This window comes from Anser cygnoides, chromosome 2 (assembly GCF_040182565.1).
Source record: "Anser cygnoides isolate HZ-2024a breed goose chromosome 2, Taihu_goose_T2T_genome, whole genome shotgun sequence".
In the NCBI taxonomy this organism is placed as follows: domain Eukaryota; kingdom Metazoa; phylum Chordata; class Aves; order Anseriformes; family Anatidae; genus Anser; species Anser cygnoides.
This window is the reverse complement of record NC_089874.1, coordinates 156,664,753-156,808,931: the sequence shown is the minus strand read 5'-3', so window position 1 is coordinate 156,808,931 and position 144,179 is coordinate 156,664,753. Positions and strand designations below refer to the sequence as shown.

Here is a 144,179-nt window from a genome sequence, read left to right as displayed (position 1 = left end):
CAGAGCCCCTTAGGACTAGATGCTAAAAAGGTAAATCACAACAAGGGAGTCCCTGTCCAGATATCTCGGAAGTTGGATGCCAGAAGGGCTGCAATAGATGAGCCATTCAGACAGGTGAGGGGTGGGAAAAGGAGAGCAGGCACTGGCTGAGTGGATCTGATATGAAAAAAAGAACAAAGTTTATGAATTCTGATTTGGAGGTTTTTCCCACATTTGGGGAAATCCCGCATTATCCCACATTAGGGAAAACATCCATAAGCTTGACAAAGAGCAAGGCAAGTAAGAAACAGGCATGAGGAGCTATCTTCTTTCTTAGTCATCTGAAACAGACCTTTGGGTGACTCTGGGTTTGTGTAGTCTATCCAGTTCTAAGTTAAGCATTCTGAAATTAAAACTATGCAACAAAACACCTCGAAATAGTGCAAAATCATGCTAAATTAGACTGAGGACACTTGAGGAAAACCTCACACTCTGAGAAGTCAGACTGCTTTCCAACCACATAGCCAATGTAGGTGTTTTGGTGCATATTTGAAACCAAATTCTCCTAAATATTCCCAGATGTAAATATTGACTTAATTTGTCTTTATATTAAGGGAAGGGAAGGGAAGGGAAGGGAAGGGAAGGGAAGGGAAGGGAAGGGGGAAGGGAAGGGAAGGGAAGGGAAGGGAAGGGAAGGGAAGGGAAGGGAAGGAAGGGAAGGGAAGGGAAGGGAAGGGAAGGGAAGGGAAGGGAAGGGAAGGGAAGGGAAGGGAAGGGAAGGGAAGGGAAGGGGGAAGGGAAGGGAAGGGAAGGGAAGGGAAGGGAAGGGAAGGGAAGGGAAGGGAAGGGAAGGGAAGGGAAGGGAAGGGAAGGGAAGGGAAGGGAAGGGAAGGGAAGGGAAGGGAAGGGAAGGGAAGGGAAGGGAAGGGAAGGGAAGGGAAGGGAAGGGAAGGGAAGGGAAGGGAAGGGAAGGGAAGGGAAGGGAAGGGAAGGGAAGGGAAGGGAAGGGAAGGGAAGGGAAGGGAAGGGAAGGGAAGGGAAGGGAAGGGAAGGGAAGGGAAGGGAAGGGAAGGGGTGAGACTAAATTAAGCTTTCTAAACCTGAGCCCATTAACACAAATTTAACGAAGACAGAGGCACTGAACTGGGATTAATTGGATGCCACAGCTTTTACTTATACTCTATATGTAAATAGACTCAAGACATGAATCAAAATGTGTTAATGGCTACAGGGTTCTCCAATGTATCTGGTGCTCCAATAAGTCTCAGAACCCTCCAGGAACAATTTCCCTAACCCTAATGGTTGTAGACCTAACTGCTGTCATGTTGCTAGTTTCTGGATCATTTAGTTGCTCGAACTGATGTTCCTATTTCTGGCTCCAGGAAACAAATGGAAGACTCATGGATGATTTCTCACAACGCGAATACAGTTTTAAACTGATCACCAGAAAACCAGTCATTCATCATCTGTCATCTACCCCATCTACCTTGGTAGAAGGAGACAGTGTAGAATTGCCCCAGGCAGGCTAAGGCAGCTACTTTCCTGTCTCTGGGATGAACCAAGGCCCACATCTTCCAGAGTTTTAAACCTGCTCTTTAGTCAAAATTTACAATTCAAACGTTGCAAATGATAGAAGAATTGGGAACAGAAACTCAAGAGCTGAATGCCAGGAGGCGGAATACGCACCAGAGATGGTCTTTCTCATCTGGCAGAAAATGGCACAGCGGAAAACGAAAGCTGAAAAAAGAAGCCAAATTTTAATGTGAGAGGTGGTGAAACATCAGCATATTTCACAAAGTGAAAATTTTCAAAGTAGGATTATTTTAAGGAAGTTATACTGTACATCTGAAGTTTTGCACCTCAAGGTACAAGTGGATCATGAAAGTGGTTCTTTTTGACCTTGAAGTATAATAATAAATCATTGATCCCAGGTAAAAATATGAATAAAGTTTGAAACATTCTTCTAGTTGTCTTTCTGCAGTACCTACTTTCCTCAGATATCATTTCTTCATTATTATAATTATTAGCCCTTCGAAGCCCTCAACGTGATAAATCTGCATCCTGATGTGCCATATAATGCAAAGAGAATAAAAAGGTGTCCTCTACCCCAAAACTGCTCACAGCACAACTAAGACTGAACATCTGGGTAGAGGTGGAGAACACAAGAAAACAAAGGCAGAATTTCTGGCCGCAGATGGTGTGGCTGCACAATGTGGTTAAGCCCTGTGTAGCCTTCATGGACCAAATTTAAGGGTATTTGGGTAAGATAAGGTTATGTAGCTTCTATTTGTTATGGAAACACATGGAAGTAAGGGTGAGGGAAATAAGTGGACGCTGGTATCATGGGTGGAGCAGAGGCAAGATTTGATACTGTGATGCTGAATGAAAGAGGCTAGGTGGGTAGTTCATCTAAGTTCAGTTAGCTCAGTTAAGACAAATAGGTGGGTTCGTTTGTTTGTTTCAATGTTTGTTTGCTTTTGTTGTAAAAGAAAAGGAAAACCCTGAGGAAAAGTGCAAAAAGCTTGCTTGAGAGGGGTGACATGGTCAAAGTGGCAGCCTGGGAGAGCAATCCTGACAGCAGAGACTTACATAGATATGAAGAAGACAAGCTTGTGTATGATGGGGTCACAGAGAAGTGATGAATCAGAACAAGAGCTGACCGAAACATGGGCAGAAAAGTAGGAATGGCTGTGAAAGCACTTCGCTTAGGAATGTCCATCAGAGAGCATAGGCAAGATGACAATCTAAATTTGAAGATAGCTAAGGACCTGCAGGCCCAGCAGAACAGTGGGGTTATCTGTAGCAAACCATTTCAGAAAGTGATTGTAGACAGTGCCTTTAACAGGATCAGGAGAGGGAAGTGGGGCAGAAGTTGAACAGTCAGTGAGGTTTTTATCAGGTTTCTTTGCTTGGTATTCCTTTTTTTCTTTTTTTTATTCTTTTCTTTTTTTTTTTCCCCATGGAAAATATGTGAGATAAAGGAGCAGACAAGTCAAGGGTGAAAAGTCTGAGAGATGGGAGAGTCAGTGAGGCAAGAAGAGAGTGAGTAGAAGGGAATTGGATGAGAAAAAATATGGGAAAGATGGAGGTAGCAGGAGCTGCAGGAATGTACACACACTTGACCACTTGACAGCTGCCCAGTCTCCAGCGATTGCTTTAGATAGGTGTAGAGCTCTAGCCAATGCTGTCACGGATGTTGCATGGATGTGTGAGATACCACAGGGCATCAAAACAAGCACTAGCTGTCTTTGTGAAGTCAACTCAACAGATCCTCTGATCCTTGGTCATTTCAGCAACGCGCTATATCTCTCCGCCTTAACTTTGGTCTAGATTTGGTTGCCTACACAGAAGTACCTACTATGGTCTTATTCCCCAAGGTATCCTACCTGGCCTCTAGTGGCTAACTGAGGAGACCAATCTGCAGTAAGGCTTTAATCATCTCTGCCAGCCTCATTCATGTCAAGACAAACCTAGCACATCTGAAATGACCTATGCATTTGAGATGTTAAGCAATGGAACAGAGCCCTTGTTTCCAGTGATGAGAACGAGAAATCTAGCACAACTATAAGTAGACACCTACATTTAAACTACTAAATTTTGTCATTCTTTGTGAAACATGTAAAGGAAGGACCAAAAGAGTGTCCTCCTTAAGGAAAGGGAAACCCCGACCTCAACTATAATTTAAGCATTGGAGTCTCTGCATGGGAAGGGATTGTAACGAATTTTCCACCCACAGAAATAGTGTTTAATGAGAACAATTATCTTGACATGAGACTCCACAGCAGTGGACACCCCACCATGCATGTTTTGCTGCTCACATCACTACGTAATAAAACAATAGAATCATATTACTTAAAATATTCATTGGTACTTTTTTGATGCCTATTTGCCTAAAGCAAAAGAGAGAGATAACAGAAGAAAAAAAAATGATCAAAACCCCCCTGCAATCTATGTTTTTGATTATAATTCTTTGTGAGTAATGACTAGTGATTGTGAGTTGTTGTGAGTTTTTTTTACACTTCATGGCTGCATGACAGTGTCACTAGTATGCTACTAACTTAATTATGTGCTCTCTTCCTCTTCATGCTGGCTGAGAAGCCAAACATCTCTAGTGAGAATACACAAAATGTCTCACAACTTCCTCCCAGCATCAGTAAGAATAAAAACAAAACAAAACAAACAAAAAAAAACCTGAATTGTTTTTTGGGTTGACTGAATTTCTTTCTGTTCTTATTTGAACCATGGCAGAAATTTTACTATGCTAAGTAAATACCTTATTAAAGTCTTTTTGTTAACTTTGTGCATTTTAACAATGATGTAAAAACTATATTTAACTATGATGTAAAAAAAAAAAAAAAAAAAAACAACCTTTAGATAAATTCCCTTTAGCAAACTAACACATAAGGGCTTAATAGGTGTTTTTTTTTTTAATAATTTTATTTATTATTGCATTTTAACAAGTAAGTTTTAACAAGAAATTTGCCATCCATTTAGGCCCAGCTAAAATTTCAAGGTAAGATGGGAAATACTATGCCACTGTGTAAAAAATATCAAAACTAAGTGGTAGTTCAGCATGACAAGACAACATATCACTGCCCAGCTGGGATGCCAAGAGGAAAATCAAAGCAAACACTGGTGTTTGTAGGCTCCTGCACAACATGACAAATGTGTGTTGTGATCTCCAGAGAAAGGAAGATGAGCTCAGGAAGAGTGTAATGAATGGCACTCTGTCTTTGAGAGTCAGCAGCACCGGGAGCAACTGCAGTTTCGGAAAAGCTCTGCTTCCTTCCTACAATGCTTTTATATTGAGCTGTTGTTAATCATTACCAAGAACTCCCATTCCTATGTCTTCCATGGGAAAGACTAAATGCAGACCTACAGCATGTTCGTGGCTGATGGGGGCCTTGGAGCCCCTTCTGTGAGCCAGCAAGGAACAGCAGAGCTTGCAGGTGGGGATCCATCTTTCCTCACCCGCTGAGGAGATGCTGTGTCTTCTGCACATCATGCTGATAAATGGTCCCCCATTTCCAGTGGAAGGAGGCAAGAGACATTTGGCAGCTGGCTAGTCTCATCCTAAAACGACTCCTAAGGGAACTGCTGAGACTCTTGGGCACACCAGTGGGAGAAGGAAGAAGGAAAGGGATGTGTGGAGCAGACACAGGTAGGTACACAGATATGTGAGAGATATGAAAACCAAGAAGCAGCTCAGGAGAGGGCTGAGGCCAAGAATTGAAGCAGCTGCCATGTTTCAGTTGTTCCCTTCCTCGCAAGCCATGATGATGCCTTGAGGTCCCCTTCTGTCACAGCCTCCCAGTGCGAACAAAACACACAGGAATTGCCATCCAGTCACTGCACAGCCCCGTAAACAGTGTCTCTTATTCAGTCAGAGGAACATGCCTGTAGTGTTACTCAGATGATCGTGAAAAGGGAGGGGTACCTGAAGAGACCAGCACTGAGCCCGACCCTGTAAAGAGGCAGGGGAAGGGGGTTGCACTCAGCAGATAGCTGAGCTGGTCAGCCCCATTCTGTGCAGTAGCAGGGCATTAGCTCCTGTGATTGAGTGGAGGCCTAAGCACAGATATAAATAAATAAATAAAAAAAATCCTTTGCACAAACATGAGAGTTTAGAGTGTTTAATTCAGGCCTGACTGTTACTTTCTTCTCTGCACAAGAACTGTGCAGAGTGAGGACCACTGTGAGATATAAAGAAGCATTGACTCTATTAGGTTTTAGCTATTCACCATATTAATCATAATCCAGCTCACCTTTCAAAAAGTAAATAACATCTTTAAGATTATCAGACTCAGTTTCAAGCAACATTTTTCTTATTAAACAAGCACACAGGACTGGGAAAAATCAATAGGAGACTTAGACTAGCCTCTGCGTAGAGGGTGTTTGTTATCACCCGTAAGTCACTGTAAAAGATGACAAAGCTGCCACATCATGGAGAAAAGTAATTTTACAGGGCTCAGGTGGGTTCAAGTTCCTGTCTTCTCCACTCCTGTAATTCAGTGCATCGCATGTCTCCACCAGCTAAACGAATCTGCGAGCTTGCCAGAGACAGATGGTCACCACAGTGATGGAGCTCAGTGTGCTAATTTCCACTTTACAGTCCATGTTTCCTTCCCTTTTCTCTTTAGCAATAAAGATAGGACTTCTAACTCTTTGTGAGCACTGCAAGTCGGTGTATTTGGGCTCGTGTGACAGCCCACAGTTGCAGGTGGCTGGCTGACCACATCCATGTGAGGAAAGAAGCGGATTCTCTTTTCAGCTGCTAGGAGGAGACCTGAGTGATGACCACATTCATCACCTGGTTGATACAGTCCACCTCCCTTGCTGTCCTGGTCTCCTCAAATAACTGCAAATAGCAATGTAAATTCAGTGAAATTGATATTGTTGAGACTAAGGTTATCATGTACAAAAATGTTTTTGTCTCCAGATGGTCTGATTTTTCTCTGTAGTTTAACAAATATGAAACTTTCAAAATTAATTACTTATGCTAAGCTTGGCGGTGATTTTGAGCTAGTGTTTTTGGTGCTTTTATTTGTTTGATTATTAAAGGAGGTTGTTTTTTTGTCAAAAAGTAAGGTCATCTTGAATTTTCTCACTAGACCTAAAAGTTATTCAGCTGTCTTATAACAGGGCTTTAGAGCTTGCAGATGCAATGGGAAGACCAGTTGTTTGGAACAAGAAAAGATAAGTAGCCATCCTAGCAAACTGTTTGCAACGCAAAGGAAAGGTGATAAAAGGAAGAACAGAAGCAGAGAAAGATTAAACCGTTGGCCTATGGTTTTACAACCTATCTGCGTCAGAGAAAATCCCTCAATTTGCCTTCCATTTAGTAAACTGCTTGTAGTGGGAGTTACAGTACCTCAGTGAAAACAAATATATATATATGTTAGATGTTATGGACACTGAGAAAAATTTTGGAAGCATTAACAAGAAACTATATGTGCTTGTAGTAGTACCAGTTATGGTACCAGTCTCAGACATACAAGAAAGCCAATGCTTTTCCTTCTCACCTCTGTAGCTACTACATGGACAGAATAAAACTCTGTTCTACTAGTGACTTTCAAACGGATGCCAAGCTTCACAGTTCACTTCTGTTACCTAGATTAATGACCTATTATTTTCTGTGTTTGTCTTACTACCTGTGTTAATTCTGACCTGAAATGTAGCTACTAAAGATCAGTAGGGCCCCTAATATGCACATCTTTACATTAAAAGTAACGTCACGCACAGAACACAGCAAAGCTGACTTTACTTTATTAGCTGTGTTCACCAGACAATTCCATAACCTTCACCTGTCCTCTGCATATATTTTGATAACTAGCATTGAGTGACTCTCTAAAGTGAATACTGGAACCTTTATCATGAAATTAATCAATATTACTTGCTACCCTTGATATTACATTCCGAGGATACTTAATTGTATATCTCTGGAGCACAGGGGTATTTTAAAAATGTGTCAATACTATTAGCTGGCTGAAATGAAAAAACAAAATTTTATTCCATTTGTAATGATATGAGTTGGTCCTCGTTTCATGTAATAGAACTTCAGATCCACGCATTCCATGAAAATTGAATTATTTTCAGAATCTTTTAAAATTTGAATTGAAATTATATGAATTATTGCAAATTTCCTGCCAGTGCACTGAAACAAGGATAGCGTGCTGTCAGAATAAGATTATTTTAAGCCAATTTCTGCATTCACTGTTATCTGTATAAAAGTATGGTTGATGCAGTATTATCTGCATACTACCAGCAGGCCTTCACTACGAGTAATCGCTATCCAAGGGTGAATATGCAGTCAACTAGAAAAGCCATGTGGAACTGTAAACATGGGAAAGGGACTGCCTCACTAGGTCTTCCAATAAAAGGAAAAGTCTCTGCATGAAACCACTTGCCCTCTGGTTAGACAGAAAATTCCACAGGATACATTTTACTTGAATACTCATAGAATCATGCTAGATATACTTGAATACTCATAGAATGACTCATGGCCACCTCTTTGTAGTCCAGACTGAATTTGCCTACAACCTGCAGACACAGACAATGGGCACTTCTCTGAGATGTCATAATAACTTAATAAAAGTTACCACCAAAGTCAGGCTAATCTAGTTACTCTAAGTCTTTGGTGGACCATCTCTTGGAACTCCACAGTGGGTGCAAAGGTAGTGTCCAGTTCTGCAGCTTGGTACTCAGCCATGATAGGCAATTAATCCTCTCTTCCCTTCCCCTCTTCTGTTCTTTTATTCATCATAAAATTTCTAATTGCTTCAAGAAGTGATTTCTCTAGGCATAGGAGCACCTACCTTCACTACACAGTCCTGATTCTCTGTGAAATTAATAGATATATATATATATATGAACAAAATATGTGCATATATTTGCATAACCAATAGCTGGAAGGTAATATATATTTATGAACTGCACCAATTCACTAATTCAGGTGGCACATAATTTTTTTGTTCCAGTGATTTGCATGCTATGTGTTATGTACGTTTAAAAAACACATGTAAGTTTTATAAAAAACTAGCAGTAAACAGGGTTCTTTCTAGTGAAAGAGGGAAAGGGAGACTTTGCTTTTGGGTTACAATATGGTTAGGCAGTTATGCTAGAAATGTATACATGCCTGGGATCATTCTTTGGCACAGCGTGGCCTGTATTTGTACTATTAAAGTCTCCTAGCCTGAAAAACAGGGTGGGTACATCCAAACTGCTAACTGGGAATGGTCCCCGGTCTGTGCTGATTCCCGAACTGTGTCCAGGATGTGTCTGGGAGAGCGCCAGCTGGCTGCAGCCGAAACTATAACAGGAACCATTTAACAGGACTGGCGATCAAGTTCCCATCCCTGGGAACATTCCCTGGCACCGTTCAATTAGCTAGGATAGATGTAGTCCAAAAGTCTAAACTAATTACCATGAAAAGAGACAGTAATTCAATGATGGTGTTTCATTGCCATATGTTGGCATCTTTGGGGTCTGGAGAGAAAATAAAACCATCCTAAGGAAAACTTCACTAAAGGAAAGCTCTGAAAGGCAATTGCAATAGGGAAACAATTTCAGGCATCACTTATGACACTGTCAGAGGCATGAAGATGAGCAAGGGAAGGAAAATGAGCCCATAAGAATAGGGTATGACAAAACTGTGCTACCCTTCCTTCCCTCCTTGCTATTTCAATAGAAGGGGAATATGTTAAAGAATGGAAGAAGAAAGAACATTCAGTTACAAAGATGTGCTGTTTTCTTTAAGAACACCCTTTGAATGATGTATTGGATTTCAGGGATTGCTGGACTATAGAGTTAACCACATCCTATTCCATAGGAAGAGCTCAGATCAGCTCCCAGTTAAAGCAGATTTCAAGATCTGGTATCCTGAGACTGAGTCCAGGACACAGTTGTTAGGAACGTTTAGAAAACAATAACACGTTATTAAGAAACCTCACCAGGAAAGGCAAGTGTGTCACAGACATGCTGGGGCCCTGTAAAAGCCACATATTTCCAGTGAAATGGCAACTGTAAATGATAAATCCCACTTCAGGTTGAACTACTTTCCTTATACACACACATAAATACAACTATCTGTGTTTTAGAGCTAAATATCAACTAGTCCTACCCCAGCATGGATTTTCCAAATAGATAAAGTAATCTATCTTCTTGTCACTATTATTTGGCATAGCACGTGCACTGGATCATGGAAGAAGGAAAAAACTGTTCCATGACACTATTGACATTGCATCCCTATCTGCTAGACCAAGGCCAGCAAATGACTGAATCATGAGAAGCCACTGCATCAGCAAGGAGGTAAACAACTTGTGCAAAGGCCATTTCTTGCACTATGGCTCTCCCCATTATCAAGTACCGGACGTCCTTTGAAAACGGACTGAACTCCAAAGGTAGAGGCAGACTGCAAATTCTTTCCATGTTTACAGGGACACTAGCTGGGATATGACAAACGTCTGATCCTTCTCCTATTACATGGAAAATATTTACCTACTGACCTCCTCAAACATAGCTCAACAGTGAAAAGAGGACTATCACAGAATCACAGAATCGTCTAGGTTGGAAGAGACCTCCAAGATCATCTAGTCCAACCTCTGCCCTAACACTAACAAGTCCTACACTAAACCATATCACTAAGGGCTACATCTAAACATCTTTTAAAGACCTCCAGGGATGGCGACTCAACCACCTCCCTGGGCAGCCCATTCCAATGCCTAACAACCCTTTCAGTAAAGAAGTTCTTCCTAACATCCAACCTAAACCTCCCCTGACACAACTTTAGCCCATTCCCCCTCGTCCTGTCACCAGGCACGTGGGAGAATAGACCAACCCCCACCTCGCTACAGCCTCCTTTAGTTATAACCACTTTCTCACTGGATGGAAAATGTACATGTAGGACACAATGGACACAAAAGTAACTTGATTGCACCTCAACCAGTTCTCCTTTACCTGGACAAATACAAAATGTGCTTAAAATGATTGCATCTCAGATGTGCCTCACTGCCCACTTGTATCTTGTTATAAGGAGAAGTTGTCAGAACATGATCTATATACCCTGTTAGCTTTAACCAACTTCCATTCACTAAATTGCGGGAGATAGATAAAGGTCAATTGGTGGCTGAGAAAATTGAGTTTAATCACAAGCCACCTAAGTGAGGAAAGACATTACCATCTGGCATTATATAGTACATTAAACTGACTCTTCTCTGGCCTGTAAAGGTCGTTATGCATTGTATGGCAAAGGCTGTACTGTGGAAATGCTAATTGATTTTTAATATTGGCTGCTGGTTTTCCTGTAGAGGGTGTCAAGTGCCTCTTGGGAGTAGTTAGAGCGGTGCATTAGGAAGAGTGCTGTCAGCAAGTCGAGGGAGGTGATCCTCCCCCTCTGTTCAGCCCTGGTGAGGCCACGCATGGAGAGCTGTGTCCAGTTCTGGGCTCCCCAGTACAAGAGGGACGTAGAACTACTGGATTGAGTCCAGAGGAGGGTTACGAAGATGATTAGGTGACTGGAGCATTTCTTTTATCAGGAAAGGATGAGAGAGCTGGGGTTGTTTAGCCTGGAGAAGACTAAAAAGGGATCTTATCAATGTATACAAATATCTTAAGGGAAGGTGTCAAGAGGATGGGGCCAGACTCTTTTCAGTGGTGCCCAGTGACCTGATAAGAGGCAACAGACACAAACTGAAGCACAAACTATTTTTTTCTGGGGAAAGAAACCTCTGCCTAGATGGCGATGCCTTCTCTTCTGTAAAGAAGCCAGTTGATAAACTCATTTAGCATTTACATACATATAACCTGCTTCTGATTGTCATCTTCAACGGCACAAAATGCTTTGGGATCACACATGGTTACTGAATGCATGCAAAGCCCAAATCTTCCCAGTGCCATTTAGTAAGAGTCAGCTGCATTTCAAGGAAATCCTGAAAGAAAAAGTACATGACTGGAAGAATGTGTTTGCCAAGGCCCTGGTATGGAAGACTGCCTGACTTATAAAGATGGACTGCAATAACAGAAGAAATTCCTGGCATGACATTGGCAAATTTCTGTGTTCGTAATGCCCTCAGCCCTAAAATGAATTCTGAAAGGCTAATCATCATCTCTGTTAGATCACTAGCATGTAGGAATAGAACTTCTCTATATCAGAAGTGTGTATTTCTAGAAAGAAAAAAAAAAAAAGGAAAAAAAAAAGTGTTTCAACTTTCAAACTAGGACTTCTTTAAATGACACTTCCAGCAGTTTAGACAACATTACCATTTATGTTGAACTTGTCACAGCTTTGCAGAAATGCTCAAAATGAGGAAAAAAAATGAAAAGGAAATGAAAAATCACTACCAGAGCTTAAAATGAAGAGAGGAAAACAAAAGACAGCTTATTCCCAGCACAATCCAAGCTCCTTTTTGTCAGATTTAAAGAATTTTATCCAATTTCCCCATTAATCAGCCGATAAAGGGGACCCATATTCTGACATGAAGCATAAGATAATGTCAACATTATTTGCAAACTGCTACATTACAGTGACAGCCTAATGTTTATTACTGTCAAATTACTGTCATTTTAGTAAAAAGACCAAAAGAACTGGCTTTGCTAAGCACAGCTCTCAGTCCCACTAGAATAGTGAAGCTGCTCCCTCTTCCCCTGTGCTGTTCTCTGTGATGGAGCACAGTATATCCATTCCTCTGTTCAGACAGCTCTGTGAACATGTAAGCTAATGAACGATTCAGGGACTTTTAAATACCATGAAACCTTTTTATCTGAATCACCCTTTGTTTTTTGATATTTTTTTTTTTGTCCCTTGAAATATCTGTATGTATTATCACTACAGATTATTTTCCTATCAGCTATTCTCCCTGTAGCATTTGGGCTTGTTAGTGACAGATTCTGCAAGCCTTACACCATTTTAAGAAACCTTTTTTTTTTTTCTTTGTCAGTTCCGGCACTTGTAGAGTTGCACGCTATGCAATTTCAGAAAGTGTATCAGTGCATAACCTTCTAGATTTGCATCTACTACTCAAAAAATATCATATTCTCATCACCTGCAATTTTCTAGTACAAAATGAAAACACTTGGTAACAGATCTGGGCTAATTCCTTCTGTAGACTTGTATGCAAACACCTTAACTTTTTTGGCTGTGTTAAGAAGAGCACAGCAGAAGCTGTAAGCTGGAGATGGTAAAATCCAACCTTGAAATCAGTGATGGTTTCCTAGAAGTAGTATTGCTAAGAGCTGATACAATGCTTACACAAGAAAAGGAAGGGCAGTCACTGGCTTCTGTGGCCTTTTAAAAAAAGGTTTGAGGTCCCTCTATCCAGCTTTGAAAAGAATTATTGGATTTGTATTTTTTGTGGGAGAAAGAGCAGCTGAGTTTCCTCTGTTGAATGACGATGGGTGCTGCTAGGAGGAATAGAATTTCTTGTGCTGCCTTCAATGTATTTATGACACAGTAGTCTAGCTAATGGTTATTTCTTTCTTGCAGTTGAACTTCGCATGTCAGATTATCACCTACAAAGGTCAGAAGATTTTTTTTTCTCTCAACTATGTACTTAAAAAAAAAAAAAAAAAAAAAGCATCAGAAGTACATCTTGTACTGTGCTCCACTGGTTTGTGTCCACAGAACCACTCTGCTTGGTGTGACCCTTGCCTCCAGTGTTTGCTTTTACAGCTAATAATGAGCAAACTGCAATTAGCGGTGGTTCAAACAAGAGTTAGAATGATCGGTTAAAATTTTCAGAAAAAAAGAAAATAAACTCAGGACATGCCTCTGTACACATAGGTGAATACACTGTAAAAATACACATGAAATAGCAAGCCCTGTAGATAGAGACTTTAATATGGCAGGTGGGAAACAGAAAACATGGAAGTGAGCTGAGGGTTAAGAGCAATTTGCTGTGTCTGTCACTGGGAGATGCTAAGTAGTCCTAGCTATAATACTATCACCCCCCAGTCCAGCTGAGTGTCCAAACCAGGCACCATTCATCTCATAGAATTTTAGTAGCTTATTACCAGATGAAGCTCAAGTTTATGGAATTAATCACTGCAAAACAGAAACAAAAGAAACTGTTAGATACCTGCACACAAGAAACTCATGCCTTCTTCCACAATGTTCAATTGTCTGTTCAATTCTGAATCAGAGGACCTAATATAAAATGTAATGACTTTTGATTGACCCATTTTAAATTCGTCTTTGTTTCATTTGCATTCATTACCCATTGTCCACCATTTAGAGAAGTACTTCACCTCATCCAAGACAGTGAAGACCATCCCTTGCCCTGGTTGTGAGGCATAACCCTTCTCATGTCAGATATCTGTTCCACACTGTGAAGATGCTTCTGATCCCCACTTGCAGCAGATCTCCTACTAAAAAAGTAAGGCTGCCAAGATAAAGTGGGCTATGGAGATGACAGAGCAGGAAAGAGCACAGAGATTCCGTGTGCGAAGAGCTTTTCTTAGATGAATTGCATGTACACAGGGATTGTTTGCTTATTACCTAATTTTACCAAAACACTTAGGTCATATCTTCTTGTATAAACTGTGGAAGTCAGCTTAAAAATTACAGTAGGAATAAGCACAAACTCATACTAAATATAACTCATTACAAGAACAGGCAAAGGGAGCACATCCGGTAAAATATTAAGGTGTTGTTTTTTTAACAATTTTAAATACAAATGACCTCCAGAACACTGAAATTTAATTGCAAACATTCAATCTGATTAGTAAATCTAAAAGTCTGTTTCTTCCAGAAAAGATCATTAAATTATTTTTTGGAGGTGTGGGGAGATGAAAAGAACTAGTCCTCTGGCAGGGATATAATAATTTAAGGCCACATCCCTAGCAATATCTAAATCATGACTCCTAAATCTGCAGACGTCTGAAAAAGATTTTAAAGTCAAATAAGGCAGAAGAGTAGGAGCTCTTTACTCCCAGGGAATTTCACATGCCTGAAGAACAGCAGTTGCTTTGTCTTCTGCTGAAATGCGGCTCTCTCTGGGGTAGAGAGAAGCAGCTGTGCAACACCACATAGCGATGCCACACAGGAACTTGACAGGAAAGGAAAAATTGCATGTGAAAGTACAGCAGCATCAGGAAGCTTGGTAGAAAACTGTGCAGTCATTACCCATTCAGATTATTGGGACAGAGATGGGAATTAAACTTCCTGTACCACAAGGTCTTTAAACACCCCTGTGTGGCAAAGCTTGAAGTTTGATATCTTATTTAAAGGCTGCCCACCACCTATAGTGCCCTTTGCTCTGATAACTGCTGCTACTTATGCTGTACAAGTGTCATACATGCAGATAGATTTTCACTGAGAAGCAACATTTGGTTATAGACTGATTTTGCTTGTGCCTAATAACATAAGCTGTTTCCAAAAAAGGTTAAAAAAAAAAAGGCAGCAATCCAAATATGAGTAAATATGATTCAAAAGCTGTACAACCCACTGAATCAACAGGGACCTGAACTGAGATAATAAATACCTGACTCCAGATGGACATTAGAGGGCTTAGCAATATGGTTCATGTGCTTCTCAAAGGGGGAAAGTACAGGGTGAAAACTGAATGCAGTTACTGGAAATGTAAAAGAGAAATAAACAGCCCTACCAGAGGCTTGGGAGATGATCAGTTTGCTCATAAAGGAATTTTGTTAAACCTGCTTAGAGCATTAGTAAATGTAAAAGACATCCAAAGAAGGAATACCCAGGCAGTTCTGAGGCTCACAAATCATTGCTATAAACAGGAGGCAAGTGAGCTGTTATGACCTTCCATAGTTTTTGAGTCATCAAAGAGATGCCCATTTTGCACAGACACCCTTTGTATGATGTGCTTGGACAGTAAGAGTATATCAACCTCTCACTAAGTCAAGGATTTAGAACCAGTTAAGGAGATGCTTGTGATTCCCACTGGAGGTCTGGTCTATAGCAAGGACGAATCCAGCACCTGCAAAAACAAGGGAGTCAGATCTGCTCCTTTTTTCTGCTGCATACGGAGCCAAGGCCTGGCATCCATACATCCATACCAGCCATCTCTAGTCTTGTTCGGTAAGTAATACTTACATGACCTCAGATGTCAGTGCATGAGATGGAAGCATGGACTGATCCAAATAAAACTCATCCAGAGGTCAATACCCCCCTACATACATACACATCCTTTTTTCTTTTTTTTTTTTTTTAAGCTTATTTCATCCCCCTGATACTACTGCAGCATAGTGTTGTGCACTACCATAATGGCACAATACTGATCCCTGAGTACAGAATGCTGGTAAGTAAAGACAAACTCATGATCAAAAGTAATTTCAGAGCAGTAGGGCAGAGGACTGAGAAATAATAGATATCCCCTTAGGCAGGGCACGTGTAGGACCAGCAGGAGATGTTTACACAGAAGGCCATGGGACACTGTTCATGGCTCTTCTGTTTCCATGTTGAAAACATCCAGACTGTATCTACTGTAGATTACAAAGCGATGAAAATGTAATTTTAACAAAAGATTGAGTCTACTGCAAATATGCTTAAGGTGATGGATTGTGTGTCCATGCCCAGGTCCTGGCAGGGGTTGCCCCATGTCAGACCCACATGGTTCCAGATGGCTCCAATCGCCCCATGGCAGGGCCCAGCTGAGCCCAGCACCAAGCTGGCAGCACCTCGGGGAAAACAGATTTCGGAAAGGGCAGAGCGGGCACAGGCCGAGGAGGAGGCCCAGGGCGAGGGAGAAGCAGCAGAGGGCCCAGGCCCCAGGAGGAGGAGGGCAGGAGGGGCTCCAGGCCCACAGGCAGCAGGGATTCCCCGGCAGCCCTGCAGAGCCCCCGCTGGAGCAGATCTCCACCCTGCAGCCCGGGGAGGGCCCACGCCGCAGCAGGGGGACATTTCCTGAGGGAGCTGCGGCCGTGGGGAGCCCCCGCGGGAGCAGGGTGTTCCTGAAGGGCTGCAGCCCGGGGCAGGGCCCCCGCTGGAGCAGGGCCACGGGTGAGGAGGAAGGGGCGGCCGAGAGGGGCTGGGGGGGCTGAGCGCAGCCCCCATCCCATCCCATCCCATCCCATCCCATCCCATCCCATCCCATCCCATCCCATCCCATCCCATCCCATCCCATCCCATCCCATCCCATCCCATCCCATCCCATCCCATCCCATCCCATCCCATCCCCTGTGCCCCTGGGGGAGAGAGGTTGGGGACGAGTAGAACGTTAGGCCTGGGGAAGGGGCAGGAAGGTGTGATTTTAATGTTTTTCTTTGTTCTTATTTTGTAGATCTTTTTTAATTGCTGATAAATTAAATTATTTTTCCCCAAGTTTATTTTGTTGATGACGGTAATTGGTAAGAGATCTGCCTATCTTATCTCAACCCACAAGCTTTTCCATCCTATGTTCTTCCCCTGTCCTATTGAGGATGGGAACATGAGAACAGCTGGGTGTGAGTTTTGTTGTTAGTGAAGGCTAACCCACCACATGGGACCAGGAAATCACTAATTTGTCTATGGATACTCTGATAAATCCAGCTGGTAAGACCCTGAGAATTTGATTCATGCCTTTCAACAGGACAAATTAAATAAGAAAAAAAAGTACCCCACCTGGTTTCAAAAGTTACCTTGCTCAAGAGATTTGCCTTTTTTTTTTTTTTTTTTTTTCAATAGATAAGTACAGCAGCCCTGATTTGCAAATAGGACTCTTATGGCAAACTCCTGAACTCTATTTGCTTCCAGACTGGAGACTTGTACTTTTGGGCAAGTAACTGTTAAAACCCAGGCTGTAAATCTTTTCAGATTTGCTCTGTCCCAATCAACCTATATTGCGTTATGGCCAGGTACTTAAAATTCTGACCATTGTTCATTTGAAAGATACAGATGGATCATGATGTCTGTCCTAAAATATAGCTAAGGCTTTTTAAATTTTAAAGCCCATTACACAGGGCTAATAGGAACAATACATTCACGGATACATGAAATAAGGCAGTGTTGTGTTCTGCTCACTGGATATGAAATGCTGCAGGTGCTCGAAAGAAAGTAAATAATAAATTGTAGTTGGCTAGGTTTAAATATATATATATATATAATGTACTAAGAAACTCTTTGAAAAAATAAATGCCTGTGTATAATTGAGAATGTTGCCTGCTCTTGAGATATATCTGTAGTAGAACAAAAGATCTGCAGGGATGATTAATAAGTAGCACTGTTTCTCAGGCACTAGCTGATTAACAGCATTCCCACTTACACAATACTCCACTTGAATTAGCAGAACAGGGTATCGTCAGTGAATGACACTAATGGGACTGGTGGTGGAGTAGCATAAGGAAGTCAACCCTTTCCTGCTAACATAATCTGATTATCAGGAATTTATTTATAATCAGCTCACTTACAGTCTGTATTTGCACAAGAGAGAAGACAGAGGAGGGAACACAGACTTCATGTTTAGTGTGTTTATTCATTATTAAATTAATTATATTATTAAACTAACAACTTCAATTATTTCAACAGCAGTCATATGGGTCAGCTAAGCTCAGGCAACCAAATGAGACTTCTAGGATAGGAGGATTTCTCCCATATTCCTTTTGCTAGCCAAATCATACCAGGGAGGCCTGTCTCTCCCTTTCTTCCACAGCTCCCTCTCACATCTGTCTATAGAGATAACAAAACCAACCACAGTTCAAACCTGAGATCATATTATGTGGGTCCAAAACACCTGAAGCACATAAGCCTGGTTATAAAGTGGAGGGATTTACATTCCCTGACACTGTAAATACCTTTGAAAACCTCACAGATTCTTACAGCATCCTTCAAGAATCAATCTGAGCTGCACTAAACAAAACTGTAATAATGGTCCCATGCCTGTTGGCTGAGGGAGAAGAAAAGTTGTGACTGTTACAATGACTGGCCTGAGGAGAAAAAGTAACAAGAAAGCATGTAGTATATTTTTAACCTTCTTACATATTTTTACAGAAATCAAAGGAAAAAGGACCTCTCTAGTTTTAGATTCCTTCCAACTACCTGGAGTTGGGTAGACATTGAGTAATTGATTAATCTAGTGTAATAGGTAATGAAAATTAAAGGAATATCTGAGGGAAGATCCTGCCCCCCCTGCCCTCCTGCTCCCCTGCTGCATTCCCCCCCCCCCTTTTTTTTTTCCCTGCCATGTACGAAATCAAAAATATAAAGCAGAAAATTTATTTTCTTGATGCCTGGAAAAAGGCAAATTACATGTCCATCATGAAGTACGAGTATCTGGGGAACTACAGGCTGGCTGGCCTGGCCTTAGTCTTTGGGAAGGTTATGGAGTAAATCCATGCAGAAGTACATGTTCACAGAAGCATGCCAAGGACAAGAAGGTGACTGGGAAGAGCTAGTGTGAATGTACCAAGGGCAAATCACACCTGACCAACCTGGTTGCCTTCTGTGGTGAGATGACTGGCGTGGTAGACTTGGGAAGTGCAGTCAATGTCATGCACTTTGACAAGAGAAGTTGGATGGGACCTCTGGAAATCATCTTCCTCAACCCCCCTGCTCAAGCAAAGTCACCTAGAGCAAGTTGTCCAGGACTATGTTAATTGAGAGAACTACAGCTTGTGCAAACATTAGGGAGTTCTGAGTCAGTGTCATATTTTCTTGTTTCTACTTTTATTTATTTATTTATTTATTATCTTTTTGGTCAAAATGATTTTCTCATCTTTTGAGTGGCCTAGAAACACCAGACATGTCCTGAGAAAAGAGTATACTTTAAAAATATATATATTTGGAAAAAGATTTTGAAATAAGTTTATTTTGAAATGAAGTAATAACTCTATTCCAAACCCCCAAACCAATGTGGTTTTTGTTTGTTTGTTTGTTTTTCTGAGAAAAGTTGAGTTCTGAGGAATATCAAAATTACATAAATTCAATAAAAATAAAAAGTCTTATTGGCACATACAGGATTATCCACTGGAGAATTGTGTTGATGGAAAATTTCAAGTTTGTTTTGGCTCCTTATCTGTATAGCACAAAATGATCTACATGCATCACCTCTTACTTAACACAATAGAATTTGAAAGTCTGCAGATTCCTCAGATGTTAAGAACCATGCAAGTGTACAGTCTTAGATTTCTATTAGTGAAAGCGCTGCATGTTTTCTGCTTCCTAGTTAAAAGATTTCCTATACATATTCCAATGTAGAACTAATCTTATTTATACAGCTCTGGATAACTGGATAAGTACAATGAAGGTTTTTATTTTCCTTCTACGCAGCATCTAATAGTTATTACTGTGGGCTAGACACTAATATTTTAGGCACTAGGCTGAAACAGGAAATATTTTACTTTCTTAGTGCTAAGTTTTTATGCATAGAAATTCAACTACGTTTTCTAGTCTCTAGACTTTCATTTAGTCAATCCCATTTAAAACTTCCCTTTAAGCAGCAACTAACATTTATACATAACCATAAATTTCCTCTTGTATGAGTTGACTCGGCCAATATTCTAGCTAATCCTTAGATTTATCGTGCTCAGAGATGTAGCCATGTTTAACAGAAGGCTCTAGAAACAAACACTGGGTATTAAAATGTCCAGATAAATACATATGCCAAGAAGGCTACGTCACAGGAACATTCGGAGTGGAAGCCATCAAAAGACAGCCCTTTTCTGCTTACATCAAGGAGAGCATAAACCTTGGATGGAAGAACAGAAGAAAGGAAGGATGGGAGGCAACAACATGCTTATATACACATCTCTCACCTATTCCTACTTTGAAAAGCCCCTTCTATACTGTGTACCAAACCACATCTTCCACCCACGTTACTATGAGAGCTGTCTTTTGTGATTTTCTCCAAGTTTCTGTTTATTTCCAGACTGCATTGATTGCCACAGTTTTCAAGGTATCAACAAAGCTGGATGTGGAACAGAAATTTAAGTGGGAGTTACTGTGCTTCACTTCATACATCTAAAGTTTAAACATCCAAATGAGTTTAACCACCCACAAGAGTCAAGGGGAAAGAGCCAGGTGCTTTCAGAGGATGAGACACCTGATCCCAATGTACTTCTGTCTCAAATAAAATGAGTTAATATTTTGGGTTGCTTCTCTTGGTTGACTATAAGGGGAGCCTGGGCAACCAGTCTAGAGTTTGTCACCTGAGTTTTAGATACATAAATCAGAACTGAAAAACCTGCTGTATTTTTTTTCTTTAACAAAATTTACAGACTTTTGTTAAATTAATAAGTACATGTTTTTTTCTCCTTTAATTTTAAAAAGCATAATTCATAGCGTATGGTATTTCTAATTGTTTCTTGCATGAGGAACAGCAGATTTGTTGGTATGTTAGTAACAGTAAATACTGGCTTACTGTGGCTTTTACTATTTGCAAAAGCAGTAAGAGACATGCAGAAATATTATATTTTTAATATATAGAAATAGATAATTCATTTTTGTTAATAAATTGTATTTTTATAATCTCAAACCTCAGATTATTCCATCAGCTTGTAAAGCAGAAAGAAAAAAAAAAAACTTTCTAGTGAAGGTTTTAATTTTTATACAGTCATCACACATCCACAACTTCAGTTCAGACAGTTATTAGATCATTCAATCTAGGGTCCTATGTAGGAAAAAACAGTGAAGCCTCTTCTCCTTTATGTAGCTTGCTGCTGTGGTTAATCACTCTCATTTGAGCCTAATTTCTCATTTGAAACTGCAGGCCTTACACCCAGTGTTCGTTCTTACTTTTTTTCACTACTAGATTAGAGTAATTTAGTACTTGTTATTTTATCCTTGTGCAAGCAATTATAAACCATAATCAAGCTTTTTAAGTCTTTCACAGTAAGATATCTTCTATCCTTTGAATTATTCTTCTGAAGAGCACTTACCAAATACATTAAATTATGTACACATGCATATAAATATTATTCAGGAGTACACAAAGTGACCTTTCAAAGGGATACTGATTGTGGCATTTACAAAAATTGTCTGCTTATACTTTTGAAAGCTACCACCAAAAAGTACTGAAGTTATTAGTACTACATGAGTGATTCCAATGCCAGACTAGCTAAGAAAAAAAAAATGGTAAGTTATCATAGACCATGCTTGGACCCCATGTTTTACTCTTACAGGATATCCCCCTTTGACCTAGGACACACCACTTCAAATTCCACACATCAAATATGTCTAAATCAAGAGTGAACTCCAGGGAATCATTGCTGGAATACTGTGTGCCAAAAAAACCTACAATGTTTTAAAGATTAGCAACTATTGATTGCATGGCTTCCCCAACTGGCTCGGAGAAGCTGTGCTCTACAACATGGAGACTTTTTTCTTCCATTTCAGAGTTGGAAATACAAAATGGCTTTTAGTATATAGATTGATTTTTTAATAACCTATTTTCCTCATCTAGAGTTTCCTGTTGTTTAATGTACTATTACTTTCTACTTTCATTTCTTCAAATCTGTAATGAATGTAATAAAAAAGTAAGTGCAACTCACAATCGCCACTATAAAGCATATCAAGAAACTTCACCACAATTCCTTATACATTTATCCCACAACTCATTCAAGAGGAATAACTACTAGAGGATCATCTCTGCTTTCTTGACTTCTACTGAAGTGTATCAGTCTTAGAGGATCTCTATTGCTAATAGAACAATAACATAGTCTGCAAGTGTATCAAGAAAAAAAAAAGTGTACTTTTCTTATTAATATGCTGTACAACTGAGGAAATCATCACTGGAATATTTTAAATGTCCAGTGAAAGTTGCTGTTCAAAGAAACTGAAGTTTCTTTGAGAGTGAGAAGTGAGAGGCTCAAGTGCAGTAAAAAAAAATGGAAACTGTAAAACTAAACAAAATAAGGTTTATTAAATTAAACCTTATTAAATAAGGTTAATTTTCACATTTGGATATTTCTGATCATGAAAGTCAGATGACTTCCAAAATGCACATAAGCAGTATTTACCATAGTTAATACTTGGCCCTCACATTTGCTTTAAAGTCTCTGATCAGCGGTCCTGAAGGGCCTTTTAAAGCAGTTTTTAAAACAGAAAATACTCATATTGCAATATGAACATTGCAGAATCTTACAGTAGAAGCCCAAAGTCCATGAATGTACATTTAGCAGAGTAACTCTATAGCAGTCTGTTACCATCGCAGGCAAGCTAATCCACATCTATGGAGTTATGAGCTGGCAGTTGCATTATCAGGTCAACAAATTTCAAAACAAATGCATTTTCCTTCTTTTTAATACAACGGTGACCTTTGTGGAGGTGAAGTCTGCATATTTTCCCTCAGTAGGAAATACACAAGAAACAGCTACTTCTGCATTTAAAAAAAAAAAAAAAAAACTACCACCACTAAAGAAACAAAAACAAAACAGAACAACCCCCCCCCCCCCCCCCCCCCCATAAATAAATAAATAAATAAATAAAATAGAAAGACTATGTATCAAATGGAAAAAAAAATGGCAGTGTTCCATCTTTGTGAGATGCTTACGGGGTCAGGATCTTTCACAAGCAGATCAACAGTATTAGCACAAGTTGCCACTTACTCTTTTGCCTCAGAAATCAATGAACCCCTGAGTTTGTAGGCTGCTGCCTGAGTCAGCATTTGGAGCAGTTCACTAGGTTTTGAGCAGGAGGGAAAAATCATTCTAGGATCAGTAAAAACCCTTCCTTTTGACTCCACAGAAGGGTCATCATTTCACGTCAGGTGCAATTCTTCTCTCTTGATTTTAAATTTTAGTAAGCATATAAAGATAATACTGTTTAAGCTATGTCACGCCAAATGGTTCTATGCATAAAGAACTGTGGATAAGTGTTTAGCTTTGCAAAAGCAGAAAGTGAACTCCATGGACTGATTCACATTTGATTTCTCTCAGGGTGGTAAGAGCGGAACCTTGTTTAGTCAGGAATTCTAGCACAGTAGCTTTCTATCTTGAAATAGCATGAGTTATTTTGATTTGTGGATGTAAAGATTCCTGAGAAAATTTGTCCCATATCCTAATTAAATCTAAATTATTTTAATTTCATAAATCCCAAGTACATCTTTGACTGAAAGCTGGAAATTTCCGTTAAGCTTCTTCCCTAATTTGATATTTTTAGTAATATCACCATTTCAGACTTAATACTTTCCAATAAGGAGGCTAAAAAAGAACTATGCAGCACAGCATCTTTATTTCTGCCCTTGGCTAAAGTTTCTAAGGATTTTAAAAATCCAAGTTAGCAGAGATGTTCTCTCAGCTTGCAGTCGTAGAGAGAGCCTGCCTGAAGACAAGGGTCAATGCACTGCAAACACATTCAAGTATCTGAGAGTGCACAAACATTTATCATCTTAGCAATACGTGCTTTAACACTAACTACCTTCAATAATTTCCATTACCAAAGGGGTTTTTCTTCCCATTAAACAATTGCAGCTGTCTTGGAAAAAAAATGCTGAGCTAGTGAAAATAATTCTCAGCCCCTTCAACCAATTAATCTTTTTCATAAACTTGAAGCCAAAGATACTCTGATTCTTGGTTGTGAATTTGCTGGCTGTGGCAGCCCTGAGGTTGTTGGATATTGGTAACTGGGAAATTCTATCATTCAATGACAGATGTAATCCTCTTTATCAGTATATTATGTGTATTTTTAACTTTATAACTTTTTATTTTCATCTTTAAATTTTCCATTCTTTTACCCAGAAAGATGAGAAGTTCCAGCTTGAATAGTATGCTCTGAAACATTCTTTAGAAAGGATGACCATGGTTTGTTCTAATTCATACAGTTATAGTCTATTATTTCATAAATTTATGTACTTAAGTAATGGTGGGAGACACCCACTTTTAGATGTCTAAGTACACTATTGGAAAGATTGTGAAGCAGACTGAAGCTCATGTCCTTGCTCCAAACCTTTAAGAAAGGTGATGGTACGAACTGTTATCGTAGAACTGGAGGAAGGATGCAGCCTTCCCTTCCAATGCACATACGCGGTCTCTTGAAGTGAGTGATGAAAATTTTCCCCCTTTCAACAAGACCCAGATTTCACTTAGAAGAGATCACAAGAAATACACAACCCCACTTATTAATAAAACCCAGCAGAAACGAAGACCAGGATTCAGAGAACAAAGAGGTTTTTAGTGAAATCAAGCAAACTGTGTGCAAGACAAACAGGCAGATAGCCTGCGCCTAACCCACTTTAACTTGACTGTATCAGTTTCTATGTTAGTCTACTCAGTATTTAGAAAAGATATCAAAATTATTGGAAATTCTAGGTAGCTTTGATAGTGCCACATATTAAAATAAGTTATGCTAGCAAAACATTTCAATATCAATACTAGGAAGCTTTGTTGTTGACTCTAGAGTGAAAGCTCAATACCCTACTCATTATGTAGCTCATAGCAGTCCTCAAATTAGATTGTGTTGGTAATCCTACTGTCCAGTCCAAATTGTAGCAAGTGAAATTGCATTCTGCTTATCTAAATTCCAGCCCTCCCTGCCCAGGATCTACAGACAATTTTTACACTTGGCTAGCATTTAAAATGTTAGGTGCTGTTCCACACCAGAGGTTCCTGCCTGTCAATGTGAAGGGAATCCATTATTATACATCTCTTGTGCTTACTCAAATGTTTTCAGATTTTGCTCTTACTTATTAAATATGTTATTTATTTTCTATGTACTTATAGCTTGCTGTGGAAAACATTGCAGAAATGTAGTTGTAATATGGTGAGAGATGATGGCAGGGAAAATATTTCCTGATTGTGAGAGTAACTGATAAAAGCACCTTAAATGGATAGTGTTTGCTGTTGTTGTTGTTGTTGTTTTTTTCACTTTATTAAACATGGTATGTTACTCAAGACACTTGCATCAGTGCAAAGTTTAACATGAAATCTTAATTTTTCCCGTATCCCCATAAATTTCCAATCCATCCTTCAATAGTCAGTATACAGTATTAGAAAATAATATGCTGAAGAGGAGGCATTTGGTGTGAAGAAGTTATTAAGTGATATTGCTTATTTTCAAGATAAAAATAAATGTGGTAGACCCAGATTGTTTTTCTGAGGATGAATGAGTTTCAGTAAATACAAAAAGAAAAATACATCTGATGGAAACGTAACTGAGGAATGAGACACACACTCTGCAAGAAATATTTAGGAAAAAACAAAAGGAATTAAATTATCATAATTTTATTTGTTACAAATTATCACAATCACGATTAATATAAAACAGAGAAAGCATTGAGGAAACATAGCTGTAAGATACAAGATTAATCAAGGTGTAAAAGCCTCATCCAATACTACTACTAAAAAACTGTGTGTATCAGAGAAAACATTTCTATGCAAACACCAAGTGAAAGAGAATAAGCAGCATAATATAATTGACAGGAATTAAAACACCTTCATGTTATACAACAAGTTTCTGAAGGAAATGGAAGTTGGAATATCATTTCTACCCATGAGTCTTGTTTTAAGTAGACCTGTTTACGATTAGTTAATATGAAAAGCTTCAGAATAAAACACCAATCTTCATTTTAATTTATTCATGTTGTTCATATATCAGACAAGCTATTTTGAAAAGCATATTTAAACTTTATGTCATGAGAATTCACACATGCTTATACTTGCTGTGTAAGGCTAAGGGGAGTCACTAAAGGAACATGAAGTTGCATTATTGCTTTGTAACAGGAACTTAAATGGAAATTCTTTATTGACCTCCAAATAAAACATTTTTTAGTCACTAAACAATTAATGGTTTATATATACAATTATTTTAAAAAGTATATAACATTATACACTTTAAGGCTTTAATACAAGAAATACAGAACAGGATTTTCATACTCCGAAGCCTGTCTCATTGTTGCCTAGGCACACGGACAAGTACAATGCTCTAAGCAGTCCGTAATTAACATGGCAGAAGTTCCTGAAAAAGAGAAAACAGAATTTATTTGTATACATCCCAAGACTAGCTACTACTAATTCTCTGAAGACTGTCAGATTACAAGCAGTTGAATCAGGCAATAATGTATACAATAAATGTATGCAGATTTATGGAAACCATTGCAGAAACTGCTTTCATTGGAATTCAACGCAAGTGTGATAAAAGCTTCAATAAAGGCAAATTAATGATGTGATTATAATCATATTACTTGGCGAGTAACACAGCAACTGACTAGTGTAAGAATACTATTCTTACTAGAATGGATAAATGTTGCTAAATTGAAGTTTGTCATGATAAAATAAAGGCTGTCTTTTCTCTTTCTCTCTCCCTCTCCCCTGTTCCTCTCTACCTTCCTCCTTCTCTGGTTAAGGCATCTTTTTAGATTTATTTTTCCCTCAGTTCAAAACCCAACAAATTTAATTTCATAGATTAGTCCAAAGAAAGAAAAACAAAAATGAAATAGCTGAACACAATGCTAGTGCACATTATCTCAGAACTATCAAGTTTTATACTGCAAATTTGTAGTTTCTATGAATATCTAGAATCAGCTGTTTTAAGTGGTATAAACATTCTTTTCTTGGGAGAAATAAAATGTGAGGCATTGAAAGAAGGAAGACTTACTGGATTTAAAATTCATACCACTATTATGTTCAATATCTATGCACTTTTTTTCTGAAATTTACCACATTTAGATCTTGCATCTCATTAAAAGAGCAAATAAACCAGGACTCAAATGATTAACTTTTCTGGCAAGGTGGGTCACAGCAACTCAGTAGGAACACTATAAGGCCAGGGATTACGCTGTCTTCTGTCAGATGCAGATCTGGCACATGCCCAAAGCCAACACCAGGATGGGTGTGCACTTAGTCATGTGAAGAATTTTCTTTTAATTAAATCGTGACCTGCAACATCCAGTCACATGAGACCCTGTCAAACAATGGGAGTTGCAAACATCCTCTGCATGATTTGACATGGGCACCTGATTTCCAACCCCGCTCTCCCCCCCCCAAGAGAAACTGCACATATCTCTGCTGATCCATCCATCCTCCATACAGAATGCACCAAGGAAAGATGGCATCAAAACTACGAGTTGGATAAGCACTCCAGCAGGTCGAATTCACTTCTGATTCACTACTAGCTATCCCTGCTACTAGATATTTTAGTTTTAAGCCATCCAGTTTCATTGTATATGGTAAATATACAACTTAATATTTGCAAATGAAAACTTAATGATTTATGCAACTCATAATATTAAGTGATTTAGAAGTTGTCAATAGAAAGAAAGATTTAACCAGTGTCACTATTTATGTATATATGTATTTAAAAAAGATATTTATATTCTCAGATTTGCTCTAGCAGTTCTAGCAGCTAGCCTTACTCTCGGTTATTTAATCTTTGCCCTTTGAGCCCCAGAGGGCAGGAATCCTCCCCAAGCTCTCCTAACCTTTCTAAAGTCCTTTGCTTTAAACATTTACAGTAGTGTCAAAATTGTTCTAAAGCCATTTAGTATGTACAAAAAAATCCTTTGGCCTGTGACAGCAGACTCCTAAATTTACAGTTCTGTAGGGAAGCAGTACAATGTATGCAATATTTTGAAGTATAAAGCTCTAAAGTCCACTACAGGCTCTGAGATCTGAGGTTAGCAGGAAGAATTTCCATTCCAAGTAGAAAACAAAGAAAAAGTCTGTACAAAGTACAGTTAAATTACTTCATAGAATTATAAGATCATTTAGGCTGGAAAAGATCTCTAAGATCATCAAGTCCAACTGTTAACCTAGCACTGCCAAGTCCACCACTAAACTTTATGTATTGAATTCATCAGAAACAGTAAAACTAGGTCTATAGCTAATGTTTCTCAATGGACTTGTCCTCCATTTGTGCCAAAATCCACTTTGCATTTCATGCAGAAATGCTTGACTCAAAAAATCATTCTACAAAATGCTTTATTCAGGTTTGTAAAACCATTTCAGACCTGTCTGCTGACCAGATGAGAGTTTTAAGTTCCCATTTGAACACTGTTAGCATAAAATTACATCCATTTTCTTTCTTTTCTTTTTTTTCACATTCTTTTTCTTTCTTTTCTACCTCTATGTGATGAAATACTTAATTGGCTGAAATGCTGTCAGAATTAGGTATACCTTTTGATTTCCAGTCTCAGATACAGTCACACAATAAGCAAACACCCAGAGGACAGTGTCTGCATACATACCAGCACAGTTTAATGTCCTGTTTAATGACAATTTAAAATTATGGGTTTTCCCAGAGGAATTGAAAATAGGCAGTGATTTTGATTGCGCTATAGTTCAGTGCCTGTAACCATTAAGTAATTAAAGCCTTGTGTATAAAAAATTAAGGACCTGATCAAAAGCTCCATTATTTATCTAATAATTTCACAGATGAGTAAAGATACCTACCAAAGCATCAGAAGATTAAGGTTTTTGTTCTCTTGGCTGTCCAAAGAGTTAGGTTTCCTGACAAGAGAAAACAAAATACTTTTACAAAATTTGAAAGACTTTCAAATAAAAAAATAAAGAAAACAATGTAAATCAAACTATAATTAATAAAGACTTAGTGATCAACAAAAAGAACTTCAGATAACATTTGTAATGTTTAAGTTACTAGAATTTATGGAAAAATAATATATTACGAACTATTGGTTATGAGGTTTTACAGTTGTTTAATAGGGAATAGTTTGTCCAAATTTAACTAGCTATGCTAAGGATTTTAGATTACTAACAAAAATTAAACGTTTTAAAATGAGAATTTAGGTGTTCTTAAAGCCTTTCCTACATTCTGAAATGAAACTTTCTAAGTTGTAGTCTCCCTGTTTTTATTGGTTATACTACGATAAATTAGTGAGATTAAAATCTTATTTGATTTATTTACCTTTGCAAATGAAGACCGTTTTAAGGGTTACACATCCTCTGCCTCTGACGAAAGCGACCTCAATTAGTCAAGTCAGAAAGTCTTTAAAAGCTTTGTGTTTATTGCTTCCAGCACGGAGCGAGGTGGTCATTAACGTACCAAAATTCTCATAAAAATTCCAAAGTTGCACTAGTGAAAAAATGCTCAACAAGATGAAAACTAGTCACATCTTTTTCAGAAAATTCATTAGCTATTTTAAACCATTTTTTACAAAAATATTTTGATTTAATGTGGCACTCAAGCAGATCCATACCATTTGGATACTTTAAACAGCATTTATATCTACTGTGAGTATATAAACGTACATTTAGGTTTATACCATTTTTAAGAAGTTGTGCAATGTTTAATATGAGCCTTTTATGTTTAATATGAGCCTTTAACAATGATCACATTGTTAAACGGATTTCTCCCTGTTTACTACTATTTATGAAGTTTTATTATAAGATAAAGCATAAAATTAATCTCACACACACTGATTTTCTTTCAAAAGTTTATTTAGTATCAAGCAAGGGTAAAACTTTGCTTAACACTACAGAACATTTCAAGACTTGAGTTACAAAATACCACATTATTTGCATTTGTAATTTGCTTCCCTTTTTACGCATGTTTGCAAAGAGAAAAACTAGCAAATGGCTGAAAATAAAGACTAAAAACTAAATTGTTGAAAACCTTTAAAATAAAAGGTTACGCTTATGTTAAAAGAATGGACTAACATATTTAGTAAACCTAGTTTAACACTAGTTAATCAAAGGTTATTTTTTTGATCACCTATTTTTCAAATACAGTTTGGAAATAACAAAGTTCCTTGTTTTACATATCTTTCTGTCCAGGTTGTTCTTTCAACAAAATATTTTAAGTTCAGTCCATCCGTTCAGATTTTTAAGCGCTTTGATTTAATAAAAAGGGATTGTTCATAGAAAAAATTACTTTGAACAGTATACAGGACTGGTGGAGATTGGATATTTCACAACATCAGACAGTACAATCAGTATCTCGCATATGGCTGGTCTCTGTAGACTCCTTTTGTCGTCCTTGCAGAAGGTGCCTTGTGTCTTGAGTTGGTCCATTCTTCTTGCCCTACAAGAAGGGAAAATAAAATATAGTTAGACCCCTTTCAATATTCTCAGATACTGTACTTTAAAAAAAAATATTATTATTTGTGATTTAAATGGCAACACTATTTACTCAAACCAAGGTGTACATACTGAAGTTTAATTCTTGAACCACAAAATGTGGGTGCAACACATCTACATGAGCTACCCCATGATGGTCTTTCAGCCAGTAACACCATGGAGTGTGACAGATTTACAGGGAAACTATTTAGGGCTCTGTCATTCAGCTGAGTCTACTTACTCAATATATATAGAAATGCCAGCTATACTAACAGACTAAGAAATAATTATGTTAGGATGAAATGAATGAAGCATCTGAGCTATAAATAAGCAACCCTCAGAAATAAATTTCTTTGAATCAGCACCAATTTAGATTTAATTCAAATATGCAATCTAATAGTAAAAAGCCTCAAGTTTCACTACAAACACCTGTGGCTTCTAACAATCTAAAGGCAATGTTAGTCTTCACTTAAACACACATTTCCTCTAACATGCAAGAAATTGGAAGGTAGGTTATAAAAACATTAAAAAGTAGGGGACACTGCTTGTTTGAATTTTGACAGTAAAAGAAATTTGTGAAACAATGTGTGCTATGTTTAATGCTTCAAAATCCTACTGTGTTTTAATGGTAATAAATATAAACAAAAGGGAGCAGCATATTGTATGAATAAATGAGAATCAGACCTACTGTGCCGGGCATTCACAACATGAGGGAAGATTCAGGACCAAACGCATAGTATAACAAAACAGGACTTAGGTGTGCTTTAATCATGTGAACACAAATCAGAGTACCATATAAACCAAGAGTAAAAAAAAGTCCCAAAAGCAACCTGAAAAGAGTGAATGTGCTTCCAAATCTGTTTTTGGGGAATTGCTCTGCCCTAAGCAGACAAGTGTACAAGTGAACACAATGCAATCCAGAAACAAATTGTGGAATCCAAATGAATAAATATGGTAATCTAAAATGGAGGCATCACTATTTGTCGTTCTAGTCAACAGAAAAAAAATATCAGTCAACAATCAAGGAACACCCTGAATTTCTTTGAATGGTAAGGTAACTTCCTCAGATGGTAGACATCTGAAATTAGGTGGCAGGGATCCCATAAACTCAACGGTATAGTTTCATCGTTTCTTCGTAATAGTTTCATCCTAGATACTTTATTTAAAAAAAAAAGATGAGGGGAGCATAGGTTACGTATCACACTGAGGTGGCCGGAACAATTGCCTAGTAGGCAAGAGACACAAGTTCAAATTTAGCTCTAAGGCTAGAAGAATTAAACTTTATCTTAGGCATGTTCTCCAGCTATCTGGTAACAGAATAACACACATGAGAAGCAACCTTATGGGCTTCTTCACTGCAATGAGAACAAGGTTCATATTAAGGAAGAGAACCCCAGCCAGACAGTAAAGGCAGCTGGCTAAGGGACAAGAATTAAAGAATATCCTAGCTTTAAAGTACTGCTGCAAATAATAGTTTAAATATAAAAATCAATCTTAGTTTAGTAGCAAGAACAGTTTGAAGCGAGTCCTTGCTCCTTTTCAAGCACCTGGCTAAATCAGTAGGGTAAAGAGTTACTTTTCATCAGTACTCCTTTTGGTACCATTGGGGCTCAGAATTCTAAAAAATATCTTCCTATATCCTCTGGACTTGGCACCTGAGCTTCTCAGAGAACGAGAAATTCAGATAGTTCCTGCGACACCGTTTCCTCCTGGCTAGCACTAGGCAGCCATCTGCTCAGTGAGCTGTCTTATGAATTTTATTTTGAGGCAACTAATGTTCTTTATGTAACGTAAGGATGATTATTAGTACTTGATTCCACATTTAAGGGTGTACTTGAGGGTGAGCTAGTTAAGAAAGCATGTAACTTGTAGTCACTAAGGCTTTATTGGCTCTAACCCCAAATCATTCAAGGTATTTATAGTCTTCCTCTCAACATGAGTAAATATATCACTTAATATTCTGAGTGGCAGTGCTTAGAAAACCAATTCTAAATGGGAAAATAAATATTTTTTTTCAGCCCTAAGTACTGCAATCCGCATTTCCCCCCTCAGTCAACTCTATCTATATTGAGCAGTTTAGCACATTTTCCCCCTATCAATTTTGCATTCATGAAATATTCTTAGAAATATCATGCTTATATTGGCAAAGCATTTATTTTAATACTGAAATAAACATTTAACTTATATATCTATCAAGACCAAGTGAAAGTGCTGGGGGATAGAGGAATTTCAAATGACCTCTTCTTTTGATAAATTGTCTTTTCCCTTAAGCAAAATGAACTAGTTTAAGCAGATGATATTGAGCAAACTTCTGTATTAGGTTCATTTATCAAGACAAACATCTTAGTTGAGGTCATTTTTGTTTTCAGCAGGGAACACTTCAAAACATAGTCCAAGAAATATATCACGGAATATTTTCAGTTGAGTTCTGAAATCACTGTAACATTCATTACCCTGAGTCACAACTCTCAAACTATGTACTAGCAATCCTCAAATGTTTGATATTTGAGTGATCTAGATTTTATTTCTCTGATCTCTAGCCAGAGATTTAACATTGATCCCTTAAGCAAAGGTGCCTTTTAACATGCTTTATGCTTCTAATCCGTAACAGATTTCTTTAATTAAAACTGTCACTGCTGTAATTCTAGCCCAAAAAAAGTGTAGTCTTTACCACTGGCATATGGTTTTTGCTTCATTATGCATTGTTTTGTCTCTGTATGAGCAACCCACTGCCCTCGTGTCTATTAGCCACCTAAAGTACTTTTACAACCTTTACATAATGACTCCCTGCTTGATTTCACAAGACTGATGCATGATAAGCATACAAGAGGACCATACAAGTCTAAAGCACTCTCAGTTAGGCTCTGACTCAGTACAGAAGTTCAGCATATTCCTAGCTGCTATCAAATTGCACATCAGTTATGCCACACTAGAAACACTTGCTTTCAGCAGCAAACAGCTTCTAAAGTCCCAACACCCCATTTTTTTCCATAAATCTCATTGCATGTGACATGAAAGGAGTACTTGCAGTATGATTTAGATTTTTCTCTTTTAGTTTTTTATTTCTTTGATTTTAGTTTTACATGACTATGTTAGCTAACACACCACAGAAGCCTCCTGCAGTATTTTTCTCAATAACCACATGTGGAGCTCTGTGACAGTGCAAGAATCCCCGAACAGCTGTTATCTGAACTGAAGTCTGCCTTAGGGAAATTATTCTTCTGTGTTTATATTACTTTTTCAGAAGACTTTACTACTGTACTCATTCAGCTCAAAGCTACTCACCATAAGAGTCATATGTTTCTTCACTCAGTCCATGGCCATAATCATAGTAATCTGCTCCACTGCGTGGGAGAAGGGAAGCAGGAAGGGGAACAAGAAATAAATAAGTTAAATTTTAAGAAGCAGTTCTTACAATTATTATACATGCTACCTGTGAAGAGGAGAAAGCTTGAAAGATGTAGACATGTCCTAAGCTAAGGAAACTAAGCATCCATGTGACAATGACAGTTGAGGTCCTGTTTGTTCATTAATGGGAAGGGAAAATAAGCTGTAGCTATATCCATTTAGGTTTATTTTTCATCACTGAGATCCTGGTCCACAGTGGTAAATGTGGATGTGGGAATTTTGTATTTAAAATGATGCCAATAGGTCAGAAGGTTGAAGACCTTAAAAGTGCCAATGAAAGATGGGTAGCCGGTGTACATACGGAACCCAATTTCTTTGCCATCAGTGCCTACTACTGTCTAGCGTTTTGCCTTTGCATCCTTGAATTCACAGATAGAAAACACAATAAAGAATAAACAAGAGTTATACACTTCCTATGTGTTTGTAAGGTTCAGTGTCTTCAAAACAAGAAAGATGCGCACATATGCAAAGACTATCATTGTAACAAGTAGACAAGAAATGGCAATCAAAATTTCAAAGTTAAAAGCAGAAACCTGCAGCCATTAGTATTTAAAAACCTGTATGAATATTATAACCATGGACTAAAACAGTCTTCCATTTCGTAATGACATTTCTATTTCTATTAAGACCACTGAATGGAAATTGGAGGATAAGCCTTATTTCATGCTCCTTTTCCATCATGTTTTCATATTTTATAGAAATGTAGCTATGTATAGTCTTTTACATAATTGATGGAACAGGCAATATGTAACAGAAGACTATTAGACATGTCCGCAGGATGTCAAAAGCAAGTCTCTGGTTTTCTCTCCTTTTCTTTCTAATGACAGACAGACCCAGAGCTGATGATAATTGGAAAATAAATACTCCACAAACTGATGCCACCAAATCTTTACCTGCTGAGTGAGAAGGAAATCCTTATAAAATATGGTCGCTAACAAGTAATTGCAAATATTGACAAAATGCTTCCAAAATTAGATTGATTGCTAACAAAATTAAAACCAGAGAGAAAAGGCAATTTATAGCCTTAACATGAACTAGCAGATAAAGCATTTATTATAATACAAATAACACTTAAGTCACAATCACTTCTAAAATGAACAAAATTACAATATAGATTTTTTTTTTTTTAACTAACAATTTTTAAATTCCACAAAATAATCCATGCCGGACACAGTAAAGCCGTGATGTGTGCAAATACATAACCGAAAACTGTGGATGAGTATTTAATTGTTAACATAAAGCTTCCTCAACAAAAAGTTAATAGGAATGTACTATGAAAACTCCCAAAAAAGTATCTGTGCCCAACATAAATGCTATCTGTGGTTTGCCAGACCATGCAGCACAGACCAGAATAACAAGGTCGAAGTTTGAAGCCTAAGAAATAACACAATTTTGCCCTGCAGCAGCCAGTGATAGAACAGTCTTTATTCTGACAACCAACTTAAAATTGACATTCACTATCCTTCCACATGGTACATAATTATTTATTTTAAGACTGTCAAGTTTAGAAACCTATAGCAGCTGAGCCCTATCCCTGTATCTGTCAATCCTGTCAGAATGACTTTTGCAGGGTTTCATTTCACAGACCTAAATATATATTAAACAAAAAATGACTCATTTTACAGTATGCAAACTGCAAAACGAATATACATTTGAAAGGAAAAATCTTTTACTTCCACTAAAAGGATATCATGACCTATCTATATTAATGGACAGACCCTTCAAAATTAATAATCTGTGTAAAAAAGAGCCAAAATTATAATGGGAAGTAATGCTGCCCAGTGATATTTGATACCTTCTACTTTGACTCCTTTCCTTAGTGCTCTATAACAACACTGACTCTCTCAATTCAACTGACAAATGCAAAACTTCTGAGAAGGCAACCAAGAGACTATGACCCAAAGAAAAGGGTACATACATCTGTATGCTTTAAGGAGTTCTGTGTTAAAGAAAAGAAACAAAAAGCATTAAAAAGATTTGTTTCACCTGTTATAGAGTCTGAATACGTTGTGGCATTCACAGCCAAAGTTATCTTTGTATTACACAAAAATCTAGTACTATACATGAAGTTGCAATTTAGAGAGCTCTATCATTTCAAGGCAATAATCTGCTCATAGGAAAACTTTTCAAAGGAATCTGCAGTATCAGAATCAACCCAGTTCCTAAAGTGTGAATTTAATCTCATTAACTGAGATAGTTGAGGTCAATTATCTTGTGAGAATTTAAGTATTTATGTTAAATCTAATTTTTTTTTCCTCTGGACAGAAAGTATGATGTCAAGTCTCACTTTTGAAGTACACATACTTTAAAAATCTTTAGGCAACAGTAAAAAAGACAAACATTGTGTGATATTTTTGTTTTAAAAGCATCCTTGATATTTACATTATTTTATATAGGTTCTATGGCATCCTAGCAATTCTGATTGAAGACTGTTCATGTTTAATATTTCCCTTTAACTGGTTTATTCTGCAAGGGAAACCCATTTCTTCCTACTCCTTTTCATCTCGTGTACCTCCCTCCTTTCAGAACAAGGGAAAAAACACTACAGGATCCCTTCTCTTTGCACCTGGCAATACTAAACTGGGAGTCTGCTTTGAGTTATGATGTTTTCAGATCTGAAATGTCCTCTTGAGGCCATTTTCTACAAATTTCTTTCCTGATTTTTTCCTTCTCCAGGTGTCTGCAAGCAGTTTCTCCCTAGAAGGTGGGGGCAGTACCCAAAAATTCTGCACTGTCTTCTTCATACATGGACAATTGCACATAGTGCAGTTGGGTAAGCTTTTCAGGCATTTTCCTAATCTTGGAAAAAACAGTACATAGAGCCCTTGTTTATATCTGCTCATATTTAGTTTCTTTTGTATTCCCATACCAGCACAATGTCTTTTGGGTTTTGAGAGAAGGCAGGGAGAAGACAAAGAAAAAAAATAGCAAACAACAATAAACTTAAGTATATTGCCTCAAAGTGGTGAGGGCTCCGCATTAAACTTATGATGCTTAGAGAAACTGTAAAGTGAGGCTTGAGTAGTTTATATAAGGCCACGGAGAAATGCCTGTTTTCTCTGTCCAAGAAGAAGGCAGAGATCTTGAGAATCTGCACGCTCAGGTTCTAGCACCGCAACACTGACGAAGTAAAGTCTTAGAGAAGTTGTTTTACTACGTAGAACAGAGCACTGCAACGCTGCCTGCCATTTTTCTAGAACCACTGTGCTGTGATAAGTGTCTTCTACAGTGAGCATTATGTTATATCTACACTAGAAGCAAAAGTAGTATGGTAACAAGTCTCATCACTAAGGGGAGAGTAAATGGGGTAAGGGGAGTTTAATGGAAAAGCCCAGACTTTAGCACTGTTTACTGGGTTTCCAAACATCAAGTGAAGCGGAACACTTTCCTCCTTTACAGTGAGGAAAACCAGCATTTTTTCTGCAACCAGTTCAGCCTTCTGTAATGCTTGCTAGGGAAAAATGGCTAAAAAATATATTTTTTTCTGCTTTTTCTTTTACATATTAGTATCATAATTAATTTGGGGACTGACAGAAGGCAGGGCAGTTTCAGAAAACACCTGAACAGTGAAGACTTCCTTTGATTTTAATTGCAGCTTCACAAATGTCACCTCTGTCCTATAGAAATTACACATAAAAGCAGAGAAGTAGAAAGAACAAGATCTCTCTAGCAAGAGATCTTGTATGATAGACGCTGGCTGATATGATCGTATCTGAACAGAACTCTTCCACAAGGACACGGCTCTTTCTTTCTAGCCTTCCTATCAAACCTTCATGCTCAGCTGCTTCTGATATCACAAACCATCTGTCAACAGTAAACAGGAAGAAGAGTGTCCCAAATGTTATTGTCAAGACAACGATCACAGTAGTGAAGCTTCTCATCTCCACAATGGTCTTGAACATTGAGCTGAGTATCTCTTCTTGATGCATTTGTGGATCATTAAAATAGAATCTGTAATCCAGCTTCCAGTAGCATAGCATGAAATTGGGACATCAGGAGGAAATTCATGTCTTTTCTTGCATCTTATGGATAGAAGATTTTTATTTACTGCTCAGTTCTGCCTCTTTTTGGCAGAAGTTTCTTTGGTACATACTCTTATCCCTGCATCTCAGTTTATGTCTGTAATACAGAGATAATGATCGCAGAAAGCAGCTGACACCTGTAAGTGAAAGCTTTATAAAATATAGGCAAATGATGCAATCATCCTTAAACTACATCCCATTTTAATCTCATAGTACAAATATCAACTCTTATTTCCTACAATCCTAAAAGATGACCAGAGTGCCCTCTCAAGGATTCTCTCAGCTATCTCTATTTAGAAATTATTTTTTATGGTAGGAGTTGGAATAATTTTCACTTATGTAGAAGAATAGTGAAATGTCTTCAGAATTGTCTGCATTCTGAAGCTACCTACCAGGCACTCAAGTACATCTGTCTACGTATTTCTACCAGAACTCTAAGCGCTCTAAGAACTAAGTTTTGCCGTAAAGCTAAGTTTTACCATCTGAGATGTCCATTTACTGATGTCTGTGAACTCATTCAGTCTTTTCTCCTTCAACTCTACTCTCATCACGTCCCATCTCTCAAAATGGATGTAGCAGAAGTGACTGAGGGGCACAAAGCAAACGTAAGACTTCCTCTGAGGAACAGCAGCAGCAGCAGGAACTTATAGTTTTATCTTGAAACTATCAGTAGACTACCATAAAAATCCATTCATAAACATGGGAGTTGCTAAATAAAACGCCAACAGTTTGCCACATCAAACAAGAAAGCACTAACAGAGGAACTAAGAAGTTGAGCTGCCTCACATCGGCGTTTTGGTTTGGCCTGTGAAATAGAACCAAGCTCCTGCCATCACCACATGACATTTGTCTGGCTCACAAAGCAGTTCGGGGGCACATGTGAACGAGACTGCTATCAGAGGAAAGCAAATTGGAAGTCTTGAATAATTCAGGTGTGTACTGAGAGTGTTCCAACAGCTAAATGAGGACAGAGATACGAACCAACATAAACATAACGTTGAAGGATGTGTTTTCTTCCCCTCACTTCCAGACAGACAAAGACTACTCAGGACAATGGAAGCAGTGAGGATAACAAAGATCTGAATGGTATCAGTCAGACTTTTTAGACTACCTACTGCAATCCCAGAAGCAGCTGTGGGAACTATTCCATCTCTAATTCCTGGCTGTCCCTCTTGAATCCCACACATGATGTTGGAGAGCTGAGATAATACTCCTTGTCACAGACTGGAGTACAAGATAACACTGCCTATAATACATTATCGTCCACAAAAACTGCACAGGCGGTATGTCACCATTCTGTCATTAGAAATACTACTCAGTAAGATATACATCACACCTTCTTGTCTTTCTAATTTATTGAAGGAACAGTACAACTTTCATCAGTTTCCCATAAATTTGATAGCCTTACTCATCAGCTGAAATTGAAGAGTATTTGAGAAAAGAATGATCATTCCATCCCAGTTTTATGATTAGAATTCAAAATAATAAAAGTGCCATTAAGTAATATATTTAGTTAAAGACAGACTACATTTAACTGTTTTCAGGACTGTATAATCATAAGCATCTGACAGATCTTAAAAGTAATGCATTACCATGTTTGAGATCTTTCTGGTGCTTCCCTAGCACCCCTTACACCAGCAAGGTTCAAGTTGTGCTTCTCCAAGTACAATAAGGCAGACCTCTTCCTCTTGTGTTAAAAGCACAGTTCAATCCATTTAACTGCTAAGACTTGCTTGCTGGTCTCCTGTGGACTCTATGACATGTATCAACGTGCATGTTCCAACTGCATTGCATACTGCTCTCATCTGATGTGACTATATGACAATAAACTTTAAATTCTGATGGGTACTGAACTAAGCATTTTCTATTATGTAGCATCTGGTGCCAAAATTGTGCTTAAAAGTACAATTTCCAACTCCCAGTTACTTCTTCTAAAATAAAAACTGGGGGGTGGGGGGGGGGGGTGGAGAGAAAGAAAGTTTTAAGGTTTTACTGCAACCAACTCCCTTTTTTAAAATTTGCCCAATTAAAATAGATATTCCCCCACCAATGGAAAAAAGCAAAATTTTTCTTTCGTTGAAAGAAAAGAAAATATACCAGTGTGGTCTCTAAAAAATAAAACTGCAATTTTCAGTTACTATTAGTAAGCAGATATAATACGCTGACTTTCAACCAGCGAAACAGCATCAAATTGTCATCTACATACAACATCAACACAGTTCATCAACACAAATTCATCAACACAAGAAAGTGTTCTGAACTGATGAAGTCCGGTTTCTTATGCCCCTGTCATTTGACTAATAGACATTGGCTTCCAAAACAGTATGAGCTTCCAGTGAAGTTCCTTCTCCACCTCAAATGTGGGAAATAAATCCTCCCTATATATAATACTAAAACTTGAAATTAATTTCTTAAATAGTGATACTTACTAATATCTACATGATGAGGATTCTGAAAAACTTTTCCAATTTTATGAGCACACCGTGTGAAATACTTGCATTACAATTTATTTTTCCTTTAAAGACGGTTATTTTAGTCATGTTCCTGTTTACTGAGGTTTCAGAACACTGATTTCTGTAAACCTTTTTTTTTTTTTTAAAGTTGAAACGTATGCTAGAATAAGAATTAAAAGTAACTGTGCTTTTGTGAGGCACTTCTCAATATTTTATCTTATCACATCTTCACAGATGACAAAAAAAAGGAAATCAACTATCTGAAGATTTACCTGAAGAACTAGATCTGACAAACTGCAGAAAATAATGTCTTCCAAAAATAAGAGCATAAAAATCAAGCAGAAAACCACATAGCAGGGATTTTTAGTTAAAAGATACATTAGCTTGTTTATGCTAATGCTTTTGAAGCTTTATTTATTCAGAATTACCACATCCAATAAGCTCCTATATACCTGGTGCTCATGTAACAATAAAATTATAGCAAAATAGTAGCCATTTTCACTAACCCCACACTGCTACGGATTGATTTGATTTATAAGTCAGAGCATGAAACACTAGCAGCTAATAGCATTAAAATCCAGAGAATGACATCTTGAAAAGCTACAGTAACAGACACTGTTTTGCATATAATGCATATTTATACACCCTGGAAATGCATGATTGCTGACAAACTTAACAATGTAAATTTAAAACACTGCGCATCACAAACAAAATGTTAGCAATTAACTTTCAAATGCCAACAGCAACACCTCCGTAAGCTAGTTTCAAATCCATATACTCAGCTGTATGAAAATTCTCCTTTCATAAACGGAAACATTGTCATCTTCTGTGTGGCTACTGAGCACGGTTTCAGAATATACCTGAAAATTTGAGTTCCTAAGAGAAAATGGGGAGGACCACATCTATGGACCACGGTAAGAACTACATCCTCAGAGTCAGTTTGTCAAAACTAAGGTGCTTCTGGAATGGTATAAGATCAGGGATTTACAAATTTGGAAAATTTTAATACGTCAGTTTAGCTGTGTTGTTTAGGCATCAGTTGAGCAATGGCCATCGCTTGAGTTTATTTATTTATTTATGTACTTATTTATTAAAAGGTAATCTTTTTCGTGTGATATCCAGTCACTTTTTTCTTAAGTAACTACCACAAGCTACTAACCACAAATCTACTCAAACCTTTCAAACCCCTGAGTCCTCGTGCGCAGTCTTCTATAAAGAAATTGTCTTGAAACAGTCACTTGATGAACGGTGAAGAATAAGGCTTCACTGCATGGCATTTATAATGCTGGGTTTTTAATGTGGTTGGCAATTACCACATGTGGTTATGTTTTCCAGGATTTAGGTAAAAGATTTAAAGTTGCATCATGTACTTATCCTTCAACACATTAACGAATGAACACAGTGAACTAGATGCATTGAATAAAAATAAGTGGAGTATACAGAATTTGTAAACTCCCTCCAAAAGTTCAGATTAGCTTGACAGGATGGCTCTAAGGCTTACAGGCAAATTGCAGTTATTTGAATGTACCACGTTTTGGTGTGATTTGAAGTGGTAGCAATTATTGTTCAATATGCAAAGAAAGTGACTGAGAAACACTGTTTAAGTCAATAGCACAATGGTTGTTGCTGAGAGAAATGTGGAGGATTAAGAAGCAACTGTGAAAATCAGAAAACTGTGCAGGAAACAGTGTGGAAAAGCCAGCAATTATTTTAAGTGCTAATCTTTCCCCTTTTGTATCTGTGTTTAAGATTAAATTCTTCTGCAATGGAGTGAAGGCAAGATCACCCAGACTGAAGATCTAAAGCAATTTTAAAATCATAAATGTTACAAGTTAAACACCAAATGACTACATAACTACATGAGTGACTTACTATTTTTGTCCCTAAACAGACACAGACGTATAGTTATACAAACTATTTTATAGTAGAGACTGTTGATCTCCACTATAGATAAAAATAATGAAGCTAGTCAAAAGCAATTTTTTTCCCCAGGAAAATAAATAAATAAATAAAAGCAGTTTTGAATGCTACCAGAAAAGCATAAGAAGTTATTAGAAACTTCTGAGTGGCACGGGCAGACAGATGGGGTTCTCTAGATTACTTTTTTTTGTGCTACAGTAACAGCGTTAGCCCTTCTCTCTTGATAGCAAACTTAAAAGCAAACAGTAAACCTTTAATGCTGTTGGAGAGGTAACAAACCCACCCCCTTTCTCCGCAACCTTGTCACATAATCTGAATTTTAGTAACAAACCTCGTTCTCTGGCATGTTAACTCTCTGCAGCATCTGTCAATGCTATGAATGGTTGATCATAAGTACCTCTGTAGTCATCTCAATGCTATTAAGCAGATGGCAGCGCTAAATCCGAATGATGTAGTACATCTCCCTGGTGGACTTTGTTTCCATACACTACCATTATTCTACAATTCCTCAGTGATAAATCTTACGTATTCTAGAGAACATTAAACAGTGAACTGACAGCGCCAATTGATTTATTAGCATCCGTTTCCCTTTGCCCTATTATTGTCTTCGCAAACATTTGTGCAGATCATGTATGGAGCCACTAAGGGATGAAAGCATGTTTGCTCAATTTGTAACATATTTCAGAGATTTAGAATTAATAGATTTTTTTTTCATATGGAAAAAATGTTTAAACTGATCTACCAATTAAAATTAAGACCCAATTAAATTCTGCTGTTTCCTCCACAACATTATTCTCTGAATTTTCATAGCAGTAACATCGGTCCATTAAAATACCCACTACTTGCTGCAATAAATCCAAGTCAAAGATTACGGTTCTAGACAGGTTTGGGAAGTCCTTTAAGGGTCAGCTGGGTCATGTAACTAAGCATTCATGCAGGGATAAGGGGAGCTGCCAAATCTACCTGCACCTGACATATGCAAGTATCTGCACCAAGAGTCCCATGGGGAGATTATCACAGTGGTATCGCACACTTGCAATTCGCATTCTTCCCTAAGATCCCAAAAAGTTTTTGGCATACAACTGTGAATATTAAATTACTACACACTTATATAGGACAGATTTCCTGAAGGAATTACTGACGGCATAACGTGAAGCCTGCCCTGCTTGACCAAGTAACTAATTCTAGTCTTGCTGCTTTCCTTACCTCAGCATTACGTATCTCCCATAAATGATCATAGCTTCTGACAGCTTTCAGTGCTCTATTAAGGTTAAAACTGTCCTGGCTGCTTGAAGTATTTGATTTTCAGAAGCTGAGAAATGTTTTGTTAAATTAAGTTTAGATTATTATATATATATATTTATGAAGATACTGGACAGCCTCATTTATTAACCCTACTAGTTTGCACTGGCATAAATTTCGTCTAAGGATCCTCTGCAAAAAAACTAAACATACAATTTAGTTGCATCTCTTCTAAAAATCTGTTAAGATAACCAGTCAAACTCAGTGCAGCTCCAAGGGATATTTTTTAAAGGTTCTTTAACCATAAAATATAATTTTGATAAAAAAACATCCCCAAGCACTACAATCTGGGGCTTTGTTACATGAACAAACAGCAGCGGATAAGAAAATGTTTTAAATGAAAACGACTTCTATGGGATTACAGGGCATTAAGATGGATGACAACTTGGAGAGAACTCTGATGTTTCTCTCCCTATTAATGCTGTGACAGGCTTTAAGTAAGGCTTCACATTGTGCGTGACTTTTATATCCCTTCTTGTACATGACAATGTCAAATAAAATGCCATTGAAATTTAAACACATATAATTTGGTAGCAGCAAGCAGGTTACAGTCGAGAAGAACTGTTTGCAAACTCATGCGAATTCTCAGCTACCTTAATGCACACAGAAATACACAATATGCTGTTCTTCGTATCTGAACATACCATGACATCCTAGTCCATCTCAGATTTGGCCATTTCTGGAAAGTACACTAAACATGTCACAACTAAAAACAGAATACATGAGAGTACTGCTGTGCTGTATTGAATGGATGAATTTGGAGAACATATACTCATGCACACAGACATCTCAAAAATGTGCTGCCATGCAAAACAAAAATAAAAAAGAGAGGTATTTTAATTCTATTACAAATTTCCATCTTTGACAAAGGAAGCACTGAAATATGCAAAACCTTTAAAAACAAAAGGAATATTTCAACTGTCTCCACTGTACCACACAGGAAAATACACTTGTAAACATTAACCAAGTTTGATGAGGTGCATGAACAGGATTCATATGCTGAAAATCTATTGCAAATGATTTTCTGAACAAGCTCATCTTTTCAGTTTCTTAGCTATTTCTCAACTTCCTTCACTAATACAGAATGTCTTTAATATCACAATCTTCTGGAGAAATCAGTATCAGAAGATATACTAAAAATACTATTACTGTTTTAAAAGATTATTGCTTTCAACATTACAAATGAAAAGAAGAAATGTTGTTTATACATGCTTGTCACCAATGCATTTTAAACATATAAATGCCCTCTACACACCAGTCCTTTCTACCATGCTTTATAATGAGGGTAAAATATCAAGAATGATATAAGGTTAAACTACACAAACAATTCTATTTCCCGTAATTTCCTTCACAGAAAGAACATAGTAATACACCTAACTATGATAAGTATCTCTCAGTGGTTACAAAATGACATTTTGCAATATGGGCTACTATTTGATATTCAAATTAGAGCCAGGAATGCTGTTCTAGGTAGCTCAGATGGCTGTTTATAGTTATTACTTTTTGCCTGCCAATACAATCCTAAAATTATTTTTGCCAAGCCAGAAAACACGCTAGAGAATGAGTATCCATGCCCCATTTGAAATACACAAGTGAGTGAATCATTTCTTGCTTTGTTTTACCATGTAGCACTTACTAAGATTATGGTAAAAAAATAATTATTCAAGAGATAATGAAATCGAAATCTACCCATATGTAATATTGTGAAACTACAGGCAAAATAGAAAGTAAAGCAAACAATTTGTGAATCATCTCCTTCCAGACCAAGCTGAGTATAGTCATATTGTATGTATGAATATTATACATATTCTTATGTATAATTATTAGCTCTTTACGTGAGCAAATATATTTATTGGAAAACCTGCTTTTTGCTAATTTTAGTTCAAATGAAAAAATATCCTAGTGAAAGCCTGCTTAGCATGAAAAAGAAGCAAATGCTAGTAATGTTTTCAGTTTGGGCTCAGTCAAATGACTTGGTAATGAAATCTGACTGTTTGTGTGCAATAAACACTGTTACCAACACTAGAAGCAGTAAAACAGAATAGAATTACCAACATAAAAGTTGAGGACTATTTTGGTAATTTTCTTTTTGGAAAAAAAAAATCCATTACCAGCAGCTGGTCTCTAAATGCCTACAGAGCATCATATTTTAGAGGTCCTACACTGCTGGTGTCATGCCTTTTTTTTTTTTTTTTTTTTAAATCAATTTTCAGTAGCTTGCAAGACTTTACAGGAATCAAGTATCATATGTACAAAAGTATTATTTTCCTTGTGTTAGATCTCAATAATAATGACATTGGAACTTTCCACTAAGCTTTTTCACACTGAGTTGTTGGGCACAGGAAAATATTCATTTATACAATGAAATTTATGTTGGGTGTGTCAACACTACAGCAAAGCAGATGTCAACTGCAAACAGCTTTGATCTCAACTTTGCGGTGAACAGTTCTGTAGTATTTCAGATACGGCTGCACTGAACAAAGTAGTCTAAACATTCAGTGGAAGGTAAAAGGATACTGCTCTGATTCTTTCATTAACACAGTGTCAACCAACAACTCCCTTTCCTCTGTCTTGTTCCCAGTGGGCATGGTTTGGAGCCCTAAGCACCGCAAATAACCAAAGCAATAACGTATAACTAGAGCATTTCCTAGCATTTTTTCAGCATTGTCTCAACCATTTTAAGTTTATTGCCATAAATTGTTTCAAGAAATTCTCAATGACATTAGGAAATCCACTACTAATCAAACTGTCAGCATGGTCTAAGAAAAAGAGTAAGAAGAAATTCACTAAAAGGTGCACAAAAATTCCCTTTCCTTTTTCAAATGTGCCCACTAGATGTACCCCAAAATGGGGATGATCAGCCAAATTACTAAAAAGTGTGTCATGTCATATTTGTTACAACCTGATACAAGTAGTTTGTACGTCACAGCTTTATTGTTTTTTTTTCCAGCACTGGGAACTAGGACACAATAGTTTTCCTTTCAATTCATGGAACTTTAAAATAGTTTCTTTAAGAAAGCAAAATTCTAAGTAAATAAATCAGAAGTGCTTAAAAATACTGTTGGGAATGTAAAGGGAGGAAAGGGACACAAATTAACATGAGATTTAAATTGTTCATAAACACGTAATTCCACAGAAGCATATACTATTAGTTTTTGTTTGCCTTTTTTTTTTTAACATAGCAACACCAAATAAATGTAAAGTACTGCAGTATAATCAGGTTTGAAAAGTGAAAAAAAAAAAAAATCAGCTGTTTCAGATGATTTACTACCTTTTGTAGAGTTCCCCACACCTTATAAAAATTTTTTTGAACATTAATTCAAAATTAATATTCAATTTTCCTAAATTTCTTGAACAGCCAAACACTTTGATTTGTGATTTGGCATCATGGAAATTCTTTGTCTCAAGATATCACTTGCTTCTTTTCAACCACTAAGTAACTTGACTTTTTTACTTCTGTACTACTAGCGACAAAATGCTGGAGGGTATTTCTAATAAGCCTCTTATAATATTTTTACTGTCTAAAATGAATCTGAGAAAGTAATTAAGTAAAATTAACTTTCCAACTGTACAATATTTCACCTGTAGTTACTGCAGATCTTGGAACTTACCTCTGTGCTTGAGTACTATAGCTGTTGTCATAGGAATCATAGCTTTGCTCATCATAAGCAGTTCCATAACCATCATCATACTCCTGAAAGGATATAAAATAAAGGTAATATTAACCCTGAGCACACTCTAGAAACAAAGTAGTGACTTAGTTCTAAACATCAAAGACAATACCCTCCTGAAATGGATATATGACATATATAAATCCCGAGATGGCAAAATCTTGATATTAAGAGACTAATTCCACATACATCTAAGACTGTATAATAAGCTTGAAAATATCTTGAGCTACTGGCAGCAATGTGCTTCAAAACAGATATTTTAGTTTAAAATATTGGATTGTGCAGAGAAAACTACAAATACTTCATGTCTCCACATCTTTGAATTTGAGGTATGTCAGCTACTGACCTTCAAGAAAGTTCAGGGAAGCACTTCAGTTAGGAACCAAAGCATCTAAATAAAAGATTGTGAACTGACTGATGTTGCTGACTCTTAATTCTGGACACTAAATTCAGTATTCCTATGTAGACTACAGACGGGAAAGAGATTTTCCCTAGAGATAACACTAGTAAGAACCACAGCTTTACCTTGAATGCCCTCTGTACACTCTTCACCCTGTAGGAGTTTAGTAACCATTATTTAAGACACTAAATTAATGACTCCAATAGTGTTTCTCTTGAAGTATTTAAGAATTTTGGTAAAGTATACACCGTAATACTGCTCTTCCCAAAATAGCACGGCGTTTAAATACTAACTTGAACAAACCATGTTAGCTCCAGCCACAAGCCATACAGAAGTTTAACATAAAAACAGGTGACAATGATGCTGTGCTTTCATGGAAAGATGGAATGTAGAAATCCAAAGAACTGTCACTAATTTACCATTGGATCAAACAATAAACTTAACTGAGCTAAGCTGATGTTGAGTAAAAATGGCATTTCCTTTGTACTGATCCCTGACGTGGGAGATTTCGGAAATCCTATGCAAATACCCCAAAGGCCTCAATGAATTTTTACAGTTATCTTCTCCAGTTTCACCAAATGAGAATAACTCTAATTAGAAGGCACTTCGAAAACATAGGGACCCAGAGAAACCAAAATCAGGCAATGTCACATAAATATATTTTTCTGAATAAGCGTGTATCAACCCTGGCAATATAAGAATAAAGTCTTATGAAATAACAATCTCTCTCCTAGGAAAAGAATCCTTTTCAAGAAATTTTCAGTGAAGACTGATAATAATAAAAACTACTGCTTGTGTCAATTAGGTAGGGCTTGTCCTACTCTAGTAGAAAACACCTTCGATAATTTGCATCTGACAGCTTGCTCGGAAGGAAAGCTTTCTACAGCAGAAATGCCAACGACATCCTCAAAACAAACAGGAAGCTGTGAGTTTGCTGAGAGATTTTCTAGCATTTTCATGTCATTTGAAATTGCTTATATGGAAAACCAAGCAAGCAGCCCACCAGTACTGCTCTGCCACTGCTAGATCAGTGAACGTTATTGTTTCCCAGCAATGATTAGAGAAGGGTGTCCATGAATATTTGCAGGCACAAGGGAGTGACAGCCTATTCATAGGCCTGGAAAAGGACAAAAAGATTCTTCCAATTTTGTGTCGCAAAGAGATGCACGGATAAACGGTCCCACTCAAAAAAGGAAATTCATTGTTTGCTCTTTCAATAATTCACTGTCCTGAAACTAAAAGCTAAAATAGAGTCTTAGCGTTTTCTTTGCCCATCTGATACAGATATGGATTTTCCTTGATGAGCCACACACTAAACCCACAAAACCATTCCCTCCTGGCAGTTATTATGAACAAGCACTTTATTACTTCTTGATGCAATGCACAGACATCTGTTAACAATACAGACATTGATCAGCAGCAGAAGCTGTCTGAGCCAATGTATCTGCTCTGTTCCAGAGCATTTACATGACATTTGGTCTCCTCTCATAGAATCTGCTAACTGTGAATGAGCCATCCCTAACACCCCTATCTCCAACGATATATGCACATCAGTGACAACAAATCGAAGCAGAGGACTGAAATTAACCTTTTAACATTTCAGGAGAACTCTGCCCCTAAGGAATTCTTCAAGAATTCTTAAGCAACCAGTCCTATTTTTCACATTTATATCAATAACTTAAAAAAAAAAAAAAAAAGGAAAAAAAAAGGAAAAAAAAAAAAAAGAGGAAGAAAAAGGTAAAACAGACTAGCCTGAAGCTATGGTGTATCTATGGCTTCTTGCAGACAAAAGAACAAAATTTACTTGAAATAGGAAAAGCATTATCAGCCTAACAAAATGCCCAGCAGAATGAAAGTACTATTTTGTGAAGGCCAATGTTTTGTATCAGGCTTGTGTGTATGTAGCTAGCTTTCTCTTCCAGAAAACTTTTGCTTGGAACTCACTATTTCTCACCACTGTGTGTGTTAATTTCTAAAGTAGAGAATTTATTAAATTTTGCATTATTATTTTGCTGAAGGTGACTCTAAGCTTTGAATGGAAAGATAACTGGTTTCTATTTTTCATATGTAGGATGCCTGGCACTTAAGCATTAAGATCAACCTGTGGTGTTGCAATTACCATAATCTGCTTAAATAGATCCATTCTTCCTTTTTATTGCTGTATTTACATTTGTAAAATCACAGATATACATTAAAAACAAAATAAACTTCCTCTGCTACATGATGCAAAAATACACTATGTTTAAAGAGGTGCTTATGATGTCTTGTTAAGAGAGAAAAGATTCAAATTCCACATTTATTTACTGTGCACTACTCCCTTGAAACAGCAAGGAGGCAAGGGCAGCCAAATTATGTTTCAGAGCTTTCCCTGAACTAGATGTGACATCGTATTTTCTGTCAGTCACACTGCATTTGAAAACTTTCCCTTCTGGGAGGTTATTATTAAGGCTGGTCAAGGCAGAGTATTTTCAGTTTTTAATTAAATCCACACTATTTTTTGTTTCTGAAACAGACCTCTTGTGAATTCAATAAATCATAGAATCATAGAATATCCTGAGTCGGAAGCAACCCACGAGGATCATCCAAGTCCAACTACTAGCTCCACACAGGACCACCCAGAAATCAGACTGTGTCTGAAAGCATTGTACAAATGCTTCTTGAACTCTGGCAGGCTCAGTGCCATGACCACTTCCCTGGCAATGTTTTATTTAACCTTAGTTATTATCTATACAAAATATCCTCAGCCATCTGACATGTTTCAGCACTATAAAACATCATTCAAACTTAAATAAAAGTAATTTTACATATAATGAAGAGGCAGAGGAGAGAACTTTAGTATAGGATAGCTGTGATTATTTAAGTACGTCATATTCACTGGCAAACAGTAAGGATTTCTCTTCCTAAAGCTCTTCCTAAAGATAATCGGTAATCATTAAGAGTTTACTAGTGAAGCCATATTTCTTCTCCAAAAAACAAAAGCCCAACAAAATGATGTTTTTAGCCCATGAATGGAAGCACTTTGTTTCTATTATTCATATTCTACTTCTCAGGACAACTTAGAAAACTAACTCTCATCAGATTTAGTCTGAAGAAAAGGCAGCAAATGTGCTGTACAGTTCATGCTTACAATACAAAAATGTAGAAAAAATAGTGAGCTGAAAATGCTATCGTCATCTCATAACTGCAGGTACTTTCCACAGGCACTTGAAATATCAAGCAGGAAAGCATCAAGAGGCAATGGCCTGACTTATGTTCGTTATGATCTTAAGATTTTTTTTTCCAAAGGAAAAGAACGGTTAGAGTTACAAGACAGATCTTCTGAAAAAAAATATGAAACTGTTCTGCAAAATCTCTAACCTTGTTAATAACTCCACTATTAAGCTAGCATCACATTACATTTCCTCTGGAAGAGAGCTTTTGCCTGCAGTTGTCTTAATGATAGCACCTGCAGTTGATGTAAATCCAAAGGGTGAAGAGCAGCGTTTGGTAGCTGCAATTGTCTAGTGCAAAGTGCAGACATTTTTCATGGACAGAACCAAAGGCAATACGTAAATATGCATCCTCCAAGTATATTAAACAGTAAGTTACAATCACAGGTCAAATGATGATAAAACCAATGAAAGCAATCTTTGCCAAAACCTCTGCAGTGCCCGACACATTCTAAATCAAGCTAAGTCTTGCTCATCTGTATTTCTTTCTAATGATTAAGTACTTTAAACATACCCTTGTTCATGGGGAATAGGAAATGGTGGCTTTAAATTATAATCTGCTGGCAGTGACAGTGACAGACTAGTGTCTGGGCCCCCTTTAGGTGAAATTAACAATGTTTCAAAGAGAACAAGACAGAGAAGCAGGAAAAAGAGGGGGTAAAAAGTTCATTTTAGCAAAAAGGCCATTTGCAGTGCTGGAAAAAATCATCAAATCAATAAGAAATCATTTTCCCTGCTCTGCCCCACTACGGAAATATATCCAAGGGAAAAAAACATAATTAAGGCTGTTATCACTATAACTAAAAGGTTGTTGTTTCTTTTCCTCATCATTCTCTGAAATTAATACTTACACCAGTACTTCATCACCAAATACTGGTGGAACTTCGTCTTTTCAGATAAAAACTATCACAATCAAAAAATACAGTGCTCAGAAATTAACTTGAAGGAGAAAGCACATGAGACAACATCAGCACTAGGCAGTAAAGAATTTTTTCAGCAAATTAGAATTGTAAAAGGAAGGAACAGCCATTTTGTCGTGTGAAAATAACATCTCCCCATCACTGAAACAACAGGGCAATCAGAACAAATATGGGCAGCTACTTCCATCTGAAGTCTGAATGCTAACATTAAGGACATTTGCAGCAAACACGTACAGATTGTAAGCTCTTAGTTTGTACAATTTCATCTGTTTTCATCTAGAAGGAGACCAGAGCATATTCAACCAGAACAAATAAGGTATTTATGAAATGGGAGAGATGTACCAGTGGATTCTGTTTCTGCACTTAAAAAAAAAAAAAAATAGAAGAGTTGCTAATGAATATAGGCAGCAGCATTTAAACCAAGTGACTACCAGGCCAAAACAGTTCTCTTTCTGTATACAGTGGCCAGGGCCAGAGTAAGAATCACAAGGAGAACTAAGGCCTATGCAATAACACCAAGTCACAACATGGCCCCAGTTCAGATTAGCTGCTTGAACTCTGAAATAATTCAAGAATTATTTTATGTACACAATATAGGTTATGGTTCAACCTCAAAATAAGCAGGCAGAAAAACTTTTCAGCTTTGCCTCCAAAAAACATCCCACAGTTTCCATAGCTAAAATGTCGTCTGATCTCCTGAGAAAATAGAAAGATTTTCCACTGTCTCTTCACCACATCCTGAAAACCCCAACAGCAAAGGAAAACATAAAAGAAAAATAAACAATGAATTGAGGGTCTTAATACCTTTAAAACTCTTTGTTTCTTCACATTTCTTTTTTCTTGACCTACTTAGCATGAAACAGAACATTGCAACTTAAAAAAAAAAAAAAAAAAAGAATGTTCTGATGCTTTGAACTTCCTTTCCAAAAGCCTTACCAGAATTTACACTGACTTTAAGCACTTTTGAAAAACAAAAACTCAGTGAACACATTGCTTTAAAAAAAAAGGTAAGATTTAAGTGTAAACCAGAACATTATCTACAGAAGGGAACAGAGACAGAAAGGACAAAAAGATCATTTATGTAGTTCCTAGAGAATGAAGCTTCTTCAAACCCTTTTCCAGGAACTCAAACAAAGCTGCACACTCAAAACAACTACACAAACAAGAATATTTGAAATTAATTTGAATAAAACTATTGCAAGTTTTTAGGAAAGTATCGGTATTCAGAATATCAAGGTAAATTAAAACATGGTGCAACTATTGCAAAGTGAGATTAAAATTATACTGGAAATCAACGCAGGTAGAATTTAAGCTCTTTTCAAAGTCTTATGTCCTCCGGACTAACCCTTATTTTGCTCCCCAATATTTTGCTCCCCATTCCAGGAAACATTCACTTGTAAATAAAGAACTTGTATTTTTCATATGGCATACAAAGATTTTGCTCTTTTTTTTTTTTCCCCTACAGATCTTTCCTTTTCAACCAGGAACAGTAAATGAGCAAATGAATGTTAATGAGAAGAAGCAGTCTAGTTTAAAAACAGTTTACCTTGCAAAATCAACATCAACGTTGCTCCAAGAAATTGCTTCCACAGTATGTTTTTTGTAATCCTTACTCTGTTTTTCAAAATCTTCTAAACCAAATATGATCTCAGTGAGGAGATGCAGAAAGGATAATTACAAATCAGAATGCTCTGTTGAAAGGATTAACTCCTGAACATCTTATCAACTCTTATAGACTCCATACAGCCCTCAGACACCTAGGAACTGATATTAAGAGACCCGGTAGGGACTGAGGCCACCTAACTTAACGAGATGAGTGGTAACACTGAAGGTACGAAAAACACACAGATTGTTGCCTCAACCCTGTCAGTGTTCAAGAAGCATTTAGACAATGCTCTTAAATATATGGTTTAACTCTCAGGTTGCCCTGTGTGGAGCCAGAAGTTGGACTTGATGATCCTCGTGGGTCCCTTCCTACTCAGGATGTTCTATGATTCTACATCTGTGGTATACAGTTCTTTAGGAATTGAAGTATACTCCCCTCCACTTGGAGTTCATAGCCCTAAATGCATCCATTGCATTAGACATTTTCCTCACACAAAGGAAATGGGACTTTATATATTACAACCAATACTCAGCATCTGCAGAATTAAACCCAAATGCTTGACATCAAGCCTGGGAGAATTTGAACGAACTTTCTAAGTAGATGCACTAAACAATAGGCGGTAGGTTATTCAGCTGAATGTGCTCCCACCTGTAAGAAGTAAGACTTTGTATTCATTCATTCATTAAATTGATACATGTACATTTTATATTAATCACTGGATTGTGAAATGGAGTCTAGACTTCTGTTCTTAGCCATCCAGCCACACATCACTTGTGAACAAACCAACCCCATCTCTTCCTTCCCTTTAAGCTTCCCACAAAGTTCTAAGAATTCCTTCCAAAATGGAAAGGATGGAAACCACAGCTCCTGATGCTGAGAATGCCAGCACAGCCATTATGCTGGTGGTTAGCACATGCTCTCCAGAGAGAACTGAGGGAATGTGAATACCTGCAACAAGAGTCTAAACCAAGAGCCTTTCGATACTGGAGAAATACCAAGCTTGCAAATAAGTGTGTCTTACAGCATCCCATCTGATCATTTTTTGGGTAGGATCTTGTTATACAGCAGGTTACAATGATGTCTTTTGAGTCTTCCCCATTTCTCATATGGAGTAGTATGAGCATAATCTCATCCTATTGTAGCACATATATCTTATAGTATATGTAGTATAAGTATAGTCCTGTATAATAGACTTAGTATGAGAATTACAATCTTAAGTCTGAATTCAGTCTGAAAACACTGCTTTGTGTACCAGTAAAAACAATGTATTTCTGGAAATATCCACAAATGTATGCTTCAGGAACTATAAACTTAGAAACTTAAGAATCTCTAAGCTTTAGGATCTTACAGAATCAAATGATAACTAAGCACAGATTTTAAAGTTTAGATCTTGAAGTTTGTTACCAGTATCTGTTATACATCCAACTGTTTTGTTCATCCTTTGAAGAAGCCTGTATCTTCAAATCAAAAAACCTTGACATGTAATTGTAAATTGTTCATAATGTTCTTTTTCAAGTTACAATTTACCTAACATTAGAAAGGCTCCCTAGGTCTCTTAGCGGTAGACATTCCATCATAATTCAATTTCCAATTACAGAAAGCAATCTCATTGAAGCACTCTAATTGAAACACTGCTAGACATTATACACATGGTCACTACTTTAAGTAACCCTTGTCTGAACACAAGAAAACATCAATAAACATCTAGAAACAGAACTAAAGCTCTGCCACCACTTTACACTCACAGACACTAGGAGGAACATTTAGAACTGATTGCTTTCTGAAATACTGCTGAAGCAAGTCTTGACCATAACTTGCTCAATTGCAGTTATTTTTCAGTTCCACACTGCCACAAGAATTCATTTTACTTTAAACAATTTATGTTAAAAGTCCAGTCCTTAATGCCTAACATCTGATTATCAGCTCAGATAAATCTCACGTTTCATTTAAAACATATAAGCAGTCAAAATGGGACTCGGCGTGGCATCATAACAAATATGTTCCCTCAGAGTACAGAATTTAAATACTTAGAGAATATTTGAAAAACACTTCTTGTGAAACAAGAGCAGGAGTGAATAACTAACTAATCTTAAAAAGCTTCAGCCCCATTGCTGTATTACTGATTTGGAAAAAAGACCCAAAGGTTTAAAGCTGGTAGAGACGACAACAAGAAGAAGCAAAAAGCAGAAACTGTTACTAGACAGTAATTGAGATCGAACAGTTATGTTCTAACCTCTGTTTGCCTGAATATTGATTAAGGAGTCAACACTAAAAAAAAGTAGTGAATTGCTAGCATACTGTTACTTATTTCTTGCTTATTGAAAATTATGGAAAAGATTAAAATCTCCAGGTAGTAGTTAAATACAATTTCTGTTCCTTATCTGAATGGAATAAATTGTAAGTTTACAAATATATGAAAAATATTTTGACTTTTATCTATTGCATGTTTGGTTCAGTAAGTATAGAAACACTCTCATAATTAAGAGAACAGTGTCCCTGAGACTATCTGCAAGTGCTTCAATAAATCTAGCAACCATCTTGTATGTTTTCCCTTATCCAAGTATTAGAAAAATAATCCTGGCCATGCTTCCATCTCATACTAGGCTTCCTCCTGACCCACGCAGTCGAAGACACAAAAATGAGAGTCATATTAGCCCTTGGAGAAAGTTTATCACACCAGAGCAGTGAGGATGGAACAGTGATTATAAAGCTGGCTGGCTGCAGATGCCTGAAATTTTCCTATCATCCAAGCTGATGCTACAGCTGTTAAAAAAAATAATCTTAACAGGAAACAATACGCAACTGCGGTTTAGTAGCTTCAAAAACTTTATCATGGCACTAGCAATACTGTAAAGTCCTAGGAGGAATGGGTTATGGGGCTGAATGAGATATGTAAGTGAGACTTGCAAAAGTGGAGTGGGAAAACTAGGCATACTGAACTGGAAAAATGTGCAGGACGTTGAGTGACTTCAGCAGAGAAGGCCACATGAAGCATCCAGAGTCAGCATTACAGATATCTGAGAAAGCTGGCTGATGACCAGAAATACTCTACCTCTGTGCAGAGTCTTCTGTAACAGTTATGTTCTGGACAACTTACTTATGGGCTCAAAATAGGGGACAGAAATGATCACTTATTTCTGTTGATCTTGAGCCTTTGTTAAAATGCATCTACATCCAAATAAATTACTTTTTGCCTCTGGCATGATTTTCCCAGTTTAAGATTCTTCCTCCAGAATTAACCCTTCTGTTTTTTCAGACTACAGTAACCATCTTCCATTTTGGTGTTTTTTTAAAAGTAACATCTTAAGAAAAAAAAGGGGGGGGGGGAGATAACGATAGGCAGGAGGCAGAACTGAGTAAATTACTCTTAGATGTTAAAGATTCGTTGGTCTGACAGATGTTCAGGACAACGGAAAGAGGTTGCCAAAGGGAGAGACTGAAAGCGGAAGCTGTTTATGCGAGTTAATAATGGCCTCATTTTCTGTCACATCATGTACATAACAGTATGCCAGAGGAAAAGGGCAAATATTTTATGTACTGGAAGTCCTGCATCATCTTAGATTATGGAATTACAGAAGCAAGTGGTTGAAGGCTTCCATCCAGAATATAGTTTGCTTCTTTCTAAACTTACATATTTTCACACTATTTCAACAAATACAAAGTACAGGCTTGTAAGCCTATAGGAATGAAAACCTTCATGAATCCTTGCAGACATTCCAGTGTTCAATGGAAAAGTTTCAAATGCTGATCTGTAACTTCTCCAGATATCCTGTTTTCTGTAGCTCAGAAACTATATGCCACAGATGCTGCTTAAAATAACATGTTACGATACCCCCCAGTCTCATGGATGTTGTCATTCTATTGACTTCTCAGCAAATTGTGACACCTTACCCTCCTTGGATATTGAGTTTGCAAAACAGCACTTAATACATAGACACAGGCAACAAGCAATTAGTAAGCAAGGACAGAAATATTACTAATGACTCTTACCATGTTACCTAAATCAATAAAATATACAGTTTTGGCACTTTGATTGTATGCTACAATTGGGCAGGTGGAAACAGTATCAGACTTTAACACCTAACATAAAATACCCTAATGGTTCACGTCCTAGAAAGAGTTTTCTAACAAAGCCCACAAAGACACAAAATATGGTAATTTTAAAATGGACCAGTTTGCATAGCTTCATCAATTACAGCATAATATATTTATCCTGGTTCAGATATCTTGTTTGGAAGATAAGTGATCCAGTTGTAGAGAATGTTCAGTTTAGCAGTTCTATAGCATAGCACTGTTTTTCATTATAGTGGGTATTTTCTAATCATTCTCTCAGGAGAGAAGCCTACATCAGGATACATATTCAAGACACTATTGGCTACATCCATGGCATACACTTCTACATACATATTCTATAAACAGACATTTATAAATACATAATTACTCAGGTTTACTTTCACCCCGTCACCATCCATTCCACTGCATATGGTGTGGAAAAAGGCCAGATTGATTTGAAAGGACTACCAGGACTAATTGCTTTGAAAGCATTATGAAATAACCACCTACTTGCCCACCTTGAACAGTCAAGCCAGGTATAGCCAAGGGACATTTAAAAATGCTGTTCAAATACGGATTTTCATAACATTAATAAATTACATTAGATTCTCCTTTATTGTTCAGGTATGTACAAAAATGTTCATGCTAATGACATTAAACTTGTATCTCCATAAAGCAATGTTACATAGAACTTTAGGTTTCTGATCAAATGGACAACGGTTGAGATTTGATTTGGGGCTTTTGTGGGGGGGAAATGTGGTTAAGATGGGAGGGAGAAGATAGGTAGAAGAAAGGTTTTGACTGAAAAGAAGACATCTGAATAGGAAAAACTTTTTCTGGAACTCATGAGCTCCTTTTTTGATAGTCTGAATAAAAAGATACATAGTTTGGACAAGAGATCTGGCTGTAAAAAGGACACACAAAGCTTTAAGATATACAAAAACATCAAAAGCTTTGTCCTTGAAAACATTTTCTGTAAGACAATCCATTTTTATGACTATAGTTTTGATTTTATAAGCTTCTTTATTCTACTGCTCTGTAAGTTCAGTATAAATTAAATTCATACAAGTCATATAATTCATAACCGTCTGTAATTTTCAGTTGTACAAAACATTTTGATATGTTTAATTTTTATTGCAGTGAAATCAAGACAAAAATGTAAGGCTTACTGAGATGCACTGTACGATTGTTAAAATTTTTTGGATCAATTCTGAAGCTTTCATAAAAGTATTTTAATTGTCTAATCGTTGAACTGCACTATGCCTATAAATATGGCTCTAGGCTAAAGAGTAGAACATTATTCACATTTCAGAATTAAAGATCTACTGACAGTGTGATTTTTCAGATTTTTAAAGCAGAAACCTAATATGCTTAAGAGCTACATAAATATTTTGCCAAATGCACTGCAAACGTCTTTATGATAGCACATATAACCTGAAGTATTAGTGATATGAAACAGTTCAAGTCTAAAAAGGTAATGAGATTAGCACGTTCTCCATAAATTCTCAGAGCAAGACTTAATTAGGTACTAATTAAAGAAATTCTACTCAGTTCTAAAGTGATAGTTAGGCTCATCCCTCCAAAAATCAATACGCTTCATGTCAACAGCTCTGAGAAAAACTCGACTTACATATTCACCATAAGTCTCCTGTGCTGGAGGTGGTGGAAGGGGCCGGTAGCCTGCAGGTGGAGGTACTCCTCTCGCTCTGGGTGCTAGAAGTCCACGGCTACGACTGACTGGTCCTCTACTGGGAGGCACTCCTCTGGGCGCTGGTGCCCCTCTTGGTACTCCTGCTGGTGGCGGAGGCACTCCTCCACGTCCCCTGTGAATACATGGATCATTTATCATTAAATAACACCCCCCTGGCATCCCTTTCAACAGCTCCCTCCCTCACATATGACAATTTTGCTCTGCTACAGCCAGACAAAAACCCTACAAAAGAGCAATTTTAGTTTGGCATTTTTCTGTATGTTTGAATCCAATTATACACATTAAGCCATAAATACTGAAAGATAAAAATGAGACATGTATGATTCAGTGATGAACTTCTTACTAGCTTCAGCCATTCTTTTTTGCTGGTGGTATACACAGAAGACACCCAAACCAATTTGCCGGAATCAGTCATCTTCACTACAATTTGATTTATAGTATGTGAAATCACAATCATAGAATATCAGGTTAATTTGAATCTGTCAGGACACATTATACTCAAATCCTGCACAGAGGAATCAGCTGCAACTCCCTTCTGATCCTGAGCAACCTCCTAAATGCAATCCAAAGATCATGTTGCACGTAAGAGATTGAACAGGTCAGAATAAATGAATTTTCTTCTGTTTTTTTCTAAAGAAAGGGTTTCTAGCTGTTGCTGGAAACATTCAAACACGTAATAAATGTGCAGGGTGATTAATTGGACATAACCTCATGTTCTATATGTATTTAAAGACATGAAATATAAGTACATACATAGGTGTTTTTAAAATTCTAAAAGAATAATAAAAGTTAATCTGCAAACCCATTAATTTGAACACTTAATATATGGATGTAAAAAATCTGAGACTTAAACAGGGGCAGTTTTCAGAAATATTTGATCCATTTACAGGTAGAATTCCCTCCTGCCTCACTACAGTAACGGGAGAGACCTACAGGCACAACTTGTGTGAAGCTTGCATCAATTATCCACTTTTAAACAGGATGTCTAAAATATTGCTAATAGACATCTCCTTTTTAAAGGAGTCCATTTTCCCCCACTGACTATAACTGAGTTTAAATGACTGTTCTGTAGGCATATAGACTTGCTTTGAGGAAGTCATACCATTAGTCTAATGTAGCAGTTACATAGAAGAAAATGAACAAGCACAAATTCTTCACAACCTTCTCTACATATCAAGACATCATCTAAATAATTTCCAAAGTAGTAACTGAGTAAAAATATTCTGTCCTGATTTCAGTAGAAATTTCCAACTCAATCAATAGTACAGAATCCAGATCTCTTGAGATCTCATATTTCAACTGTCATATATTTTTATTAACTTATCAGAAAAAAATATAATAAATTTAGCCGAGATGACTAGTATTTGAAAAACTGCATCAGTGATGAAAGAATGAAGAAATGTAAACACTTGCTACAATCAGTATCTAATTGCTTCTAATTACTGATCAAAACACAGTCACAATTTTAAACAAGCCTAGAGAGTAAGTGATTTAAAACTGTGCTTATTACTTGGTTTTGGCTAATCTGTAGAATGCCTCCTCAGGACAGGGTACCAGCTGCTTATTTGACTTCATTGTAGTGGGGGCAGGGGTGAGCAGAGATGTTCCCAGACACAGCCTGCTGAAGTAATATAAAGAAATAGCAAATGTGACACTTTCCAAGTGAAGCCAAAGAAAGGGAAATGAGCCTATTGGCATAGACAATAGTCAATACCAAGTTTAAAAAAAAAAAAAAAATCAGTAAAAAGACTGAAGAATCACAAGCCGTAATTTTCTCCATGGCATCCTTTAGCTAGGGTACAAGTGAAAGCAGCAGGAAATTGGACGTGCTGAAAAACATGGAAAAACATTTGAGGGAGGAAAAACGATTTTTTGAGCCAGCATAGGTTTACTCTTGAAGAGGTATTATAACATCAGATACACAGGATGAAAAGGTCTTTTCTGCATTTCAAAAAAGTTAATAGGATTGGTGTGGTGATGGTTGGAAACCATACTTCTCCTGTCTTAGGAGACCATTTATATACGGTTTTCTTCAGGAGTTCTTAAAGGAAGCACGAACAATCTGAGAAGCGTAGTACTGTGTTACACCACTCCAATGATTACTGCACCATGCTGCGAGAGACTGCGAGAACGGTGCAGAGACAAGAAAGCCAAAAACAGGAGAGTTCAGTTAACACCATGCAGATTGAGCCAATGTCTTATCAGGGTGTGAAGGTAAGAATTTTTAGAAACTAAAGAAGGTATCACGGAACTAATGCTTGGATGGCAGGAGCAACAAACAGAAACTAACTCATAATATTGAGAACCACTTGAATGGGAAGCTTTGCATACCTTCAAAAAAAACAACACAGTTCTGGTATAATTTTGGAAAAGGAATTAATTTGAAAAATTAATTTATATCAGAATATAAATTATGTTTAAAAAGATACGTTTAAGAGTAAAATGTGTATATGCAGTATGGGAAGACATTCAAGAACATCCCAAGGGAAGTCACACCAAATACATGACTGTCAAAAAATAAAAAAAAAAAAAAAAAAAAATGAGAGAAGGCAAAAGGAGCTCAGTAAAACTCGGACAGCAGGGCAAGAGGTATTTAAACAGGTATAACTTAAAAAGCTGAACTCATCTTTGAACCTGAGGGACAAACACTAATAAAATAACTTTAAAACACTCACAAAAGCAGGTCAGATAATTTAAGGCATTTGTAAAAAGCCTAAAACAGCTAGAAAACTTTCAAACACCATGAAATCAGGAAGGTTGCCAAGAGTCTGAAGGCCAAAACAACAGTAAATAATGCCAAGGTGTGAATCTACAACATCCATTTTTTTGCTATACAATCAAGAAAGACTGGACAAGGTTCTCATGCTACAACCTTTTCCTATTGGGAATGCATGGGATGGTGCAGCCAGCTGTCTTAGAAACAAGTTACGGAACAAAAAGAGCAAGTAAAAGTAATTGTCTTATCTCTTTATAAAATGTAATATGAATTCAGATGCCTATCTCTTTAATCTGGAGCTGAATGCCAAACTGAATGCGGAATGGAAAGGAAGGGGAAGGGGAAGGGGAAGGGGAAGGGGAAGGGGAAGGGGAAGGGGAAGGGGAAGGGGAAGGGGAAGGGGAAGGGGAAGGGGAAGGGGAAGGGGAAGGGGAAGGGGAAGGGGAAGGGGAAGGGGAAGGGGAAGGGGAAGGGGAAGGGGAAGGGGAAGGGGAAGGGGAAGGGGAAGGGGAAGGGGAAGGGGAAGGGGAAGGGAGGAAAATAGCGAACAAAATTCAAAGCAGAAAACTGGAGGAGGGTGCAGGTAGGAGTGTGTGTGTATATATTCTGACATTAGACAAAGTAATAGGTTCTGAGCTATCCCTACCCACAGAACATTCGTAATTAAGATTGTATTCAGGACAATAAAAAAAATAGAAAATATAAAAAGAATAAATAGAGCTGTAATACTACTATGCATCTTTACGATTCTGTTTTCTCATTTTTAAAGGGCATAAAAACTGGAAGAACATCAGAAACTATGATAACCAACAGTATAGAACAACCTTTATATAAGAAACAAGTAGATTAAGGCACTTCAGGCTACAAAGGACAACTGAGGACAACATACTTTGATAAAAAATAACAGAAACATCAATGCAGTGGAAAAGATATAAAAGGAATTATTCACCTGTCATTCCCTATGTAAGAACCATAGGAATCAAGTAGGAGAGATGGAATATTAATCCAGATTGCCTTAAGGTCTCAGCCACTATGACTGATCCTAGGAAATGTGACCCAGTAATATTCCCTCACAGAATCACAGAATGGTTGATGTTGGAAGGGACCCCTCTGGAGGTCATCTTGCCCAATCCCCCCCCTCAAGCAGGGGACACCTAGAGCCAGCTGCATAGGACCACGTCCTGATGGCTTTTAAGGATCTCCAAGGAAGGAGACTCCACAATCCCTCTGGGCAACCTGTGCCAGTACTCAGTCACGCACACAGTATGAAGTGTTCCCTGATTTTCAGAGGGAGCCTCCTGTTTTTCAGTTTGTGCCCATTGAAGTTTTCCTGTCGATAAGGAGAGCCTGGCTCCATTTTCTTTGCACCTTCCCTTCAGGTATGTATATACATTGATAAGCTCCCTCCTCAAGCCTTCTTTTCTCCAGGCTGAACAGTCCCATCTCCTTCAGCCTTTTCTCACAGGAGAGAAATCACCCTCATGTCCCTTTGTTGGACTCCCTACAGCATGTCTACGTCTCTCCTACAGTGGGGAGCCCAGCACTGGACCCAATACTTCATTTGTGTCCTCTCCTGTGCTGAGCAGAGGGGAAGGATCACCTCTCTTCACCTGTGTACAATACTTTGCCTAATACAGTCTGGATACCATCTGCCTTCTTAGCAGCAAGGGTACACTACTGACTCATGATCAACTTGGTATTCATCACGATCCCCAAGTCCTTTTCCACACAGCTGCTTTCCAGATGGGTGGGCCCAAGCACATACTGGTGCCTGTGGTTGTTTCTCCCCAGGTGCAGGACTACACAACTGTTGAACTTCATTAGGTTCCTGTCAGTCCGTTTCCCCAGCCTGTCCAGACCCCTCTGGATGGCAGCATGGCCTTCTGGTGTACCCATCAGTCTTCCAACTGTTGTGTCATCCCCAAACTTGCTGAGGGTACAGTTTTACCCATCACCCAGACCATTAATGAGGACATTAAACAGGACTGGACCCAGTAATATTCCCTGAGGTACGTTGCTCACTGCTGGCCTCCAACCGGACTTTGCACCACTGATCAGCACACTCAGGGCCTGGCTATTTCAACCCCCCCCACTGTCTGTCCATTCGACCCAGACACCAACAGCTTCCCTATGAGGATGTTTTAGGTGACAATTTCAAAGGCCTTACTGAAGCCCACAAAGACAACATCCACTGCTTTATCTTCATCTATCTAGGCTGGTTGGTCATTTCATTGCACCAAGTTGGCCACGCATGACCTCCCCTGTGTGAATCAATACTGACTACTCCTGATGATCTTCTTCCCTTCACGTGTCTAGAAATGGTTTCCAGGATTAGTTGATCCATGAGCCTTTCCAGGGATTGAGATGAGGCTGACTGGCTCCTCCGCTCCTCAAGCACCTATCCTAGTTGCCATGATCATTCAAAGATTGAGAGTGGCCTCGTAATGGTACCTGCAGCTCCCTCAACACTTGTAGATGCATCTCATCAGTGCCTTTGAACTTACATCTGTTTTGTTGAACTACTTTCTAACCTGATCCTCTTCCACCAAGGGTATGTCTTCCTCTTCATTCTGGGTCCTTGGATTTCTGATGGCCACTCTTACTAGTAAAGACTGAGGCTGAAAAAGCATTAGGGACCTTAACCTTTTTCTTTTTTCGTGTGTGTCACTCTGTTCCATTCAGCAGAAGGGCCACATTTTCCTTAGTCTTCCTTTTGCTACTTAAGCATTCACAGAAGCCCTTACTGACTTTGACATCCCTCAACAATGTGATGACTCCTGTAAGTCATCTCAAACTTACAGCTATGCAGCAGACATCTGTTATGGGCAAAACAGATGGCCCAATGGCTGGTTATTCCCAATACATCCTTTTGAAGATTCCCATCTTTCATCTATGCTTTAGTGAATCCTACCACACTTGATTTCTGATCCACCTTGCCTATTTTTTTTCAAAACACTTATTTTAATTTATATATTTCTCTAGTTTTGTGTTTTTAAGTAAACACTACATGCACACATACTTAAATGTAACCCACTGTATTTCCATCTCTAAGTTTATTTTATGTGCTAATTATCTTTCTTCTTCTGTTTATACCCTAGACATTTATTGGTGTGCAAATACACATAACATATTAGAAAGCACTCCCACTGGATAACTAATGACTTTTCAGCTAGATTTCCTAAAGAGCTTCTCCATGTATTCCATGCTGTGTCTACCGTTTCTGATCCAAACAGATTTTTCTTTTTGATCTCGTGTTTTTTTTTTTTTTTTTTTTTTTTTTTAATTTTCCTGCTCTTTTCTTCTCATAATCAACATCTGAGGGGTACCGGTCATCTGCTTTGCAGTTTCCTGCAGAAACTGCATAGATGTCCTTTTCTCTACCCTTTTTAAACAACAACCATCTCACTTACAAATTCAAAACCTACCTGCATCTGGTAAAATTTAAATTCACCCTTTCACAGGTATTTCATTCAAACAAAAACAGCTTTGTTCCATTACTTTCACAGAGATATTTTACCATCAAATTAAATTCATAATGGCTTCTAGTTTGCCCAAGTCTTTTTCACTGCTTGCTGCTTTCATGACTGAGGACATCATTCTGTACACCAAATTTCAGCTGTCATCACCAAATATCCTTGTCTTTGCATGTGGCCTACAGACTGTATTTTTTTCTTTACGAACAACACTTAAAATCTTTTTTTTTTTTTAATTACATAAAACTATTTGTCATGAAGATTTTAGGTGACATCAAAATTTCAAGGCAATGAAAATCCTTCAAAAATCAGATATTCTTTCATATTAATTGAAAGTTTGGAAAAGTAGATTTTGAAACTTTCTGAAATATCAGCAATTAGGTACCAAATTCCCATTTTCATTAAAATTATAGCACGGTTGTTCAAATTACTATTAAACAGTCTTGACCCACAACTTTAGTTAAAATATATAATCCATGGTTTCATTACAAGCTGCAAAATTAGTGAAAATAAGTTTTCCTTTTGAGAAAGAAAAATGTTGTATTAATACTCATTCAGAATGCTTCTGAATCTAAATTTAATCAACACATTTTGTTGCTTTTTAGCCTTCTCTTTAATCCTTCCACCACTTCTTTGTTATAGAAGAAAAGATCTTTGTTTCCCTTCTAAAGGATACAGGGCATTATCTCCAAACCTTGAAAGATGTGCTTTACCAAAACTCATTTTGTCAGCCTGTGATGTCAGCTTTGACTACCTGCTCATTGGATTTTGAAATACAAGCGTCTTTTGCCCTTCTGTTTTCCCTCCTGTGTAGCATACTGCCTCATACACTTTCAAAAGTCTTCTGAATGTCTTCTTTGCCCCAATGCCCATATGAACATCTTTTACAATACTGAGATTGCCAGTAATATCCAGACTAACAGTGTACACAAATGGACACTTAACTCTCCATGTCTTCAAACTTTTTGTATACTTCGACAGCATATGAACTTTGAAACAGGGTTAATGAGTCTTATTTTCAGGACACCTGAAATAAAATGGTCATTGTCTGCGATCCCTCTGATTTATAATACTACGAATACGCCAAGTACTTAAGCACTATGGGAGACAAATGTGTTTGTTGTATTTTCAGGACACCTGAAATAAAATGTTTGTCGTCTGTGATTCCTCAGATTTATGATACTGCAAAAACACAAGTACTACAGGAGACAAAAAATGCTTGCCTTTTGCTACATTTATGAGAAAAACTCTACTCTTGAATCTTGCATTAGTATGCTAACCAGAATCCCATGAGTTCCTCTGATGATGACAATTCTACTCTTTAAGTACCTATTAAGTATATTTTCTACTAAACAATCTGTAATAGTTAAACGGTACTTAAATGCATCAAAAACCTAGATTGCAGCCAGGTGCTACGATCATGACCTCTAAACAAATTTTAAAGAAAAAGCAATGGTCTAGGTACTTGAGACCACTGGGACTTACTCTCAAAGAAACATTTTACTGACCCAAAACAGATTACTACAGTTATGGCAGAAAACACTTCTTTGTTCCACCTTTATTATTAGTTGGGTTTTGATTTTCCAGAATGCATTAGTTTGGCAGTGGTGAATTCAGTGAAGGAAATTCAATCTGACCATTTCATTGGGCCAAGCGAATCTAGATGCTAAATTAAGAATTACTTTTACTCCTGGAGCTTAGTAATTAACTTATACACTCTGCAGTGAAAAAAAGTCTTTCAATCTTGTTCCCTGGGACAAGACCAAATAAAGCAAAATGTCATAACTTGTTTTTTTCTACACACTGATCTGCATCAGAGTAGTGCATGAAAATAATTTCAATTAAATCATGTCACAACATCCCTTGAAAATTATGTCATGTAAACTATTTTGTTGGAAGCTGAACCTTCCTCCCATACTACTGTTTTATTATTTATACTTGCAATTTAGTATGAGAAAAAAATTACAAATCAAATGTGAAGCAATTTCTACAAAGCATTCTTCTCAATCTGCTGTCATAACTAAATTGAAGAAGGAAAGAACAGGTTTTTCACAAAAAACTTTACTGTGCTAGTGTCATAGAACAGTAATTACATAAAATCACTATACACAAATCCTGAAGTGCACCTTACTGCAGACAGTGAAAATATTAACTAAGCATTGAATTTTGTAATTTAGCAATCTCTTGATTTTTGACTAAGGAGCTTGGCATGTGGGTGCATTTGGTTTACGTAACAATTTTTTTTTTTTTTTTTGGGGGTGGGGTGGGGAAGGGGCTGCAGGAATGGCCTTTGTAACAGACCTCCACGCTGCAGCCCGTGGAGGAGCCCCCGGTGGAGCAGGTGGATGTGGCCTGGAGGAGGCTGCGGCCCATGGAGAGCCCCCGCAGGAGCAGGCCCCGGGCCGGAGCTGCAGCCCGTGGAGAGGAGCCCACGCAGGAGCAGGGGGTCTGGGGGGAGCTGCCGCCCGTGGGGGACCCGTGCTGGAGCAGTTTGCTCCTGGGGGATGGACCCCGTGGGACGGAGCCGTGTGGGAGCAGTTCCTGAAGAGCTGCTGCCTGTGGGCAGCCCCCGCAGGCTCAGTTCGGGCAGGACGGCATCCCGTGGGAGGGACCCCATGGAGCAGGGGCAGGGAGGGACCGTGAGGGAGCGGCGGAGACGAAGCGTCAGGGACTGACCGCAGCCCCCATTCCCCTGCTCAGGGAAGAAGATAGAGCATGGATGCGGGAAAGTGGTGGTGGGGATGTTTTTGGTTTGTTTTTAGCTTCACTGTTCCACTGAGTTTAGTTTCTCACTGTCTGCTAGTAACAGGCAATAGATTACATAAGTCTCCCTGTGCTGAGTCTGTTTCGCCCATGATGATAATTGGTGAGAGATGCCCATCTCCTCATCTAAACGCTGTGCTTTAGACATATTTTCTCCACCACTTCCTTTGAGGAGGGGGAGCGAGAGAGGTGTGGTGGAGTTAAGCTGCCCTCACCGTGAAGCCACCACAGGGAAAAACACTAACAAAAAACTATTACCATTCAAAATGAGGTTATATTATTTATTTTACTGGGAAATGCAAATGTTTAGAAGTAACTGACAGGTACTATTATGATCCTTGATTGCCAATGGATTAGTATTTTACTATCTCATACAACTTAAATACACCCGCAGAGAACTATCCAAACAGTTATTCCTCTTCGGTCTTTATTAGCAATAATTATCATCACTACTTTGGAGTAGTCCTATGCAATTTCTATGATTTATTCATAACAAAGTTACTACCTTTGACCCTAGCAGACCTACCTTCTCTCTAATTTCTCTGAGCAATAGCTCTGACATTTCATCTTTTCACTTATCACTATTTCTTCTCTCTAATATTATATACTGATTGTTATTTCAAGTGCGTTACTTGAAGTTTCTTCTTTCACAGGATGACTGCATGAGTTAGTAGAAGTATTCTGATTATGCTATCACAGTCAGTCCGTAGCTTTCCTCCACTTTCTGTTGTTTTACTGAACACAAATTAAGTTAGTACCTGCTCTATGAAGATCTTTTTCAGTATCACTCCTCAACAAGGGGAAGTAAATCTAAGAATGGTTTAATATAAAAGTACTTGGGAAATTTAGGACCAGTTCCATAAGACTTCAACACTTGGAATTCTTTAACATTCCTAATTCCATACGTCTGCAGTATTTTCAACTGTTCAGTAAACTAACAAATTTTAATAGATGTTGAGATATTTTCCTTCTTTAAGCATAGTCAATGTTGTTCAAACAGTAGACATTTTTGCTTAGTTTCACAGTAGACATGTTACATTATTTTAAAGTGTGAGTACCAAACTATTGACCACTTCAATATCCACGTGTCCATGACAGAGCTACACTTCCCACCTTTTCATCACTGCGTCATTTAACTGCTTGAGAGTAGGAAGGCTTTGCCAGGGGATCAGGATGGACTGGATCAACAGGCAGACCAAGTGTACAGCATTCAGCAAGGTTAAGTGCTGGGTCCTGCACTTGGGTCATAACTACCCCAGGCAGTGGTATAGGCTTGGGGAAGAGTGGCTGGAAAGCTGCCCAGCAGAAAAGGACCTGGGGGTGCTGGCCCCCACGAGCCATGCAGTGTGGCCAGGTAGCCAAGAATGCCTAAGGCATCCTGGCCTGTGTCAGAATTAACATGGCCAGCAGGACTACAGCAGAGATTGTCCCCCTTGTATGCTGCACTAGTAAGAGTGCACCTCAAATTATGTGTTCAGCTTTGGGTCCCTCACCACAAGAAAGATGAGTTGTCTGAGCATGCACGGAGAAGAGCCATGAAACTGGTAAAGAGACAAGAAAACAAGACTTATGAGGAATGGCTGAGGGAATTAGGGTTTAATATGGAGTAGAGGAGGCTGAGGGTAGAGCTCTCCACAGCTACCTGACAGGAGGCTGCAGCAAAGACAGTGTCAATCTCTTCTCAGGTGACAAGCATTAAAACACAAAGAAACAGTCTCAAATCATGCCAGGGGAGGTTTAGATTGAACATGAAGAATTTCTTCACAGATGGGGTGGTTAAGCATTGGGACAGGCCGCCCTGGGAAGTAGTGGGGTCCCCAGCCCTGGAGGTATTTAAGAGATGGGTATGTGGCACTGAGGGATGTAATTTAATGATGGACTTGACAGGACAGGTTGATGGTTGGACTTGATGATCTTGAAGGTCTTTTTTTTAAACGTCAATCACTGCTGAAGCAAACACTCCCATGCAAATTTTATTTCACAGTCTTATGTCAAGTAGTAATACATACATTCAACTTTCAGAGGGTGGTGGGTTTTTGATAAATAGGGGATTTATCATAAGATTAAATAAATAGAACACACTGAACATACCTGGCTTAATCAACATCTACAGATGCTTTTGGAGAACATTATCTATGTGTTCCCCAAAATAAGCTATTCTTCAAAAATAAACCAGGTAATTCTAGACAGTATATAAGGAATGACTTAAGTTTAATAAAGTGACTAACAAAGGACAATTGAAGTTGTGAACACATTACAGCAGTGATCCACATCACCTTGTATTACTTTTAATATAGATGACAGCGAATTCTAGCCTACAATATCTGCAATAGCTTTATTTGTCCCTAGATGGAATGACAGGATCCTAACCCTGTATACACACAAAAATTAATCAAAAGTAAATAGAACAATATAAAGAACATGCAAACTCACTCAGGAATACAGATATTTAGCTATTTCTTTTACTGGTCAAGTCATGTTGGCTTTACGAGAATTTTTTTCAATTGATAAACCTGAGGGAAGATCTGTCCTGTTTTGTCAGGCAAGTAATACTTAATAAAAAGTTGATGTTCAGCATAATCCCCACAGAAAATGGCAGAAACGTTGTGATAGCATCTGAAGGTCATCATGTCTAACTGTATTACGAGGGAGGAAAAAAATATGAAAGGAGTCAGCAGTAGATGGAAAGAAGTGAGTCTAAGCCCAAGTTCCGTGATCTCCCCTCACCTCCCCAGAATATTATTTGGCTGTAGAGTCATGAAAAAAATCAAGGCAAATAAGTCTTGAGCAATCCAGAAACGCTGGAATAAAAATTATGCTGTCAAACCACAACCGCTAAGAGTTTACTTACCATATATGGGAATGCCTGTGTACAAGCTAGAATTTTGTATGAAAGCACAAATATATTAACTTTAAGTGAAATTTTTGTATGGAGCTGAACATACATATAACAAGTCATCTTAAAAGAAGGCACTTGTTAAGGTGCATTATCTCCAGTTTCAAGATGCCTGATAAGGAGTAAGAAAAGGCATAAATTAGTAGTTAAGAGAAACTGTTCAGGAATAATGTAATATAGAAAGGCTTGTGACCTCTAACACTTATATCCTCATTGGGATATGTCAAGTATCAAAGGCTGATACCTTCAAAATATTCTGCAGATTACAGATAGATTGAGTTTTGTAGACCTCATTTTTCCAGTCTTCTCAGACTGACTACTTTGAAGATATTCAAGTACAGTTTCTTAATATGAAAGCTTTGCTTCAGTCTCTCCTACAGGTTTCAAGAATGCTTGTTATCCAAATTGTCTCATCATAAGACAAAGCCTTCCTCTAAGGAAAATATTACTCACTGAAGTCACAGTCTGTGCTAAAAAGAATCAGAGCATTAGAACTGAGTTTGAGACCTTATCCCAACAGCTGTAGTATCTCAGTAGCAATGGCATTTTAAATCTCACTCAAGGAATCTTTTATGTTACAGGAGAACATTCTGAGGGGAAAAAAAGACTTAAAATTTAAGAGAAGCCTTAAAGTAAGAACATAAACCAACAGTCTTACAGTTTTCTTTAGATCATATATGAAAATAGAGTGGACAAAAACAATTTTTAGCTGTCATCTCCAAGTCAAATGCCAACATTTAAATTTACCCTGAAGACTGTTCAAGAATATGCCAGTGCAATGAACTACAAATGACAGCTACAGAACAGCATTCATGTCTTACATGCATGTTTGCAAAATTAATTTGAAATCCAGAGGATGGAAGCATGAGTGTGAGAATTTTAACTCTGAAAAAGTTAAGAACACATGTACTACATAATTAATAGTGGAAATTACCTATGAGGAACTTTAGTGATAGATAGGGGTGCAAGACCAGAGTAAACAACCATATTCTGTATCACAAAAATACTAGCTTAAGGACACATGAGAAACAAAACCATGGAACAGAACTGCAAGTGTCTGTACTAAGCCCTGACATCTGTAGTAAGTAAACCTGTTACAGGCATCTACACAAAAATTGAAAACAAGATATTTAACTGAAGTCTAACATGCTTAATCTGAGCTAAAACACTTCAAAACATTATTTTGGGATTTTAAAAGCTGAAATGTTAGTTTCAGGCTTGCATTAATAAAGAAACATAGCTACAGCTGAAGGAGGACAGTTTACCAGAGAAAACTGTTACACTTAGCTGCTGCAGTCACAATCTTTCTGTACTGTAACAAACTGTTATGCACTTTATTTAGTTTTGTTTTCACACTTCAGCACTCAAAGGACCTGAAGCTGTCATCTCAGTACTTCAATGAAGATAGGGGATGCTAGAGTAAAAATAAAAGATCTCCTGTGTCAAGAAAAATAAGGCAAAAGCAGCAGTAAACTTGTCTATTCCTGAACCAAACAAAAGCCACTTTTTTAATGAAAAATGTTCCACTGAGATAAGCTGAAATCTGAAGTCTACCTCCAAAACATTTCTATAACACTTTTTATCACAACCCTGAAAGCCCACTATAACAGTGAAAATGGAATGTGTATGTTAATATGTATTATTGTATTATATATTATTCTAGAGAAATCACTATGAAATTCCTACGTAAAGGCAGGACAGTTTTTAGCAGTTTTTCAAAAGCTGTGAACTCCACAGGGTCAAGAAGTAGCCTCTACACGTACCTAAAGAGCAGATGAAAGTTAGTAGTCAAGCAAGTGCTCACAGTAAGCCTGAACATCTTTTATGATGCATAGTGTTTCTTAAAACCTAACTTCCAAGTTTCATAAGACAAATTTCAGTCCATTGTTAATTCTTAATTCGGTCTAAACTGATTAGACTGGCTTTGAAGAATCAAGGTTTCCCTTTTTTTCTTATTTTGGGATCTTTATTTCACATTTCCTACTACTGTACTTGGAGGTTTTTATTATTATTTGTTAACGTTTGAAAGAATAAGCTTAAAATATACACATTCAAACAAGAGACCACTGCAACTGAGATATTCACCTGGACAAAGCAGGAACTGGTACTCCTCTTGCACGAATAGATGGTTTTCCACGAACTACTGGAACTTCTGCGTTTTCTGAACCACCATTCAAATATGTTAATTCTTGAAGCTGTGCCTGTCTGATTTCATCATTGTAGTCCTATAACAGAGGGGGGGGACAGAGGTAGAGAGAACAAGTTGTTCAATCACTGTACAAAGTTAGAATCAGCAAATGCTACTCCTAAAAAGGCTTCCTCCTAAGTGAAAGAAGTCAAACGTCCCATTGAACAGTTTAATAAACAATGTTACAGGCATATTATTCAGTCAAAATTTTCTAAAAGAATTCTATGTATTGATTGCAATTTTTGTTCAGGTCATGTTTTTCTTTCCCACTGATTACCTCCAGATACCTTTACCACTGAAAATGACGAAGTTAAAGTGATGTAGATGATAGTGTAGATGATAGGAGAAAAAAATCAAGGTCCCATATTCTGAGCTGAGATCTAGTCTTGAGTTGTTTCAGATGGATAGCTCATTAAAAGCAGAAAAAATCTACTGCCTTGCAGTGCAAAGTAGTACAGAAGAATGTACTGTTGAGAACAGCCCTCATGAACAAGGAATAAATTATACACCTACACTTAAATTCAGGAGTTAAGGAGAAAATAAACACAAAATCCGCTCACTTCAAATGTGCACTCATCTCAAAAAAAGAGTTCCAAAATCTTCAATTCTATAATATGCAAGAATGAGCAAGCTGAAGACATATGATTTGTTTCTTATTCTGTAATAATCTTTGCTCAAGGTCTACAGAAAAGAAAGCTGAAGTAATTTACATGGAATTAATATGGTACTTCTCAAATACACAAGAGCCTTTTCAAGGGACCTTGAGCCAACCTCCAAAACTGGCACATCACAGTAATAAATACCACAATGAACTCGGTTCATTTTATTTTCCTGTCACTTCCCCCCCACACTTAGAATGAGCCAAAATGAGCCAAAGAATGAATCTGTCAATCTGTCAAGGTGAATCGAAGAATACTTTGAGATCTGTATGTACACCTTAAGTATCAAAATACTGATAGATCCTCTAATAAGAATGAAGCAATGCTTCTGATAAAAACGCTCTCACCTTCCGCAAGTCCACCCATTTCAAGGAATGGAGGGTTGTCTAAGTACTACCTACTTTACAATTTACTTTACAATTTTTTTAATGAAAAAAGATCTTTACCTCTTATCAGAGATCTGATTTTTATTACATTTATGCACTATGAAAGTATCAAAAAAACATGTGGCAGCCTTGCACCAGACAACTCATTCCAAAACAACACTGCATTGGAAGATTAATACTTCTGGACAATTAAACCTTCTATGAATTCAAAGATCTCAATTATCCTTGAAACATTCTGCTTCCCCTAGACTTCCACAAACAGAAATACCAAAGTTTTCCTTTAGATGCTATTTATGAAAATACCTACTAAGTTAAAAAAACTGGGGCACTATACAAGCATTTTGCCTTTTTTTTTTTTAAACAGGCCCTGAAACTCACAACTGCTTGAGATCATTCTCTATTTGTTGCTTGGTTGCTGATGTTAAAGAGGAAGAAGTCTAGAAGACTGAATCAATTATGGTGTTCCAAACTGCATATCTGAAGCTTTTTGAGAAACAGATTCCATTTTAAAATAGAGCTTGGACCCAGCACAGTCACACCACCAGGAGTAGACTAGAAAGAGGCAATAAGCACAGTTCTGACCAGCTACTGAATAGAAACACTATCTTTGTACTTTGTTTTTGGACCAGAGCTGGCAACAAATTAAAAAAATCTATGTAAGGTACAGAGTAAAGAATTTTGATCTTGAAATAAAATGTTAATGAACTGTTAAAACTGCACCAGAAACACAATATTCAGCTCCCAAAGTTCTCACATAGCATACATCACAGATGACCTTAATGACTTCTGAGGAGGCTGTCTTGTGGAGAATTAGGCTCCTAGAAATATATCTTCTATCATACCTTCTATCATTATTTGATATTAATTTATTTTCTTAAAGACATGTTTAGTGGCGACCTAAGCATGTTGGGTCATTTTCCTTCCTGGTGCTTTCTCCTTTTCCTGCAACATACTACTAGATATAAAAGCAGCATTAGTTACAGACAAGGACTCCATCTTTTAAAGGCACAGATCAGAAGAGAGGGTCCTTATCACAAATGCCAGAAACAGCAGTAAGATACAAATTGATGGGCCTGTACAAGGAAATAATACAAGTAGCCATGATAAGCAACAGTGTTAATCCATTAGACTAAAATGGATTCTTTAATTAAAGCTAACAGATGTTCAATTTATGAATACCCTGCTGGAAAACATTGTCTCCTCAATTTGGAAGCGCAATCATCCCTTTTCTGCACTTAGATGGATATGGAAGCCTCTCAGACTGCACTCCTCCCCTTTAGAGTTTAGGCAGAGGCAATGGTCAAATGCATTTCAGTCAAATGCTGATGGTGAACCTGAAGCAAGCAAAGGTTCTCTCATTTTACAGAACATTATCCATCTTGTCTTCCTTGACGGCCTTCTCTGAACATGGAGGATGACCCCAGGTGCAGAACTTGGCACTTTCTGTTAAAGTCCATGAGATTCTTGACTACCCACCTCTCGAGACTGCCCAAGTCCCTCTGGATGGCAGCACAGCCCTCTGGTGAATCAGCCACTACTCCCACTGCACACAGGATTGGGTGTGGGGAAGAGGGAAGGCAGCAGGACAAGGTTAAGGGGGAAATACCCAGCTTTTTGTCCATCTGACAGAATGAATTCTGGGATGGATTAATGCCAAGCACAACATCCACCAATCTAGCAGTCAAACAGGCAGAGAGTCTCTTGCCAGAGTCTGGCAAGAATAAACAGACTGTCTAATCTAAAGCTGAAGAGAATATAACAAAAGGCAGGTAAGAATCAAGGCAACTTGATAAGCACAGCCAAAAAAATTGTCACAAGCTTTTATGTCTTGCTTTCAGTTATACACTGCTGCAGCTGCTGACCTTCAAGTAAAGGTGAGTAAGGGTGCTTGTTTGTGGATCCAGAAAGATTAGAGAAGCCTGTAGCATTTTTGCTTTACTCAGCTACAAGGATATTTTGTATTTTACACTCCAGCATCAAATGCTATTGTATACTCAGCCTGATTTAGAAACTGATTTTGGAAACTTCCACAATGTTCATGAATCAAGATCAGCATCTAGTGTTAGAAGGCATAGTTAGCTTGTACTGTGAAGAACACAAATTAAGGTCAGGTACTGAGAGCAGGACTTCTTGCTTCAAAGAAAATTGATAGTTTGCTAAGAAAGCCACAGCAGATCTTCCAGGAAATAAAATCAAATTGCATTTGGCTGCACTTAACCCAATATTGTTTCTAGAGAATACAAAGCCAGTCCTTATTCCTTCATGGAGTTACTGCTGCAAGGAAGGGGCAGAAGAGATTACAGCATTTAGAACCATTGTGATAAGATTACATTTGAAAAGCCGAAGGGAAATTAAGACAGTGTTGACTTGATCTCATATTTCAGAGGAGATTATGCAGTTCAGCTCAGTACAATAAAGGCAGCAATCAAAAAAGTGAGTAGGAAAAGTGTCTAACCAATAAATGGAATTGCTCATTATCAGACTAATTCTGCTGGCTTAATTGCAGTACAGTAATGACTAGATTTTGATAAGCATATTTATTACGACATTAGGTGAACTAAGCTCAATGAAGAAATAATATTGTGTGGGAACCAGACATTCACTAGAAATCCAGATGTAAGTAAACGCATTTCTTGTCAAATTGTGTGCATTTTATCTAAAAACAGATGTTTGCTCACTAGACTAGACAATGCAACTCCCTTATCTCATACTGAAAAGATATTTAAGTCTTCACACAATCATGAATCATGTAAATACAGTAAACATGACAGTCCAGCATTCCTACAAGTTCTGCTGGGTGTCCCTACATAATCAGTTCAGATGTAGGAACAGTGGTATGTTTATTTAGCTCTCATATACATCAAAAAGAAAAGCTAGTTTGAACTTGTTGACAAAGTTATGATGTAATGCTTGATTTAGAATTAAGAGAAGATAAATCACAATCACAGAATGGTTGAGGTTGGAAGGGAACTCTGGAGGTCATCTGGTCCACCTTCCCTGCTCAAGCACAGACACCTGACACCTAGAGCAGGTTGTCCAGGACAATATCCAGATGGCTTTTGACCATCTCCAAGACAGACTCCACAACCTCTGAGCAATTTATTTCAGTGCTCCATCACACATACAGTATAGTAAGTTCTTCCTGATGTTCAGACAGATCCTCATGTTTGTGCCCATGGACTCTTGTTCTGAACTTTGAACACCACTGAAGAGAGCCTGGCTGTCCTCTTTGTACCTTCCCTCCAGGTATTTATGGACATTGATAAGATCCCCCCAATCCTCTTCTTCTGGAAACTCAGTACATTCCTTAGGACTTGAACTGTCTTAATGCACGTATTTTATAGTATATTTAGCATCAGGATATAGTCCTAAATGAAACTCCTGGTTATCACTGCTTGCCATGCATTAGTTCATGTTATGGAGTATCTAGCACTTCATCTAGCTATAGACTGGAAATTTTATACAGAAGGATACTGTGAGAAACAGCATCAAAACCTTTATTGAAATTTAAAATGATCACATCAGCTGGCTTCCCTCATCCAACCAGGCAGGTAATCTTGTCATAAAAGGAAATTCCCTTCATGAACATGTTGGCTGTGACCAGTGTCCTCATTGTCTTTCAGGTGTTTCTCAGTAACTCCCACAATAATCTTCTCCATAATTTTACCAGGCACTGAGACAAGGCTGCCAGGCCAGTAATTACCAGGGTATTATTTCTTGCCCTTCTTGAAAGTGTGGCCAACATTTACCTGCTTCTAGTTGACTGGGAACTCTGCCAGTTCATAGAATCATAAAGGTTGGAAAAGACCTCCAAGATCATCTAGTCCAACCATCACCCTACTACCAATGTCACCCACTAAACAATGTCCCTAAGAACCACATCCAACCTTTTCTTTAACAGCCCCAGGGACAGTGACTCCACCACCTCCCTGGGCAACCCGTTCCAGTGCCCAACCACTCTGAGAAGAAATGTCTCCTCATTTCCAACCTAAACCTCCTCTGACACACACAACTCGAGGCCCTTCCCTCTAGTCCTATCACTAGGTATCTGTGAGAAGAGGCCGACCCCCAGCTCCCCACAGCTTCCTTTTGTTGTAGAGAGCAATAAAGTCTCCCGACCCTCTTCTCCAGACTAAACAGCCCCAGTTCCCTCAGCCACTCCTCATAAGTTCTGTATTCCCAAGAATGTTGAAAAATTTAGAGAGGTCTCATGACATCAGCCAGCTCTTTGAGTACCCTGGGATGAATTGGGCTCCACAAACTTACATGCATCCAACAAAACCCACGCAAGTTCAGAGTTGACTGGGTGTTTGTTCCCATGGTCATGTTCCTCCAACTCAGGGCACATTTTCATAAGAAACTAGTTTTCATTCAGAAAGAAGCAAGTCAAAACAGCCAAGGAGCACACAGTCAACTTGAGTCACTTGGGGACTTCCAGTTTCATGAATCTAGACTAGTGCAATATAAAAACCCCAAAATATATATACTAGTGATGTCAGGTCATCAGCACCAACTGCTTCACCCTAGAATAGAAACTGCAGCTGTACTCCTAGAAGGCTGTAGCAGCCATACAGCAACACACACCAACTGGTTCTTACACACCTGTACCAACTTACTCAACATCTGTGCTACCGTCACTCAGAGTTATACACCTTAGCAAAGTTCCCTCACTGAAGTCTCCCACATTTCCGGATCTGATACTAATCAAGAACACCACTTGTATAACATTATCAGCACCTTATAAAAAGAAACCAAGATCACTATACCTTGAGCATGCTTTGCTTTCTGATTTTGTTCATTTGATAACCAATAAATACAACATTTACTGTGGAACTAATACAGTTAGGACCTCTGCACACAGTTAACGCTACCTCAAGTGCCCAAGCTTTATTTCATAAAGATTTCCATATTTTACACTTTTATAATTTTTGAGCTTAAATATTTTGCACATGACCAGCTAACAAAAATAACATAGCTCTTATCATGACATGAGAGTTCACCTCAACAGTTACACATTCGTATAGTAGTTGCCTTATCAAAAGGAAAGGACTTATACACACTCTTTTGAAGGTTTTTCAAGGTAAAGAGAATGAAGCAACATGACCTGACCAATATTATACAGTAAGTTGATTTTAGAGACTAAAGAACAGTCTGGAGAAACAGTTGTAACTTGTGACTTTTCTATAGAAAAATATCACAGTACACATGAATTAAAAATGATTTTTCTTGGGAGTATCAAAATATTAGGATAAGGACTAATGAACAATAAGATCAAACACTATGAATTGATTGTTCTGCAAAACTGTTACTTGGACCAAAGTCTAACAAAGGAACAAAAATACTAACAGGGATGAGAAACTTCTTGATTTCTTCCAATGCATGTCCCATTCTGGCATATGCTTCTGCTGGTGGAGCAAAAACTTCAATTAAAACATGCAGGTCATCATTTAGGTGGAAGTATTTTGCCTCTCCACTTTTTCTCAATTCTTCCTCCTAGGAGAACAGAAAAGAGTTGGAGTTGTTTTCTCACCTTCTCATTTTAAACATAATACAAGTGTTAAAATTCCTTTGGAGACATTTGCACTTACTGTTTGCTCATGTTTAGATGTCAACTAAAAATACAAAATGTTATGTTTTCCTGACATATTTCAAACAATCACATTTGCTAAAACATCAGAATATTAGTTTACTTAACACTGTGCCTAGTAATCGACAGAATAGGCCTCAGCACTTTCTATCCACATACAGAAATGGCAATACAAGGGAGAAAACTTTTCTATGTGAAACTGGTGAACATGGGGGAAGACACTACAGAGAAACAACAAGAAACTGGAAGTTTCTTAAAAGGTCTTTAGAAACAAGTTTGTTCCAATATTCCACAAGAGCAAGATTTTTTTTGCCAATATTTCCATCTTCATTTCACAGCAGTCCTCAAATATTTCTCATTTTCTCACTGAGATAATGTGATGGGTGCAAGACGAATAAACAAAAAGCTTGGCCAAGTCAAGGGATGTGATTCTCCCCCCCCCTTTACTCCATTCCCATGAGACCCCACCTGGAGTACTTTATCCTACTCTGGGGCCCCCAGCATATGACAGACATGGACTTGTTAGAGCAGGTCCAGAGGAGGGCCATAAAGATGATCAGAGGGCTGTAACATCTCTCCTATGAAGACAGGAGAGGGTTGGGGTTGTTTAGCCTAGAGAAGAAAATGCTTTGGGGAGTACTCATTGCAGCCTTTCAGTATTTAAAGATCAAAAGAGACTATAAGGACCTGAACTGATAGGACAATGAGTAATATTTTAAACTACAACAGGGTAGGAGTTAGAATAGACACAAGAAAGAAATATTTGACTCAGAGGGTGGTGAGGCACTGGCACAGGCTGCCCAGAGAAGCTGTGGATGCCCCATCCCTGGAGGTGCTCAAGGTCAGGCTGGATGGGGCTTTGGGCAACCTGGTTTGGTGGGAAGTATCCCTGCCCATCGCAGAGGATTGGAATTGTATGATCTTTAAGGTCCTCTCCAACCCAAACCATCTTCTCTAGACTACTGCTTTGAGCATTACTGTACCTGAGCACAGCAATAATGAAATTGCTTGTTTTGACACCTGGATTACCAAACAGAAAAAGCAGTATAGTCTGTTTACCTACTGTTCTCATATAGGAACAAATAGAGTTTCTCTCCATATTCAAAGTATTATATCAAACAGGCAAGAGTGATGTACTTCATTATTTGTCAAAAACCAAATTGAAGTTTCAACTAGATTTTCTAAGGAATGCATAAAGTGGTCACATCTAAGAACTTGCCAGCCTTTCTGACCAGTAACTTGACACCAAATTCAATTCTGGGCTTCTCTTCAGTGTAGACTGCTACTCCTTCTCATACAGAGGGAACTACATGGTTATTATTCTCTCATTTGCTTATTCTTTGGACAAGTTTTAATATAGCAGTTCCAAAGTACTAACCCAGAATGTATTAAGATCAAGGCAAACAAAATTAAATCTGTTAGCAAAAGATGGTTGAAACAATTAGCACAGATAATCCAAGCAAGGCTAGAAAAAAAAAGTCTTAAGGTCTCTTGTCCTATTAAGTTTTACATATGGAGCCTCAAGCTGGCTGAGCAGTGCCTCCAAAGAACTACAGATGAATGCAACCTATTTTAGGTTATTAGCAACAGGATACCTTTGTGGCACCAGTACTTTCTTGCACACATTCCACAGATTTGAGTACTGGAAGTAGCAATTAGTTGTAATTAATGGTCTGCTTAAGTTCTAAATGATGCTCTCATGCATTTTAAGAACTACTCCAAATAAAGATATACAATCTATTCTACCCTTATTATTCTAGTGTCTACGCCCTATATCATCCCTTGCAAAAACCCTATCAGACTCACAATTGTATCAACCTTACTCAAATATTAATTGCATTAAAATTCTCTGCAAACAGTTCTCCAACCTGTAACAAATTTATAGCCACTTAATTTAAAAAAGTTTAGTTCAGCACATTTGGCTATCATTTCAACTAGGGAAAAGTCAAATAAAGATATGAACAATTATTTCATTACCAAAAGAAACATGAAAAGTTCAAATGATTCACATAGAAACCTTTAAGACTCCTCCAGGGTTGTGGGTTTCAAGTTAGGATATGAACTTTTCAACCTAACCTTTTGGTTTTAATGTGGAAAAACCTTTCTACTGCAGAGCTATTAGAAAAACTCAGGGGGTGGAGGGCTTTCTATTCCATGACATGCATTTTGATATAAAAGCATGTATGGTAACAGAAGAATGTCAGTTCAACACATTCCACAAGAACTGAGAAGTTCACCATATGTCATTTAAAAAAGTATTTAGAGCCTGACTATTTGTAAAGATGTTTTAGTAGGAAATTGAGTTTACATTTTTTAAGTTTACCTTTTTTTCTTTTCTTCTCTAGTCAAACCAGTATATAGTCTTCAAGTTACTAGCAACATAGGTTTTTTTCACTACTAACATGTGCTCTAAAATTAGTTGCATTTTCTATATTATAGATGAAAAACTAACAGCTCCCATTCCAAATAAACCCTTTTTTCATATTTTCAAGCCTTTACTATAGGAGAATACATTTTATAAAATTTTTATAGTTGTATTAAATGAAAGCTATTAATGTTTTCAAGAAGGAATTAAGATTAGTTCTTAATTTAGTTGCACAGAAAAATCAAGTCTTTTATGGACTCTAATCAAATTTGACAAATACACTATAAGTCATAACATTTACTTTGCTTATGGAGAGATGTACTAAAAATTATATGTCAATTAAAGGAAATTCCTTCCAATGAAAGCCGCAAATTGCCATTTGCTTAAGCTGCATAAATCATCCTCAGTCAGGGTTGTGATTTTTTTTCACTTGTATTTAATCTCCTTTCATCAGCTGTTTTCCTCTTTGTCTATAAAACTAAGTGTTATTAAATGTCAAGTTTAAATGTTACAAGCTATCTTCTGTGAAAATCTTTGACTATCTGTAAGTCACTTTCTTTCAAAGGTGAAAACACTTGGGCATTATTCATTATAAGTGGTATAAGACTGATCTAGGACAGACCACAGTTACTTCCCAGGGGACTCTAGTTTGGGGACCAAAAGTACAGCTTATGATAGCCTCAAAATACTGGTCATGAGAATAGACTCCTCACAGAAAACAGACACCATCTGAATCTAATGAGTACAAGCATAACCTATGTTTATTTGCTCTCAGACTTTGCTACACGGTTTGCTTACTTCTACAAGAACATTTGGAAAAAGTTTAAAGATTCAGGAACCTTAACCACTTTCCAATAACATATTCAGATCTTACCTTTGTTTTGTCCCTCATAGAACCTTTCCCCAAAATAGACATTTTAGTTAGTGTTTCTTCCTGCAAGCGCTTTAGAGAATTGCCACGTGGACCCAAAAGCTTTCCCACAAAGTTGAACTGTAAGAAAACAGACATTAAGACCATTGGATTTCTAAGCACAGAAACAAGCAAAATGGAGTACACTTTGATAGAACAACTTTTTTGTTTTAGGTGCAATTATTAAATTATGACAGTTGAGTACAAATGTGTTGGACAAGTTAATAGCATGTTAGTGACTCTACCAGATGCCAACAGAAACCTAGAAGTATCTGAACTCAAAGAACTTTGAAACAGCATAAAAAAAAGTGTCACATTCAATGCTGAACAGATGTGCTCAGTCAAACTGTGATTCAGTTTTTCAACAGTTGTTATCAGGTACATAACCATAAAAACAAAACTGGCAGCTATTTCTCACAGATGCTGTAGCAGCCAACCACAGCTTTGAAGACAAAATCTGAATTGCCTTATGCTGCCTTTAAGATTTATGAAGTAATACAGCAACCCATACAATATACCCTACACTAAAATACAGAAACAGGGAATTAAAACCAGAAAACAAATCTTTTCCCAAACCAAAATTAACATTAAGACCTTCTCACTTGTTTCTCAACCCCTATTATCACTGAAGTTTACAAAAACCATCTGGGGTTCATAACCACAGCATTACTGTTAAGGTAACTAGGGAGAAAGTTACTACTAACTAGAGTAACTAGAAAGTGGTGTGCAACAGAAATACAGGAAGAGTATTACTTGAGGAAATTCTAAAACACATCCATTTATGGAAAACATCAAAATTCAGGCCACCACAAATACACGATGCTCCTTCAGCCCTGAAGGTGCTCCAGAGGGAAAATAAGCTAAAGAACACAAATACAAAACCCTACCCATGACAGGAAAAATAACAAAAAGTAATGTTCCTGTTGTCATTTAAAGAAAAAAATGAGCTCAAAAGGAGCCCGTAGACACAAGAAATCTCCACAAAGCATGTTCCCAGTCACATACTGGGAGAAGAGCTGTGTGAATTCAATAGTCCAATTTTGTATATCATTGTACTACCTTTTGGAAGGTATACAAAATTTGAAGGATAGTTAGAAAAAACGTGAAGATTCATTTAAAGTACACAGGCTTCTAAGTTTGGGGGGGAAAAATCAAAAAGCACCAATAAACATAAGCCACACATTGGAATTTTTATGAAATATCACTTTTTAAAATTAATAATTGATTCCATTCAGAATAAGATTATGAAGTAAAATACTGCTCAGGTATACTTACTATCCCCAATAAGACTTCATAAAACCATGATATTCAAACTGTTGTAATCTAAAGTGACCCAGTCATCGTGAAAAAGACAGTTTTAGCAATCAGTAACATGCAGCGAGGCTACAGAGAAAATACATTTAAACTATTTGTTTTTCTGGCCTCGTTTATGCAACAGTTGACTCTTCCTCTAGTACTCCATCATTAGAGGGCCACGATGAGCTCATTTGATCTCGCTATTACTCTAGATGAATTTTATAACATTTGACAATGGGGAAGTAGAAGCTCTACCCAACTCCTTTGTTGCTACAAGGGAAGTGCTGATGGAAAAAAGCCCAGCTGCAGTCCTCCTACAAAGGAAGTCTACAGCTCCAGTTCACCCCCTTCAACCTGAGACAAAGAAGCTCAAGCATTAAAAAAGCCTATTAAAAATGAAAATGTAATTCTCCTCCCTTTAGAACCTGTAAGCTTGATTCCTGAGTTAGAAACAGAATACAGTTGAATGAATGGCCATGAATGACTAGTCCACACCAGCTATTGAATTTAAGGCCTTTCATTAACTAGTATTTTCTGAAGCTGTCAGTTCAAATTTCAATAAATCCTCAGGTGATACCTTTAACTCCATTTTATTAGATATGTTACATTACTTTTGTCCTTACAGGTCTTAACACGCTATCAAAGATAGTGTTATAAATTGGTTGCCGAAAATGGGGGAAGTTTCCATTGCTGACAGTATTCAGGACTCAGGTGTCATCTAATTTACAGTCAGGAGGTCATCAGAAGGCTGGACCACATGTTTTTCAGAGGTCCTTTACTACAGACATGACTTATGATTACAAAGGTGTAACTGCAATGGAAGAACAAATACTGAAGTATGGAAGTAACAAATACTGAACTTCCAGAAGTCAACATAACACCTTGTCAAATACTTTCTATAAAGGATCATTGCTTATGAATAGGGACTATGGCTAAACTTAAATGGAAACCTTCATGTAATGGAATATTGTCAGCTTTTTACTATTTCAGGTTACTTATGTTTGCATTAAAATAGCCTTGTAAATTAGGAAAACAAGTACTATACACATTTCTAAATGAGGTTTTCCACTTAGAGTAGAGCATGCTGAAATTATTTCTCAATGTTGAATACCTGCGGTCTGATATAGACTTTTTAAATGTATTTTACTAAGTTAAATATTGAAATGGAATTTCACTCAGAAAATTGATCACAATCTAGCAGTAGGCAAGCATGTGTTTTAACTACACAGTGTATAGGGCTAATCACATCATTGAAACAAACTACTTGACCATTAAAAAATAAACAGCTTACAGATGGAAGAGCACACTTGCAACAACAAAAATGGGTTCTGTTTTTGCATGTCATTTTCAGAGAAAGCAACTAGGTGGCTTTGGAGCTCAGAAGAGTTGTTGTGATCCAGAGCAGATTTGTTTACTCAACTGTTTAAAACCAAATAGTTTTATTCTGTTTAAAACCAAGTACTGTGTAAATATATATAAAGCTTGACCCACAAAACTAATACCAAATGTTTTTGCATTTTTCTGCAAATACAAGAAAACATCTAGTGCTGATGCTAGATATGGTAGCTATTCAAGTAGCTGCACAGTTGACATGTTCTAGACAACACATTTAATGAACATGAAAATGTATTATCTGTATCCTGAGATCCACTGAACTATTCTTTCCTGTGCACCCATGCTACAAATACTAGATTTGACAACTCTGAAGCATGAGGAATCTGCACTGCAAGTCTGAAATTTTGCTGATTTGAAGGTACAGTACATCTAGATATAGCTTAAAATGATGACTGTGACTAGAGGTTACTAGAAATGGCTTACTACATACTTCCAAAGACTTTGTTCGCACATAAGTTAAAAATCAACTGATATTTCAGATTCTGTAAATAAAATCCATCTGATATTGAATGAAGCTTTTCAGCAGAGAAAATTTACTTTGAACAGATACTGGATGTTGTTTGAACTACTGGCTTATCTCCCTTTTACATTAAATGTGAACCATCTGATCAGCAAAAGCCTAGTTTTAAATATTTCACCAAGATTTACAAACAATCAAAAAGAATCACTAAATTGCTTTCACTATTTATACAGGGTATTATCCCAAGTAGTCAAGAAGTAGGAGTCAAACCTAAGGTACAAAACCCCCACACAGACAAATTTTCATTACAAAGTTAATAAATCCAGCCTAGCTGCTGGTGAACCAGAAGCAAGTCTGTCAGATCTAAGTTCTTGTACAAGTTAGCTCATATACAAGCTTCACGGCTGCTTCCCATGCCTCACATTCCTAAAGTTTATTTGCCCTTCTGAACCTAATAAAAACAAGTTCAGGTCTAGTATTGAACTCAGTTATAAACTCTCTGAATTAGGCACTGAATAGTAACAAAAGGGTATTGGTGCAGGTCTGGGCAAGTCAGATCAGATCAGTCACTTATCAGCTCTAGCTCAAAATCAGACATGCCAGGCTTCTCTTTCCACTTTCTCCCCTGTACAGCATGATCATATTGGAATTGCACACAAATATCCCAAATTGTACTGAAGTCCACTAGCTTCAGCTTAACATTGTATTAAAGCAGTCACACTGCTTTCCAGCCCAGGCTGGTCTAGAAGCTATTACCCTGCTCATAATTCTCTTGAGCTACCTGAACTAGGAACAAGTGCCAAGTATGAGTGATATTCTGTAGCATTAAAACAAGGGCTGTCTATACATTAAAACAGCTTGCAATATCCTAGATAAGAATCAAGATCTTATTATGGTTAAGAGTACATCAGATTGAAGACTGTCATCATCACTAAGCTGTTTCGGGACTACTTTCAAGGCTGTGCCAGATATGGTACCTACAGAAACAAGATTATAGCAAAAGAATTAAACTATTTTAGCAAAAATGGTATCAAGATCCAGAGCAACAGACTTGGAAAGGATTGGAGAAAACACTAGAAATTGTTACTTCAGCTACTGTTTAAGTGAAAGGTATTCATGAATCCTCATTTTAAGAAAGCATTTTCGCAGATATAGTACAACAGAGATTATGGACATTACTGCTTAACACCCATTTCCTTCAGAATCCTCACATCAAAATATGCCTTTAACAGTTATCTAGAGATTTATTTCCTTACCAAAGCACTGCTTGAATCTATTTCCTGAAAACAGCTCTGGAAAAAACACCGCTACAAAGGAATTATACAAATGAGACATTCTCTTTGTGAGCATTTAATCTACTGTATGAGTTTCAGCAAAAAGAATGTCAATGCTACATCATGTTTAAATGTATATATTACAGGAAGTAGGATATAATAGAAAGAGTAATCCTTGTTTATCCCCACCAAGACAAGTCTGCTGAGAATGGTTCATCCAGCTTAAAATACTTAGTGAAAATACAAATGCTTAGCTGTAAAGCTCTAGCCAGCCAGTGTCAAAGCCATAGAAAGCTTTCTTGATATATTAGTTTTCTGCAACAGTTCCTCTGTGACAGATTTACTAGGAAAAAATAAAAATATTTAAATTAACATTCAAGGCACTTGCCCTTAGAATGACCTGAAACTGGGAAAACTTCAAGACTTTCCTTACTCATTTCAAGAGTGAGGGAACTTACTTAGGAAGTAAACTATTTCATGCATTTACACTACCACAAACTGCTGTCTCCTTCACACAGCCCTCGGAACAGCAATAGATTTTTACAGATTTTTTTAAACACCTATTCAACATTAAACTTGATCAATTACTGTAAAGTTTTCCAAAAATTCTCTGGTATTAAATCTAACTTGTTCCTTCATATCACTTGTCATTATAGTAGGAATGAAAAATGAAAGTATATAAGAAATCTTTAGAACCAAGCTGTTATGAGTTTTTTTAATTAGTCATGTAATTAATATTTTAATCTTTTCATGACTATGTAAAACTGCAAATACATTATACATGACAATGTCATGTTTAAATATGTATTTTAACTTTAAATGTTGAGCTAGGAGACTAATTCACACCTGCAAATTAATAAAGTAACTTCTGAGAATATGTATTTAGAGTATCACTTCAGTGAAACAATATGGAGCACTTCTTACCAATTTCTGAGATCTACACAATACTTAATTATAGCCTTGTAAGCAATTTTTAGAATGGTAGCCTATCACAAAATGGAAATTATTCTCAGTCTTGATCAACCTCATTGAAAACCATCATCTTTCCACTTATCCATGGAAGCTATTTCACCAAATTCTGAACACTTGAGTTCACTAAACTGCCAAAACAAAATCAGATTTGAGATTATAAACTACTTTAGTGAATATTCATCAAGTGTGTGGGAGGAAGGATAAGACTCTTGCCTCATATGTACATATGTAAGCTATGAAACACCTTTCAACTCCTGGCATTTCATAGCAGTATTAGGACATATTTAGAGTCCCTTCACTCTCAAACAGCCACATCATGACCTTCTATTGCCAGCTCACTTTATTCCTACCTTTAAGTCTGTGCAAGTTTAAAGATGGATTTTTCAAGCATGAAATGCAATAGAAGTACAGGTTTAACGATTGCATTTTCACACTTGACCTGGAGTCAAAGATATTCAGCTGATCAAATAGTAAGGTATATTAAATCACCCTAAACTCCAATGCCTAACCTGACAAGATCTTGCTCCACTAACTCCAAGTTAGACATACAGCATCCATGTGGAAACCCTACAGTAAAGTAAAAATCTGGAAATGAGTCCTACCTGGAGAAGTTGTTCCTTTTCTCATTAGAGAGAGAGTTAGGATTGTATGCAGCCTAATCCTTGCTTGTAATCCATGTCCAGTTAGAACAGGACTGCAGACTGCATTATGAAAATATTCAAGCCTCACCTAAATGCTTCAGATTAATTTCTTATCTTAGCAATTGAATAGCTAAACCAACCTGAACAACTCCTGACAGGATTGCATACAATCAGATTTTGAAAATCCTTGACTGGACCTGCAACCTACAAGGAGTTTCCACAAGGCTTTGTCTCACCAAGTAACACGATCTGTCATTAAAACATACTAGTCCTGTTTCTCAGCACATACAGGAGTTCATACACAAATGAAGATCATTCAAACACAGCCAACTGGAGCTGAAACTGAACCTAGGGCTAATTTGTTTGCTTTACGAAATAGTTTGTATCTTCTCACATTCTATTAAGGTCCAGACAAAAATTAGTCCAACTACCTGTAGCATGAACATTAAAGGTAACTTCTGTCATGGCTGAGCAAGACAAGGTCATGGCTAAATAATACACAGAGTACCATAAAAAGCAACCAATAGCTGTTAGGTAGAAGGCAAGTTTAACATTCACAGGCATGAATACTCAACTGTTGGAGCAATAAGCAGAAGACCAGGAGCAGGGAGATTTTGTTTAGGGAAAGCAACACCACCCAAACAAAAAAAGAAAAAGATACTGACTTTTGAACCTGAGGTCTACCAGATTCTTTTCAAAGATAAAAACCATTTGCTCTGAACTTCAGTTGAATAGCCTTCTACTGCAGTTAACTTGTCACCATGTAGGTATGTCAAGAGGTTCAGAGGTAGAGGCTGAGTATGCACAGGACTCAGCCTTGATCCTGCAAGAATGCACCTAACAAAGCAGGGAATGCAAGCAGTCATTGCAGTCACAGCTTGGTCTGATCAGAGCTAGAACTGGCTAGGGCTTGTGTGATTTATTCAAGGAGTCAGAGGAAGAGGTTTTAAAGAGGGAAAGCACAGTGAGATACTTAAACTCGGATAACCCTGTGCAAGGTATCTGAAGAGCAAGAAGTATGCTGGTGGGCTGCTTTGGTGCAGGGACCTCATTTACAACCAAAACTAATTAATGATATTTCATTGATTGCAACTATATTCCTACAAAGCATCATGATTTGCCAGAGAACCACTGGCAAATATTAACAGAATAGCTTCTGCTAGCAAAAATCGCTTCCATTATTAGCTTCATTTTTAGATACTTCACCTTCTTAAGGATTTGAGAACTTTAATAACCTGCTTTTCTGATCCCATTTAAGCTGAAAAACCCACATCATTTACTTGGGGAGACAATACTCTATTTGCAAAGCTAAAGCAAGCCTCACTTTTCTTGTCACTTTCTGGATACTTACATTTTCCAGATTCAGCCCAAACTGGCATCCCAGTGCTTAATGGATTTATCAATTATTGTAGTAACTTTGTCAACTCTAAACACCAGATTCTCTCTTCACTAACACTGAAAAGGCTACACCTGAAAGACTGAAGGTATCCTTGTCTGGGAACTTGTATGGTAACTGTCAACTTCAGTGATGACTGCTAACGCATAGCAAGAAAGAAAAAATTGCTGGGAGAATGGCTCTAAATTCAATATTCACATGCAGAAGAGCTTTTTACACAGCTGTCATCCATATTTATCTAAGTCTTACATTCCAGGCTTCTGAAGCATTTATCAGTAACACTGATCAGCAGAAAGCAGACAATTACTCACAAATGAGAATCAACTTTTAACCATTTCTGTGAGGAACTATCAACTTGGCATCCTCTTCAAATGACATTTGCATTAATTCTAACAACTCTTGCAGGCAAAATGATCCCGCAAACACCACATGCACAGGAAAGCATGACCTAGAGGCATAAACCATTTACGTGAAGCATCATTTCAGGTTTTTATGTAAGCACCCCATAATGTCTTCTGCTTAAATTCCACAGAACCTGAATATATTATAAATACAGCTCACCAAGGTGACTGGAATAATTTCATATGTACCCTGACAGACTTGATAGAGCATTCCTCATTTGCACCCTTCTCTGAAGATATGAACACAACTAGGATTAGTATCTAGAGCAAACATTAGAATGCAAAAAAGACTCTGCTACCTTGTGTATAGGCATTCAAATCTTGTCACTAGCTGCAGACTGCAGTACACCAGGATAAGGCTCAGTTTGCCATGTTGAAGCTACACCACCTTGTACAAAACATTTAAGTTCCTCAGAGCTCCAAAATAAAAAAAGCCTGGTTCTAGTAAACAAGACAACACTTAACTGCAGTAACTACTTGTGGTTTGGGTCCCCTCCAGAGAAGTTCAAGAGGGCCTGTCACAAGTTTGAACTGATGCTCACCTCCTAAACTACTCCTATCCAGTGAGAAATCCCAATTCCTTTTGACTATGTTTGGCCTGTGATGAGTAAGCTTGACAGAAATATCTATATAATAAAATGGTAACTTGAGACAATGAAAACATCCTTACCAATTAGGGGATAAAATATTCTTAAATCAGAAAATACTTGGTTTTATTCCCTCTGGTAGAAGAGATTTGTGTGAGTGGAGATGCCAGTGTTCTCCTTTCTGTGGAAAAAGTACTAGTGGAGACATAGGAACTCACATAGGAAGTCTGTTCTGCACAGTAGTTGTACTCTATGCCCCCTAGACTAGATCCTGGTCTTCTAAACAAGTACAGAGGATTACAAAGCTCTGTCTTTGGATATAAATTCAGATTTCTTTCTATAGCACATACTGGGCTTAATTCCATCTCAGACAGCCGAAGAACATCCAAAGACCACAACTACTAAATACACAGCAAAGCATCACTCCCTTTTAAAAGACAGCATTGGCTTTCCCACTAGCTATGCTAAACAAGAATTTTAATGTTTAGATCTTTAAAGAAAGTTGACACTAAAGAAACTGAATCTTTCAAAAGACCCTTTCTCCTTTTAATAACCACCTTGCTTTTTCTCCCTTCAAGCTCATTTGTCCACAGATCTCAACATTGGAAAACACATCAATAGTTGAAGAAAAACATCTTGATTAGAAGCACTGTCCACATAAGCTTCCCTTATTTGTTGCCTTCCCTTCTTTATAACACTGTATGTGGTGTTTATAGATAAGTTTTCCCAGTCATTAAATGAAGACTTCTAAGGCAGAATTCCAAATAGGTACCCACATATAAAGTGTATGCAAGCACACAAGTTCATTGAAGCAGTATTTCATGGAACTTTGAACAGCAGTAAAGAAATCTCTGCAAATTACCCAGCACAGAAAAACACTAATAGTGCAAATAAAGCTATCTAGAAAAAAGTCCTCCAAGTGAAATGGAAGAAGGAATGAAGACATTCCTTTCCCCCATGAGCAAAAACAGAAGCAGTCTTGAAATTTCCAATAGGAAAAGATGACCTATTTAAAACAGGTGATAAACACTAACATCCTGATGATTTTGCACAACATTGGCCTTAAAATTTGTAAAGAAATACAAAACAGTGAACTTCCACTGTCTTACACATTGGATACACACCTCCATGCAGCAATATTTTAAACCAGGATAACATCTGACCATAAAGAAACATTATGGATTCACGGTGTTTAAAGATATTAATGGAATAGTCTGCTTCCCCTAGAACACATTGCATAATTCAGTAGCGTGGGTATACCTAGTTCAAGACTAACACTAGCTGAAACTGAAGATGAGAGTAAGGTATTTACACAATGAAATCCTCTGACAGTGGATTCCAAAGCTTCACTTTTGCATACAATAAGTACATTTCAAAGGCTGACATCAGCATCAGTTTAAATATAATTCCTTTGTCAATTCCAAAAAGGATCCTACTATTCTGAAAATACTTGAAAACACTTGTTTTCAACCTACTATTTTGTGTGTGACTAGCAACACTTTTCTGCTCATTTATTCCAAGAAAATTTCCTACCTTACAGCTTCCAAAGAACAGACCACAGAACAGCATTGGTACAGATGGCTAATACCGAAACAGTCACCATCTTAAGATGGTAATGGAATATCTTTTCTAAGCATTTAATTATAAAGTATGAAAACTGAACTTACCTTAGGGAATTGTTTTACTGGAATCAAAACTTTTTGTCCCAACTTCATATTTTTATTGATGACTACATCAATATATTTCTCTTCTTCCTTTCCTTCCCCTTTCTGGAATTTTTCAATTTCTGTTAAAAGAAAAATGTCTGTTATTTTCTCAGTTTAATATTAAATATTCTCAGTTTTCAGATTTTAAAGTCCACATAAATTTTAAACAGTAACTTTAAAAATAATACCTTAAAGTATAACATTAGTGGTATAATACATAATTAATACATATTACACAGGTGAATGGAGCAAACCATGTTTTGCTTTTACAGTGTTTAATATTTATGTTCATATCAGCACTTCCAATTAGCATTGCAAGTGTTTTAAATGAACTTTTAACTTAATATTCAGAACACGTTTATGTATTAAAATGGCTCAAGCAAGACACCTTTAGTCCTTTCAAGTTCAAAAACTTACAGCATAGTTTAATACTTGACTATTTTCTCCTATATAAAATATATAGGACTTTCTATAAGCTGCAAAGCATGCAGTTGTATGATGGTCATCTACTGCACACTTTAAGTGTCAATTCAAGCTTTTAAAATTTCAGCAATGCAATTAAAGCACATTGGTAAAACACTAATCTCAAATTTCTAGGTATGAGCCAAGATGACAGGAATAAATTTTAGAAGGAATGCAACAAAAAGGAATTCAGGATGCATGACCATACTTATTCTAAAGATATTTCACATATACAAAGGATTGATTCTTGATTCTAGTTCCTGCCAATATTGACTCTCCATTGTGCTAGTGGAAAATTGATCATTTCATTTCACAGGTGATAGAATAAAAGGGGCATACAAACACTAAAGAAGTGTTGCTTGAGGTCTTCGCTGGATTGGAGTCCAGCTTGGCAGAGGTTCCAATATGTTAAACAAGTCAGCTCCAGGCATAGAAAAAACTAATGTCAAAAGTGCTATGGAAGTTCTTCTATGGGTATTTAGCATTTGTCCTCCACAACCATCTTCACAATCTTCAAACATCCCATTAAACTCTTAGCAAAAGTAAGCAACTTTGTATTCTACTTCAGTAGAATTTAGTGGTATTTATCACAAGCTTGGAGTTTTTTTTATTCTTTATTGCTTAAGAGCCTGTCATAGAAGTCTGGGTTGGAAAGACCTGCAGGATCATCAAGTCCAGCCACCAACCTAACCTGTAAAGTAACAGCACTAACCCATTTCCCTTAGTGCCATGTCCATACATCTCTTAAATGCCTCCAGGGATGGAGGTCTCCACTACTTCCCCAAGCAGTCCATTCCAATACTTGACCACCCTCTCCCCAAAGAAATTCTTTGTGTCCAACCTAAACCTACCCTGGCACAACTTGAGACCATTTCTTTGCATCCTATCACTTGTCAACTAAGAGACCAACACCCTCCTCATTACAACCTCCTTCCAGGTACTTGTAGGACACGATGAGGTCTCCCCTCAGCCTATTCTCCAGGCTAAATCACCTCAGTTTTCTCAGTCACATCTCACAAGTCTTGTTTTCTCATTTCTTCACCAGCTCTTCTCTGCACTCAGACTAACTTGACGACTTCTGAAAGAACAGTCCTCCCCAGTTACAATTTCAAATCTTCTTGGCAAGTCCCTAGAAAAATTTAATCATACGCATTCTAGCAGCATGAATGTACTGAAGGTACTGAAGGATCCATATTCTGTAAAGCAGCCTTCTTTTAAAGTTACCTGTATATTGCAGCACACTCAGAAAAAAAAACTCCTAATCCCTCAGTCCACAGCCACGCAGACTGACAACAGCTGAGGAATGTATGAATGATTTTATCAGTTGAATCCCAGGATCAATGGAATTCACATGTTTTATAGTTGTCACTTTATGAACTGGAGAATTATGGGCAATTAGATTGATGTAAAGTTATATTAAAATCCATTTTCAGATGAAGTTAAGACTAAAATTTCATAAGGTATGATATTCCCACTCACAGCAAGCAGGTGACATGTTAAGTCCAAATTTCTGAACTGTAAATGCAAACCTGGAGTGTAATATCAAATTAATACAAGTAAGCTATTTTAATAACCCCTGCTTCCTGATATAACAAGGGCAGTGATAAAGGTCTGGTGTTTCTTGGGAGACAAAATTGGATACTCAAAGGTTTGTTTTTAAGAGTAGAAAACATGTGACATTGATTTTTAATAGTGTGTGCAAGCTGCAGCACTAAATATAAATACTCAAAGCTCAGAACTATGCAGTCAAGTGTATGAGGTTCTTTAGTATATTTTGGTATAAAATGTTGCTAAATGTTGTAATTGTACTAAAAATAGAACTACTCTTATGGATGAAGCAATGTAATTACAGCAAAGGTTAAGACCAGGAATAGAAGTTCTTCAGAAAAGCAGAAGAGCATAGTTTGACTCCAATCGAATCCCAAATACTGCAGCACAGTGCATTGATTTCATTTTGAAACAAATCAGTGCAGAGGAGAGTGCCAATAACCAGACTGACAAGATCTGTTCTATTGTGCCATACACTGTTGTACACAGCAGTATATACACACTGCAATCTTACACTGCCCACATGAAAGTTTATTTTCATAGAGTTGCATTTACAGATGTTAGAAATTGTAAGTGAGAATTGTCAATTTATGAGTGAACCCTGGTTCAGGGGCCTTCATGGGAAATGCTAAGAAGCATTACACAACTGAATGAGCTTTGTTTCAGGAACATCCAGCTCTCAGACTTGCCAAGGTTAAACTGTATTGAAAGAGTTAAGAGCAGGGTCATTACAATGTCTGTTAACATTCCTCAAATGACCCAACTGTATAATTACTTCAATACACTGTACTTGCATTTCCTAAATTTTAGCTTACATAATCATTTGATTTTAGTACTTGAAGGATTTGTTGATGGCAACCTCAATCATCACTCAACTTGACACAGCCAAGGCAAGTTCTGAAATAAATCCATTACTCTGAAAAATCTGTCTTCATACCCCAGATAGCTGTATACTTTGACCATTTTAAGAACCACTATTTATTTATTTACATGAACTCCCACTGTTTAATCAAGCTTCCATTCGCTTGAAAAAGCTACCAATACTTGTGAGACTACCAATCAAAAAATAGTAGCAAAATGGACCAGTTTTCCCCCAATTTGTTTTAAATTCAAATGATTTTTTCCTCTGAGCAGCCATAGCTATGAGCACTGGCATAAAACTACAAAATAAGAATTCTCCTTTTATTCCCATACTTATCAAACCAACTTAAGAATTCATGCATGTTCACTAAAATACTGACAGATCTTGTGACCAAAAAATCTCAGATTTTCCTCCTCATTTCATTGCATTCAAAACTAAAGTGAATATAAAATACTAAGCATAGAATCAGATTTGCACAACTCATTTGATATCTATCATTTACGTACATCAAGCTTTAGATAATTAGGGAAAATTATGTCAGATCACATAAGAAATCCAATCAGATTTTCAAGGTCAGACAGAAAGATTTGCTTTTTTCTAATCCTTAGATCACATTCTCTACTGCTTAGCTATATGAAGCAACAACATCTAAATCACAAATAGTAAATGAACATGTGATTAAAGCTTCCCTTAATGCTAGAGATTAAAATCCCATGTTCTCAGACCAAGGATGCAGCTAATGCAATAGTCCAGGAATTTAGTTGGATGAAGAAATAACTGCAGGGATTTTTCTCCTTTACATTTAATCATAGCAGAGAGATCTAAGCAATGATTACTCCTCAGTTAATTCACCAAACAATATTGCTAGATGTATCAGATAATGACAAAGTAAAATTGTTTCATGTTAATCTCAAGGTAGAATTAATCTTCCCCTACAGGAGAACTACAAGCCAGGATTCCAGGTCACTCTGCTAAACCAACATAAGTACCTGTGCTTAATGCAGAATGAAGTGCTGCTCTGTACTTGTCTGGTGTAAATCAATTTGTAAATCAATGCAAGATCAAATGCCAGAGTAAACAAATGTTTATTGCATTTATCCTTAATACGATGTTTACAAAACAAGATCAACAGAAATGAAACAAGCTAAGTTTGTCTGGAAATCCTTAAGAAAATGTACGTTTTTCCTCAGATTGAGAAGTCTTAGAGGCATTACGCCTGCATCAAAAGCAGAGTGGCCAGCAGGACAAGGGAGGGGATTGTCCCCATCTACTCTGCTCTCGTGAGACCCCACCTGGAGCCCTGCATTCAGCCCTGGGGCCCCCAGAACATGGAATTATTAGAGCAAGTCCAGAGGAGGGCCATGAGGATGCTCAGAGGGCTGGAGCACCTCTCCTGTGAAGAGAGGCTGAGAGAGTTGGGGTTGTCCAGCCTGGAGAAGAGAAGGCTCTGGGGAGACCTGACAGCAGACTTCCAGTACCGAAAGGGGGCTAGAGAAGAACTGGGGAGGGACTATTAGTCAGGGGGTTGTAGTGATAGGACAAGGAGTAATTGTCTTAAACTAAAAGAGGGGAGATTTAGTTTAGTGTTAGGAGGAAAATTTTCACTCAGAGGGTGGTGAAGCCCTGGCACAGGCTGCCCAGAGAAGCTGTGGATGCCCCATCCCTGGAAGCATTCGAGGCCACACTGGATGGGGCTTTGGGCAACCTGGGCTGGTGGGAGGTTTTCCTTGCCTGTGGTGGAGGAGGTGGAGTTCGATGATCTTTTAAAGTTCCACTTCAACCCAAAACACTATGATCTGTGATTATAATGAATTCAAGTGATTTCATACTAATTTTCTATTTCAGATGAAGAGTAAGTAAATAATTCAAGGCTGAACTAAGACATCAAAACAATCATGACTTCAGAAAACATATGGTGTTGACAGAATTATGCTAGTTTCACTGGAAATAATTTCCATATTCATTTTCAAAACACAAATATTTTAAGAATAATGTTATGAATGTTCCTAAATAAGGGGCAATCGTATAATATGCTGAAGTTGTTTTGGAAGTTACTAACAGTACAACAGCAGCAATATATTTTGCTTTATTTTGATGGAGCAGCTAATCCTGGAAACCATTATCAGGCACATGAAAGGCAAGAAAATCAGTAGTCAGCATATATTCACCAAGGGGAATCCATAAGAGCCTCATAACTGCTGGTGTACAGGCTGAACGAGCAAGAAGTGAGGTGCATCGAGAACTGGCTGTATGGCCAGGGCCCTGTGGCACAAAGTCCAGTTGGAGGCCAGTAATAAGCAGCATACTGCAAGGATCATAGTTTTGTTAAACCTAGAAACAGAATGGTTTGTGTTAGAAGGGACTGTCAGAGATCTAGTTTAATGATCTGAATGACTGGGCAGAGCACACCCTTTACATGTTTGCTGATGACAAAACTGGGAGGAGCACCTGATATACCACAGCTTCCAGACAGATCCTGAAAGGCCGGAGAAGTGGGCTGATGGGAACCTCATGAAATTCAATGAGGAGAAGTGCAAAGTCCTGCACCTGGGGACAGAAGTCCAGGTATCAGTACATGCAGGTGACTACCCATCTGGAAAGCAGCTCTGCAGGAAGGGACGGGGGAGTCCCGGTGGACTCCAAGCTGAACACGAGCCAGCAGTGTGCCCTTGCTGCTAAGAAGGCTTACAAGATCCCGGGCTGCGTTAGGCAAAGTATTGCCAAGAGGTTGAAGGAGGTACTGGGAAAATATCATTAGATACTTCTTGAAAGAAATCTCTGCTACTGGCCAGATGTTTGAACTGACAGTATGGACATTCATTATGCTCTCACATTAAGAGAACAATAAAACCAGTGGTACTATGAAAACAGTGGCATACTAGACTGTGGTTTTATGATTTTTTTAATCTCCTTTAAGGAATACACCCAAGCCTTGAGAAAAGACTAGCTTCCAAAGGAGAAAAGTAGATTCTAAGTCAGTTTTAGAATAGTTTTTCAGAATAGTTTTTCTTTAAAGAACTAGGACAATATGATCTGTTTAGTTTCAAGCTTTCTACAATTAGTCCAATACAGAGCATCAGTAACCACTTCTGAACAGTCTTCGGGATTAAAAGACAACATTTATACCATATGTAAAGTTCTCTAGCATTCCATACTATTTTTCTTATTTGTAAGTTTTGCAGCAACAAAATCCACACTATCTCAGGAGATTCACATTTTAAGCTCACCGATTCTGAAAACGCTAGCAGTTAAAACTCCTGCACTGAAACGAAGCCATAGGAAGTCTGTATAGCCAGATGTTGATTTAATGCTCCCAGGTCCTTCCAGGATTTATTCTGCTAAGTCCACAGTGCAGTATGGCAGGACAACGAACCCAACAATAGTTATAATTTTGTGTTTGAGGGCTTAATCTCATTGACACTGTAAAAGGATCTTGACCATGCTTCAGATTATACACCTCTTATGCTAGACAGATAAGGTAAATAAAGCAATACAAATTTTTACAATAAAACATTTAAGTAATAAGCAACAAGCAAAAATTTCCTGATGTAAATAAATGCTTGGACAGATCTCTTTCACCCACATTTTTTCCAAAGCAAACACTGTCTCATTTTTGAGACAAATGTGAATTAGAGAAGTAATCAAATAAAAATACCCTCAGAGACTTAAAAATAATGGACAAGCGTTTGTGGTATGGTTATATCTAGATCCATCCTGAATGGGTGTAAAAGACTTGAATGAAAAATGGAATGAAACATTCAATGTTTAATGCAGCTGCTCTACTACTGTACCCACACACATTCTTCCATATTCATTTCAGAAAATTCCACCTAGTCTCCTGAGCCGTCATCTTGATACTTCAGAAATAAAAGGCATTTTAAAATACAAATTTACCCCCAACAGTAGGTTCTAATTTAGAATTGAAATAAAAAGAAATAGTTCGTATGAACTATGTATAAGTAACAAATTTATTTTAACAAATGCACATTACGATAGTTGAATTCAGAATAACTGTCTTTATATGCCATTGCAGAAAGAAAGGACAACAAATCTGATTTGAATTTACAGTAAAATGAGTGGTTCATGCTAGAATGTCTGCAATATTCAACATACTCAAATTATGAATATCCATGCTGAGGGACTTAAACCAGTCTTGATATAAATTGCATTTACAAGCATTGTAAATTCTGTTTTACAGTCTGAATACTTCTGTCTGCACCAATCTGAAAATACATTTCAGTCACCAATATGACAAATATTTTGAATAGGCCTTTTTATTTATGCAATTCAAGCTAATTGAACACCTTTACATCAAAAATGCCTACACTAGATTCTGTTAACTTATTAATACTTGAAATAGTTGAAAATACTACTGTAGAAACTGTCATAAGAGAAGTAACAACTAAGATATTAACAGATGTTCATTCAGCCTCACTCAGGAGAGCAAGATGTAAACATAGGCTTCAGCCCTATATTCCCATCCCACTTCATCGAAAATTACTATTTATCTCATTGTGAATAGAGCCTTGGAACGCATGTGTATAATAAAGTGCTAAAAGTTCCCATATGATTTACTCACTGTTGACAATTTTCTTTCAAGAATGCTTGTCACTCATAGCAAGTTCAGGAATCCACTAGCTACAAAAACATCAGCTCATTTGTTCCATGATTTCGTAAGAAATTCCAAAGGCAACTTAAATATACATGTGGGATAAACAACACCTTGCGTCCCCCCCACTCACACATTTCAAACTTGGATGCTGTATCCTATCAGGACAGAACCACTTGACTTCCATGTCCCTTCCTGCTTCAAAAATAACTAACCTTGCTTTCTAAATAATGGTAAAAACATCGGTATTTACCCTGTTTTGAGCAGGGGATTGGACCTTCTGAGGTTTTGTCAGGTATTCTGTAATCCTGTCACTGTCTTCTGTTCATCTACTACATGTAGTGTATACGTAATACAATTCTGTTTGCAAATTTTTTTTTGCTGTTTTTCATGTAACAGCACAGGTAGCCCACAAGTAACAAAAGACAGAGCTCTGGAAGCCCTCTGAACTATTATATACTCTACACTAGAGTATGCTAAGAATAAAATATAGGCATTAATATCAAGTGATGTCTAGGTTTAGAAGACTTCATCAGCCATTATAGTTCCCTCCAAAGGCAGCACATGCAAACAATTATTTGCAGTAGATATAAAGCTATAAGAAGTGCAGATTTCAAATGAAAATCTGTAATTTCATAGGGGTATCAAGCAAACAGGTTTTATAAGGCTTGCGGCATAGAGCACAGACAAAATCAGATTAATATTCTATAACAAGTCCTTACAAAAAGGTGTTCCAATTCTCACATTTATATGTGTAAGGGTAACCTGATCATATTCATGCAAGATTTAACTTGTCATCTTGGTGAGTCATCAGGAGCCTACATCTTTTCTTCCTCAATTTGTACATAAAACCTTAATTGAATAAGTTTTTTTCCCTGATACCTTCAGCACCATTCACAAGAAAGGAAAGCACAATTTAGGTCTCACTTGAAAAGGGGATACACTCCACAGCTCTTAATATGAATGCACCACACTTCAAAAATATTGGCAAGTCAAAATAGTTACCATCTAGCCGTAGCATATCCAGTTACTAAAGGCTAAAGCAGACCAACAAGCACTAGCAGATCTCATATTTAAAGCTTTTTAGAGGACTAACAAAGACCTCTGCAGTCTGCTGACAGATTCATACAAACCACATTTAATACTGGAAAAATACCTACACTACCAAAGCATGTATCTTAGTAAGCTATCCTCTACCCCTATGTTTTGTGTAATTGACAATTATTCAGATGTACAACTTAACATAGCATTAGGCAAGATTTATGCAGTCCAACAAGACAAAGTAGCATTATCTTCCCCTACTTTAAGTCATTTTTTAAGTCAGCAACTTGAGAGCTTCACCAACACCCTCCATCCAAACTGACAGAAGGCTATGGTACAACTTCACACTGGTAATCCTTAATTCAGCAATATAAAATATCCTATTGATATTTGGTATTTAAAAAAACATTAGTTCTAATGAATTCCAGTCCATTCCATCCCCCCCAAGATTTATTTCCTATGGAATACTCAGGCACACAGAAAAGGTAGAGGTACTCAACTTTTTGACTTCACTCTTTACCAGCACATGCTGTAGCTACACCACCCACTTCACAGGACCCAAAGACAAGGCCTGGCAGAATGATGAAGCACCCATTGTAGAAGATCTGGTTTGAGACCAGACAAGGAGCCTGAATGTACACAAGTACGTAGGACCCAATGAGATGCATCCAAGGGTCTTGAAGGAACTGGCAGATGAAGTCACTCATATTCATCATATTTGAGAAGTTGTGGCAGAAGCTTGATGTCTAGGTGGAGATCAATGAGCAGTGGTGCCCCTCAGGTGTCTATACTGGGATTGTTGTTATTTAATATCTTAGTGACATGGACAGCAGGATTGAGTGCACCCTCAGCACATTTCCTGCTGACACCACACTGTGTTGTGCAGTTGACACACTGGAGGGAAGGGATGCCAGCCAGAGGGATATGGACAGGCATGAGGTGGGCCTATGTGAACTTCATGAGGTTCGAGGCCAAATGCAAAGTCCTTACACCTGGCAATAACAAACAGTACAGTCTGTGCAAGGAGTGGTTTGAGAGTAGTTCTGCAGAAAAGGAGTTGGAGGGTGTTTGTGGATGAAGAATTGGACATGAGGCAGCAGCATGTGCCTGCAGCCCAGAAAGCCAGCCATACCCTGTGCTGCATCAGAAGTGTAGCTAGGAGGTCGAGGCATGTGATTGTCCTTCTGCTGTGCTCTTGTGAGACCCGACCTGCATTCAGTTCTGGGGCCTCCAGCACAGGAAGGACATGGACCTGTCAGAGCAAGTTCAAAGAGGGCCGCAATGATGATAAGAGGGGTCAAGCACATCTCCTACAAGGACACGCTGAGAGAATTGGGGTTGTTCAGCCTGGAGAAAAGGCTCCAGCAAGACCTTACAACTGTCTTCCAGTAATTAAAGGAGGCCTACAGGAAAGCTGGAGAAGGACTCACCAGGACAAGGCATAACAGCTTTAAACTGAAAGAGGGTATATTTAGAGTAGAACTTAAGAAGTTCTTTAGAGGGTGGTGAGGCACTAGAATAGGTTGCCCAGAAAGGTTATAGATGACCTGTCCCTGGTCTAGTGGAAGACAAAGATGTAGTTCCAACCTCCTTGCTCTGGGCAGGGATAAGACCCTTCCAACCCGAATCATCCTATAATTCTATGGTACTATAGCCCAGAAAAGCCATATTTGATACCTGAAAGTACACTGGAATCTCATACTACATTTGATTATATATATTCAAATAGTCTAGACAGATTCAGACAAATCCAGTGCCCAGTCTATAGCCCCATCATTATACTGCTTTGCATGGTTGAAAGTATATGCCCAAGTCACCTATCTCTTCCAAAGATTTCCCAGGAGAGCATGTTTTCTAAGCTAAATTACTTTTAAAAAACTGTATTGGGATTAGGTAGCAAGGTTTTGGTAGCAGAGGGGCTGCAGGGGTGATCCCTATGAGACAAGCCCAGCAGCTGCCCCATGTTAGATAAGGGCCAGTTTCAGACAGCTCCAAAGGGACCCTCTGCTGGCCAGAGCTGAGCCAGTGATGTTGTTTGTGCCTCTGGGAGAGCAGACTTCAGGAGTGGGGAAAAAGCCTGCTGTGAAACAGCAGCTGGGAGAGGAGTGAGAAAAATGAGACAGAACCATCCCTGCAGCCCCCCAGGTGAGTGCAGCAGCAGGGCAGGAGGTGCTCCAGGCAGGCAGCAGCAGTTCCCCTGCGGCCTGTGGAGAGGCCCCTGGTGGAGCAGGCTGTCCCCCTGCAGCCCACGGGTCCCACACGGAGCAGATCTCCACGCTGCAGCCCGTGGAGGAGCCCCCGGTGGAGCAGGTGGATGTGGCCTGGAGGAGGCTGCGGCCCATGGAGAGCCCCCGCAGGAGCAGGCCCCGGGCCGGAGCTGCAGCCCGTGGAGAGGAGCCCACGCAGGAGCAGGGGGGCTGGGGGGAGCTGCCGCCCGGGGGGGACCCGTGCTGGAGCAGTTTGCTCCTGGGGGATGGACCCCGTGGGACAGAGCCCTGTGGCAGCAGTTCTTTAACAGGTCTAAACAAAAACTTTTAGTTTGCCTTTACTTTAGTTCTGACTACTCTGGTCTGTTAGTAGTTGGAAATAAACTCCCTTATGTTGTCTGTTCTGCCCACAATTCTAATTGGTTAGTGATCTCTGTTCTTATTTCAAACCAGGTGTTTTTCTTCATCTTATTTTGTCCTCTCATTACATTGAAAGGAAGAGTGAGCACTGTGGTAGAGCTTAGTGAGCCAGTGTGAAATCACAAAAGCTTGCCATTGTTCATGCTTCAAAGTATTACGGAGCAGAACAGATGAGGCTGCCACAAGCACATGTAATGCATCTAAGTTCTTACACTGAATTCAGCAAAATCAGTTGTACTGGGCATATGAGTGTTTGGACTTCAGAAAACTCATGCTTCTTAGATTCAAGATAATCAGTATCAGCAAGCGTAGTCTATCTTACTGGAAGTACTATTGAACCCGATGTACTGGATACATGCAGCCATGCCTTAAAACCTGCCTTCATCAGCTGCCCTTTCACCACCTCCGGGTAACATTTTCCAATACTTGATTATCTTCATGGTGAAGATATCAAAGCTTGTTCTTGTTGAGACTGCACTCTTGTTCTAAGCTATATGAACATTCCTCTTAAAGTCACTCTTCAGTTTCAGAAGGCACAGTAAATAAGGTTTATAAAATTCAGTGAGAACTACCACATCACTGAAGTCAAAGAAAATACCCACATTCTGTGATCCTACGCTGCTCAGATGAACTATGAAAGTGAATGCTACTACTTTGGCACCTATGAACTATTAAAAAAACTTCTGCAGGTGTAATCTTTATCTGTTGAGTCAACCTACTGTTCAGAAGAGTAGTTCAGTTGTAACATACAAGGATCTAGTCCAACTGCCTGATGACTTCAGGGTTAGCCAGAAGTTGCAACATTAAGGGCATTATCCAAATGCCTCTTGAGCACTGACAAGCACTGGGTATCAACCACCTTACTAGGAAGCTTGGCCCAGCAGTTGACTACCTTCATAATGAGGTTAAGGAAATCCTAGAGCATTTATGTATTCTGGTCTAAATACATATGAAAACAAGGATACGGAGGCTAACTTCTACATGCAGAAGGCAACTAATTCTAGCATATCATTCTGATTATCTTAATCACTTCTACTCCTTTAAAAAGCCATTACTACTATTGTCGGAAGACAAAATAAGAGAAACTACGATTTTATTTTTATTATTTATCATTTATTACTGACTTTGGCTGCAGTAAAACCAAGTTAACTTTTTTATCTCTGCCTGAAAGGCACAGGGTACAGTCCTAATACTTACAGAAACATGCTTGGCAGTTACAACAAAGACAGTTTGTACATCTGCTACCCAAAGGAGAAGTACTTAGAATTCCAGTTTTTAGGTTGTATCAACTTGAACATAAAATGAATGTTAAAAAAAACTTAGCATCCAAGTTAGTTACAAACTAACAAGCAGAAGGGGAATCATCATTACTATCCCTTCCACATGCTTAACAGCTAGCATTCCCAAGCATTTGTGTATGAAGAAACATATTAGAGAAGCAGATCACTGCCACTGTCAATTGTTCAAATATTTTGAGAATAAGAACAATGAGTTGAGCCACTTCATGTAATTTTTGACAAAGACACAGGATTTCTCTACAACCATAGCAAACTTGAAAGTTCAGCTTATGGACTCACTTCAGCTGCAGCTCTCACAAGGGAGGGCACCAACATCTGTTGGTTAGTTTTTCAGCAAAAAAGATCCAAACCTGTGAAAAGTCTATTCTCCATAGGAACACCTGCTTATCTATGCTGTGCCTCCACTAAAGAAAGCAATCTTTTTATGGCATCTGTCCAATTTTATTTTCTTAAACTAGTACTTCTAGCATTCCTAGTAGAATATTTATAATTTTCAAGACTTAAGACTGGAAGAGTACAACACCATGATTTATACCCGCGTAAGTAACTGAAGTAGCTACCAATTTCTGCCAGTAAGCTTCAGCTAAAGTAAATTGAAACATTTTGTAAACAAAGTTTCAAAACACTTTTAGTAGCATTTATGATGTAGCTGTATTTGCCATAAGAAGCAGCGCTATGCCTTTTTATCTAAAGTGAATGCCTTCATGTTTAGCTTAAGTAAAACTAAGCAGTTCCCTATAGAACAAATTATAGGGAAATCAGTCATTTCAAGTTAGTAAGTTTGCTTATTAGCAGAAGTTATTTTAGAAATCTGAGGTCCAGTTTCCCTCCAATAGGCACAGTTATGTGATAGCTGCAAGAAGCAAAGTATACACATGGAGTTCTGTCCAAGTACTAAGCAGTCAAGGTATTAAATCCAGCAGTCTTTATTTTGAAGCAATTTAAAACCAAGCGCTTATACAGAAGTGGGAGGTGTGATGCTTCAGTTGACCATTTCAGAAAGCACATTATCCTGCAGAGTCATGTGACCAATTTCAGCAACATTACCATTTGGGTTTCAATCCAGCTAAATGCAAAACCTTGGTTTTTTTTACTGACCACTACTACTTTTTCCCTAGTGATGACTGTCTCATGTTTTTTCCTTTATGGTAGTAATTCTCACATTTGATGCACAAGGCAGGCGATCATTTAGTGGAACAATTCACAAGCAGTAAAGTATATCCACATTGAAGGTGAGAAAAATCAAAGCTGAACTGATTACACTGGTTTGAGATATCAAGTAGTGAGTAATGCTGGGAAAATGCAGAAGCTACAACTGACCGGACACCTGCCCTGTCTTCATAAACCCATGTAGTCAAGTTCCTGCTCAATTTCTTCCTGCCAACAATATGAAAAGCACCAACACCATGAACCTGAGGCACCATTACTCTTGGTTCAGTGTCATTTAAGATTTTTTCCAAATGGGAAGTTTGGTGCTTCTATTTCTAAAAAACACAGAATCCAAGTATGATCTAGATGTGAGAGTGGAAAAAGGGGCTGCATTTGAAAAGTGCAGCTGCCCAAGAAATGCAGGGTCTGGGAAGCCAGAGGGTGAATGGTAGCTGAAAGGAAGCATTAAGCACTTGATATAGCGGATTGTTGTATCATGCACATGAAGTAAAACATTCAGAAAGTGTCTGAGAACAAAAGATCAAAACAATCATAATCACTCTTCATTCTACAAATGCATTCATGAAGAATGGTTCTTGTAGATATTGATATACAAATTAATGTTTCACATCACTTCCCTATCTTGATTCATTGAGCAAGTGCAAAGATAACTGATTTAGTTAAAAACAGTAACTAAACCACAAACATGCTATTTAATATAATCCCAAGAAATAAAAGTGCTTAAGTGATCTGAACAGGATCTGACTGCCCATTAATACTAAAACAGGAAAGAACATTTAGCCAGGGAAAAAGTTTAACTTCTCATCAAGCCATCAGCAGAAGTAACAATAAACATTTCTAAATTCCTGACTGAGGGTATAAAGACCTAATGGTCAGTGTTTCAGAGCAAGAAAATATCAGAAATGCTAGGCAATCTCCACAGTATATGAACAAAACTACATTCTCAGGACTGCTCTTTTGATAGCATTCACTTCTGAAGCAATACACATTATTTAACAGGTTATTATTCCAATTTACTACAGCTCTCAAAAATATGAGCACTAAATTATCTGAAAGAGCTGAGATAGGAAAAGCATTTTTCTTTTCCATTAAATTCATATAGCTTCCATTTTACCCCTTGCATAATAACCATCTATTGGCAGTACCTCTTGACAGGAAGCAAGGGATTAACTATGTAGCTGGCCAGAAGCATCCATTCTCTTTAATCTATTTTTCTGAAGGGGCCATCTGCTCTTATTTCTTCATTTCATGCCCTAGCTTGAAATCACATTCACTATCCCATTAGTATTTCAGTTAGTCGCACACAAGTTTCTCCCATGTCAGGATGGCTGTCATGAGGATGAAATGCTGTAAGGTGAGAGGGGAAAAAGGGTTATTACCAACAGCTGATTGACTAATTTATACAGCTCAAATAGCTAATTAGTCATCAATAAAATGAAGGGAAAATAACCCTTTCTCTAGCATTTGTTTTATTACTACACAGCTTGACATCCATTACTGACAAGTTATGTACAGCCATGTTTAAGTGCCAAACCTGAATGGAAAAGGGATTAGGTTTGTTCTCCTCTCTCAGCTATTTTCATTCAGGTGACTATGTAAAAGTTTTTGATAACAGCACCAGAAACTTCCAAATGAGGTGCCCAAAGTGCTTCACACAAATGCTGACAAGCCTTATCTACATGATTAGCACCATTTGCAAGGACTTATGAATAATAAATGCTGCTTCTGAAAAATTTACTCACCGCAAGCTACAGGTTTGAGCTCCAGCCAGATATCACTAATATAATAATATCTAATTAAGCAAGGGATCTGGAAGGACTGTACAGAATGAAGCAAAGTTCTACTTCCCACTGCATCCAAGCAGGAAGGACAAGTGTCTGACTCCAGTTTTTCCATTCATTTCACCAGCACAAAAACCACCTCAGGTACTGGGCAGATTCTGGCTTATCACCAAGAGCAGGTAACTTCTCAGCATCTTCATGCAAGCCAGCACAACAGGGAGCCTTCTAGCCTACACAAGCAGCCACTGAAAGCTCTGGCCATTGCCTTGAGCACACAGACAAAAGGAATCAATGCCTTGAGGACCTACTAGCTACTTAGAAAATACATTATGTTAACAATGCTGAGCTTACCCATTGAAGAAATTTACTTGTTGAGAGCACGTTGTATCTCTTTCCTTCTATCACAGGCATTAATTTCAAAGTGATGATTTGTCTAGAGTTCTTCACAGAGCTAACCTCAACCATCTATTTGCCACTTGTGATAATGAAATACATATCAGCATTTTTAATTAACCTTGCATTAAACTATGTGAGCTACTACTTAGTGTTCCAAACAAGGCCTATTATTTCAGGAAATGCATAAATTTGTTAAGTACATCTATGAATAAGTGACTTATAAACAATATGATAGTTGCCCTGTACTGTTTCATCAGTGATAATTATATTCTAAGAGCTTACAGTTTAAAGGCTTAGTGTTACTTTTAAAACTCAATTTAACACTTACCAAACTGTCCTAGGTCTCACTAGTTAAGGAATCCATCAAGAGAACAGCACAGGCCAAAGCTATTTGTTTCCATCTACATCTTAATTGCATTTGGATACCCTGAGCACAAAGTAAGGCAGCTCTACTACAATTACAGCACACATGTAAGCCTAAACTTGTGATTAAGTAACAAGGAATAGGAATGAAAACCTATGGGATGGCAAAACAGATGCAAATACTGTTTTCAAACAGGTCAGTTACCAGTTAAAGCCTCTAAGCCTTCAACTTTTCATATTCACATGTTAAAACTGGTGCTCAGAGAATCATTTAATGTTACTCACATTTTACAACGTGTCATTTTCAGCAGGAGGGGCCTGCGTTTCAAGCTGCAGACAATGCTTGGCTACAAAGTCCCTGTGCCTAATGAACACTGAATACATACAGCAGCCAGGTACAGCTCCCAGCTTTCTTTAAAAGGGAGCAACACCACTTCCCAACAGTTCTGCTTCAACACAGCAGCAGACGCTCGTTAGGCTGAATGCCGGCTCCCCCTGCTGACACATTGTCAGTATGAGAGTTACAGCACCACTGTCATGCTGAAGATACAGGCTGTATTTCAGAAAAATGCCTGAAAAGCCCTTCTAAAAAACCTACAAGTAAAAACCACATGATGGCTTTAATACTTAGTGACCTACCACTAACGTAAACATTTCTTGACAGAAGGAGAGAATCCAAAAATTGTCTTCATTTCAAAAATCACTAAAATTCTCTGTAGGGATCCTACAGAAAATCCCACTGTGGGACACTTCTGCTCATTCTGCTCAGGTTAATACTTCATAATTACCTGAGATACCCAAATTCACAGAAATATAAGGCTGAAAAAAGTCTCAAATACATCCTTTCCCTCAAGCATTTTAGTATACTCTTGTCATTGCTGAAGATTGCTTCATATGACCTTAACAGATACCTGTGAGGACTTCAAGAACAGACACAGTAAACTTTAACACTTAAACCCTTTGTTGCATGTTTTCATACAGTAGGCCAGAAAAAAAATCTTATTTCTCCAGACCATGAATGCATGGTGTAATAAGAAGGTCAAGGGTATATAGTAAGTGAAAAGAATCTAAGAACAATTTGTTAGGCAAGATAAATTGGGTCACAGTAGTCCTTCCTAGTTTTCAGGACCTAGTGTTAAGGACCACAGTCTTTGTCCAGAATATCATTAGAATAGCTCTAGAAAGTCTAACTAGAGCTAGGAAGCATCACCACAGCCTAGTGGATCTTCAACTGAAAGTGATGCAAATTATCTCTTCCAAACAACCAGGATCTAAGCAGGAAAAAGTCAAATGATTCATAAGAAACTGTTTTGCTTTGGGAAACTCCACCACCTACCACAAAGGTCTTGGGGAACCCCTGTAAGGGGCAGGAAAAGTCAGCTGTGACATGCCCTTCTCCATTGAAATCAGGAGATGTTGCTCCTAAAACCAAGGCAGGCTGGAAGTATGCATGAAGCAGTCAGGTAATTAGTACAATGAAAAAGCACTCTGGGCTTCAGAACTTTTGTAACTATGCAAATATGGCAAGAAATTTGCTCAAACCATATGCAGGCAGTTCTAGGAGGGAAAGATGTTTTGGGCCAAACTTGGTTTTGTGGGTTATACTGAAGCACAGCAAAAAAAACGGACGAACTAAACAGACATTATGATGAACCTCAGAGCTTTTCACTGTTGCAAAATTGAAATCTATCACTTAAGTTTTTAGAAGGGAAGAAGATAAAAGGGCAACTTTTCACATCGATTTACTCCAAGCTGTATCATTCAGCTCTGAATATAGGAGGATACATCATTGCTTTTCTTCCTTCTGCTAAGAAATAAAAATCACAGATCCTCAGTACCTGGTGGTTAAGGAGCTCAGAGAACAGAAACTGAGCTGCTGACCAGAGATCATTACTTTACTGCACACTCTGGCTGGCCACCTCCTAGGAGGATACATCAAAAGGAACCAGTATAGAAAAGTTTTGTCCATTATCAGTTAACACAAGAATATACTGTAAAGGAAGAATTCCTGTGTTAAGAATAGTTCTTTGGTTTCCGTACACTGCAGAAACATCACTACTGTCCCAAAGCAGCAGAAAATACAGCTGAAGACACCTAAAAACTTTTTGCTTTCAAAGAAGTTTGCTTTCAGGAATACTGTTACTGCTTCTGGATGATCAGAGACAGTTGAGACTACAAATGCATTTACTTTCCAAGCATTCAATGAATGCAGCCAGATCTTCAGCATCAGAGCAAGAGCAGCAATTTTCACTAGATTCTGTTTTATCCCTGAAAAGGCACCTTCCCTTACTGGTTATTCCTTTTGTACACTCCAAGTGGATTAATAAAGTTGAAGAAAAATAGTAAATCCTCAAAGGATTTGCAACTTCAGATTTTTCATTGTCAGTATATTACACTAAGATCAGCACAGCTGAACTTCTAATCTAAAAGGGAAATTGTTAAGCACAAGAGCAATGGGTTTACTGAAATTATTCCTGATTTAGGTTTCCAATTACTTTGTCAATGAATCTTTCCTGAAGACCTACAAAAGAACACCTAGATAGGCCAAAAATTAAAGATTACCAACTACAAGCATTGAACTGACATTTGTTTGCTGCTGCCTTGCAACTTCGTTTCTGCTGAGCTGCTAGCTGAAGTCTGATAAACACATCAAATAAGAAATGGAAGGCAGCCAGCAAGACAGCAACTGGAAATGGAGAATAGGAAGGAGAGAAATTTAACTTTCCAGATTCTTACGAATCTTACCTTGACAATAAGGTAAAAATTAAAAAGACAACACATGTCATAGGAACAGTAAGTGATAAATATGAGAAAGATGAGTTCTAGCAAAGGAGTATATTTTAAAATAAAGTGCAAGGAGAATAAAACAGGCACTGCTCAACTGTTGAGACAGTTCAGCTTAAGGCACAACACTCAGAATTTAGTTTGGACAAGACCCATAAGATCATCAGGTTCAGCCATCCACCTAACTGCCAAGTCCACTACTAAACTATGTCCCTAAGCACCACATCTACACATTCCTTAAATACTTCTAGGGATGGCAACTCAACCACTTCACTGTTCCAGCAGCCTGTTCCAGCATCTAACCACCCCTTCTGGGAAGGAATTCTCCCTGTTACACAACCTAAACCTCTGCTGGCACAATCACTTCCTCAGCTTCAAGTATCTTCCTTCCAACCTCTAGTTGTTACTCCTCAGCTTCATCTTTGTCCTAAATATCTAGCTTACATCTATGATGCATAGCATAAAATTATTAGAGTGCCAAAGGAGGGCTTTGCACCCTGAGGTGGTCAGGCACTGGAATAGGCTCCCCAGAGAAGTGGTCATGTCACAGAGCCTGCCAGAGTTCAAGAAGTGTTCTGGCAATGTTCTCAGACACAGGGTCTGATTTTGGGGTGGTTCTGTGTGGAGGCATGAGTTAGACTCAATCCTTGTAGGTCCTTTTCAACTCAGGATATTCTGTAATTCTACAATAGTGTATATCCTAAGTCACTGACCATTATCTGTTACGAGCCTAACAATTTGGTCAAGATCAAATGTCCAGAAATGCACCTCACTTTGAATCAAATATGTCAAGAGAAAATCTTATATTTCCTATACTTGATTTAACAGCTAATCACCCAAAGTTTTAGTACTGTGCTTTATTTTCCACTTGCACTCTTTGCTACATATTTCACAATAACTTCAGATGGCCTCTTAAGAACCTTTTTTCACCTCTGTGGAGGTAGTTATGCACTCAAGCCACAGGTTAATGATCATTTTCACAAATGAATCAGGCTAACAAGCAGCCTACAGACCTTTTATCAAGCTTGCAAAGCATTTTGCAGAGTTCTCCATGATATTCTTGAGGATTAAGATGTACAGAATTCTGTATCTAGAATGTCATAAGACCGAAATTTTAGTCCATATGACCTTAACATAGTTACAGGGCCATATGAATTTCCTAGCTAGCAATGCACTTGGAGACTACTTTTCTTCCTACTTTTCAGGTGCATCTCTTTTCAGATCATAGAATCATCTAGGTTTGAAAAGATCTTCAGAAATCATCAAGTCCAACCATAAACCTAACCTGCCAAGTCCCATCATTAAATGACATCCTTAAGCACCACATCCCCATGTCTTGTTTTCTAGTCTCTTCAGCTTCATTTCTCTTTGCACATGCCCAGACAACTCAGGATGCCTTAGGTCTTCTTGGCCACCTGGGCACACTGCTGGCTCATGTTCAGCCAGGTGTTTGTTGGCCAGCACCCCCAGGTCCTTTTCTGCTGGGCAGCCTTCCAGACACTTCCCCAAGCCTACACCATTCAAGCAGATCAACAGTCCCTACTTTATCAAGATATGCCACTTACCCAGTGTACCTGCCCTTTATCGTTCTCTATCACTATTAATAACAAACATTAAGCTTGCAAGACTCCTATAGAGCTCAGCTAACAGTCAATTTACCAGAAACTATTAGTTATGTCAGGTACCAGTTAATCCATTTAAACATGCTTTTTACTGGAACTGCTTAACTTTAATTAGAAAGACATGCAGTACCACATCGAACACTTTACAGAGGCTGCTCAACTCTGAACCCTGATAACCAACTCTTAAAGCACTACCTTATCTCAATTACACCTCAAGTTCAAGTCAGGTGGAGGGAATTCAGGAGGCACAAACATCACATGCATAAATTTTAAGTACACACAAGTAGAGTCAAGCAAGCCATGGGCAAGAGGAGAAGCCATTCAGTGCTGTGACTTTGCAATTTCTCCAGTAAATAAGTGTTCAGAAGGTTAGAGTTTTAATTTGCATGGCTGGTGTCGAAAAGGATTGAAAGTGACAAACCATGTCAGCTTAAATTTGAAACCTTTAAATTTGATCTCTCTCATTGACTGCCAAAGTAAGTGTGCAAGTGAATTAGAAGTCAGCTTTGGGCTCAGTGTGATCATCGGTGAGCAGCTGCAGGCTAGAGTCATGCTTCAGAGCAGATGAGCCCAGGGTGAAGTATGCATGATTATCTTAAGCTGCGTTTTGCAGCTTCCCTGTTAACATGACTTGAATGCCTGATAAACCACTTCCCCAGCCTTTTGAGAGACTAAGACTGGAATCTAGTTGTTAACAAGCTCTATAACTTACTTTCCCTGTGCCATTTCACTGGAGTAAAGCAATGAGCCAGCTACAACGAATGTCAACTTGTGAGGTGTTACAGAGCAGAGAAGGTGTGGTCTGGCCAGGACATGAGGGACAGCTACCCCAATGATTGCTTCAAATTCTTATTTCTTTTCAGGCTATGTTAAGAAAACAAACATAGGTCAGCCCTGTCTGGTTTTATGGGGCTGCCATCAAGCTACATCCATTCATATTACTGTCACAAATTTCTCAGTGCATTATGCCTGCAAAATAACAGTAGTCTGTGAAAGCTTGCAGGGGTTTTGAAGTCTGATTACTAGAAGATAACAGCAGTTTTTGCTTTCTAGTTAACCTCCAGGAATGACAATTTAAAGGGACTTTGAAAAAATCCTTCAGTCTGAAGGGCATATTACAGAATTAACTCTTAAGATTACTTGAAACATTTAAAATCCCACCAGCTTTTCATTTGCTTTACAAAATGCTTACAACCTTCAAAAAGCATTTTGCCAACCTCCAAGAGCAGGACACTTCAAATGAGTTACTTCTTTGCTCATGTGTGAGAATGCAGTGAGAAGTGAATGCAAATGTGAGGTTGTACAGCAGTAGGGGATGTGTAACTCCGTGAGGGATTGGGAACTGGAGGCACCATGCACGTCTGTCCCACAGCACATTTGCCCTCAAAGGAGGAGGATTATTCACTAACAGATTTATATCACAAGCTACGTATGTTATTTCAATACATGCAATCAAATGCGCCTTTTAGATTTGTGAAAATTAGAATTCTATTTGTGAAAACTTAAAGAAAATCCTTAGTAAGCACCAGGCAACATTCATATCCCTAGAGGGATTGATTCAAAATATCTATGGAACCTTTATTACATCCCTGCTTTATTTTTATGATGCTATCTTGTCTGCTAAAAAACAGGTTTATATTCTCCACAACAATACTTTTTACAGTCCTTCCTTGATATTTAGGGAGGTACTGTTTTTAGGAGACATCTATTTGCTTACCAAACTCCTACTCGTGAAGTTTTGAGCACAAAATCCATCAAGCCCATACTGATCACAACTGGTCACATGGCTCAGCAAAGCAACCCAACATACAGCTAGCACATACAGCCATCTACTGATCAGAGGGCTTATTCCTCTATGTCTTGCTCGACAGTAGTTTAAGGGTAGCCTTGGTGACTGAAACACTACCTTAAGTCTCAGAATAACTGAAGTGAGATCATAAGGAAGAATTACACAAGGCCAGTCTATATAGAAGTAAAAACCATCTTTCAGGGTATATACTGGGACTCTACCCCCTAATCTAAGGGATTTCAGCTGCCCTAATCTTAATTATAGAGTTCCTTCCACCTACACATTTATCACACAGTGCAAGTGCCAGACATCAGCTTGTCTTCCCATCACAAAACATGCCTGGTATTGACATGTTTTTTGCAGTGAACTTCTGTTATCATACAATCTCACATCCTGTACTCAACATTCACAAAATACTTGTCAAATCAATACTACACACAGGTCTGTAAGAGGATGAAAATAAAGTCACTCTTCTTACTGATCTTTCTGCATTTTATAGCATCACTTGTGAACTAAGTTATTACAATCAACATTACACTTGAGCATTTACCAACACTCACATGCAATCCAAAATGTGAATAGCTATCAAAAAACATTGAAAAGCTGCTCGGTGCCTTGCAATGATAAAGAATTGGTTTGATCTCAGAAGTATCTCCTCTACATACAGAAAGTATTTTCTTTTTTTATGTAAAACAGTACCTGACAGTTGTGAATTGGAAAAATACAAATTACTATATTTTTGCTCATTCACAGAACTTTATCTTTGTCAAGATTCTTCATCTACAGAACCTTTAAGGCAGTAACTAGACATAACATTCCAGCTCCCATTGTCTGGTACCAGACGCAGATTAATCCTATTAGCACAGACACCTTATTGCACATGCAAAAGAAGTCCACTTCCAACCTGTAACATGCTTAATCACTTGCAGATAAAAATAAGTCCTTTTTAAAGAGACTTACTGTTCAAGTATACCAGTAAACACCATTCAAAGCAGAAGAGGATACAGTCTAGCCTCCTTCATAAGATTACTACTGCCCTAAAATTTAAGCATTAAATATGTCATTGATTCTTTAAAACAATTTCAGCAATGGACTACATCCCAAAAAGGCAAGTCTCCAAATGCTTGAACAGTTTTGAACAAGAAAAACCAGTACTATACCAGGGCAATGAAGAATACTGATCTTTGATTTTAAAGCTTTGAAAATGCTGAAAGGTCTTATTAGGGAGAGGAAACAGTTACCTCTGGAAATTGTTACCTCAATTCCAGAATAGATTAACAATACTGCCCATAAAAAAACTCTTGCAGCATCCTAGTCATCGCTCTGTTTCAGCCAACTACCTTGAAACCAGAAAGCATGTCAAGCGCTATTTTTCCTGTATCATTTACAATTACACAATTTGTATGTATCCAAATTGTAATTATAAGTATAATATGCAAATATGTCCACTTGTGTGAAAGCTATAATTAACAAATTTTTGAAAGTCTATACACAGGACCACTTCTCCCTAGAAGCCAAATTTCAACATGGGTAGAGCAGAATTTTTTAGTGATGTTGCCCTTTTGTCTAAGCAGCACACACTTCAGCACCTCAAAAGGATTTGCTGGCTCAACCACAGAATTTTTACGAATCAATCTGAAGTTTCTGGAGAAAGTTGGCTTATCTACAGTATTTCAGTTAAAGTAAATGCAAATAGTAAATGTAATATTGTAAGACATCAGAAACACCATTACATAATTAAGCCAGTTATTTTAAGCACTTAAAGCCTTTGGGAAGATCTCCTACAACTGGGTAAAGACACTGAAGCATGCTTCACTCTAAACTGAAGAGCTACGCAAGCTAGGTTTTAGAAAATAGACAAGCCATTTCATTTGCCTTATTAAACTGTCATAGAAAGAACTCAGTGAACCTGACATACAAAATGCAAACTGAAATTACATATCTTTTTCCACTAATTGCATTAATTTACCTGCAAATAACAATTGAGACAAATGAACCAGACACTGATAAAGTTTTGTCAAGACAATGGGGGCTGTAAAATATCTTTTCTTAGTCATGTATCTCCTACTTACATTACACAGACAATTTGCCTTTGATTCTTTGACTGTACATCTGCCTAGGAGGATTTCACATAGAAATCACAGAAATATGCATCTTAAACTACAGCTGACTGGTTGATACTGTCCTGTTTAATAATTTTACCTAACAGGCAAAATACTTCAGATTTAACACAGTACTGTCAAAGTAAACAAAAAAATCCCAAGATTAAAATACAGGTCGGATCCATGTCATCTACATTTTTTCCATGGAACACACCGATTTTTGCAACTGGAAGTATGCATGCAGATACCAGGTATTACACAGTAAAAAGCAGGCAGAAGTTTATCCTCTAATTTAATTTCAATGGGAACTGCAAAAACCTATCAGTGTCCCAGAAAGTCAGGATTCTGGTAACAGTTGTAAGATCATGTATAGTTCCATAAATAATGTTTGAAATATACATACTTCTATAACTTCCTAACAATAATTACACAATTTACACAATCTGCACATGTAAAAAATCCACTATTATTAACTGAAAGTAACTTCACTAATTTGCAGCCTTAAGTTTCTAGCCATCAAGCTAAATTTTAGCACTTACAGCAAACAAACATCTGTTTGTTAATCCAATTCCCTTTCTCCCACTATCAGTGGCACATTTCCAAATTCAGAACCAGGAAAAATATGCAAAATACCAACAGCCCAAAGGCGCACAGCTACAAATCACATGGCATATGCATTCCACAGCTGAAACTGTGACAGCTACCTGTAACTCCAGAATATTTTAGACAACAGCTGATTCCCCATCAGATTTAGGGATTGGCATTTGCAGTCCATTACACATCAAAAAGTATGTCAGTGCATTAAAAGAAGCATTGATTGAGACCTGTTCCTGTGATGTGAAGTACAGGAGTACAGCTCTGCAATCACTTCAATTGAAGCAAAAATCATTTGGTTTTCCTGAGGTTACGCGCTGATCTAATGTAACATTTTACCTGACCATCCCAAGCACTCTACTCTATCTACAGAGCTGTGCTTGAAAGTCACCTGCTAATTACCCATTTCCAAATTTACTTGAGGCATTAGAGCGTAAGTCACATGGGACTTTACTGAAACAAAGAACCAGCACTTTGCAGCTTATGTGACATGTCAGATACAAAGGACACAGGATCACATCCGATTATCTGGAGCTACATAACTGAAAACACTTTCTGTTTGATTATCTGGAGGTATATAATTGAAAAAGAGCATGTTTCCAAAAAAAAATCAATGAAATAACTGAAGTATTAAGGTACAACCAAGACCTAGAGCCACAAGTTCCTGGGCAAAGATACAGATTCTAGTGTCCTTTTGAAAAAGGATCACGCATCTATAAACCATAAGCTATTTATTATGCAGAAACGCCCCAGCATGCTAAACCAGGAAAGCGTTAGGGGCATTTAACAGCACAGCCAACTTCCAGCCCAAGAGATCCTAAACCCGTAGCCATCCTATGCAAGTCGGCTTGGGATAATTCAACCAGTGACCGTCTCCGCTTGCCTGAAATCCACCTCTGGAGGAAAGCTGAGACTTGGGGATATCGGTGCCGGATTTACAGCTGCTCGTGGAGACGGAGCGGGTCTGGCCGAGCACCCCCATCTCTCGGGGGATCACCACCGTTACCCCCCGGCCCCACAGACCCCCAGGGACCCCTCGGAAGGCTGGAGGGGGGGTCCCCAAACCCCCTTCGGGAGCTGGCAGCGGGGGAGGCGAAACAGATAAAGGGGGGGACCCCGGCGGAAAGTTCGAGCAGCGCGGCAGGGGCCGCCCCCAAGCCGCCCCTCACCTTGGTTGACCAGGCGCAGGGCGTGGGTGAAGGACGGGTCCAGGGAGTCCTTCTCGGCCATCAGCTCGGGCAGGTACTTCTCGTCCATGCCGGAGGCACGGAGAGCCGGAGCCCCAGCGGGGAAGGAGGAAGAGGAGGAGGCGGTGCGGGGCTGCGTCCCGGGCGGCGGTAAATCCTCGGAGGCAGCGCTTCCCAACCCCGGCCGCCTCCCGCCAGGGGCTGCGGGGACGCATCCAGAGGGCAGCGCCGCGAGCCCCCGGCCGAGAGCGGGGAGGGAAGGGGCGCCGAGCCCCCCTCCCCCGGTCCTGCTCCGGGCACGGAAAAAATCCCTTACGGAAACGCACGGGAGGGGTTAAGCGGTTCAAAGCGCGCTGGCCCCCAGGAAAAAAAATCAATGGGTTAATTAATTAATTAAAAAAAACGGAGGCTGCGTGCGCAGCGTCCAGACCCGCACCTGCCGCCGCGCAGCGCCGACTGAGCGGGCGAACGCCGCCGCGCCAGGTTTAAATACCCCCGCGGAGGCCACGCCCCCCCTTGGCCACGCCCACAAGCCGTTGAGCCTCGCCCCTCGCGGACCGTTGCTCCGCCCCCGCCCCTCCCAACGGGCGGTACCGGTTCGGCCCCCTCGTGTGCCGCCCCGCCCATGGGGGCGCCGCTTGCTATTGGATGGTTTGGGCTGTCAGTTAGGGGGGCGCCGCGGGTAAGGATTGGTCGTTGCGCTTCCGAGAGCCCCGCCCCTTCCGTTCTGTCCCGCCCCTTCGTTCGGCGGGGGCTGGGCTGGGGCGGGGAGGGGCTGTGGCGACGGCCCCCGTGCGGGTGGGCGGGGTAGGGGAGCAGGGAGCTGAGGGGAGCTGAGGGGTTGGGAAGCGTTAGGGGGGCTGATGGGAGTTGTGGGGGGCTGTGAAGGGTTGTGAGGGGCTGCGGGCGGCCGTGAAGGGTATTGAGGGGCTCTGAGGAACGTTGAGGGGCTGCGAGGGGCTGAGGGGATCTGAGGGGTAGTGAGGGGCTCTGAGGGGTAGTGAGGGGCTGCGAGGGGTCGTGAGGGGCTCTGAGGGGTAGTGAGAGGCTGCGAGGAGTTTTGAGAGGCTGCGAGAGGTCTTGAGGGGCTCTGAGGGGTCGTGAGGGGTTTTAAGGGGCATCAAGGGGCGGTCTCTCCCCTTGAAATCCCCATGGCGGATCCCCCCTGAGGGGATGTGAGCCCCTAATCCCCGCCTCAGGACCTGCTGCCCTCAGGACCCCTAGGCCGGGCCAAGAACGTCGAGATTAGCTCATTAAATGAGAACTGAAACCACGATTTTTAACTTTTTTTCTCCCCCGAATAGCGGTCGTTCTGTTTATCCAGCGTTTTGTATTTGTGTCTCTCGTACAAAGCACTTCATAAATATTAGCTAGAAAATCATACCACTGAATTACACGACTTCGAGTTTGTGATTCAATAGCAGCCCATTTCACAGGTAAGAAAGCAAGTTCGAGAGACTCAAGCCTGTTTTCCCGTTTTTTCAGTGAATGCACTCGGTATATTAGATCATTATTCACTTTGATCTTTCGCTTTGAGACTTTACATGGCCTCCTCATTAGACCTTAGGTGTTTTATCAACGAGTCTTTGGTGACAAAAGCCCTGAGTAAATGAGAACAACCATTCTCCCCAGTAACACAGCACAAGGGCAAAACGAAAACACAAAATCACTGATGCCAAAATCCTAATACTAAATTTCGTAATCACTTTGACATGATCAGCTACAGTTAAAAGACCACTGAAACAATCTTTTTTTCTGTGACAATAATCGAATAATCTCACATTTGTATTTCATGCAAAATAGGTTTGTAATGCATCTTAGTCATGTCCTTGCAAAAGGGAGAAAAAAAGCTCTGAAAAAGGCTAACATGAGAAATCACTCACTCAATGCTTAGAAGAAGGGGTTAAGGTTCCCTTCTGAGAATTACATGTGCTCTTTCACCCTCAGAATAGAAGGGCCATCTATTAAGGTATGTTGCATCTTGTTATATTTCACAGATTGGAATATCTCATAAAAAATGTTTGATGCTTTACAGTATAAAATATACTTGATTTACATTCTCTGTACTACCCCTCCAAATAAATCTGACCCAGCAGTAACAAGAACCAGAAACAAATTTACAGAAATATATTTTTAAAATCCTCCTGCATGACATCAAACTTGACAGATACTACTAAAACATACAAGGAACTGCAAAAAGTTGGATTACAATGAATGTTTTGTTTCAACCTTCTACATACATCTTCTATAAAAAAAAATACTGAAATGCAGCCATCTGTTGTGAAACAGGCAGACACACACAACTTTGACACAGAACAATATGTAGGAGTGTAATCTTTATTGAATGACCTGGAGCAAAATAATCCCTACCTTTGCCTGTAAAGCCAAAAATATATTTAAAGTCCCTCTACAGCATACAGAACCTCAGACAGAAAGGTAGCTGTATTATACAAATGGTATAAAACACAATGTACCTTTCTTGGAAAAAGTCATATTCCCCCTGGTACCTGATTAAATAAACATTTGATGTTTTATAAAAAGACAACAGTATTTCTTCCCAAAGTATACCAATTCCCTCTGGTTTTCAATATAGAAAGGCTTACTGTATGTCTAAACACTGGTTTCTCACCAGGTCTGTAATAACGTAGGAAGTGTAAAATTATCCACAGTTTATCCTGTCATTGAAACTCACACCTGCACATAACAATATATTGTTTTCTCCAGTGAAATTCACTGGGATATAATGAAATGAGGAGGACAGAACAGATGGAAGTACATGGTATGGAAAGCAGCTTAGGTTACCTGTTTACCTGGAAAAAAACTCCAAAGCATAGTTCTTACTGTCCAGAAAAAAAAAAGCAGGAATCACCAAATCTTAAGGATTGATTGCTTTCCTGCTACTGAAATCTATACAAAGCTTGAAAAACAGCTTGGTCGAGGAACTGCCCAGTAAGTACTAGCTTTACTTTTCACAAATGTGTAAAAATCATGAGTCCGAACTTTTAAACTTCACAGTTAAAGTGCTTACGCCTACTCTCCAGCAGTAAAATTAACAGGATTTTTTACACGTGTCCATTCTGCTGTCTGCATGCACGTGGCAGTCTCACGAAGTTGGTTCAGTAGGTGTTTATCAGCTGGGAACCAACGTCAGAGTAGCGTCTCTCAAAGCACCAGTTCTGTGACCTGTCAGCGTGTCTGTCAATTATTAAGAAAAAAAGGTAGATGCCAAAATTAATATCTACATAATTGAAGCACTAGGACATTTTAGTACCTTTGCCCTCTGCCGTACAATTCAGTTCCTTACTTCTTGTACCTCTTGACACAGGCAAAGGGACGTCTGAGGATTGTGTGAAGAGGCTGTAACTGAGCTGCATCCTCGCTCTGGCACAACTTGTTGCAGGCACATTTTCTTTATTTACTGGGTCAGAATAACAAGCAGTATTTTCACAATTAAGTCTTTGTACCTAATATTGCAAGCGCACCGAGATATTCATGATTTTACCCAAATTACCATCCACTCATTTTTATTTTATATGACTGGTGTTGTTCCATTTACTCAACAATCATATTAAGCTGCCACTGACCGCAGTAGACTTTACATGCCTTTAATGTACTTACCTCTGATTTACCAGGTCCTGATTTAAAGCACAAACCATAGCAGACTGTTAAGGAATTATTAATTATTTAAGCCTTCAGCTCATTAAAATGCGTACAGCTGAAGACCTATAGAAGCAAAATCTATTTTGGGAAATAGTTTGTCACAAATACCACATCTAGTGAATATGTCCTTGATGTGACTCACCATGGTTCTGATTAGCATGTTGCTAAGTAGGTGCTGGCTTCCTTAGTGCTTTAATATATCACTTGCCAATTTCTATTAGGCACATTGAAATTATCATTGCACTCCTTACCCCAGTATTGCTGTGGCCATTTCTTTATTTTATTTTATTTTTATTTCTTTTTTATTATTATTGTTTGCATTTGGACTAAAGTACGAAGAAATAGACAAGAGCAAACTATCAATCAACGCATGTATCACGAAATGTTTTCAGAAGCTCTGGAGGCTTTCTTCTGAATTGTGGCTCTCTCTTTTACCCTGTTCGCTCCATAGTTAAAAGTGAAGGCCGCTTTCATCCGCAAGGAAATTTACTCCTAAGGCTGTGTCTTTTAAAAGATCTGTTACATGGATTTCATATCTTATTCACTCTTTCTCTACACTTCTTTCTAAGAGAAGCAAGATTTACAGGAAAAAAGTAGCTTGTGTGAGGAAAAAAAAAATCTGGTAGATAAGCTCTTTACCACATTATTCATAGCCACTGAAGTATGTGCATGTGCCTGCTCATCCAAGTCTCTGTTTTGTACCTTGTTTTATGGTATTAAATGTCAGAAACGGGCTGACAGGAACCTCATGGAGTTCAACAAGGGCTAGATCAGGGCAACCTAACCTGCTATAAGATCTGCTTCTCCTGGGAGGTGGTCTTCAAGGTATGTTCCAACACAAACCATTCAGTGATTCTGTGAAGTGCAAAGTCCTGCACCTGGAGAGGAACAACCCCAGGCACCAGTACGTGCTGGTGGCCACCCAGCTGGAAAGCAGCTCTGCAGAAAAGGACTTTGCAGCTCTGCAGAAAAGGTGTTCAACTGGTGGACACCAAGTTGAACATGAGCCAGCAGTGTGCCCTTGTAGCATCAAAAGCCAACAGCCTCCTGGGCTGCATTGGGAAAAGTGTTGCCAGGAGGTCAAAGGAGGTGATCCTTCCCCTCTATGCAGAGCTGGTGAGGCCACACCTGGAGAGCTGTGTCCAGTTCTGGGTTCTTCAGTACCAGAGAGAAGTAAACATACTGGAGACAGTCCGATATAGGCCCAAGCATATGATGAAGAGATTGAAGCACCTCTCCTGTGAGGAAAGGCTGAGAGAGCTGGGACTGTTCAGCCTGGAGAAGAGACAGCTCAGGGGGGGTCTCTTCAATGTCTATAAATACCTGAAGGGAGGATGCAAAGAGAGCAGAGCCAGGCTCTTTTCAGTGGTGCCCAGTGACAGGACAAGAGGCGATGGGCACAAACTGGAACATAGGAGGTCCCATCTGAACGTTAGGGCTTTACTGTGCAGGTGATTGAGCACTGGCACAGGTTACCCAGAGAAATTGTGGAGTCTCTCTCCTTGGAGATCTTAAAAAAACATCTGGACATGGTCCAGGGCAACCAGCTTTAGGTGTCACTGCTTGAGCAGGGGTGTTGAACCGTTGATACTACAGCAAAACAAGTAAATAACAATTTTTTTTCATTGTAAATGTGTGGTAAACATCATCTGTGAAATCATCCGGACTGTGATCCCAATATCATTTACTTCTTTCCCGCCCAGGTTGGTCTAGACTTCTGCTTAAGTTATCATCTTCATTACGTTCTTCCGCTCTTATAAGAAAGAAAAATATTTCTAATTGCTTATAACACTAAGTCTGGAATGGTATATACTCGTCTATTCTTAGACGTAATCAAAATGGTTAACTTACCCACACCTGTTTTCTGTTAACTGTGATTCAGTTCTAGATTGCAACTCCTCATATTTTTTGCCTGTGACATTAAGATTTTGCCATAATTTTGTTGCTGTTGTTTCAGTATAACATTCATAATGGCTAATTCTGAACAATCCTGTTAGTATATCATTTAACTTTCCTTAAAAATCTCATGGGCAACTGTTATGATAAAAATCATTTCTTGAACTGCTGTCTTCCAGAGAGCGGAAAACTGTGTCACTAATCTCTGCTTGGGCTGACCTCCTGCTATCCAGGTTGAACACCTAGTACATGAAGCGTGTAAGAACTGGAGAGATCAACGATTACATCATTTGTAGCAGGCAAATTTTAGCATTCCTCCTTACTCTTTTCCGGCTTTTAAAAGCATCACAACAGCCTCTCCATTTTCTTGTACAGTAATTGAGGCAATACACTGCAGTGAGTTCACCACCTTGTTCATTATATTCATGTAACCCATGATCCACAGGGCTTTTTTCTTTTACTTATACATTATTGCTAATGGCAGTTGTAACAGTGCATGTAGTCCTGGAACTGCATGCACATATGCCTTGATCATATGATCTACCTTCAGACATCACGAAGAACTTTATTTTCTTTGCACTGAAATATTTCATAAGATTAAACAGTCTCTTCTAATTTTGCTTTAATTAAGATGCAATGATTTTACATCCTTCTGTCCCAGTATTGGTTTTGTACACATTTTTATTAAAAATCTAGATTTTGACATTTTCCTTTATGCACTTCCCAATATTTCATATAGTTCTGATGCAAAAAATATCGGTATTGTCATGGTGAAAGGACTTCTTTTTGTATGCTCTTTCTTTCTTATATCTAATAAGAATTTTAAGTATAGTTCTGTATGTATAAAATGGCTTATAAATAGTTTCTCGCTACTTCTTTCTTGATCCTGGACTGTAGCTGTAAAAGAATGTTGCATTATTGCTGAATTTCTCTGCTCTGTACTTTTGCCAAATTGTGTGCACTTTACTTTCCTTTTTTTTTTTTTTTTTTTTTTCCTGTGTAGCATTCTTGTAGATATGGTGTGCTTTGTACACTTTGTGACTGTCTTCTCTACTGCCGAACAATCTACATGTGCTACAAACCTGCATGCATCTGGGCTTTCCACATGCCTCTTTTATTGCTCTGAACCTGGGTGGTGCCAAAATCCATTTCACCCTTATCTTTGTTATACCTGTCATCATCCTGGTTGCACCTCTTTTAGCACATTACGTTGTGTGCCCGTGAATGTTTTCTTTTGTTATTTGGACAGCTTTTTCCAATGTGAAACTGTTGCTTTTTTTTTTTTTTCTCTTACGCAATCTCATTAAAAACCTATTTTTCACAGGCTTTCTTTCCTAACTACCAAACCTCATAAGCCATAACTTAATAGTTGTCTTAGTAAAACCTTGATGTGTCTCGAAACATTTATCTTTGCATGGTGATGTTTTCTTTAATAAGAAATATGTCTTAATTCAGAATGATAATATGTGTTTTCCTATCTGTTTTTACAAGTTTCCTGGATACTTGAGATCTTAAAATACCTCTGCCTTTTTCCTTGTGTATTGGGTTTACATGTCGAGGTTTTGGTAGCCCCTTTCATTCTATATTCTGCCCCGTTTCCTTAGAGGAGAATGAATGAGAGAGTGGTTGTGGTAGAGTTCAGCTGCCCAGCGGGGTAAAACCACCACACCTTGTTACCTGCTGGAAAGAGTGGCAGTTAAGGGTGAGGAATATTAAGAACTCCAAACCCGGAAAGAAATCTGCTGCATTAGTGTCTTCTACCAACCACTACTTCTTGTGGTAATTCTTTTCTGATCTACTCATGTCCTATTTCTTTCATTATTCTGCATGAAAATTGTTGTTAGTTCCTTTTCTTCTGATAATGTATCAGAAAATAGCATTGTTCAGACTGCTCAGATTCACAGAGGTAGGGTAAACTAAAGATACATAATAGAGGCCATTTGGTGCTGGTAGTTTATTGCATTTGCTTTTAACTCAGACACAATAATCATGAAACAAACTTATAAAAAACAATTTATAAGCTTCTAAGGAGAAGGAGTAACGGTAAAAAAAAAAAAAAAGCTTGTTTAAAATTCTAGAAGGTAGTAGTTTTCAGTCCAGGTATTCAGCTACACCAACTGCTACTAGAATGAACCAGAAAGCATTTAATGAAGACTTTGCAGAGTACAATGAGACCTAAATACACACACAAATAATGAACTTATGAGTGACCTCTAAGTGTTTGCTTATCTGAAGTGAGATTTTGATGCTAAGCAGCAGTGGTAGGAGAGCCCCAAAGGAGCCATTGAAAAGTAAATCAACTGTACACAAAGTACACCATAACCAGTTCATCTTCTGTTGGGGAATGGGAGCATGCTCCTTGTATACCTTCTACAGGCAACAGATGAAAGAGAATGAACTCACCATGAAAGACAGCAAGATTTTGCCTTCTGCTCTAAGTATGCAGGCAAATCAGTATGTGAAACATTGATTTTATAAGTGCTCCCACTCTGCCAGGCATGTATGCTACAACGGAAGAATCAAGCAGTGCAAAATGTTCTCAGTATCCTATGTTCCAAGGATCTTCTGTGATTCAGAGAGGAAAAGGACAGAAACAACCATCAAGCATTTGTCATCAGAGATTTGCTCAGTTCACTAGCACTTGCTGAACAGGCTAGAGTGTTTTTAAGTCTAGATCCAAATAATGTCATCTGTGCTTTTACAACAAAGTAATTCTGTTTTCTAAGGCTGATGTTGTCAAGCCACCTATCAATACCAGCTCCGCAATGCAATGTTGGTGTGGGTTCACTGGTTAATTTCATTCTATCACAAAGTAGGCAGCCAATATATTCAAGACAGCTGTTTTGAAAACGTCTCAGTTGCGCATATCTTGATAATCATTAGTATTAGAAAAAGAGAGAACCTATGGTGGAAAGGCAGAATTGTGTCAAATGCTATGTTTATGATGTTTGTCTCACAAGAAAACCACTTTTTAAATCCATTACACGAGAAGTTTAAATACAGTTCAAATGCAACTCCTGATCAGTGTGTTTTGGTTTTATACTTTGGAATAATATGTTTCTGTATTACACTTATATTTTTCTAAATTTTTGCATTAAGCAAATTGAATATTAACTCTATAAGTTTAGCATATCTTGATATAGACAGTAAATAAACTAGCAAAGTTCCATTTCAATACCAGCCTAATTTCATTTGAGATGAAAAGGAAAGTGCCTGTCCTGCAACATGGTATTAATAGAACAGTAATCTTCAGTTCTGTGTAATAATGTTACATTCTATAGTAATTATATGACACATATAACATTATATTTATTTCACTATTTAAGATAAATTAATCTGGATGGAAGAATCAATTAATTTGTTTATCAGGGTTCATCTTTCCATTAGTTGTCTCACGGTATGAGAAAAACAATATTTGTATCGTGCATTGTTTAAATGTTGAGTGGTCACAGAATCAGGTATCATTACATGGAAATAGATGGGGAGAGCGAGTTATTAGGACAGTTGTTGCAACCCTTATATTAGCTTTACAATTATAAAGTGGTATCTTACTAGCTATCTTACATTTAGCTATCTTACATTAGCTATCTCCTGTATCCAATTTTGGGAGTGTTTAAAGAAGGTAATGGGCCAACAACTTGGGAGACAAAAATTAGTATTATTTGCCCTTTTAAAAAAACCAACAATAACAACGAACACAAAGTAATAAACAGGAGGACTGGTTATAATTGCAAAGAATATATTGGAATGTTTATGATGTAACAAAAAGAAAAAATCTGCAGAAGTATCAAATACAGTTATATTTTAAAAAAATCTTGGAGCACTAATAAATCCCAGGGGAAAGAGCTGTGGGAATACAGTCTAGCAGTTGTGTATTAACAGATTGACTTTTGGGATTTAAAGAGAAATTCTAGAAATTGTCCCAGATTTGTGAGTCCTAAATGTGTTGTGGAAACAAGACCAAAAAAAAAAAAAAAAAAAAAAAAGACAGCAATATAAGAAATGTTGAGAGAGCTCTGTTGCTTTGGGGGCTGGGTAGAAAAAAATGTGTCTGTGAGAGGAGAAAGAGAAATCACTGAATAAAAAAAATAACCAGTTTCTACAACGTATTTCTGAGAATTCAATAGATGAGAATGCCCTTATTTTAAATTTTTAATTTTGAACTCAAATGGAAAACAATAGTTCTGACCATATGTTACAAATATAACAGCACTTCTGTCCACAAATTAAGTTTTAGCAAAATGAAGGAACATAATAGACAGTACTATTTCACTCTAGTTCCATGTGTAATGTGAAATGTTAAGGCAAAAATAGGCCTTTGCTTTCCTGCTAAAAGGCTTAAATTAAGTTGAATTTCTCTCCTTCACCCAATCATTTTCCTTACTAATTTGGGATATTGACTTAATGCAATTCTGTGACTTAAACTGAGAAATTTATTTTTGGTCAGAAGGAAAACAAGTTACTAAAAATCAATAGTTTGAATTTTATTGATGCACTGTCTTATTATTTTGGCAGTGAACAGCCAGGAATGTGTGCTAGTATAAGAAGTGCTTAGTAAGGCTTAAAATCTATCCAAGCACAGATTTCCTTAAATATTACACATCGCAGGGCTAATACCTGAATTCTGGCTCTTATTCACAGGCCTCTAGATAATTATTTGGGGGGGGGGGGGGGGGGGGTGGGGGTTGGTTTGGTTTTAATTAGTGGAGAATTGGGAGAATTGGAACATAATACTTCCCAAGCAAACAACCTCTGATTTCTTAAGGAAACTGTTAAGTTTTATTGACTTTTCAAGAGTTCACCTCTTATACAGTTCAAGTAAAAGTGCAATGCTTGAAAAATGGGATATAAATGTGTCTTTTATATTACCTTGAGAAGCTAAGGATATCTTTATAGCGTTAGTAGTTAGTAATTGATGCAGTCATCCTAAATCTCAACTTTGCTGCTGCAGCAAGTCCCGAAAATTAGCATAACAATTGGCTGCTGATATTTTCATTCATTACTGTGATTTTTTTCTGGTGTTTTGCCACAGATCTTTTGTTCACATGATATAATATGCAGTTAAATTATCCCATTTTGTGTCTGTTTTTCAATAAACAGAATATGTTACACAAATATGCCGTGTTCTTAGTTGTATTGTGAAACAAATACAACGTTCTAAATGACACAAATAATTTTATTTTTAATATTCGCTATAGTACCTTTTTTTTAAATTATTTTTTTTACTTCATGATGCCCTGTATTATAGCTATAAGGATAATAATGTGATCTCTTGTGCTCTATATTGCATTAGATTTACTCTGCAGATTAGGAAACAATCCTAAAAATATTCAATCCTAAATATATCCAGATACATTTCTATTTCACTTTTATAGCACATAAATAGAACAGCTATAATTCTGTACTAGTAACAGATCTAATTTGAGTAAAAACACTTCAGGTAGTCTGGGACAAATTAAAGCATAAAAGTGGGAATGTGTGAAAGAAACATATGCTTACATTTCAAGATTTGTGGTATTTAGCTGTGGCAGTGTTAACGTCCTGTTGGTTTTTCACATAGAGGAATATATGAATATTCAAATTTCTTTAAGCAGAAGGGCCAGTAGTCAACTGTAGCTTTATAAAACAATGCCTTGGCAGATGCTATTGTCTTCCACATGCAGGAATGGAATCAACGTGAATTTTCTTTTTGACAACGGTCTTACAGGAAGCTGCATGATACAGAACTGTAGAAAAACAAGATGGAACAGACACCCCCCCAGGTTATCTAATCCAACAGTTTGCCCAAGGAAAGAGTCCAGGGGACACTAGTATTAGCTGAACTGCCTTGACAGAAAATTAGATAAAATATTCTACAAGTAAGGGCCTTTCCTTATACCTACAAACATCTCCTTTGAAGTAAAGCGTACGTGCGAGTGTGCCAAAACAGAGTTCACTGTAGGACTTGAGCTTTTGCCCTAAAGCTCTAAAACAATTTATATAATGTTTATTCCACTTGGACTATGTATAGAGGTTATTCTTATGCATCCTGCATCTGTTCATTAATATTCATCTAATCCAAAGAATGTAAACAATTGAGTTATGCTTTTAGAACATAGGTCTTTATGCAACTGCCTAACTACCCAACTACCCTTTCTTATATTAAATATGCTAGATAAAAGCCCAATTTCACCCTTCACCATACCATCTTTCATGTATTTCCAAAGCGTTTTAGTCTTCAACAACCATAGCTGTGAAAATAATATTTACAATACTGTCCCCCAATTAACCCCTTTCTAGACAAAAAGGTTAATGCCAAACCAATTTCTTATTTAAAACCTACTGCAATAAAATTGCTGCAAACCTTTGGTCTTCCATGTCTCACTAAATGTAAAAGCCAGACTTGTGAAAGGTTAACAAAAACCTTATGGGCTCTTGAAGAATAAATTCTGAATAAAAATTTAAATAAAATGTTAATGCTTCAGTCATTTTACATTCTTATGCACTAGAATACAGGATGGGTGAAGTTCAGAAATAATGTTTAATCTTAAAATTGCTCCAAATCAAAAAAAGTCAGGAAAAAAAAAATAGACGTGGAGAGTATTATTACTCCAGTAGTGTTAAGGCAAAAGATCTTAATTCAATAAAAGAAATGAATGGAAGTCCAAAGAAGTGTGCTTGTCTTGTTTTTCTCTCTATTGTAAACTTAGAACTTGAGGTCAGATTAGAAAAGCAAACACTGTAATTTGAGGAACAAAAAGTTGTTTTCTTTTTAATAAGTGAAATCAAAATCTGTCCACTATCTGTGGTCCTAAACTTAAAGGATGGTTCATTCATATCCCACAGTTTACAAGTTCTAGACTCATGGCATTTCCTTGCTATGACTGTCCTGCAACTGGCAGCACCAATATTTGTATCCCTCCAGAGAAGAAGATTCAACTATTAAAGTTATTGTTAATCAAATAAGAAAATGTAGTCCACATCTTCATTTCAGAGACATAAAATTACATCGAATGTGTAATTTCAAAATAGCATAGAAGATATTGGAAGAAAAAAAATACATATATAAGCTATTTTAGTGTTCATATAATCTTTATCACAGGTAGCTCTTTCTTACTTACACTGAGCTCTCAACTTTTTCTTTTTTTAATTATTTTTTATTAAAGCAAAGAAAATCCATACATCATTTTACACAGATGACTTTCATCCAGATATGCTGATACAGCAGGAGTCTTTACTGAAGTAATTTCTGGCCTGATTGTATAAAAACCATCAACGCCACTCTTAAAAACAACAAAACTTTTGAAGTTTTACATAGGCAGTGATATTTGTACTGTGTTTCTTTGTCAAAATTGAGAAAGAAAAGCCTTTGGAATTCTGAATCCATTTTTCATCCCCCAGAGCCTTAGAACCAACCCACCAAAAGAGGGGATAGGCTCTAATATCAGAAAGTATTAAAGAACTAGAAATTAGCATGGATTAATAATGTGAAAGTTAATATTAGTTCTCATTAAAAAATTCTGTTGTTTTTAAGACTTTGTAAGGCTTCAAAATGGAAGCTCTCGAAACAGCTCTAGGTGTTTCTGTACTACGTCATTTAACACTTCCCGTGTTGAGGAAATTCTTCTTCACCCTCCAAACTTTATTATAAAGAATTTAGGTATAATAGACAGCAGTGTACAGATGCTACAGTAGAGTAAGCTGATACAAGATAATGTCTCTATAAAAAATGATCTTTCCTTTTTATTTAAAAATACCCGCAAGCCTGGAGTAGGTAAAAAATCTACAGTGCCAATTGGTACAGAGGCTGTTTCGACTAGGTTTTAAAATCTTGACAAAGATTCAAGGAGGAGATTTCCTGTGATATGGGTCTTGAGAGCTGTTACAAAATAACTGCTTTGCAAAATAGTCTGGGAAATGTAGTTCTACTGCAAGTGATTACTCTGGTAATTAGCCATTATAAACGCATTACAGAAAGGGACGAAGAGCTGGTAATACTTGATTAAAATGTATCTTACAGGTAAAGGAAACATGGCAGTAGCAAGACAGCACTGAGGGGCAATAAGGGTCCTTATCCTTGTTTGTGCTATGTTTGGTAAAAGTTATCGGGAGATTTTAGGTCCTGCGTTGTGATTGCTTTCTTTGAAGAAGACAGATGCCTTTCTGGAGTATAATGTAGGACAGTTCAGTTTGGTTTTACGTTGTTTTACAAAAGGGTGCACAAGTAACATTCAATAAATCACTTGTTAATATATATATAGCACTAATAGTTGAAAACTTGAACTTCATTACACTATTTAAATATTCAGACAAATGGATGAGATAGCTTTTGCTTGTACCCCTCTGTTACCTGTATGATGTAATCAATAGTTTTATACACCCTAGAGTTCAGTTTTCTGCAGTGTTGATGCTGTGCTGTTCCTGCAGATAGGTGTTTCTGTACTGCTGGAGAACATTTTTAGTCCCTTGGATCTGAGTGACATAGAATTTCTTGGAAATGACTATTTAGTTTATGATACTACAGGCTTATATTTTTAAAAGAGGGTCATTAGAACTAAATTATGTCTTTTAGAAATTTCTAGTGCATTCTTTTTGTTTTCCTTCTGAACCTGCTAATGGATATTTAAAGCAAAACACTTATTTCAAAACTTGATCTTGCACGAACTGTCTAAGCAGTAATAATGTATAGCTTGCTTTGTGTATGAAAAACAATTAACTCTTAATGAGATCTTAGCATGAATTTTAGAGTTGAAAGAGAGAGAATAGAGTTAGAATTGCAGACAACCATAACTGTAGTTTCTGACTTCTCTGTTTTCATTACCAATGTGACAGTGAGGCCACCACTCGTGATTCGGCGCAGAGTGCACACCAAGGATTGTGCTCCTTTTCAGCACAAAGGTGACACAGCGTTTGTTTGGGTGGGCAGCAGGTACCAAACATGTCTCTAATGCAACTTGACATGCTTAGTGTAGCAGACGTGACCTCCAGCTACTGTTGCAGATGGATGTGGACCGCCTATAGATCTTATGTCATATTGCCTCTCCTTGTACAAATGATGCCTTGTTATCAAGTCTCGAGGAATCCCAGGCAACACCAGATGCTCATTCCTAGGCAATTGAATTGAACCTTTGCCATTCTTGGAGAATTTCTTCCAGGCTTGTGGAAAACCAATGAAAAGACACTATTTTCTTTGACAAAAAGAAGAATAAAAATGGTTGGAATGATTGTGATTTCTCATTCCAGTTAAGAAAACAAATATATTAACCTCAGACTGTGTTTACTTTTCTGTAAATGACTGAGGTGTGTCCCATGGCAACAATCTGTTTCTTTGATGGAAACCTCAGTGAAATCTGTCATCACCTGATTTGTTTTCACATACCAAGTCTGCTCTGTAAGGCAGATTCTTACCAAAAAAATAAATAAAATAAATAAAATAACAATAAATGTAAATGTATATATACATATATATATATATGTATATATATATATACATGCTTGCTCCCCTGTGGTTTTGTTAGGGTTACTATAGAAATTGAAATTCTTCAGCAAGCTTTTCATATCCTGACAATATTTAATGACATTATGGTGTTTTGGTAACCTTTTGAAGTACACAAAACAAGCTAGCATGAGAGCAAATGAAAATAACTATGAGTATAACTGCTAATTGCTATGATCACATTGTGCCAAAGGTTATGCAGGTGTTTAACTTCAAACATATACACGGGCCTGTTGCAATGGCCTCTAATGAGCACATCTATACTGGAGACAGAGAGCCGCAGAAACCTTAGCCAAAATGAACCTTCTTCGTCTTCTCACTTTTCCATGATCCTGTTTCTGTGAGCAAAAATATTCTGAAGAACAGCTTCTGTTCTGTAGTGATAGTTCATTGAAGTAGGACTCCTTCAGTACTAGCAACTTAGAATAAAATTGTCTCACACCACCACTAAAGACAGATGGATAGAGAACTGCAGTGATTTTTTGAAGTGGTTATTTTTTAGGTGGCGGGTGCCAAAAAAAATGGAAGCCAAACCCCTCAGAGTGCTTTCTGTGCAATGCGCTGGGGACAACTAGTTCCTTTGGAGAGGCAATCCAAACACCCTCGGATTCAGAAGGGATCTGCTAACACTGTCAGCAGTTACCAGTGGAAAATTCTGACCATGGGAGAGGTCTAGATTTTGTGTCTGGTCTGCAATTTAGGCACCACCCACTGTCAGTTCTGCAAAGGAGATGCAACAAAAACTCTTCAAAGTCAAAAGCCAGAACCCACTGAGGTTGAGGGAAGATGCCTAACCTGAACAAATGGAAAAGATATCTTGCTAAAAACATTGTAACGTCCCCGTTTTACTAAATAAGAAATTCTTTTACGCTAGTGCCTAATGCATTGACTTAAGAGTGTGGAGCCCTGGAGTCTCACCTTGCCCTCAAGATTATTATTATTATTTTTTTAATCCATTGATTGTTGAATGAAAAACACTGTAGCCTGTAGGCACATTCAAAGTGTTCCCCTGTGCTAAAAAGGAAAGATTCATGAGGGCAGGAGGAGAAAGGATGTGAAAGAATAAATTTCTAACTGGCTACAGTAGCTTTCTGAGAGGAAAGCATACAAGTTAGCTCTCAATCCTACAGTTAGCTCAGTTATAAAATGAACTTAAACACCTAGTGAATCTAAGTGCAACAAATCTCACAGTCAATCCTGCAGGAAAGTAAACATTCCTGTTCCATCCTCTCCACAGATGGGAAGATGCAGAGACAGCAACATACAGCGTATCTCAGTATCTCCAAATTATTTATATATGTATATATATGTTTATTTATTATTATTATTTTTGTGGGGGGAATAAGATGTTGGGATTTAGATAAGCATTTGTGTTGAACAAGCAAACAAATAAAATGGGAAAAGCATTTACAGAGGGGTCCTCAGAGCCCTGGTTATCACTGCAGAAGTTCCACATCATGCAAACTGACAATAATCAGTTCGTGTGTATAATTCATTTCATTTAAGGGAAGATGTGAGGAAAAAACAAATGTACTGAAAAGTACTTCTGTTTCTGTTAAGCAAAGGGAATTCTTTGGGATGCTTTTCCCCGCCTATCAATCCCTTTTGAGAAGTAAGCAAAGCTCTGTAAGTCTATCTGCAGGTAAATGTGCATTTCTGGTGTCTAGAACAAGACAACATCATCACATCAGGATTTAGAAACAGCCACATTTCTTCATTGATTGTATGTTGTCTTTCTGCTGTTGCTACACTTTTCCGTAAAAAGCGTGTATTTCCAATAACTTTCAAAGACTACATTTTCAAACAAATGTCCTCTACAGACACTGTGCTATTAAACTGAACGAAGGGGACAGGAAATTGCAGGTATAAAAGTTGTGTGCATATTCTCATCTTATTTTTTATAGAAAAAAAATATTTCTGTACCTTGGTAAAATCAAGCTAATCTTTTGTATGTTTCAATGAAATTTACAGGAGTTATGCATGCAATTTTGTTCTCATTGGAGCAAATCAGAAACAAAATTTCACTGTTAATGAAATTAGACTAATGCCAGCAGTTAAATAGTTCAGGACAAATACTGTTATTCCTATTTCTAAAATAAATAAATAAATAAATCCAAATGAGAAGAGTAATTAGCTGTAGATTCTTCTACCTGATCATGATATTGTAAAGAACATTACTAAGTTAATAATTCTGATTTTTACTCACTACACCTGCAATTTGCAGCCTAATTTGCAGCCAATCAGATATTGTTTATAGATTTCCACTCCCACCAACTTTAGTAGAAATAGTACTGTTCTTTGGGGAAAAAAAGAACTAATGATACCCTTAGTCCTGTACAAATTCATACTTCCAGTAATGATGGTAGGTGAGTTTCATTTGGTCAAACTCAGGATTTCACTGGAATTGGCTTAGTTTGTCTTTGCTGGATGGTTTAATTTAGATTAACAGCATTGGGAATATTATCCACTGTGTGCTTTTTGATGAGCTACCAAGTGCAACTGGTTCAAGAAACCTGGTCTGGCCCTTGCCGGTAACCCCAGAAGTCTAAGGCTAAGTAAAAAAAAACAAGCTGTGCAATAAAATCAATGAAACCATTTCCTACCTGCAGGTTACCTCTGACATTAAGGTTGGAAATGGCAACTTTAAAAAACGAATTTTCTCCCTGATATTGTTAACTCCCGTCAATAAAGGAATGAACATAAACACCCGTGTCATCTCATGTTCCTAAGTGGACTCCTTGGGACTCCTGGCACTACTTCTAGGCAATAAGCAGTGTGCAGGCAGAGCTGTTTCGTAAGCACTGACTGCGTGAATCACAAGTGGGGCTGAATCCCATGTTTAACTGGACTTTAGAATTTCACACATTGTATTTAATAAAAGTAGAAGTGAGCAGCCAGCACTAGCTGAACTTTGCATTTTATTTTTTCTCTCTGGGATAGAACTAATGATCGCTCTTTATTCCCTTTGTACAGCAATAAGAAATAGACAAGTGCATCAAATGAATAGATTTTTTCCTCTTCCTGAAACTGTTGGGTGTCTCATGCCTGTGGCATATTAAGAACTGACAGTCCAGCTTTCCTGCAGTTTTGCAGAAGACAGCTCTATGGACCTCTCATTTTAGATAAGCCTCATTACAACAGTATCAAAAATGGCATGACAGTTATTAGATGATTTATATTTTAAATTCTGTGATAATTAGAGAATTCATCTTTTGCATTTGAGGATCCAAAGTACAGAAAATTGCCTGAAGATAAGCTGTGACAGAGCTGTGGATTAGGTTTCGGCAAGCACCCCACACAGCAAACCACCCTTTGGTGCTGTGGCATGTCTTCATGGTCACATACTGACCTGGGCCAGCTCTGCTCACGTTGGGGCATGGCAGAGTGCAAGCCAGGTGTCAAAGCAGCATTATTTATGTCACTGTCTCTGGGTTCTGCTCGTATCCATCACCTCAGGCGATGCTCTCAAATGAGCACAGCTATCAGACCTGGAGCTGATTTGCACTTTGCTAGCTTCGAGTTGAAGCAGAATTAAAGCCAGATGTTTCTGCCTGCCTGAGCACACACTCTTGGCACAGACAGATATGGCATCATCTGATATTCCCACGGATTAACCTGGTATGCTCACTTTAACATTAAAATCTCTTTACTGAAGAGGAGTTTCAATTGAGATGTGCATTGTGTTTCTCTTTTACAATTTACTCTGTGTAGTGAGCTAAATAATTCAATGTATAATGTGCCTTAAAATTGTCCATTTTCAGTTCGTTACACTATAAATGTTTCTATACTTCATGCTGTCAGCAAATCTGTCTGAGTTAATTGTTGCTGGGCAGTCAAGAGAGATGATAGCACCTTTATCAATAATTGGAGGTGTGCGTGTCTCTGTCTTCAGGTGAAAAAGAGCAAATATCCTTCTTAAAAGATGTTGTGGGTAACAGCAGAAAAGGGAAAACGTTATACACAGGATCAGCTTCAGGAATTGAGCTCAAACATACGGACTAATAGAGATCATAAAATATTATTGAAAATAGCAGTTTTCATATGCTATTTCCATTATAAAATAAAAATAATTAATAAAATAAAATAAAATAAAATAAAATAAAATAAAATAAAATATAGAAATAATTGCTAAATAATAAATTTCTCCAAGCTTATGGCAGTTTCTAAAAATAAATGCATAAGACAAGGATAGTAGGTAAAGCCTCCTCTGTAGTACTTTGTGAGGGTCACAGCTTTTGATGAAATTCCTTCAGAATCACTGAATAGGGATAAAAAAGATCTACACTATTCATCAGCTTGCAGTAGTATTATTCATTACATTAAAAAAAAAAAAAAAAAGACAGGTGTATTGAAAGAAAAAAAGTCGGATTTTCTGAACTTTTATTCTGATGATGGACAGTTTCTGATTTTCACGAATGCCACACACAGCTTTGTTACTCCTTGTGAGGATATAATCAAGGACGCTTATACAGTGGAAAATTAACAAAACACAAACTTAAGGGTTTTGTCAAGCAAGAGGAGAGTCGTGTTAAATCATCACCTTCAGCTTCTTCTTTTCCACAGCAGTTTGCAACCGCGAAGAAGTACTCACGCTATGGACATCCCCTAAAAGCTGTAGTCTCGGGTAACCAGCACAAGTCATCCGTCAATCTTATTGCAAATATTTTCATTCCTATGCAAGGCAGGGACAAATGCATCAGCTCCTAAAGGTCTGTAGGCGATCTGTTTTCTGCACGCTGCTGTTCCTGCTTGGGAGCTGGGCTGCACACGCCGCTGAGCTTCCCCGCGCTGTAGGGCTTAGGGCCAGCAGCAGAAGGGAAAAGGCTTTGACACCGTGCTTGCAAAGTGACAACACTGCCTCCCGGTGGCTTCCCGCGTCATTCATTCTCCCTGCCTGTGCATTTAAAGCTGCTCTTTTGACTGAAATAAATTATGCTGTTTCTTTCGTGTGGTGGATGCTAAATGCACACCGGTGAGCACATTCCTTTCTTTGTATGCAATAATAGATCGCTACACCCGTATGTGCATTGGCAGGGTGGTTTTTTTTTTTTTTTCTGGCTTTTTTTGTATGATTACTCTACTTCGGTTGCAACAATTGTGACTCAGACCGAAAACCCTACCACTTTGTTTTCTTTTCATTCTGACTTGGCAAGACTTTTTAGGGAGGTGCGCAACGCGTTATATTCCTTAAGTCAAATACAGGTCCAGGGCCGTTTCTTCTGCAGCACACTGAGCCATCTAATTGCTAGCAACTTCTCGTCATTTTTTTTTTTTTTTTTTTTTTTCAGAATGGAAGCTTTATGCATGATTTAATGAGTCTGTGTACTTCAACCTAATCATATGCATTAGCTTCTTTGCGTTGCTTATGGCTTTCCAAGAGCACCCAGGCCCACTTGACCAGCCTGCACGGACGGCAGAACCACTCAGGCTGTGGAGATGCGCCTGGGCTTTCAAAAGCTGAAAGTCAAGGTGAAGAAGGGTCAGTCTCTCCCAGGTTTTGAGCATTCGCTCCAGCAGCTCCCACTGTCACGTTTATAGCCGGCTTCTTTTTAACTCTTCATGCGCTACATAGCTGAAAAACATACACATGGTCACATTACAGACATATTCTATGACATGTAATGTATATAAGGTATGGAGCTCTGAGTATGGACAGGATACAATGAGTGTGGAGCCGAATCTGACAAAGGGCAACTTTCTTTGTAAGCCCCAGAGAGTGAGATCTGGAAGTTTAAAAAACCCACAGTGGGATTTCAGATCATTTCCAGAAGCTTGTCTCAGAAGCTGTCAGCTTTACCTGGCACACGTTGGATGAGAAACTTAATTCTTTACCAAGGGTGCTACAGAAGGCTCTGCTAGCCATGCCCCTAAATGTGGGAAGGAAGAGGAAAGGAGCTTAAATGACTGACTATGCAACAATTTACAAACGTCCTTGTTTTTAATGCTCCGTTTTAAAACAATACACTTCCATTTTGCCAAGCTATAGCCACTGTTTCTGAAGTGCATTCTGTATTAACTCAAACAATGCTATAAAATAAGTAGTTGAATATGCCCTTTTCCATTTATTTTATTCAATTATATGTGAATTACAAAAGCTAATTAAATGTCTGCTTTACAGAATGTGAAACAATTCCCTTTTTCTTAAAGGTAAAATAAACAAGAAAACTAGATTACCCGTGTAAATTTAACATTATGGCTTTAAAGTTAATTTCGAATGTTTATATTAATATTTTAGTTTTCATGGTGAAACCACAATGTGTTTTATTTTGAGGTTGTATTCTTGGGGGCTAACTTTTTTTTTTTTAATCTTTTTTCTTGCTTGTTTCTCAGTCAATTTAGGACTGTGCTCAGGATCTCATCTCACGATGTCAGAGCAACTGCAGTGGATGCTCAAGACCCTGTAAAAGTTAAAACCTACTTTTCTGAAAATTGCTAATTTTAGGCAACCATTTTCTGGCTGTGATTTTAGGCAGAAAAAAATAAAGCTTAGACTCTCAAGGCTGCCATCCATCCATACCTTCTTGGCTGCATCTTCTTTTTCTGGGTGGAATTGCATCCAAAAAGAAAAGAAAAAAAAAAAAAAAGAAAAAAAAAAAGGAAAAAAAAAAAAAAAAAGAAAAAAAAAGAGGACTATGTCCAGCAGTTTCAGATATTGGTCCTGGCTGGGCCACTGTGTTCATGCTACATGCAATCAAACACTGGTTTGCTGGGAACGCGTGTGTGCAGTCACAGGAAAGCCAGTGCTACATGGAAATTTCTCTGGCTGTTCCTGCACTGCCAGACTTGTGTCCTCAAAGTAGATGAGATTTCCAGAGTAAAATGGAGATATTGTAAGTTGGTCAGTGCCTCTCATGTTGGGTATCAGAATCTGAAGATCCCAGAAGTACTAGTGCCTTTTGTATGTATCACTCGTGACTCTATCTCAAGGGGCAAATATGGATTTAGACACAGCATTAAAGAGAGGCAATAATTGCGAGCTAGTGGGAATATGCATCAGCACTGCTCTCCATGGAAGATGGGAGTTACTGGCATAGAAACGTAGGATGTAAATACATCCTGATCTGCTTGCACTGCTCTGCCTCCACAGATGCTGCGGGCTGTGCGGTAGCACGGCCGTACACGGGCTCGTGCTGACCTCTAGGTCAGTGCATACACGTGCGTCTGTACAATGCAACAAAGATGTGCTGATATTGCCACAGAAAAATGGCTTATTGCATTTTCTTTCACCGGAGCAATTCCCAACGACAGCTTTCTTGCAGTGTTAAATTCGCATAGCTGGATAACAATATTTGTTTCATGCAATTAAACGTACGAGTGCTGCCATAAGGCCTGGTACACTCAGCTTCATACACTCAGCGTGCTGGTGCAGCATTTGTGCGGTGCTGGTGTCAAACCTGGCAGCGAGAGGCAGTTTTTCCAACTCCACTTTGCAGAAAAAGGGAGAGACTGGTTCACCCTGAGCCAGGTAACCAAAGTAATCAGGTTCCAAGTTTTCAAGTTCTTATTAGAGAAGCATTTACAAAAGAAGTTACAAATTGCCATGTCCAGCAGTCTCTTTCTACATCCTTATTTCATTTGCGTGATTTCCTAAAACATCATTTCCTGCTGTAGGATTTCTTTGTTCTCTGCTCTACAAGGAGATTTCCTTGCCAGCCGAGTTCCTTGGGAGAGCAGAAGTGATCTGTCATGCAGCAATTTTATTCTATTTTATTTTGTTTTGTTACAGACTTTGTCTCCCTTGCACACTCAATTCACTAGTGCCCCGCAGAAAAGAACATATTGTCTGACAAGGTAGCTGTTTAATAAGTGGTTAAATTTTTCCGTGTTCCAGATAGCCTAGCTTTGAGGGAGGCAAAGGGAAGATATTAAAAGCTTTCAGTTACAGGCAGGTGCTTGAAGGACAGCCTTGACACTGTACTTTGGTAACATATACAGGTTAAGTGCAAGAAGGATGCTGTACATCAGTGATCACACAGTTCTGTTTGAGCAGAAAAGCACTCTGTATCTGCTAATAATCTTTCTCAAGCATGCCTACATAGCTTTTAGGTCTTAGCAAGCTTTTAGTTTAGAGAAAATAACTTTTCTCTCTCTCTTTTTTTTTTTTTTTTTTTTTTTTAGGAGTGGTCAGTCCAGGTGAATGATGACTTTTTCCTACTTTCGCTTTAGAACATCTGAGCCTCCAGGGCAGTATTTGGATGCAATCCTCTTCTCCTCCTGGCTCGAAAGCTTTGTAGAATTACTGTTATCAGTTTTCTGTCCTGTGCTGGTACATTTGAACAGCAGGGATGCTGCAGCCCAGAATCCTGGACCTGTAATGGCTCTGCACGTTCATGATGTTTATGACATATTGTCTGGAGCACAGCAGAATTCCTGTAAGCATCTTGGGCTAAGAAAGATACATGCAGCAACAAAAGCAATATTCTGTTGAAGAGATTGCTATAAGTAAGAATCTCGAGTGCCAAAATTTTTCCCTTCTAAGCAGTTCTAAATTAATTTATGATGCTGAGGTGGTCGGTGAGTGCTTGCTATCGCTTTCAGGGAGCTGGTTGCTCACATGATTTAGTCTATTTATTTTGTTTTTTCTTCTTTGGCTTCTCCATGTGTCTCCATTCTTTTTGCAAATGACAGCTCTGAGAAGTGTTAAAGCACCTGAAGAGCAAGAAAAGAATCTGGCTGCCAATGGCAAGAACTTTAGAGCAAGGAAGAACTGCTCTCAAGGTGCTGCTTCCAGAGCTGTCATTTTCCATGAGAAAAAAAAATAAAATAAAATAAAAAATCCCATGCAGGCAGGCAGGAGGCAGCCAGGCAGTGTATGCAGAGGAAGATGGTGAAGAGGGATTCAGGGGAATGGGTAGGACATCCATGGAAAGGAACCATTTAACAAGGCAGCCTAGCTTAGAAAGCACGTGTAGCAAACATGAAAGTAAGCACAGGAGTAGAGAAGGAGACAAGGGTGTGAAGAAGCATAATCAGAGGAGCAGAGAAAGAGGGAAGAAATGAACAGATGGATGCAGGATCATTTTTTACATTAAAAAAAAAAAAAGAAGCAAGTGGCAGTATCACACTGAAGACATGTCTGTGAAAGCAGATATAGGTGTAAATATTTACATATATATACATATACTTATATATAAAATATAGTTTCTTAATACTGTCTATATGAACAACAACTGCTGTTGCTAGAGTATGAAATGATTCTTACAGTCTCGCTGCATAGTTTGGAAAAGCCTGCGAACCCCTGTGCTGTGGAAGGAAAGAGAGCACCCTGTCTTCACCTGAGATACAGTTAATTTTCTTCCCAGTTGATGGTATGGTGCTGTTTTGGACTTAGGATGAGAATAATGCTGATAACACGCCGATGTTTTAGTAGTTGCAGAGCAGCGCTCACCCAAAAGCAAGGACTTTCCAGCTCCTTGTCGTGCCCTGCCAGCGAGGGGCTGGGGGTTCTCAGGGAGCTGGGAGGGGACAGAAACAGGAGAGCTGGCCCAGATGGACCAAAGGGATGTCCCACATTGTGTGGCATTGTGCTGAACAATAAAAATGGCCAGGAGATGCTCTGTTGCTCAGGGGCGGCCTGGGCATTGGTTGGCTGGTGGTGAGCAACTGCATTGTCCATCACTTGCTTATATATATATGCTTATATATATATATAAATATATAATTGTCCTTACCTCAATCCATGAGTTCTTACACATTTACCATCCCACTGGGGTGAGTGAGCAAGGGGCTGTGTGGTGCTCAGCTGCCTGATGGGTTAACCACAACAGACAGCTTCTATACTTCTCAGAAGAGTGAATATTCTCTCTCTAATAA

The 144,179-nt window shown here is 38.1% G+C and overlaps 1 protein-coding gene across 4 annotated transcripts; it reads right to left on the bottom strand.

Annotated features, from left to right (window-relative positions):
- Positions 1 to 25,550: 25,550 nt before the first annotated feature.
- On the bottom strand, positions 25,551 to 119,795 carry KHDRBS3 (KH RNA binding domain containing, signal transduction associated 3). Of its 4 annotated transcripts, XR_007158627.2 has the most exons (12): positions 119,318 to 119,795; positions 93,062 to 93,180; positions 82,937 to 83,053; positions 79,457 to 79,603; positions 72,963 to 73,102; positions 60,540 to 60,650; positions 58,949 to 59,141; positions 47,071 to 47,153; positions 33,640 to 33,698; positions 30,170 to 30,319; positions 28,732 to 28,788; positions 25,551 to 26,299 (listed from the first exon to the last, which is right to left on the bottom strand). XR_007158627.2 is itself a non-coding variant. In XM_013192648.3 (10 exons), exons 1-10 carry the CDS (start codon positions 119,403 to 119,405, stop codon positions 30,228 to 30,230), a joined length of 1,149 nt encoding a protein of 382 aa, XP_013048102.1. In that variant the 5' UTR covers positions 119,406 to 119,795; the 3' UTR covers positions 29,719 to 30,227. The 4 variants fall into 4 exon arrangements, 3 of the variants coding, with proteins under 3 accessions (XP_013048102.1, XP_047905431.1, XP_013048104.1); XM_013192648.3 differs by lacking the exons at positions 25,551 to 26,299; positions 28,732 to 28,788 and having other exon boundaries at positions 29,719 to 30,319; XM_048049474.2 differs by lacking the exons at positions 25,551 to 26,299; positions 28,732 to 28,788 and having other exon boundaries at positions 29,719 to 30,319; positions 60,540 to 60,647.
- Between the last annotated feature and the right edge of the window lie 24,384 nt (positions 119,796 to 144,179).

Bases quoted from the DNA above. Each gene is read 5' to 3' on its own strand.
- KHDRBS3 (XM_013192648.3), bottom strand. From the start codon at position 119,405: ATGGACGAGAAGTACCTGCCCGAGCTGATGGCCGAGAAGGACTCCCTG. The intron at 83,054-93,061 runs GTAAGTTCAGTT...GTTTTCTTACAG, and splicing joins CAGTAAAACAATTCCCTAAG to TTCAACTTTGTGGGAAAGCT. The intron at 30,320-33,639 runs GTGAGTAGCTTT...CCCTTCTTGTAG, and splicing joins AGAAACATATGACTCTTATG to GGCAAGAAGAATGGACCAAC.